Source organism: Aristolochia californica, unplaced genomic scaffold (assembly GCF_029961685.1).
Source record: "Aristolochia californica isolate CCGP_79_NKW_82.1479 unplaced genomic scaffold, dmAriCali1.0.hap1 SCAF_11, whole genome shotgun sequence".
Taxonomy (NCBI): Eukaryota; Viridiplantae; Streptophyta; class Magnoliopsida; order Piperales; family Aristolochiaceae; genus Aristolochia; species Aristolochia californica.
The window spans coordinates 21,111,011-21,255,189 of record NW_027181782.1 but is presented as its reverse complement, the minus strand read 5'-3'; positions in this window follow the sequence as shown (position 1 = coordinate 21,255,189).

The window sequence follows — 144,179 nt, the reverse complement described above, 5'->3', positions numbered from 1 at the left end:
AATTTTTTTATTACCACACCACAAACGAACACAAAATTTTTGTTGTCTATGATTGGGAAACTCCACTAGTTCAACCCTAATGGCTTTGAATTTGATAAGAAAAAGATTTCTAACTGATCCTAACAAGTTTTAAATATGGATATGCAGGGATGAAACATGTTCAAGATGCAAATGCCATATGGATGCAAACCTTTTAAAGTGGACAACAAATGCTCCTTAAATTCTAAAGTGAACGTGCGGTGGGATATTTACCTGAGTCAAACAAGCCATTATTTTGCCCATTTACAAAAAGTTGACCAAACAATCAGATATTATTTGTGAAGTGATTTATCGGTCAATCATGCGTAAAGGTCTATGTTTTTGTAACAAAAGACTTATGGATGGGAGTTTGGAATTAAAACCTAATATATAAAAACTTAAAGAGTTTGGAATCCCTAAAAGTTGTAGAGACTTTTTGGAATTATATCTCTCTACATTTGTTCATTTCCATTCAATTTTTCAAGTACAATTTTTCATTAAATCAAAACTTTGAGTTTTCAATTTCCGATTCTCTCGTAAAGAAGAAGATAAATGCAAAATAGATCACAACAAAATAAAAAAATTAGAGTTTACGTAGGGAAAAAATTAAAAACAATGACAAATATAAGTAAGGAAAATTTATTCACACACCATAAACGAACACAATAGTTTTGTTGTCCAAGTTTGGAAAATTCCACTAGTTCAACCCTAATGGCGTGGAATTGATAAGAAAGATATTTCTAACAGATCCTAACATGTTTTAAATATGGATATGAATGCTTGAAACATGTTAAAGATGCAAATGCTCTATGGATCCAAGCCTTTTAAAGCAAACTACAAATGCTCATTAAATTCTCAAGTTAACGTGCAGTGGGGTATTTACCCGAGTCACACATGCCATTAGTTTGCCTACGTACAAAAACTTGACCCTACAATCACATATGATTTTTAAAGTGATTTATCGGTCAATCATGCGTAACGAGCTGTGTTTTTGTAAGAAAGGACTTGTGGTTTGGGAGCAACACTTAGTTAAAAATCCCCCGCCTCTCCCTTTTCCCGATCATTGCAAAACCTAATATATAAAAACTAAAACATTTTGCAGTCCATAAAAGTTACAGAGACTTTTTGGAATTATCACTATCTACATTTGTGCGTTTCCTTTCCATTTAGATGTGCACTTTTTTCTTAAATCAAACCTTTGAGTTTTCACTTTCCAATTCTCCCGTAAACAAGAAGATAAAGGCAAAATGGATCTCAAAAAAATGAAAATTTTAGAGTTTATGTATGGAAAAATTTAAAACAAATAACAAATGTAAGTAAAAAAAATTTATTCAGACACCACAAACGAACACCAAAGTTTTGTTTTCCGAGTTTTGTAAATTCCACAAGTTCAACCCTAATGACTTTGAATTTGATAAGAAAGAGATATCGAACTGATCCTAGCATGTTTTAAATATGGATACACATGCTTGAAACATGTTAAAGATGCAAATGCACTATGGATCCAATCCTTTTAAAACGAACAACAAAGGCTCATTAAATTCTGAAGTGAACGTGCGGTGGGATATTTACACAAATCAAACAAGCCATTATTTTGCCCATTTACAAATAGCTTTCCTAACAATCACAGATGATTTGTAAAGTGATTTATCGGTCAATCATGCATAACGGGCTATGTTTTTGTAAGAAATGACTTATGGATTGGGAGTCAGCACTAAGTTAAAAATCCCCCGCCGCCCCCTTTTTCCGACCATTGCAAAATCTAAAATATAAAAACTAAAAGAGTTTGCAGTCCCTAAAATTTACAAAGACTTTTTAGAATTTTCTATCTTTACATTTGCGCATCTCCATTCCATTTTAGATGTAAGTTTTTTTCTTAATTCAAAACTTTAAGTTTTCAATTTTCAATTCTCTCGTAAACAAGAAGATAAAAGCAAAATAGATCACAAAAAATTTTATTACCACACCACAAACGAACACAAAAGTTTTGTTGTCCATGTTTGGGAAACTCCACTAGTTCAACCCTAATGGCTTTGAATTTGATAAGGAAGAGATTTCTAACTGATCGTAACAAGTTTTAAATATGGATATGAAGGCTTGAAACATGTTAAAGATGCAAATACCATATGGATCCAAACCTTTTAAAGTGGACAACAAATGCTCCATAAATTCTAACGTGAATGTGCGGTGGGATATTTACCTGAGTCAAACAAGCCATTATTTTGCCCATTTACAAAAAGTTGATGAAACAATCAGAGATTATTTGTGAAGTGATTTATCGGTCAATCATACGTAAAGGTCTATGTATTTGTAACAAATGACATATGGATGGGAGTTTAGAACTAAAACCTATTATAAAATCTTAAAGAGTTTGGAATCCCTAAAAGTTATACAAACTTTTTTGAATTATATCTCTCTACATTTGTTCATTTCCATTCAATTTTTCATGTACACTTTTTCATTAAATCAAAACTTTGAGTTTTCAATTTCCGATTCTCTCATAAAGAAGAAGATAAATGCAAAATAGATCACAACAAAATAAAATAATTAGAGTTTATGTTAGGAAAAAATTAAAAACAATAACAAATATAAGTAAAGAAAATTTATTCACACACCACAAACGGACACAATAGTTTTGTTGTCCAAGTTTGGGAAATTTCACTAGTTCAACCCTAATGGCATGGAATTGATAAGAAAGTGATTTCTAACTGATCCTAACATGTTTTAAATATGGAGATGAATGCTTGAAACATGTTAAAGATGCAAATGCCCTATGGAGTCAAGCCTTTTAAAGCAAACTACAAATGCTCATTAAATTCTCAAGTGAACGTGCAGTGGGATATTTACCCGAGTCACACATGCCATTATTTTGCCTACTTACAAAAACCTGACCCTACAATCACATACGATTTTTAAAGTGATTTATCGGTCAATCATGCGTAACGAGGTGTGTTTTTGTAAGAAATGACTTATGGATTGGAATCAACACTTAGTTAAAAATCCCTCGCCTCTCCCTTTTCCCGATCATTGCAAAACCTAATATATAAAAATTAAAACAGTTTGCAGTCCATAAAAGTTACAAAGACTTTTCTGAATTATCTCTCTTGACATTTGTTAATTTCCATTCCATTTTAGATGTACACTTTTTTTTTATATCAAACTTTGAGATTTTACATTTCGATTCACTCGTAAACAAGAAGATAAAGGCAAAATAGATAACAACAAAAAGAAAATTTTTGAGTTTATGTATGGAAAAATAAAAAAATAAAAAATATAAATAAAAAAATTTATTCACACACCACAAACGAACAAAAAAGTTTTGTTGTCCACGTTTGGGAAATTTCACTAGTTCAACCCTTATGGCTTGGAATTTGATAAGAAAGAGATTTCTAACTGATCCTAACATGTATTAAATATGGATATGCATGCTTGAAACATGTTAAAGATGCAAATGCCCTATGGATCCAAAACTTTTAAAGCGAACAACAAATTCTCAATAAATTCTCAAGTGAACATGCGGTGGGATATTTACCCGAGTCAAACCAGCCATTATTTTGCCCATTTACAAAAAACTGACCTAACAATCACAGATGATTTGTAAAGTTAGTTATCGATCAATCATCTGTAACGGGCTATGTTTTTGTAAGAAATGACTGATGGATTGGGAGTTAACACTCAGTTAAAAATCCCCCGCCTCCACCTTTTCCCTGTCTCTGCAAAACCTAATATATAAAAACTAAAAGAGTTTGCAGTCCCTAAAAGGTACAAAGACTTTTTAGAATTATCTCTCTTGACATTTGTGCATATCCATTCCATTTTAGATGTACACTTTTTTCTGAAATCAAAACTTTGAGTTGTCACATTTCGATTCTCTCGTAAACAAGAAGATAAAGGCAAAATAGATCACAGCAAAATGAAAATTTTTTAGTTTATGAATGGAAAGATTAAAAACATTAAAAAATGTAGGTAAAGAAAATTTATTCACACACCACAAATGAACACAAAAGTTTTGTTGTCCAAGTTTTGGAAATTCCACTAGTTCAACCCTAAAGGCTTGGAATATTATAAGAAATAGATTTCTAACTGATCATAACATGTTTTAAATATGGATATGCATGTTTCAAACATGTTAAATAAGCAAATGCCTTTTGGATCCAAACCTTTTAAAGGGAACAATAAATGCTCATTAAATTCTCAAGTGAACGTGTAGTGGGATATTTACCCGAGTCAAACAAGCCATTATTTTGCCAATTTACAAAAAGCTGACCTAACAATCGCAGATGATTTTTAAAGTGATTAATTGGTCAATCATGCATAATGGTCTGTGTTTTTTTAAGAAATGACTTATGTATTGGGAGTCAACACTCAGTTAAAAATCCTCTGCCTCCCCCTTTTCCTGATCATTGCAAAACCTTTTATATAAAAACTAAAAGAGTTTGCACTCCTTAAAAGTTATAGATACTTTTTGGAATTATCTCTCTTGACATTTGTGCATTTCCATTCCATTTTAGATGTACACTTTTTTCTTAAATCAAAACTTTGAGTTATCACTTTTCGATTCTCTCGTAAACAAGAAGATAATGGTAAAATAGATCACAACAAAATAAAAAATTTAGAGTTTATGTATGGAAAAAATTAAAAACAATAAAGAATTTAAGTAAAGAAAATTTATTCACACACCACAAATGAACACAAAAGTTTTGTTGTCCAAGTTATGGAAATTCCCCTAGTTCAACCCTAATGACTTGGAATTTAATAAGAAAGAGATTTCTAACTGATCCTTACATGTTTTAAATATGGATATGCATGATTGAAACATGTTAAAGATGCAAATGCCCTAAGGATCCAAACCTGTTAAAGCGAACAACAAATGCTTATTGAATTCTCAAATGACTGTGTTGTGGGATATTTACCCGAGTCAAACAAACAATTATTTTCTCCATTTACAAAAAGTTGAGCTAACAATCACAGATGATTTGTAAAGTGATTTATCGGTCAATCATGCATAATGAGTTGTGTTTTTGTAAGAAATGACTAGCGGATTGGGACTCAAGACTCAGTTAAAGATCCCCCGACTCCACCTTTTCCTGATCATTCCAAAGCCAAATATATAAAAACATAAAGAGTTTGCAGTCTCAAAAAGTTACAATGAATTTTTGGAATTATCTCTCTCTATATTTGTGCATTTCCATTACATTTTAGATGTACACTTTTTTCTTAAATCAAAACTTTGAGCTTTCACTTTCCAATTTTCTCGTAAACAAGAACATAAAGGCAAAATAGATCACAACAAAATGAAATTTTTTTAGTTTATGTATGGAAAAAATTGAAAACATTAACAAATTTAAGTAAAGAAAATTTATTCACACACCACAAACGAACACAAAAGTTTAGTTGTCAAAGTTTCAAAAATTCCACTAGTTCAACCGTAATGGCTTTGAATTTGATAAGAAAGAGATTTCTAATTGATCCTAACATGTTTTAAATATGGATATGCATGCTTGAAACATCTTAAAGATGCAAATGCTCTATGGATCCAAACCTATTAAAACGAACCACAAATGCTCATTAAATTCTCTAGTGAATATGTTGTGGGATATTTACCCGAGTCAGACAAGCCATTATTTTGTCCATTTACAAAAAGCTGACTTAACAATCACAAAAGATTTGTAAAGTGATTTATCGGTCAATCATGCGTAACGGGCTTTTTTTTGTAGGAAATGACTAACGGATTGGGAGTAAAGACTCAATTAAAGATCCCCCGCCTCCCCCTTTTCCCGATCAATGAAAAACCTAATATTTAAAAACATAAAGTGTTTGCAGTTCCTAAAAGTTACAGAGACTTTTTGGAATTATCTCTCTCTATATTTGTATATTTCCATTCCATTTTAGATGTACACTTTTTTCTTAAATAAAAACTTTGAGTTTTCACTTTCTGATTTTCTCGTAAACAAGAAGATAAAACTAAAAACAATAACAAATGTCTGTAAAGAAAATTTATTCACACACCACAAACGAACACAACAGTTTTGTTGTCCAAGTTATGGAAATTCCCCTTGTTCAACCATAATGGCATGGAATTTGATAAGAAAGAGATTTCTAACTGATCCTTACATGTTTTAAATATGGATATGGATGCGTAAAACATGTTAAAGATGCAAATACCCTATGGATCCAAACCTATTAAAGCGAACAACAAATGCACATTGAATTCTCAAGTGACTGTGTTGTGGGATATTTACCTGAGTCAAACAAGCAATTATTTTCCCCATTTACAAAAAGCTGACCTAACAATCACAGATGATTTGCAAAGTGATTTATCGGGTAATCATGCGTAACGAGATGTGTTTTTGTAAGAAATGACTAACGGATTGGGAGTTAAGAGTTAGTTAAAGATCCCCCGACTTCCCCTTTTCCTGATCATTGCAAAACCAAATATATAAAAACATAAAGAGTTTACATTCCCTAAAAGGTACTGAGACTTTTTGGAATTATCTCTCTCTATATTTGTGCATTTCCATTCCATTTTAGATGTACACTTTTTTCTTAAATCAAAAATTTGAGTTTTCACTTTCCAATTTTCTTGTAAACAAGAAGATAAAGGAAAAATAGATCATAAAAAAACGAAAATTTTTGAGTTAATGTATGGAAAAAATAAAAATTAAAAACGATAACAAATTTAAGTAAAGAAAATTTATTCACACAAACACAAAAATATTGTTGTCAAATTTGGGAAATTCCAGTAGTTCAAACCTAATGGCTTTGAATTTGATAAGAAAGAGATTTCAAACTGATCCTAACATGTTTTAAATATGGATATGCATGCTTGAAACATGCTAAAGATGCAAATGCCCTATGGATCCAAACCTGTTAAAGCAAACAACAAATGCTCATTAAATTCTCAAGTGAATGTGTTGTAAGGTATTTATCCGAGTCCAACAAGACATTATTTTGCCCATTTACAAAAAGCTGACCTAACAATAAGAGATGATTTGTAAAGTGATTTATAGGTCAATCATGCATAATGGGCTTTTTTTTTGAATGTTACTAACGGATTGGGAGTCAAGACTCAGTTAAAGATCCCCCGCCTCTCCCTTTTCCCATTCATTGTAAAACCTAATATATAAAAACATAAAGTGTTTGCAGTCCCTAAAAGGTACAAAGACTTTTTGGAATTATCTCTCTCTATATTTGTAAATTTCCATTCCATTTTAGATGTACACTTTTTTCTTAAATCAAAACTTTGAGTTTTCAATTTCCAATTTTCTCGTAAACAAGAAGATAATGGCAAAATACATCTAAAAAAATTGAAAATTTTAGAGTTTATGTATAGAAAAAATTTAAAACAATAACAAATTTAAGTAAAGAAAATTTATTCAAACACCACAAAGGAACACAAAAGTTTTGTTGTCCAAGTTTGGGAAGTTCCACTTGTTCAACCCTAATGACTTTGAATTTGATAAGAAAGAGATTTCTAACTGATCCTAACATGTTTTAAATATGGATACACATGCTTGAAACATGTTAAAGATGCAAATGCACTATGGATCCAATCCTTTTAAAATGAACAACAAATGCTCATTAAATTTTGAAGTGAACATGCTGTGGGATATTTACTCGAGTCAAACAAGCCAATATTTTGCCCATTTACAAAAAGTTGATATAACAATCACAGATGATTTCTAAAGTGATTTACCGGTCAATCATACGTAACGGGCAATATTTTTGTAAGAAATGACTTATGGATCGGGAGTCAACACTCAGTTAAAAATCCCCCGCCTCCCCCTTTTCCTGATTATTGCAAGAACTAATATATAAAAACTAAAAGAGTTTGAAGTCCCTAAAAGTTACAGAGACTTTTTGGAATTATCTCTCTCCACATTTGTGCATTTCCATTCCATTTTAAATGTACATTTTTTTCTTAAATCAAAACTTTCAGTTTTCACTTTCCGATTCTCTCGTAAAAAGGAGGATAAAGGAAAAATAGATCACAAAAAAATGAAAATTTTTTAGTTGATGTATGGAAAAAATTAAAAACAATAAAAAATTTAAGTAAATAAATTTATTCACACAACACGAACAAACACTAAAAGTTTTGTTGTCCAAGTTTGGGAAATTCCCCTAGTTCAACCCTAATGGCTAGGAATTTGATAAGTAATAGATTTCTAACTGATCCTAACATGTTTTAAATATGGGTATGCATGCTTGAAACATGTTAAAGATACAAATGCCCTAGGGATCCAAACCTTTTAAAGCGAACAAAAAATGCTCATTAAAATCTCAAGTGAACGTGCGGTGGGATATTTATCCGAGTCAAACCAGCCTTTATTTTTTCCATTTACAAAAAGCTGACGTCTTAATCACAGGTGATTTGTAAAGTGATTTATCTGTCAATCATGCATAACAGGCTATTTTTTGTTAATAAATGACTTATGGATTGGGAGTCAACACTGAGTTAAAAATCCCCCTCCACCCCCTTTTCCCGACTATTGTAAAACCTAAAATATAAAAATTAAAAGAGTTTGCAGTCCCTAAGTTACAAAGCCTTTTTGGAATTTTCTCTCTCGACATTTGTGCATTTCTATTCCATTTTAGATGTACACTTTTTTCTTTGAGTTTTCACATTTCGATTCTCTCGTAAAAAGAAGATAAAGGCAAAGCAGATCTAACACAAGGAAAAATTTTTAGTTTATGTATGGAAAATGTAAGTAAGGAAAATTTATTCACACACCACAAATGAACACAAAAGGTTTGTTGTACAAGTTTTGGAAATTCCACTAGTTCATCCCTAATGGCTTGGAATTTGATAAGAAAGAGATTTCTAACTGATCATAACATGTTTTAAATATGGATATGCATGCTTGAAAAATGTTAAAGATGCAAATGCCCTATGGATCCAAACCTTTTAAATGGAACAAAAAATGCTCATTAAATTCTCAAGTGAACGTGTGCAGTAGGATATTTAACCGAGTCAAACAAGCCATTATTTTGCCCATTTACAAAAAGCTTACCTAACAATCACAAATGATTTGGTAAGTGATTAATCGATCAATCATGCATAACAGGCTGTGTTTTTGTATGAAATGACTTATGGATTGGGAGTCAACACTCAGTTAAAAGTCCTCCGCATCCCCCTTTTCCTAATCATTGCAAAACCTAATATATAAAAAGTAAAAGAGTTTGCTGTCCCTAAAAGCTACAAAGACATTTTGGAATTATCTCTCTCTATATTTGTGCATTTCCAATCCATTTTAGATGTACACTTTTTTTTAAAATTAAAACTTTGTGTTTTTACTTTCCGATGTTCACGTAAACAAGATGATAAAGGCAAAATAGATCACAAATAAATAAAAATTTTAGAGTTTATGTATGGAAAAAATTTTAAAAAATATCAAATTTAAGTAAAGAAAATTTATTCACACAGCACAAACAAACACAAAAGATTTGTTGTCCAAGTTATGGAAAATTCCATTAGTTCAACCCTAATGGTTTGTAATTAGATAAGAAAGAGATTTCTAACTGATCCTAACACGTTTTAAATAAGGATATGCATACTTGAAATATGTTCAAGATGCAAATGCCCTATGGATCCAAACCTTTAAAACGAACAACAAATGCTCATTAAATTCTCAAGTGACTGTGTTGTGGGATATTTACCCAAGTCAAACAAGCCATTATTTTTCCCATTTACAAAAAGCTGACCTAACAATCACGGATGATTTGTAAAGTGATTTATCGGTCAATCATGCCTAGTTGGCTATGTTTTTGTAAGAAATGAGTAACGGATTGGGAGTCAAGACTCAGTTAAAGATCCCCCGCCTCCCCCTTTTTCGATCATTGCGAAACCTATTATATAAAAACATAAAGAGTTTGCAGTCCCTAAAAGTTACAGAGACTTTTTGGAATCATACCTCTCTATAGTTGTGCATTTCCATTCTATTTTTGATGTACACTTTTTTCTTAAATCAAAACTTTGAGTTTTCACTTTCCGATTTTCTCAAAAACAAGAAGTTAATGGCAAAATAGATTACAACAAAATCAAAATTTTAGAGTTTATGTATTGAAAAAATTTAAGTATAGAAAATTTATTCACACACCACAAACGAACACGAAATTTTGTTGTCCAGGTTTGGGAAGTTCCACTAGTTCAACCCTAATGGCTTTAAATTTGATAAGAAAGATATTTCCAACTGATCCTAACATGTTTTAAATATGGATATGCATGTTTGAAACATGTTAAATATGAAAATGCCCTATGGATCCAAACCTATTAAAGTGAACAACAAATGCTCATTAAATTCTCAAGTGAATGTGCTATGCGATATTTACTCGAGTCAAACAAGCCATTATTTTGCCTAATGACAAAAAGCTGACCTAACAATCACTGATGATTTGTAAAGTGATTTATCGGTAAATCATGCGTAACATACTGTGCTTTTTTAAGAAATGACTAACGGATTGGGAGTCAATACTCAGTTAAAGATCCGCCGCCTCCCCCTTTTCCCGATCATTGCAAAACCTAATATATAAAAACAAAAAGAGTTTGATGTCCCTAAAAGTTATAGAGATTTTTTGGAATTATCTATCTCTTTATTTGTGCATTTCCATTCTATTTTAGATGTACACTTTTTTCTTAAATCAAAACTTTGACTTTTTACTTTCCGATTCTCTCATAAACAAGAAGATAAAGGCAAAATATATCACAACAAAATGAAAATTTTTGATTTTATGTATGGAAAAATTAAAAACAATAAAAAATGTTACTAAAGAAAATTTATTCACACACCACAAATGAACACAAAAAGTTTTGTTGTCCAAGTTTGAGAATTTCCAGTAGTTCAGCCAGAATGGCTTGGTATTTGATAAGAAAGAGATTTCTTACTGACAATCACATGTTTAAAATACGGATATGCATGCTTGAAACATGTTAAAGATGTAAATGCCCTATGGATCCAAACCTTTTAAAGGGAACAACAAATGCTCATTAAATTCTCAGTGAACGTGCAATGGGATATTTACTCGAGTCAAACAATCCATTATTTTGCCATTTACAAAAAGCTGACCAAACAATCACAGATAATTTGTAAAGTGATTAATCGGTCAATCATGCATAACGGGCTGTGTTTTTGTAAGAAATTAGTTATGGATTAGGAGTCAACACTCAGTTAAAAATCCTCTGCCTCTCCCTTTTCCTGATCATTGCAAAACCTAATAGATAAAAATTAAAAGAGTTTGCAGTCCCAAAAATTTACAGAGACTTTTTGGAATTATCTCTCTCTATATTTGTGCATTTCCAATACATTTTAGAAGTATGTTTTTTTCTTAAATCAAAACTTTGAGTTTTTACTTTCTGATTCTCTCGTCAACAAGAAGATAAAGGCAAAATTAATCACAACAAAATAAAAATTTTAGAGTTTATGTATGGAAAAAATTAAAAACAATAAAAAATATAAGTAAATAAAATTTATTCACACACCACAAACGAACACAAAATTTTTGTTGTCCAAGTTATGGAAATTCCATTAGTTCATCCCTATTGGCTCGGAATTTGATAAGAAAGAGATTTCTAACTGATCCTAACATGTTTTAAATGTGGATATGCATGCTTGAAACATGATAAAGATGCAAATGCCTAATGGAACCAAACATGTTAATGTGAACAACAAATGCTCATTAAATTCTCAAGTGAACGTGCTGTGGGATATTTACCCGAGTCAAACTATCCATTATTTTGCCCATTTTAAAAAAGCTGACCTAACAATCACATATGAATTGTAAAGTGATTTATCAGTCAATCATACGTAACGGGCTATGTTTTTGTAAGAAATGACCAACGGATTGGGAGTCAAGACTCAGTTAAAGATCCCCCGCCTCCCCCTTTTCCCGATCATTGCAAAACCTAATATATAAAAACATAAAGAGTTTGCAGTCCCTCAAAGTTACAGAGACTTTTTGGAATTATCTCTCTCTATATTTGTGAATTTCCATTCCATTTTAGATGTACATTTTTTTCTTAAATAAAAACTTTGAGTTCTCACTTTTCGATTTTCTCGTAAACAAGAAGATAAAGGCAAAATAGATAAAAAAAATGAAAATTTTAGTGTTTATGTATTCAAAAAAATTAAAAACAATAACAAATGTCAGTAAAGAAAATTTATTCACACACCACAAACGAACACAACAGTTTTGTTGTCCAAGTTATGGAAATTTCCCTTGTTCAACCATAATGGCATGGAATTTGAAAAGAAAGAGATTTCTAACTGATCCTTACATGTTTTAAATATGGATATGCATGCCTGAAACATGTTAAAGATGCAAATACCCTATGGATCCAAACCTGTTAAAGTGAACAACAAATGCTCATTGAATTGTCAAGTGACTGTGTTGTGGGATATTTACCCGAGTCAAACAAGCAATTTTTTTACCCATTTACAAAAAGCTTACCTAACAATCACAGATGATTTCTAAAGTGATTTATCGGTCAATAATGCATACCGGGCTTTGTTTTTGTAAGAAATGACTTATAGATTGGGAGTCAAAATTCAGTTAAAAATCCCCCGCCTCCCCCTTTTCTAGATCATTGCAAAACCTAATATATAAAAACTAAAAGAGTTGCATTCCCTAAAAGTTACAGAGACTTTTTGGAATTATCTCTCTGTATATTTGTTCATTTCCATTCCATTTTAGATGTACACTTTTTTCTTAAATCAAAACTTTTAGTTTTCACTTTTCGATTATCTTGTAAAGTAGAAGATCAAGGCTAAATAGATCTCAACAAAATCAAAATTTTAAAGTTTATGTATTGGAAAAAATTAAAAAAATTAAAAATGTAAGGAAACAAAATTTATTCACACACCACAAACGAAGACAATAGTTTTGTTATCCAACTTTGGGAATTTCCAATAGTTCAACCCTAATGGCTTTGAATTTGATAAGAAAGAGATTTCTAATTGATCCTAACATGTTTTAAAAATGGATATGTATGATTGAAAGATGTTAAAGATGCAACTACCCTATGGATCCAAACCTTTTAAAGCAAACAACAAATGCTCATTAAATTCTCAAGTGAACGTGCAGTGGAGTATTTACCCGAGTCAAACAAGCCAATATTTTGCCCATTTACTAAAAGCTGACCTAACAATCACATATGATTTTTAAAGTGTTTTATCAGTCTATCATGTGTAATGGGTATGTTTTTTTTAGAAATCACTTATGGATTGGGAGTCAACACCCAGTGAAAAATCCCATGCCTCCCCCTTTTCCCGATCATTGCAAAACCTAATATATAAAAACAAAAAGAGTTTGCCGTCCCTAAAAGTTACAGAAACTTTTTGGAATTATCTCTCTCTCAATTCATGCTTTTCCATTCCACTTTAGATGTACACTTTTTTATTCAATGCAAACTTTGAGTTTTCACTTTTTGATTTTCTTGTAAACAAGAAGATAAAGCCAAAATAGATCACAACAAAATGAAAATTTTAGTGTTTATGTATGGAAAAAATTATAAACAATAACAAATGTAATTAAAGAAAATTTGTTCACACACCACAAACGAACACAAAAGTTTTGTTCTCCAAGTTTGGAAAATTCCACTAGTTCAACCCTAATGGCTTTGAATTGTATAAGAAAGAGATTTCTAACTGATCCTAACATTTTTAAAATATGGATATGCATGATTGAAACATGTTAAAAATGCAAATGCCCTATGGATCCAAACCTTTTAAAACGAACAACAAATGCTCATCAAATTCTCAAGTGAACATGTAGAGGGATATTTACCCGAGTCAAACAAACCAATATTTTGCCCATTTACAAAAAGTTGACCTAACAATCACAGATGATTTGTAAAGTGATTTATTGGTCAATCATGCCTAATGGGCTATGTTTTCGTAAGAAATGATTTATGGATTGGGAGTCAACACTCAGTTAAAAATCCCCCGCCTCCCCCTTTTCCCGATCATTGCAAAACCTAATATATGAAAACTAAAAGTGTTTGCAGTCCCTAAAAGTTACAGAGACTTTTTGGAATTATCTCTCTCTACATTTGTACTTTTCCATTCCATTTTAGATGTTCACTTTTTTCTTAAATCAAAACTTTGAGTTTCACTTTCCAATTTTCTCGTAAACAAGGAGATAAAGGCAAAATAGATCACAACAAAATGAAAATTTTAGAGTTTGTGTATGGAAAAAATTAAAAATAATAACAAATGTATGTAAAGAAAAGTTATTCACACACCACAAATGAACACAAAAGTTTTGTTGTCCAAGTTTGATAAATTCTACTAGTTCAACACTAATGGCTTTGAATTTGATAAGAAAGATATTTCTTACTAATCCTAACATGTTTTAAATATGGATATGCATGCTAGAATTATTTTGAAGAAGAAAATGCCCAATGGATCCAAACCTTTTAAAGCAAAAAACAAATGCTCATTAAATTCTCAAGTGAACGTGCGGTGGGATATTTATCCCAGTCAAACAAGCCATTATTTTGCTTATTTATCGGTCAATCTTGCATAACAGGTTACGTTTTGTAAGAAATAACTGATGGATTGGGAGTCAACATTCAGCTAAAAATCCCCCCCTCACATTTTCCCAATCATTGCAAAACTTAATATATAAAAAATAAAAGAGTTTGTAGTCCCTAAAAGTTACAGAGACTTTTTGGAATTATGTCTCTCAACATTTGTGCATTTCCATTCCATTTTAGATGTGTACTTTTTTCTTAAATCAAAACTTTGAGTTTTCACTTTTCGATTCTCTAGTAAACAAGAAGATAAAGGAAAAATATATTACAACAAAATAAAATTTTTAGAGTTTATGTTTGGAAAAAATTAAACACAATAACAAATGTAAGTAAAGAATATTTATTCACACACCACAAATGAACACAAAAGTTTTGTTGTCCAAGTTTGTGAAATTCTACTAGTTCAACACTAACCATTTGGAATTTGATATGAAAGAGATTTCTAACTGATCCTAACTGGTTTTAAATATGGATATGCATGCTTGAAACATGTTAAAGATGCAAATGCCCTATGGATCTAAAATTTTTAATGCAAATAACAAATGCTCATTAAATACTCAAGTGAACGTGCGGTGGGATATTTACCCCAGTCAAACAAGCGATTATTTTGGCCATTAAAAAAAGCTAACCTAACAATCACAGAGGATTTGTAAAGTGATTTATCGCTCAATCATGCGTAATGGGCTATTTTTTTGTAAGAAATGAAAGATGGATTGGGAGTCAACACTCAGTTAAAAAATCCCCCGCTTCCCCCTTTTCCTGATCATAGCAAAATTTAAAATAAAAAAACTAAAAGAGTTTGCAGTCCCTAAAAGTTATAGAAACTTTTTGGAATTATCTCTCTCCACATTTATGGTTTTCCATTCCATTTTATATGTATACTTTTTTCCTAAATCAAAACTTTGAGTTTTCACTTTTCGATTCTCTCGTAAACAAGAAGATAAAGGGAAAATAGATCACCACAAAATGAAAATTTTAGAGTATGTGCATGGAAAAAATTAAAAAATAATAAAAAATTTATGTAAAGAAAATTTATTCACACACCACAAATGAACACAAAATTTTTGTTGTCCAAGTTTGATAAATTCCACTAGTTCAACTCGAATGGCTATGAATTTGGCAAGAAAGATATTTTTTACTGATCCAAACCTTTTAAAGCGAACAATAAATGCTCATTAAATTCTCAAGTGCACGTGCGGTGGGATATTTACCCAAGTCAAACCAGCCATTATTTTGCTCATTTACAAAAACCTGACTTAACAATCACAGATGATTTGAAAAGTGATTTATCGGTCAATCATGCATAACGAGCTATGTTTTTGTAAGAAATGACTTATGGATTGGGAGTCGACCCTCAGTTAAAAATCCCCCCCCCCCTTTCCCGACTATTACAAAACCTAATATATAAAAACTTAAAGAGTTTGCAATCCCTAAAAGTTACAGAGACTTTTTGGAATCATCTCTCTCTACATTTGTACGTTTCCATTCCATTTTATACATACACGTTTTCCTTAAATCAAAACTTTGAGTTTTCACTTTTCGATTCTCTTGTAAATACGAAGATAAAGACAAAATAGATCACAACAAAATGAAAATTTTAGAGTTTATGTATGGAAAAAGTTAAAAAAAATAACAAATGTATGGAAATAAAATTTATTCACAAACCACAAACGAACACAAAATTTTTGTTGTCCAAGTTTGGGAAATTCCACTAGTTGTACGCTAATGGGTTGGAATTTGGTAAGAAAGAGATTTCTAACTGATCCTAACATGTTTTAAATATGGATATGCATGCTAGAAACATGTTAACGATACAAATGCCCTATGGATCCAAACCGTTTAATGCGAACAACAAATGCTCTTTAAATTCTCAAGTGAACGTGCGGTGGGATATTTCACTGAGCCAAACAAGCCATTATTTTTCCCATTAAAAAAAGATGACCAAGCAATCACAGATGATTTGTGAAGTGATTTATTGATAAATCATGCATAACGGGCTATGTTTTTCTAAGAAATGACTTATGGATTGGGAGTCAACACTCAGTTAAAACTCCCCCGCCTCCTCTTTTTTCTGATCATTACATAACCCAATATATAAAAACTAAAAGAGTTTGCCGTCCCTAAAATTTACAGAGTGCTTTTGGAATTATCTCTCTCTACATTTGTGCATTTCCATTCCATTTTAGATGCACACGTTTTTCATAAATAAAAACTTTGAGTTTTCACTTTCCGATTCTCTCCTAAACTAGAAGATAAAGGCAAATAGATCACAAAAAAATGAAAATTTAAAAGTTTAGGTAAGGAAAAAATTAAAAAAAAAAATTTGAGTAAAGAAATTTTTTTCACACACCACAAACAAACACAAAAGTTTTGTTGTCCAAGTTATGAAAATTCCACTAGTTCAACCTTAACGGCTTGGAATTTGATAACAAAGAGATTTCTAACTGATCCTAACATGTTTTAAATATGGATATGCATGATTGAAACATGTTAAAGATGCAAATGCCTTGTGGATCCAAAACTATTAAAGTGAACAACAAATGCTCATTAAATTCTCAAGTGAACGTGCGGTGGGATATTTACCCGAGCCAAGCTAGCCATTATTTTGCCCATTTATAAAAGGCTGACCTAACAATAATATATGATTTGTAAAGTGATTAATCGGTCAATCATGCGTAAAGGACTATGTTTTGGTAAGAAATAACTTATGGATTGGGAGTCACCACTCAGTTAAAAATCCCCCGCCTCCCCCTTTTCCTGATCATTGCAAAACCAAATATATATAAACTAAAAGAGTTTGCAGTCCCTAAAAGTTACAGAGACTTTTTGAAATTATCTCACACTACATTTGTGCATTTCCATTCCATTTTATATGTACTCTTTTTTCTTAAATCAAAACTTTGAGTTTTCACTTTCTGATTCTCTCGTAAACAAGAAGAAAAAGGCAAAATAGATCACAACAAAATGAAAATTTTGGAGTTTATGTATGGAAAAAATTAAACACAATAATAAATGTAAGTAAAGAAAATTTATTCACACACCATAAACGAACACAAAAGTTTTGTTGTCCAGTTTCGGAACTTCGTATTGTTCATCCCTAATGGCTTGGAATTTGATAAGAAAGAGATTTCTAACTGATCCTAACTTGTTTTAAATATGGATATGCATGGTTGAAACATGTTAAAGATGCAAATGACCGATGGATCCAAATCTTTTAAAGTGAACAACGAAAGCTCATTAAATTCTCAAGTGAACGTGCGGTGGGATATTTGCCCGAGTCAAATAAGCCATTATTTTGCCCATTGATAAAAAGCTGACCTAACAATCACAAATGATTTGTAAAGTGATTAATTTGTCAATCATACGTAATGGGCTATGTTTTTGTAAGAAATGACTTATGGATTGGGAGTCAACACTTAGTTAAAAATCCCCCGCCTCCCCCTTTTCCCGATCCTTGCCAAACCTATTATATAAAAACTAAAAGAATTTATAGTCCCTAAAAGTTACAGAGACTTTTTGGAGTTATGTCTCTCTAAATTTTTGCATTTCCAATCCATTTTAGATATACACTTTTTTCTTAAATCAAAAGTTTGAGTTTTCACTTTCAGATTCTCTTGTAAACAAGAAGATAAAGGCAAAATAGATCACAACAAAATGAAAATTTTAAAGTTCATGTATGGAAAAAATTAAACACAAAAACAAATGTAAGTGAAGAAAATTTATTCACACACCACAAACGAACACAAAAGTTTTGTTGTCGAAGTTATGGAAATTCCACTAGTTCAACCCTAATGGCTTGGAATTTGATAAGAAAGAGATTTCTAATTGATCCTAACATTTTTTAAATATGGTTATGCATGCTTGAAACATGTTAAAGATGCAAATGCCCTAGGTATCCAAACCTATTAAATCGAACAGCAAATGCTCATTAAATTCTCAAGTGAACGTGCTCTGGGATAATTACCCGAGTCAAACAAGGCAATATTTTTCCCATTTCAAAAAGCTGACCTAACAATCACAGATGATTTGTAAATTTATTTATCAGTTTATCATGCGTAACGGGCTATGTTTTTGTAACCAATGACTTTTGGATTGGGAATCAACACTCAGTTAAAAATCCCCCACCTCCCCCCTTTCCCTATCTTTGCAAAACCTAATATATACAAATTAAAAGAGTTTGCTGTCCCTAAAAGTTACAGTGACTTTTTTGAATTATCTCTCTCTACATTTGTGAATTTCCACTCCATTTTAGATGTACACTTTTTTCTTAAATCATAACTTTGAGTTTTCACTTTGCTATTCTCTCGTAAAAAAGAAGAGAAAGGCTTAAAAGATCATAAAAAAATTAAAATTTTAGAGTTGATGTATGGAAAAAAATTTTAAAATAACAAATGTAAGTATAGAAAATTTATTCACACGCCATTAACGAACACAAAAGTTTTGTTGTCCAAGTTTTGGAAATTCCACTAGTTCAACCCTAATGGCTTTAAATTTAATTAGAAAGAGATTTCTAACTGATCCTAACATGTTTTAAATATGGATATATATGCTTGAAACATGTTAAAGATGCAAATGCCCTATGGTTCCAAACCTTTTAAAGCGAACAACAAATTGTCATTACATTCTCAAATGAACTTGCGGTGGGATATTTACCCTAGTCAAACCAGCCATTTTTTCCATTTACAAAAAACAGACCAAATAATCACAGATGATTTGTAAAGTGATTTATCTGTCAATCATGCGTAATGGGCTATGTTTTTGTAAGAAATGACTTATGGATTGGGAGTCAATAGTTAGTTAAAAATCCCCCTCCTCCCCCTTTTCTCAATCATTACAAAACCTAATATATAACAACTTTTTGGAATTATCTGCCTCTACATTTGTGCATTTCCATTCAATTTTAGATGTACACTTTTTTTTAAATCAAAACTTTGAGTTTTCACTTTCCTATTCCTCCGTAAAAAAAGAAGCCAAAATAGATCACAAAAAAAAAGAAAATTTTAGAGTTTATGTACGAAAAAAATTAAAAACAATAAGAAATCTTAGTAAATAAAATTTATTCACATAGCACAAATGAACACAAAACTTTTGTTGTCCAAGTTTTGGAAATTCCACTAGTTCAACCCTAATGGATTGGAATTTGATAAGAAAGAGATTTCTAACTGTTCCTAACATGTTTTAAATATGGATATGCATGATTGAAACATGTTAAAGATTTCAAATGCCCTATGGATCCAAACCTTTTAAAGCTGAAAAAAAATGCTCATTAAATTTTCAAGTGAATGTGGCGTGGGATATTTACTAGAGTCAAACAAGCTATTCTTTTGCCCATTTACAAAAAGCTCACCTAACATTCACATATGATTTGTAATGTGATTTATCGATCAATCATGTGTAATGGGCTATGTTTTTTTAAGAAATGACTTATGGACTGGGAGTCAACACTAGCTTAAAAATCCCCCCGCCTCCCCCTTTTCCCGATCATTGCTAAACCTAATATATAAAAACTAAAAGAGTTTTCAGTCCCTAAAATTTACAGAGTGTTTTTGGAATTATCTCTCTCAGAATTTGTGGATTTCCATTCCATTTTATACGTATACTTTTTTCTTAAATAAAAAAATTTGAGTTTTCACATTTCGATTTAGTCGTAAACAAGAAGATAAAAGTAAACTAGAAGACAACAAAATGAAAATTTTAGAATTTATGTATGGAAAAAATTAAAAACAATAACAAATATAAGTAAAGATAATTTATTCACACACCACGAACGAACACAAAAGTTTTGTTGTCCAAGTTTGGGAAATTCCACTATTTTAAACCTAATGGCTTGGCATTTGATAAGAAAGAGATTTCTAACTGATCCTAACATGTTTTAAATATGGATATGCATGCTTGAAAAATGTTAAGGATGAAAATACCCTATGGATTCAAACCTTTTAAAGCGAACAAAAAATGCTCATTACATTCTCAAGTGAACTTTCGGTGGGATATTTATCCAAGTCTTACAAGCCATTATTTTGACCATTTATAAAACACTGACCTAACAATCACATATGATTTATTAAGTGATTTATCGTTCAATCATGTGTAACGGGCTATGTTTTTTTAAAAATTGACTTATGGATTAGGAGTCAACCCTCAGTTAAAAATTCCTCTCCTCCCCCTTTTCCCGATCATTGCAAAACATAATATATAAAAACTAAAAGACTTTGAAGTCCCTAAAAGTTACATAGACTTTTTGGAATTATCTCTCTCTACATTTGTGAATTTCGACTCCATTTTAGATGTACACATTTTTCTTAAATCAAAACTTTGAGTTTTCACTTTCCGATTCTTTCGTAAACAAGAAGATAAAGGCAAAATAGATCACAACAAAAAAGAAATTCTAGAGCTTATGTATGAAAAAATTAAAAACAATAACAAATGTAAGTAAAGAAAATTTATTCACACACCATTAACGAACACAAAATTTTTTTTATCCAAGTTTGGGAAATTCACTAGTTCAACCCAAATGGCTTGGAATTATATAGGAAAGAGATTTCTAACTGATCCTGACATGTTTTAAATATGGATATGCATGCTTCAAACATGTTAAAGATGCAAATGCCCTATGGATCCAAACTTTTTAATGCAAAAAACAAAAGCTCATTATATTCTCAAGTGAACGTGCGGTGGGATATTTACCCGAGTCAAACAAGCCATTCTTTTGGCCATTAAAAAACGTTGACCTAACAATCACAAATGATTTGTGAAGTGATTTATCGGTCAATCATGCATAACGGGCTATGTTTTTTTGGTAAGAAATGACAGATGGATTGGGAGTCAACACTCAGTTAAAAATCCCCTGCTTCCCCATTTTCCCTATCATTGCAAAATTTAAAATATAAAGACTAAAAGTGTTTGAAATCCCTAAAAGTTACAAAGACTTTTTGGAATTATCACTCTCCACATTTATGGTTTTCAATTCATTTTTAGATGTATACTTTTTTCTTAAATCAAAACTTTGAGTTTTCACTTTTCGATTCTCTTGTAAACAAGAAGATAAAGACAAAAACGATCACAACAAAATGAAAATTTTAGAGTATGTGTATGGAAAAATTTAAAAAATAAAAAATTTAAGTAAAGAAAATTTATTCACAAACCACAAACGAACAAAAAATTTTTGTTGTCCAAGTTTGGGAAATTCCACTAGTTGAACGCTAATTGGTTGGAATTTGATAAGAAAGAGATTTCTAACTGATCCTAACATGTTTTAAATATGGATATGCATGCTATAAACATGTTAAAGATAGAAATGCCTTATGGATCCAAACCTTTTAATGCAAACAACAAATGCTCATTAAATTCTCAAGTGAATGTGCGGTGGGATATTTAACCGAGTCAAACAAACCATTATTTTGCCCATTAAAAAAAGTTGACCAAGCAATCACAAATGATTTGTGAAGTGATTTATTGGTAAATCATGGTTAACGGGCTTTTTTTTTGTAAGAAATGACTTATGGATTGGGAGTCAACACTCAGTTCAAAATCCCCCACCTCCCTTGTTTCCCGATCATTGCATAACCTAATATATAAAAACTACAAGAGTTTGCTATCCCTAAAAGTTACTGAGAGTTTTTGGAATTATCTCTCTACATTTGGGCATTTCCATTCCATTTTAGATGCACGCTTTTTTCTTAAATCAAAACTTTGAGTTTTCACTTTCCAATTCTCTCCTAAACAAGAAGACAAAGGAAAAATTGATCACAAAAAAATGAAAATTTTAGAGTTTATGTATGGAAAAAATTAAAGACAATAAAAAATTTAAGTAAAGAAAATTTATTCACACACCACAAATGAACACTAAAGTTTTATTGTCCAAGTTATGAAAATTCCACTAGTTGAACCTTAACGGCTTGGAATTTGATAAGAAAGAGATTTCTAACTTATCCTAACATATTTTAAATATGGATATGCATGCTTGAAACATGTTAAAGATGCAAATGCGTCGTGGATCCAAACCTATTAAAGCAAACAACAAATGCTCATTAAATTCTCAAGTGAATGTGCGGTGGGATATTTAGCAGAGTCAAACAAGTCATTATTTTGCCCATTTACAAAAGGCTAATCTAACAATCATAGATGATTTGTAAAGTGATTAATCGGTCAATCATGTGTAATGGGCAATGTTTTTGTAAGAAATAACTTATGGATTGGGAGTCAACACTCAATTAAAAATCACCCGCCTCCCCCTTTTCCCAATCATTGCAAAACCTAATATATATAAACTAAAAGAGTTTGCTGTCCCTAAAAGTTTCAGAGAATTTTTGCAATTATCGCTCTCTACATTTGCGCATTTCCATTCCATTTTATATTTACTCTTTTTTCTTAAATCAAAACTTTGAGTTTTCACTTTTTGATTCTTTCGTAAACAAGAAGAAAAAGGAAAAATAGATCACATCAAAATGAAAATTTTAGAGTTTATGTATGGAAAAATTAAACACAATAATAAATGTAAGTAAATAAAATTTATTCCTACACCATAAACGAACACAAAAGTTTTGTTGTCCAAGTTTGGGAACTTCCTTTTGTTCAACCCTAATGGCTTGGAATTTGATAAGAAAGAGATTTCTAACTGATCCTAACATGTTTTAAATATGGATATGCATGTTTGAAACATGTTAAAGATGAAAATTCCCTTTTTATTCAAACCTTTTAAAGTGAACAACAAATTCTCATTAAATTCTAGTGTGAACGTTTGGTGGGATATTTACCCGAATCGAATAAGTCATTATTTTGCCCATTAACGAAAAGCTGACCTAAAAATAAAAAATGATTTTTGAAATGAATAACAGGTCAATCATGCGTAATGGGCTATAGATTTGGAGTCAACACTCAGTTAAAAATCCCCCGCCTACCCCTTTTCCCGATCATTGCAAAACCTAATATATAAAAATTAAAAGATTTTGCCGTCCCTAAAAGTTATAGAGAGTTTATGGAATTATCTCTCTCCACATTTGTGCATTTCCATTCCATTTTAGATGCATAATTTTTTCGTAAATCAAAACTTTGGGTTTTCAATTTCTGATTTTCACGTTAACAAGAAGATAATTGCAAAAAAATAAAAATTTCAGTGTTTATGTATGGACAACATTCAACAAAATAAAAAATGTAAGTAAAGAAAATTTATTCACACACCACAAATGAACACAAAATTTTTGTTGTCCAAGTTTGGAAAATTCCACTAGTTCAGCTCTAATGGCTAGGAATAATATAACAAAGAGATTTCTAACTGATCCTAACATGTTTTAAATATGGATATGCATGGTTGAAACATGTTAAAGATGCAAATGCCCTATTGATCCAAACCTTTTGAAGTGAACAACAAAAACTCATTAAATTCTCAAATGAACGTGCGGTGGGATATTTACCCGAGTCAAACAGGTCATTATTTTGCCCATTTACAAAAAGCTGACCTAACAATATCACATGATTTGTTAAGTGATTAATTGGTCAATCATGCGTAACGGGCTATGTTTTTGTAAGAAATGACTTATGGATTGGGAGTCAACACTCAGTTAAAAATCCCCCGCCTCCCCCTTTTCCCGATCCTTGCAAAACCTAATATATAAAAACTAAAAGAGTTTACAGCCCCTAAAAGTTACTGAGACTTTTTTGAATATGTCTCTCTACATTTGTGCATTTCCATTCCATTTTAGATGTACACTTTTTTCTTAAATCAAAACTTTGAGTTTTTATTTTCCGATTCTCTCGTAAACAAGAAGATAAAGGCAAAATAGATCACAAAAAAACAATATTTTTAGAGTTTATGTGTGGAAAAAATTAAACACAATAACAAATTTAAGTAAAGAAAATTTATTCACACACCACAAACGAACACAAAATTTTTGTTGTCCATGTTTGGGAAATTCCACTAGTTCAACCTAATGGCTTTGAATTTAATAAGAAAGAGATTTCTAACTGATCCTAACATGTTTTAAATATGGATATGCATACTTGAAACATGTTAAATATTCCAATGCCCTATGGATCCAAACCTTTTAAAGCGAACAATAAATGCTCATTATATTCTCAAGCGAACATGCGGTGAGATATTTACCCGAGTCAAACTAACCATTATTTTGCCCATTTAAAAAAAGCTGACCTAACAATCACAGATGATTTGTATAGTGATTTATCGGTCAATCATCCGTAACAGGCTATGTTTTTGTAAGAAATAACTTATGGATTGGGTATCAACACTTAGTTAAAAATCCCCCGTCTCCCCCTTTTCCCGATCATTGTAAAACCTAATATATAAAAACTAAAAGAGTTTGCAATCCCTAAAAGTTAAAGAGACTTTTTGGAATTTTGCCTCTCTAAATTTGTCCATTTCCAATCCATTTTAGATGTACACTTTTTTCTGAAATCAAAACATAGAGTTTTCACTCTCCGATTCTCTCATCAACAATAAGACAAAGCCAAATAGATCACAACAAAATCAAAATTTTAGAGTTTATGTGTGGAAAAAATTAAACACAAAAACAAATGTAAGTAAAGAAAATTTATTCACACACCACAAACGAACACAAATGTTTTGTTGTCCAAGTTATCGAAATTCCACTAGTTCAACCCTAAAGGCTTGGAATTTGATAAGAAAGAGATTTCTTACTGATCCTAACATGTTTTAAATATGGTTATGCATGATTGAAACATGTTAAAGATGCAAATTCCCTATGGATACAAAACTATTAAAGCGAACAACAAATGCTCATTAAATTCTCAAGTGAACGTGCTATGGAATATTTACCCGAGTCAAACAAGCCAATATTTTACCCATTTACAAAAAGCTGACGTAACAATCACAGATGATTTGCAAATTTATTTATCGGTTTATCATGTGTAACGGGCTATGTTTTTGTAACAAATGACTTTTGGATTCGGAGTCAACACTCAGTTAAAAATCCCCCGCCTCCCCCTTTTCCTGATCTTTGCAAAACCTAATCTATAAAAACTAAAAGAGTTTATAGTCCCTAAAAGTTACAGAGACTTTTTGGAATTATCTCTCTCTTCATTTGTGAATTTCCACTCCTTTTTAGATGTAAACTTTTTTCTTAAATCAAAATTTTGAGTTTTCACTTTGCTTTGCTCTCGTAAAAAAGAAGAGAAAGGCATAAAAGATTCAACAAAATTAAAATTTTAGAGTTGATATATGGAAAACATTAAAAACAATAACAAATGTAAGTGAAGAAAATTTATTCACACGCCATAAACGAACACAAAAGTTTTGTTGTCCAAGTTTGGGAAATTCCACTAGTTCAACACTAGTGGCTTTAAATTTGATAAGAAAGAGATTTCTAACTGATCCTAACATGTTTTAAATATGCATATGTATGCTTGAAACATGTTAAAGATGCAAATGCCCTATGGTTCCAAACCTTTTAAAGCGAACAACAAATGCTCAATACATTCTCAAGTGAACTTGCGGTGGGATATTTACCCTAGTCAAACAAACCATTATTTTCCCATTTAAAAAAAGCTGACCAAACAATCACAGATGATTTGCAAAGTGATTTATCGGTCAATCATGCATAACGGGCTATGTTTTTGTAAGAAATGACTTATGGATTGGGAGGCAACAATCAGTTAAAAATCCCCCTCCTCCCCCTTTTCTCGATCATTGAAAAACCAAATATATAAAACAAAAAAAAGTTTACAGTCCCTAAAAGTTGCAGAGACTATTCTGAATTATCTCTCTCTACATTTGTGCATTTCCATTCAATTTTAGATGTAAACTTTTTTTTAAATCAAAACTTTGAATTTTCACTTTCCTATTCTTTCGTAAACAAGAAGATAAAGGCAAAATAGATCACAACAAAAAGAATATTTTAGAGTTTATGTATGAAAAAAAATAAAAACTAAAATAAATGCTAGTAAATAAAATTTATTAATACAGCACAAACGAACACAAAAGTTTTGTTGTCCAAGTTTGGGAAATCCCACTAGTTCAACCCTAATGGCTTGGAATTTGATAAGAAAGTGATTTCTAACTGATCCTAACATGTTTAAATATGGATATGCATGATTGAAACATGTTAAAGATTGCAAGTGCCCTATGGATCCAAACCTTTTAAAGCTAAAAACAAATGCTCATTAAATTCTCAAGTGAATGTGCCGTAGGATATTTATCTGAGTCAAACAAGCTATTATTTTTCCCATTTACAAAAAGCAGACCTAACAATCACATATGATTTGTAATGTGATTTATCGATCAATCATGTGTAACGGGCTATGTTTTTGTAAGAAATGACTTATGGATTGGGAGTCAATAGTAGGTTAAAAATCCACCGCCTCCCCATTTTCCCGATCATTGCCAAACCTAATATATAAAAACTAAAAGAGTTTATTGTCCCTAAAAGTTACAGTGAGTTTTTGGAATTATCTCTCTCGACATTTGTGCAGTTTCATTCCTTTTTAGATGTACACTTTTTTCTTAAATCAAAACTTTGAGGTTTCACTTTCCGATTCTCTTGTAAACAAGAAGAAACAGGCAAAATAGATCACAACAAAATGAAAATTTTAGTATTTATGTATGGAAATAATTAACCACAATAAAAAAATAAGTAAATAAAATTTATTCACTCACCACAAACGAAGCCAAAACTTTTGTTATCCAAGTTTGGGAAATTCCACTAGTTGAACCCTAATGGCTTGGAATTTGTCTAGAAAGAGATTTCTAACTAATCCTAACATGTTTTAAATATGGATATGCAAGATTGAAACATGTTAAAGATGCAAATGCCTTAGCGGGCAGACAAGTTGGTGCGAATGCACCTGTCAAAGTTCTCAGTCTCGAGGTTAGTTCGGGTGGCAAAGCGCCAGGATTACCAGTTGAAGAACATTACGTCTGTGGATTGGGAGTCAACACTCAGTTAAAAATCTTCCACCACCCCTATTCTCGATCATTGCAAAACCTAATATATTAAAACTAAAAGAGTTTGCAGTCCCTAAAAGTTATAGAGACTTTTTGAAATTATCTCTCTCTACATTTGTGCATTTTGATTCCATTTTTGACATACATTCTTTTCTTAAATCAAAAATTTGAGTTTTCACTTTTCGATTCTCTCGTAAACAAGAAGATAAAGGCAAAATAGATCATAAAAAAATAAAAAATTTAGAGTTTAAGAGGGGAAAAAATAAAAAACAATAAAAAAAGTAAGTAAAAAATATTTATTCACACACCATAAACGAACACAAAACTTTTGTTGTTCTAGTTTGCGAAATTCCTAATGTTCAACCCTTATTGCTTGGAATTTGATAAGGAAGAGATTTCTAATTGATCCTAACATGTTTTAAATACAGATATGCATGCGTGAAACAGGTTAAAGATGCAATTTCCCTATGGATCAAAACATTTTAAAGTGAAACAATATGCTCACTAAATTCTCAAGTGAACGTGTAGTGGGGTATTTACCCGAGTCAAACAAGCATATATTTTTCCCATTTACAAAAAGTTGACCTAACAATCACAGATGATTTGTAAAGTGATTTATCGGTCAATCATACGTAACGGGCTATATTTTATTAAGAAATGACTTATTGATTGGGAGTCAACACTCAGTAAAAAATCCACCGCCACCCTCTTTTCCCGATCATTGAAAAACCTAATATATAAAAACTAAAAGAGTTTGCAGTCCCAATAATTTACAGAGACTTTTTGGAATTATCTATCACTACATTTGTGCATTACCATTCTATTATAGATGTACATTTTTTTCTTAAATCAAAACTTTGAGTTCTCACTTTCTGATTCTCTCGTAAACAAGAAGATAAAGGCAAAATTGATCACCACAAAATGAAAATTTTAGAGTTTAAGTATGGGAAAAATTAAAAACAACAATAAATGTAAGTAAAAAAAAATTATTCACACACCACAAACGAACACAAGTTTTGTTGTCTAAGTTTGTGAAATTCCACTAGTTCAACCCTAATGGATAGCAATTTGATAAGAAAGAGATTTTTAACTGATCCTAACATGTTTTAAATATGGATATGCATGCTGGAAATATGTTAAAGATGGAAATGCCCTATGGATCCAAACCTTTTGAAGCGAACAACAAATGCTCAATAAATTCTCAAGTGAATGTGCGGTGGGATATTTACCTGAGTAAAACAAGCCATTATTTTGCCCATTTACATAAAGTTGACCTAACAATCACATATGATTTGTAAAGTGATTTATCGGTCAATCATGCGTAACGGGCTATGTTTTTATAAGAAATGACTTATGGATTGGGAGTCAACAGTCAGTTAAAAATCCTCCGCCACCCCTTTTCCCGATCTTTCCAAAACCTAATATATAAAAACTAAAAGAGTTTGTAGTCCCTAAAATTTATAGAGACTTTTTGGAATTATCTCTCTCTACATTTGCACATTTCCATTCCATTTTAGATGTAAACATTTTTCTTAAATCAAAACTTTGAGTTTTCACTTTCCAATTCTCTCATAAACAAGAAGATAAAGGCAAAATAGATCACAACAAAATCAAAATTTTAGAGTTTATGTATGCAAAAAATTAAAAAAATTTACAAATGCAAGTAAAGAAAATTTACGCACACAACACAAATGAACACAAAAGTTTTGTTGTCCAAGTTTGGGAACTCCCACTAGTTCAACCCTAATGGTTTGGAATTTGATAAGAAAAAGATTTATAACTGATCCTAACATGTTTTAAATATAGATATGCATGCTTGAAACAAGTTAAAGATGCAAATGCCTTATGGGTCCAAAACTTTTAAACTGAACAACAAATGCTCATTAAATTCTCAAGTGAACATGTGGTGAGATATTAACCCGAGTCAAACAAGCAATTATTTTGCCATTTACAAAAGTAGACCTAACAATCACAGATGATTTGTGAAGTGATTTGCCTGTCAATCATACGTAACGTGTTTTTGTAAGAAATGACTTTTGGATTGGGAGTCAACACTCAATTAAAAATCCTTTGCCACTCCCTTTTCCTGATCATTGCAAAAATTTATATTTGAAAACTAAAAGACTTTGCAGTCCCTAAAAGTTACAGAGACTTTTTGAAATTTTCTCTCTCTACATTTGTGCATTTCCATTCCAATTGAGATGTACACTTTTCTCTTAAATCAAAAGTTTGAGTTGTCACTTTTCGATTCTCTCATAAACAAGAAGATAAAGGCAAAATAGATCACAACAAAATGAAAAATTTAGAGTGTATGTATAGAAAAAATTAAACACAATAATAAATGTAAGTAAAGAAAATTTATTCACACATCATGAACGAACACAAAAGTTTTGTTGTTCAAGTTTGGGAAGTTCCTACTGTTCAACCCTAATGGCTTGGAATTTGATAAGAAAGAGATTTCTATATGATCCTAACATGTTTTAAATATGGATTTGCATGTTTGTAACATGTTAAAGATACAAATGCCTTATGGATCCAAACCTTTTAAAGCGAACAATAAATGTTCATTAAATTCTCAAGTGAACTTGATATTTACCCGAGTCAAACAAGCCATTATTTTGCCCATTTACAAGAAGCTGACCTAACAATCACATATGATTTGTAAAGTGATTTATCAGTCAATCATGTGTAACATGCTATATTTTTGTAACAAATGACTTATAGATTGGGAGTCAAAACTCGATTGAAAATCCCCCACCTCCCCCTTTTCTCGATCATTGCAAAACCTAATATATAAAAACTAAAAGAGTTTATAGTCCCTAAAAGTTACAGAGACTTTTTGGAATTATCTCTGTCTACATTTTTGCATTTCCATTCCTTTTTAGATGTTCAATTTTTTTCTTAAATCAAAACTTTGAGTTTTCATTTTCTGATTCTTTCGTAAACAAGAAGATAAAGGCTAAATAGATCACAACAAAATGAAAATTTTAGAGTTTATGTTTGCAAAAAATTAAACACAAATATAAATATAAGTAAAGAAAATTTATCCACACACCATAAACGAACACAAAAGTTTTGTTGTCCAAGTTTGGGAAATTCCTATAGTTCAACATTAATGGCTTGAAATTTGATAAGAAAGAGATTTCTAACTGATCCTAACAAGTTTTAAATATGGATATGCATGCTTGAAACATGTTAAAGGTGAAAATACCCTATGGATCCAAACCTTTTAAAGCGAGCAACAAATGCTCATTAAATTTTCAAGTGCGTGTGGTGGGATCTTTACCCGAGTCAAACAAGCCATTATTTTGCCCATTTATAAAAAGCTGACCTAACTATCGCATATGATGTGTAAACTGATTTATCTGTCAATCATGCGTAACGGGCTTGTTTATTTTTTAAATGACTTATGGATTTGGAGTAACCACTCAGTTAAAAATCCCTTGTCTCCCCCTTTTCACGATCATTGCAAAACCCAATATAAAAAAACTAAAAGAGTTTGTTGTCCCTAAAAGTTACAGAGACTATTTGAAATTATCTCTCTCAACATTTGTGCATTTCCATTCCATTTTATATGTACACTTTTTTCTTAAATCAAAACTTGTAGTTTTCAATTTCTGATTCTCTTATAAACAAGAAGATAACAGCAAAATAGATTACAACAAAATGAAAATTATAGAGTATATGTAGGGAAGAAAATTAAAAAAAATAAAAAAAGTAAGTAAAGAAAATTTATTCACACACGACAAATGAACACAAAAGTTTTGATGTGCAAGTTAAGAAAATTCTACAAGTTCAAGCGTAATGGCTCGGAGTTTGGTAAGAAAAAGATTTCTAACTGATCCTAACATGATTTAAATGTAGATATGCATGCTTGAAACATGTTAAAGATGCAAATGCCCTTCTGATCCAAACCTTTAAAAGTGAACAATAAATGCCCGCTAAATTCTCAAGTGAACGTGGAGTGGGATATTTAACCGAGTCAACCAATCCGTTATTTTGCCCTTTTACAAAAAGCTGACCTAACAATCCCAAATGATTTGTAAAGTGATTTATTGGTCAATCATGCATAACGGGCTGTCTTTTTGTAAGAAATGACTTACGGATTTGGAGTCAGTACTCAGTTAAAGATCCCCCGACTCCCCTTTTTCCACATCATTGCAAAGCCTAATGTATAAAAACTTAAAGAGTTTGCAGTCCCTCAGAGTTTCAAAGACTTTTTAGAATTATCTCTCTCTATATTTCTGCATTCCCATTTAATTTTTGATGTACTCTTTTTCTTAAATCAAAACATTGAGTTTTCACTTTCCGATTTTCTCGTAAATAAAAAGATAAAGGCAAAATAAAAAACAAAAAAATTGAAAAATTTAGAGTTAATGTATGGAAAAAATTAAAAACACAAGCAAATGTAAATAAAGAAAATTATTGACACACCACAAATGAACACAAAAGTTTTGTAGTCCAAGTTTGGGAAATTCCACTATTTCAACCCTAATGGATTCGAATTTGATAAGAAAGAGATTTCTAACTGATCCTAACATGTTTTAAATATGGATATACATGCTTGAAACATGTTAATGACGTAAATGCCCTATGGATCGAAACCTTTTAAAGCAAACAACAAATGCTCAATAAATTCTCAAGTGATCGTGCGGTGGGATATTTACTCGAGTCAAACAAGCCAATATTTTGCCCATTTGCAAAAAGTTGACCTTACAATCACAAATGATTTGTAAAGTGATTTATCGATCAATCATGCGTAACACGTAACATTTTTGTAAGAAATGATTACTGGATTGGGAGTCAACACTCAGTTAAAACTCTCCCGCCTCCCCCAATCGTTGGAAAACATAATATGTAAAAAGTTAAAGAGTTTGCAGTCTCTAAAAGTTACAAAGACTTTTTGGAATTATCTCTCCACAATTCTGCATTTCCATTGCCTTTTAGTCGTACACATTTTTCTTAAATCAAAACTTTGAGTTTTCACTTTCCGATTCTCTCGTAAACTAGAAATAAAAGGCAAAATAGATCATAAAAAATGAAAATTTTAGAGTTTATGTATGGAAAAATTTGAAGACAATAATAAATGTAAATAAATAAAATTTATTCACACACCACAAATGTTCACAAATGTTTTGTTGTCCAAGTTTGGGTAATTTCCCTAGTTCAACCCTAATAGCTTGAAATTTGATAAGAAAGAGATTTCTAACTGATCCTAACATGTTTTAAATATAGATATGCATGCTTGAAACATGTTAAAGATGAAAATGCACTTTGGCTTCAAACCTTTTAAAGCAAACAACAAATGCCCATTAAATTCTCAAGAGAACGTGCGGTGGGATATTTTCCCAAGTCAAACAAGCCATTATTTTGCCCATATACAAAAAACTGACCTAACAATCACAGATGATTTCTAAAGTGATTTATCGGTCAATCTTGTGTATTGGGCTGTGTTTTTGAAAGTAATGACATATGGATTGGAAGTCAACACTCAGTTAAAAATCCCCCGCCTCCCGTTTTTCCCGATCATTGCAAAACCTAATATATAAAAACTAAAAGAGTTTGCAGTCCCTTAAAGTTAGAGAGACTTTTCATAATTATCTCTCTCTACATTTGTGCATTTCTATTCCATTTTAGATTTACACCATTTTTTTAAATCCAAACTTTGAGTTTTCACTTTCTAATTCTCTCGTAAACAAGAAGATATAAGCAAATTAGATCACAACAAAATGAAAATTTTAGAGTTTATGTATGGAAAAAAATTTAAAAAAAATAAATGTAAGTAAAGAAAAATTTTCACACACCACAAACGAACACACAAGTTTTGTTGTCCTAGTTTGGGAAATTCAAATAGTTCAACCTTAATGGATTGGAATTTAATAAGAAAGAGATTTCAAACTGATCCTAACATGTTTTAAATATGGATATGTATTCTTGGAAAAAGTTTAAGATGCAAATGCCCTATGGATCAAAACCTTTTAAAGCAAACAACATATGCTCATTATATTCTCAAGTGAATGTGAGCTGGTATATCTACCCCGAATCAAACAAGCCATTATTTTGCCCATTTAGAAAAAGCTGACTTAACAAGCACAAATGATTTGAAAAGTGATTTATCGGTCAATCATGAGTAACGGGCTATGTGTTTATAAGAAATACCTTATGGATAAGGAGTACACTCTCAGTTAAAAATCCCCCGCCTCCCCTTTTTCCCGATCATTGCAAAACCTAATATATAAAAACTAAAAGAGTTTGCAGTCCCTAAAAGTTACAAAAACTTTTTGGAATTATCTCTCTTTTCATTTGTGCATTTCCATTCCATTTTTTATGTAAATTTTTTTCTTAAAACAAAACTTTGAGTTTTCACTTTCCGATTCTCTTGTAAACAAGAAGATAAAGGGAAAATAGATCACAACAAAATGAAAATTTTAGAGTTTATGTATGGAAAGAATTAAAAACAATAATGAATGTAAGTAAAGAATTTTTATTTACGCACCACAAACAAACACTAAAGTTTTGTTGTCCAAGTTTGGGAAATTCCACTAGTTCAACCCTTATGACTTGGAATTTGATAAGAAAGAGATTTCTAGCTGATCCTAACATGTTTTAAATATGGATATGCATCCTTGAAACATGTTAAAGATGCAAATGAGCTATGGATCCAAAAATTTTAAAGTGAACAACAAATGCTCATTATATTCTCAAGTGAACGTGCGGTAGGATATTTACCCGAGTCAAACAAGCCATTATTTTGCCCATTTAAAAAAAGTTGACCTAATAATCACAGATGATTTGTAAAGTGATTTATCGGTCAATCATGCGTAACGGGCTATGTTTTTTTAAGAAATGACTTATTGATAGGGAGTCAACAATCAGTTAAACATCCATTGCAACCCCCTTTTCCCAATCATTGTAAAACCTAATATATAAAAACTAAAAGAGTTTGCAGTCTCTAAAATTTATAGAGACTTTTTGGAATTATCTCTCTCTACATTTGTACATTTCCATTCCATTTTAGATGTACACTTTTTTCTTAAATCAAAATTTGTGTTTTCACTTTCTGATTCACTCGTAAAAAAGAAGATAAAGGCAAAAGAGATCACAACAAAATTAAAATTTAAGAGTTTAAGAATGGAAAAAATTAAAAACAATAACAAATGTAAGAAAAGAAATTTTTTTCACACACCAAAAACGAATACAAAAGTTTTGTTGTCCAAGTTTGTGAAATTCCACTAGTTCAACCCTAATGGATTGGAATTTGAAAATAAAGAGAGTTTAAACTGATCCTAATATGTTTTAAATATGGATTTGCATGCTTGAAACATGTTAAAGATGCAAATGCCCTATGGATCCAAACATTTTAAAGTGAACAACAAATGCTGATTAAATCCTCAAGTGAACTTGCGGTGGGATATTTACCCGAGTCAAATTTGCCATTATTTTGCCCATTTAAAAAAAGCTGACCTAACAATAACAAATGAATTGTAAAGTGATTTATTGGTCAATCATGCATAACGGGCTATGTTTTTGTAAAAAAGGAATTATTGATAGGGAGTCAACACTCAGTTAAACATCCACTGCCACCCCCTTTTCCCGATCATTGCAAAACTTAATATATAAAAACTAAAAGAGTTTGGAGTCCATAAAATTTACAAAGACTTTTTGAAATTCTCTCTCTCTATATTTGTGCATTTCCATTCCCTTTTAGATTTACACATTTTTCTTAAATTAAAGTTTGAGTTTTCACTTTCCGATTCTCTCGTAAACAAGAATATAAGGGCATAAAAGATCACAACAAAATGGAATTTTTTGAGTAACTATGGGAAAAATTAAAAAAAATAACAAATATAAATAAAGAATTTTTTTTCACTCACCACAAACGTACACAAAATTTTTGTTGTCCAAGTTTGTGAAATTCCACTAGTTCAACCCTATTGGATTGGAATATGATAAGAAAGAGATTTTTAACTGATCCAAACATGTTTTAAATATGGATATGCATGCTTCAAACATGTTAAAGATGAAAATGCGCTATGGATCCAATCCTTTTAAAGTGAAAAAAAAATGCTCATAAAATTCTCAAGTGAACATGCGGTGCGATATTTACTCGAGTAAAACAAGCCATTATTTTGCCCGTTAACAAAAAGTTGACCTAACAATCACAGATGATTTGTCAAGTGATTTACTGGTCAATCATACCTAACGGGCTATGTTTTGTAAGAAATAACTTATGGATTGGGAGTCAACACTCAGTTAAAAATCCTCTGCCACCCCATTTTCCCGATCATAGCAAAACCTAATATATAAAAACTAAAAGAGTTTGTAGTCCCTAAAATTTATAGAGAGTTTTTGGAATGATCTCTCTCTACATTTGCGCATTTCCATTGAAATTTAGATGTACACATTTTTATTAAATCAAAACTTTGAGTTTTCAATTTTCGATTCTCTCGTAAACAAGAAGATAAAGGGAAAAAACATCATAACAAAATGCAAATTTTAGAGTTTATGTATGGAAATAATTAACCACAATAAAAAATGTAAGTAAATAAAATTTATTCACACACAACAAATGAACCTAAAACTTTGTTGTCCAAGTTTGGGAAATTCCTCTAGTTCAACCCTAATGGCTTGGAATTTGATAAGAAAGAGATTTTAAATATGGGTATGCATGCTTGAAACATGTTAAAGATGCAAATGCCCTATGGATCCAAACCTTTTAAGTTAACAACAAATGCTCATTAAATTCTCAAGTGAACGTGGGGTGAGATATTTACCCAAGTCAAACAAGCAATTATTTTGCCCATTTACAAAAAGCTGACCTAATAATCACATTTGATTTGTAAAGTGATTTACCGGTCAATCATGCGTAACGGGCTATGTTTTTGTAAGAAATGACTTATGGATTGGGAGTCAACACTCAGTTAAAAATCCTCTGCCACACCCTTTGTTCGATCATTGCAAAACCTAATATATAAAAACTAAAAGATTTTGCAGTCCCTAAAAGTTACAGAGACTTTTTGGAATTATGTCTCTCTAAATTTGTGCATTTCCATTCCGTTTTAGATGTGGACTTTTTTCTTAAATTAAAACTTTGAGATTTCACTTTCCAATTCTCTCGTAAACAAGAACATAAAGGCAAAATAGATCAGAACAAGATGAAAATTTTAGAGTTTAAGTATGGGAAAAATTAAAAACAATAAAAAATGTAATTAAAGAAAATTTATTCACTCACCACAAACGAACACGAAAGTTTTGTTGTCCAAGTTTGTGAAATTCCACTAGTTCAACCCAAATGGATTGGATTTTGATAAGAAAGTGTTTTCTTAGTGATCCTAACATGTTTTAAATATGGATATTAATGCTTGGAACATGTTAAAGATGCAAATGCCCTATGGCTCCAAACCTTTTAACGCGAACAACAAATTCTCATTAAATTCTCAAGTAAAAGTGCAGTGGGATATTTACACGAGTAAAACAAGTCATTATTTTACGCATTAACAAAAAACTGACCTAACAATCACAGATGATTTCTAAAGTGCTTTATCGGTCAATCATGCATAACGGGCTATGTTTTTGTAGAAATGACTTATGGATTGGGAGTCAACACTCAGTTAAAAATAGTCCACCACCCCTTTTCCCGATCAATGCAAAACCTAATATATAAAAACTAAAAGAGTTTGCAGTCCCTAAAAGTTATAGAGACTTTTTAGAATTATATCTCTCTACATTTGTTCATTTTATTCCACTTTCGATGTACACTTTTTTATTAAATCAAAACTTTGAGTTTTCACTTTCCGATTCTCTCGTACACAAGAAGATAAAGGCAAAAAAGATCACAACAAAATAAAAAATTTAGAGTTTATGTACGGAAAAAATAAAAAACAATAAAAAAAGTAACTAAAATAAATTTATTCACACACCATAAACGAACACAAAACTTTTGTTGTCCTAGTTTGGGAAATTCCTATAGTTCAACCCTTATTGCTTAGAATTTGATAAGGAAGAGATTTCTAACTGATCCTAACATGTTTTAAATGCAGATATGCATGCTTGAAGCGGGTTAAAGATGCAAATTCCCTATGGATCCAAACATTTTAAAGTGAAAAAAATCCTCACTAAATTCTCAAGTGAACGTGTAGTGGGGTATTTACCCGAGTCAAACAAGCATATATTTTGTCCATTTACAAAAAGATAACCTAACAATCACAGATGATTTTTAAAGTGATTTATCGGTCAATCATGCGTAACGGGCTATGTTTTATTAAGAAATGACTTATTGATTGGGAGTCAACACTCAGTAATAAATCCACCTCCCACCCCTTTTCCCGATCATTGTAAAACGTAAAATATAAAAACTAAAAGAGTTTGCAGTCCTTATAATTGCAGAGACTTTTAGAAATTATCTATCTCTTCATTTGTGCAGTTCTGTTCTATTTTAGATGTACATTTTTTTCTTAAATCAAAACTTTGAGTTCTCACTTTACGATTCTCTTGTAAACAAGAAGATAAAGGTAAAATTGGTCACCAAAAAATTAAAATTTTAGAGTTTAAGTATGGGAAAAATTAAAAACGATAACAAATGTAAGTAAAAAAAATTTATTCACACACCACAAACGAACACAAGTTTTGCTGTCCAAATTTGTGAAATTCCTCTAGTTCAACCCTAATGGATTGCAATTTGATAAGAAAGATATTTTTAACTGATCCTAACATGTTTTAAATATGGATATGGATGTTGGAAACATGTTAAAGATGAAAATGCCCAATGGATCCAAACCTTTTAAAGAGAACAACAAATGTTCATTAAATTCTCTAGTGAACGTGTAGTGGGATATTTACCTGAGTAAAATAAACCATTATTTTGCCCATTTACATAAAGTTGACCTAACAATCACATATGATTTTTAAAGTGATTTATCGGTCAATCATGCGTAACATTTGTTTTTGTAAGAAATTACTTATGGATTGGGAGTCAACACTCACTTAAAAAGCCTCCGCCACCCCCTTTTCCCGATCTTTGCAAAACCTAATATATAAAAACTAAAAGAGTTTGTAGTCCCTAAAAGTTATAGAGACTTTTTGGAATTATCTCTCTCTACATTTGCATTATTCCATTCCATTTTAGATGTACACATTTTTCTTAAATCAAAACTTTGAGTTTTCACTTTCCGATTCTCTCGTAAACAAGAAGATAAAATAGATCACAACAAAATGAAAATTTTAGAGTATATGTATTGAAATAATTAAACACAATAATAAATGTAAGTGAATAAAATTTATTCACAAATCATAAACGAACACAAAAGTTTTGTTGTTCAAGTTTGAGAAATTCCTATTGTTCAACCCTAATGGCTTGGAATTTGATAAGAAAGAGATTTCTATATGATCCTAACATGTTTTAAATATGGATATGCCTATTTTTAACATGTTAACGATGCAAATGCCCTATGGATCCAAACCTTTTAAAGCGAATAATAAATGCTCATTAAATTCTCAAGTGAACGTGTTGTGGGATATTTACTCGAGTCAAACAAGTCATTATTTTGCCCATTTACAAAAACCTAACCTAACAATCACATATGATTTGTAAAGTGATTTATCATTCAATCATGTGTAACGGGCTATGTTTTTGTAAGAAATGACTTATGGATTGGGAGTCAACACTCGGTTAAAAATCCCTCGCCTCCCCTTTTTCTTGATCATTGCAAAACCTATTATATAAAAACTAAAAGAGTTTACAGTTCCTAAAAGTTACAGAGACTTTTTGAAATTATCTCTCTCTACATTTGGGCATTTCCATTCCTTTTTAGTTGTTCACTTTTTTCTTAAATCAAAACTTTGAGTTTTCATTTTCTGATTCTTTCGTAAACAAGAAGATAAAGGCTAAATAGATCACAACAAAATGAAAATTTTAGAGTTTACGTCTGCAAAAAATTAAACACAAACATAAATGTAAGTAAAGAAAATTTATTCACACACCATAAACGAACACAAAAGTTTTGTTGTCCAAGTTTAGGAAATTCCTATAGTTCAACAGTAATGGCTTGGAATTTGATTTCTAAGTGATCCTAACATGTTTTAAATATGGATATGCATTCTTGAAACATGTTAAAGGTGAAAATACTCTTTGTATCCAAACCTTTTAAAGCGAACAAAAAATTCTCATTAAATTCTCAAGTGAACGTGCGGTGGGATATTTACCTGAGTTAAACAAGCCATTATTTTGCCCATTTACAGAAAGCTGACCTAACAATCGCATATGATGTGTAAAGTGATTTATCGGTCAATCATGCATAATGGGCTTTGTTTATTTTGGAAATGACTTATGGATTGGGAGTAACCACTCAGTTAAAAATCCCTCGTCTCCCCCTTTTCACGATCATTGCAAAATCTAATCTAAAAAAACTAAAAGAGTTTGCTGTCCCTAAAAGTTACAGAGACAATTTGGAATTATCTCTCTCAACATTTGTAGATTTCCATTCCATTTTAGATGTACACTTTTTTCTTAAATCAAAACTTGTAGTTTTCACTTTCCGATTCTCTCATAAACAAGAAGATAACAGCAAAATAGATTACAACAAAATGAAAATAATAGAGTTTATGTAGGGAAGAAAAGTAAAAAAAATAAAAAATGTAAATAAAGAAAATTTATTCACATACCACAAACGAACACAAAAGTTTTGTTTTCCAAGTTAGGGAAATTCCACAAGTTCAACCGTAATGGCTCGGAGTTTCATAAGAAAAAGATTTCTAACTGATCCTAACATGATTTAAATATAGATATGCATGCTTGAAACATGTTAAAGAAGCAAATGCCCTTTGGATCCAAACCTTTTGAAGTGAACAACAAATGCCCGTTAAATTCTCAAGTGAACGTGTAGTGGGATATTTAACCGAGACAAACAATCCATTATTTTGCCCATTTACAAAAAGCTGACCAAACAATCCCAAATGATTTGTAAAGTGATATATCTGTCAATCATGAGTAACGGGCTGTGTTTTTGTATGAAATGACTTACGGATTGGGAGTCAAGACTCTGTTAAAGAGACTTTTTGGAATTATCTCTCTATATTTGTGCATTCCCATTCAATTTTAGATGTACTCTTTTTTCTTAAATCAAAACATTGAGTTTTCACTATCCGATTTTCTCGTAAACAAGAAGATAAAGGCAAAATAGACAAAAACAAAATGAAAATTTTAGAGTTTATGTATATAAAAAATTAAAAACACTAGCAAATGTAAGTAAAAAATTTTTATTCACACACCACAAACGAACACAAAACTTTTGTTGTCCAAGTTTGGGAAATTCCACTATTTCAACCCTAATGGCTTCGAATTTGATAAGAAAGAGATTTCTAACTGATCCTAACATGTTTTAAATATGGATATGCATGCTTGAAACATGTTAAAGACGTAAATGCCCTATGGATCGAAACCTTTTAAAGCGAACAACAAATGCTCAATAAATTCTTAAGTGAACGTGCGATAGGATATTTACCCGAGTGAAACAAGCCAATATTTTGCCCATTTGCAAAATGCTGACCTTACAATCACAGATGATTTTCAAAGTGATTTATCGATCAATCATCCGTAACAGGCAACATTTTTGTAAGAAATGATTACTGTATTGGGAGTGAACATTGAAGTAAAAATCCCCCGCCTCCCCCTTTTCCCGATCGTTGGAAAACCTAATATATAAAAACTTAAAGAGTTTGCAGTCCCTAAAAGTTTCAAAGACTTTTGGAATTATCTCTCTACATTTCTTCATTTCCATTGCATTTTTGTCGTTCACATTTTTTCGTAAATCAAAACTTTGAGTTTTCACTTTCCGATTCTCTCATAAACTGGAAGAAAAAGGCCAAATAGATCACAAAAAATGAAAATTTAAGAGTTTATGTTTGGAAAAAATTAAAGACAATAATAAATTTAAGTAAAGAAAATTTATTCACACACCACAAACGAACACAAATGTTTTGATGTCCAAGTTGGTGTAATTTCCCTAGTTCAACCCTGATAGGTTGAAATTTGATAAGAAAGAGATTTCTAACTAATCCTAACATGTTTTAAATATAGATATGCGTGCTTGAAACATGTTAAAGATGCAAATTTTCTTTGGATTCAAACCTTTTAAAGAAAACAACAAATGCCCATTAAATTCTCATGAGAACATGCGGTGGGATATTTACACGAGTCAAACAAGCCATTATTTTGCCCATTTACAAAAAGCCGACCTAACAATCACAGATGATTTTTAAAGTGATTTATAGGTCAATCTTGTGTATCGGGCTGTGTTTTTGAAAGTAATGACATATGGGTTGGGAGTCAACACTCAGTTAAAAATCCCCCGCCTCCCGTTTTTCCCGATGATTGCAAAACCTAATATATAAAAACTAAAAGAGTTTGTAGTACCTTAAAGTTACTGAGACTTTTCGGAATTATCTCTCTCTACATTTGTGCATTTCTATTCCATTTTAGATTTACACTATTTTCTTAAATCAAAACTTTGAGCTTTCACTTTCTGATTCTCTTGTAAACAAGAAGATAAAGGCAAAATAGATCACAACAAAATGAAAATTTTAGAGTTTTGTATGGAAAAAATTAAAAATAATAATAAATGTAAATAAAGAAAAATTATGCACACTCCACAAATGAACACAATAGTTTTGTTGTCCTAGTTTGGGAAATTGAAATAGCTCAACCCTAATGGATTCGAATTTAATAAGAAAGAGATTTCTAATTGATCCTAATATTTTTTAAATATGGATATGCATGCTTGGAACAAGTTGAAGATGCAAATGCCCCATGGATCAAAACCTTTTAAAGCAAGCAACATATGCTCATTACATTCCCAAGTGAACGTGTGGTGGTATATTTACCCCGAATCAAACTAGCCATTATTTTGCCCATTTACAAAAAGCTGACTTAACAAGCACCAATGATTTGTAAAGTGATTTATCGGTCAATCATGAGTAACGGGCTATGTTTTTATAAGAAATAACTTATGGATAAGGAGAAAACTCTCAGTTAAAAATCCCCCTCCTCCCCCTTTCCCTGATCATTGCAAAACCTAATATATAAAATCTAAAAGAGTTTGCAGTCCCTAAAAGTTACAGAAACTTTTTGGAATTATCTCTCTTTTCTTTCATGGATTTCCTTTCCATTTTTTATGTACGTTTTTTTCTTCAAACAAAACTTTGAGTTTTCACTTTCTGATTCTCTTGTAAACAAAATGAAAATTTTAGAGTTTATGTATGCAACAAATTAAAAACAACAACGAATGTAAGTAAAGAAAATTTATTTACACACCACAAACGAACACTAAAGTTTTGTTGTCCAAGTTTGGGAAATTCCACTAGTTCCACCCTTATGACTTGGAATTTGATAAGAAAGAGATTTCTAGCTGATCCTAACATGTTTTAAATATGGATATGCAAGCTTGAAACATGTTAAAGATGCAAATGAGCTATGGATCCAAACGTTTTAAAGTGAACAACAAATGTTCATTAAATTCTCAAGTGAACGTGGGGTGGGATATTTACTCGAGTCAAAGAAGCCATTATTTTGCCCATTTAAAAAATACTGACCTAATAATCACAGATGATTTGTAAAGTGATTTATCGGTCAATCATGCGTAACGGGCTATGTTTTTGTAAGAGATGACATATTGATTGGGAGTCAACACTCAGTTAAACATCCACCGCCACCCCCTTTTCCCGATCATTGTAAAACCTAATATATAAAAACTAAAAGAGTTTGCAGTCCCTAAAATTTATAGAGACTTTTTGGAATTATCTCGCTCTACATTTGTGCATTTCCATTCCATTTTAGATGTACACTTTTTTCTTAAATCAAAATTTGTGTTTTCACTTTGCAATTCACTTGTAAACAAGAAGATAAAGGCAAAAGAGATCACAACAAAAATGAAAATTTAAGAGTTTAAGAATGGAAAAAATTAAAAATAATAAAAAATGTAAGTAAAGAAAAAACTTTCACACACCAGAAACGAACACAAAAGTTTTGTTGTCCAAGTTTGTGAAATTCCACTAGTTGAACCCTAATGGATTGGAATTTGAAAAGAAAGAGATTTTAAACTGATCCTAACATGTTTTAAATATGGATATGCATGCTTGAAACAAGTTAAAGATTCAAATGACCTATGGATCCATACATTTTAAAGTGATCAACAAATGCTCATTAAATTCTCAAGTGAACTTGCATATTTACCCGAGTCAAATAAGCCATTATTTTGCCCATTTAAAAAAAGCTGACCAAACAACCACAATGATATTTAAAGTGATTTATCAGTCAATTATGCATAATGGACTATGTTTTTTTAAGAAAATACTTATTGATTGGGAGTCAATACTCAGTAAAAAATCCACCGCCACCCTTTTTCCCGATCATTGCAAAACCTAATATATAAAAACTAAAAGAGTTTGCAGTACCTATATTTTTGGAATTATCTCTCTCTAAATTTGTGCCTTTCCATTCTATTTTAGATGTACATTTTTTCTTAAATCAAAACTTTGAGTTGTCACTTTCCGATTCTCTCGTAAAACAGAAGATAAAGGCAAAATTGATCACCACAAAAATGAAAATTTTAGAGTTTAAGTATGGGAAAAATTAAAAACAATAAAAAATGTAAGTGAAAACGTTTTATTCACACACCACAAATGAACACGAGTTTTCTTTTCCAGGTTTGTGAAATTCCACTAGTTCAACCCTAATGGATTGCAATTTGATAAGAAATAGATTTTTAACGGATCCTAACATGTTTTAAATATGGATATACATGCTGGAAACATGTTAAAGATGAAAATTCCCTATGGATCCAGACCTTTTAAAGCGAACCACAAATGCTCATCAAATTCTCAAGTGAACGTGCGATGGGATATTTACTTGAGCAAAACAAGCCATTATTTTGCCCATTTACATAAAGTTGACCTAACAATCACATATGATTTGTGAAATGATTTATCGGTCAATCATGCATAACGGCTTTGTTTTTGTAAGAAATGACTTATAGATTGGGAGTCAATAGTCAGTTAAAAATCCTCCACCACCCCCTTTTCCCGATCTTTGCAAAACCTAATATATAAAAACTAAAAGAGTTTGTAGTCCCTAAAAGTTATAAAGACTTTTTGGAATTATCTTCTCTACATTTTCACATTTCTATTCCATTTTAGATGTACATATTTTTCTTAAAACAAAACTTTGAGTTTTCACTTTCCCTTTCTCTCGTAAACCAGAAGATAAAGACAAAATGGATCAGAACAAAATGAAAATTTTAGAGTTTCTGTATGGAAAAAATTAAAACCATAAAAAAATGCAAGTAAAGAAAATTTATGAACACACCACAAAACGAACACAAAAGTTTTATTGTCCAAGTTTGGGAACTCCCACTAGTTCAACCCTAATGGCTTGAAATTTGATAAGAAAAAGATTTCTAACTGATCCTAACATGTTTTAAATATGGATATGCATGTTTGAAACAAGTTAAAGATGCAAATGCCTTATGGATCCAAACCTTTTAAAGTGAACAACAAATGCTCATTAAATTCTCAAAACGTGCTGTGAGATATTAACCAGAGTCAAACAAGAAATTATTTTGCCCATTTACACAAAGCAAACCTAATAATCACAGATGATTTGTAAAGTGATTTACCGGTCAATCACATGTAATGGTCTATGTTTTTGTAAGAAATGACTTTTGGATTCGGAGTCAACACTCGGTTAAAAATCCTTCGCCACTCCCTTTTCCCGATCATTGCAAAAAATAATATATGAAAACAAAAAAAGTTTGCAATCCCTAAAATTTACAGAGACTTTTTGGAATTATCTCTCTCTTCATTTATGCATTTTCATTACATTTTAGATGTACATTTTTTTCTTAAATCAAAACTTTGAGTTGTCACTTTTCTATTCCCTCATAAACAAGAAGATAAAGGCAAAATAGATCACAAAAAATTGAAAATTTTAGAGTATATGTATTGAAAAAATTAAACACAATAACAAATGTAAGTAAAGAAAATTTATTCACACACCATAAACGAACACTAAAGTTTTGTTGTTCAAGTTTGGGAAATTCCTATTGTTCAACCCTAATGGCTTGGAATTTGATAAGAAATAGATTTCTATATGAACCTAACATGTTTTAAATATGGATATGCATGTTTGTAACATGTTAAAGATGCAAATGCCCTATGGATCCAAACCTTTTAAAGCGAATAATAAATGCTCTTTAAATTCTCAAGTGAACATGCTGTGGGATATTTACCCGAGTCAAACAAGCCATTATTTTGCCCATTTACAAAAAGCTGACCTAACAATCTCATATGATTTGTAAAGTGATTTATCAGTCAATCATGTGTAACGGGCTATGTTTTTGTAAGAAATGACTTATAGATTGGGAGTCAACACTCGGTTAAAAATTCCCCGCCTTCCCCTTTTCCCAATCATTGCAAAACCTAATATATAAAAACTAAAAGAGTTTACAGTCCCTAAAAGTTACAAAGACTTTTTCGAATTATCTCTCTCTACATTTGTGCATTTCCATTCCTTTTTAGATGTTCACTTTTTTCTTAAATCAAAACTTTGAGTTTTCATTTTCTGATTCTTTCGTAAACAAGAAGATAAAGGCTAAATAGATCACAACAAAATGAAAATTTTAGAGTTTAAGTCTGAAAAAAATTAAACACAAATGTAAATGTAAGTAAAGAAAATTTATTCACACACCATAAATGAACACAAAAGTTTTGTTGTCCTAGTTTGGGAAATTCCTATAGTTCAACCGTCATGGCTGGGAATTTGATAAGAAAGAGATTTCTAACTGATCCTAACATGTTTTAAATATGGATATGCTTGCTTGAAACATGTTAAAGGTGAAAATGCCCTATGGATCCACACCTTTTAAAGCAAACAACGAAAGTTCATTAAATTCTCAAGTGAACGAGCGGTGGGATATTTAAAAACTAAAAGAGTTTGCAGTCCCTTAAAGTTACAGAGAATTTTCTATTCCATTTTAGATTTACTCTATTTTCTTAAATCAAAACTTTGTGTTTTCACTTTCTGATTCTCTCGTAAACAAGAAGATAAAGGCAAAATAGATCACAACAAAAAGAAAATTTTAGAGTTTGTGTATGGAAAAAAATTTATTCACACACCACAAACGTACACAAAAGTTTTGTTGTCCAAGTTTGGGAAATTCAAATAGTTCAACCCTAATGAATTGGAATTTAATAAGAAAGAGATTTCTAACTGATCCTAACATGTTTTAAATATGGATATGCATACGTGGAAGGAGTTAAAGATGCAAATGCCCTATGGATCCAAACCTTTTAAAGCAAATAGCATGTGCTCATTACATTCACAAGTGAACATGTGGTGGTATATTTACCCCGAGTCAAACAAGCCATTATTTTGCCCATTTACAAAAAGTTGACTTAAAAAGCACAAATGATTTGTAAAGTGATTTATCGGTCAATCATGTGTAACGGGCTATGTTTTTATAAGAAATAACTTATGGATTAGGAGTAAACACTCAGTAAAAAATCCCACACCTCCCCCTTTTCCTAATCATTGCAAAACCTAATATATAAAAACTAAAAGAGTTTGCAGTCCCTAAAAGTTACAGAAAATTTTTGGAATTATCTCACTTTTCAATTGTGGATTTCCTTTCCATTTTTTATGTACATTTTTTTCTTAAAACAAAACTTTGAGTTTTCACTTTCCGATTCTCTTGTAAACAGAATATAAAGGCAAAATAGATCACAACAAAATAAAAATTTTAGAGTTTATGTATGGAACAAATTAAAAAAAATAACGAATGTAAGTAAACAAAATTTATTTACACACCACAAACAAACACTAAAGTTTTGTTGTCCAAGTTTTGGAAATTCCACTAGTTCAACCCATATGGCTTGGAATTTGATAAGAAAGAGATTTCTAGCCGATCCTAACATGTTTTAAATATTGATATGCAAGCATGAAGCATGTTAAAGATGCAAATGAGCTATGGATCCAAATATTTTAAAGTGAACAATAAATGCTCATTAAATTCTCAACTGAACGTGCGGTGGGTTATTTACCCGAGTTAAACAAGCCATTATTTTGCCCATTTAAAAAAAGCTGACCTAACAATCATAGATGATTTTTAAAGTGATTTATTGGTCAATCATGCATACCGGGCTATATTTTTGTAAGAGATGACTTATTGATTGGGAGTCAACACTAAGTTAAACATCTACCGCCACCCCCTTTTTCCGGATCATTGTAAAACCTAATATATAAAAACTAAAAGAGTTTGCAGTCTCTAAAATTTATAGGGACATTTCGGAATTATCTCTCTCTACATTTGTGCATTTCCATTGAATTTTAGATGTACACTTTTTTTTAAATCAAAATTTATGTTTTCACTTTCCGATTCACTTGTAAACAAGAAGATAAAGGCAAAAGCGATCACAACAAAATGAAAATTTAAGAGTTTAAGAATGGAAAAAATTAAAAACAATAACAATTGTAAGTGAAGAAAAATTTTCACACAACACAAATGAACACAAAAGTTTTTTTGTCCAACTTTGTGAAATTCCACTAGTTCAACCCTAATGGATTGGAATTTGAAAAGAAAGAGATTTTAAACTGATCCTAACATGTTTTAAATATGGATATGCTTGCTTGAAAAATGTTCAAGATGCCAATGCCCTAAGGATCCAAACCTTTTAAAGCGCAAAACAAATGCTCAATAAATTTTGAAGTGAACGTGTGGTGGGAAATATACCCTAGTAAAACAAGCCATTATTTTGCACATTTACAAAACGTTGACCTTACAATCACAAATGATTTTTAAAGTGATTTATTGGTCAATCATGCATAATAGGCTATGTTTTCTTAAGAAATAACTTATGGATTGGGAGTCAACACTCAGTTAAAAGTCTTCCGCTACCCCATTTTCCCGATCATTGTAAAACCTAAAATATAAAAACAAAAAAATTTTGCAGTCTCCCTAAAAGTGATAGAGAGTTTTTGGAATTATCTCTCTCTACATTTACGCATTTCTATTCCATTTTAGATGTACACATTTTTCTTAAACCAAAACTTTGAGTTTTCAATTTCCGATTCTCTCGTAAAAAATAAGATAAAGGCAAAATAGATCACAACAAAATGAAAAATTTAGGGTTTAAGTATAGGAAAAATTAAAAACAAAAAAAATGTAAGTAAAAAAATTTATTCACACACCACAAACGAACACAAAAGTTTTGTTGTCCAAGTTTGGGAAATTCCACTAGTTCAACCCTAATGGCTTTGAATTTGAAAAGAAAAAGATTTCTAACTGATCCTAACACGTTGTAAATATGGATATGCATGCTTGAAACATCTTAAAGATACAAATTCCCTATGGATCAATACCTTTTAAAGCAAAGCAAATGCTCATTAAATTCCCAAGTGAACGTGGAGTGGGATATTTACCTGAGTGAAACATACCATTATTTTGCCCATTTACAAAAAAGCTGACCTAACAATCACAGATGATTTGTAAAGTGATTTATCGGTCAATCATGCGTAACGGGCTATGTTTTTGTAAGAAATGACTTATGGATTCGGAGTCAACACTCAGTTAAAAATCCCCTGCCTCCCCCTCTTCCCAATCACTGCATTACCTAATATATAAAAACTAAAAGAGTTTCCGGTCCCTCAAAGTTTCAGAGACTTTTTGGAATTATCTCTCTCTAATTTTGTGCATTTGCATTCCATTTTAGATGTACACTTTTTTCTGAAATCAAAACTTTGATTTTTCACTTTCCGATTCTCTTGTAAACAAGAAGAAAAAGGGAAAAGAGATCACAACAAAATGAAAATTTTAGAGTTTAAGTATGTGAAAAATAAAAAACAATAACAAATTTAAGTAAATAAAATTTATTCACACACCACAAACGAACACGAAAGTTTTGTTGTCCAAGTTTGTGAAATTCCCCAAGTTCAATCCAAATGGATTGGAATTTGATATGTAAGAGATTTCTTACTAATCCTAACATGTTTTAAATATGGATATTCAAGCTTGGAACGTGTTAAAGATGCATATGGCCTGTGGATCCAAACCTTTTAACACGAACAACAAATGGTCATTAAATTCTCAAGTAAAAGTGCAGTAGGATATCTACCCGAGTAAAAAAAGTCATTATTTTACCCATTTACAAAAAGCTGACCTAACAATCACAGATTAAATTTAAAGTGATTTATCAGCCAATCATGCATTACGGGCAATGTTTAGTAAGAAATGACTTATGGATTGGGAGTCAACACTCAGTTAAAAATCCCCCACTACCCCCTTTTATTGATCATTGCAAAACCTAATATATAAAAACTAAAAGATGTTGTAGTCCCTAAAAGTTACAGAGATTTTTTGGAATTATCTCTCTCTACTTTTGTGCATTTCATTCCATTTTAGATGTACACTTTTTTCTTAAATAAAAAATTTGAGTTTTCACTTTCCGATTCTCTCGTTAACAAGAAGATAAAGGCAAAATAGATCACAACAAAATGAAAATTTCAAAGTTTTTGTATGGAAAAAATAAAAAATAAAAAAAAACAAAGTAAGTTAAGAAAATTTATTCTTACCCCAGAAACGAACACAAAATTTTTGTTCTCCAAGTTTTGGAAATTCCATTAGTTCAACCCTAATGGCTTTGAATTGCATAAGAAAAAGATTTATAACTGATCCTAACATGTTTTAAATATGGATATGCATACTTGAAACATTTTGAATATGTAAATGCCCTATGGATCAATACCTTTTAAAGCGAAAACAAATGCTCATTAAATTCTCAAGTGAACGTGCAGTGGGATATTTCGAGTCAAGCAAGCCATTATTTTGCCCATTTACAAAAAGCTGACATAACAATCACAGATGATTTGTAAAGTGATTTATCAGTCAATCATGTGTAATGGGCTAAGTTTTGGTAAGAAATGACTAATGGATTGGGAGTCAAGACTAAGTAAAAAATCCACCGCCTCCCCCTTTTCCCGATCATTGCAAAAACTAATATATAAAAACTAAAAGAGTTTACAGTCCTTAAAAGTTTCAGAGACCTTTTATAATTATATCTCTCAAAATTTTTGCATTTATATTTCATTTTAGATGTACACTTTTTTCTTAATCAAAGCTTTGAGTTTTCACCTTCCGATTCGCTCGTAAACATGAAGATAAAGGCAAAATAGATCACAATAAAAGGAAAATTTTAGAGTTTATGTATGGAAATAATTAACCAAAATAACAAATATAAGTAAATAAAATTTATTCACACACCACAAACGACCTCAAAAATTTTGTTGTCCAAGTTTGGGACATTCCACTAGTTCAACCCTAATGGCTTGGAATTTGATAAGAAAGAGATTTCTAATTGGTCCTAACATGTTTTAAATTGGGATATGCATGCTTGAAACATGTTAAGGATGCAAATGCCCAATGGATCCAAACCATTTAAAGCAAGCAACAAATGCTCATTAAATTATCAAACGTACATGCAGTGGGATATTTACATGAGTCAAAAAAACCATTATCATACCCATTTACAAAAAGTTGAACTAACAATCACATATGATTTTTAAATAGGGACATGCATGCTTGAAACTTGTTCAAGATGCAAATTCCCTGTGGAACCAAACCATTTAAAGTGAAACACAAATGCTCATTAAATTCTCATGTGAATGTGCGGTGGGGTATTTACCCGAGTCAAACATGCCATTAGTTTGCCCATTTACAAAAAGCTGACCTAACCATCACAGAAGATTTGTAAAGTGATTTATCGGTCAATCATGCGTGATGGGCTTTGTTTTTTTAAGAAATGACTTATGGATTGGGAGTCAACACTCAGTTAAAAATCCCCCACCTCCCCGTTTTCCTGATCATTGTAGAACCTAATATATAAAAATTAAAAGAGTTTGTAGTCCCTAAATGTTACAGAGACATTTTGGAATTATCTTTCTCAACATTTTTGCTTTTTAATGAACATTTTAGAGTTTCTGAATGGAAAAAATAAAAAACAATAACAAATGTAAGTAAAGAAAATTTATTCACACACCACAAATGAACAGAAAAGTTTTGTTGTCCAATTTTTGGAAATTCCATTTGTTCAACTCTAATGGCTTTGAATTTGATAAGAAAGAGATTTTGAACTGGTCCTATCATGTTTTAAATATGGATATGCATGCTTGAAACATCTTAAAGATACAAATGCCCTATGGATCCAAACTTTTTAAAGTGAGCAACAAATTTTCATTAAATTCTCAGGTGAACGTGCGGTGGGATATTTACTCGAGTCAAACCCGCCATTATTTTGCCCATTTACAAAAAAGCTGACCTAACAATCACAAGTGCTTTGTAAAGTGATTTATTGGTCAATCATGCGTAATGGGCTATGTTTTGGTAAGAAACGACTTATGTATTTGGAGTCAACATATAGTTAAAAATCCACCACCCCCCCCCCCCCCCCCCCCCCCCCCCCCCTCCCCCTTTTTCCTGATCATTGCAAAACCTAATATATAAAAACTAAAAGAGTTTGATGTCCCTAAAAATTAAAGAAATTTTTTGGAATTATCTCTCTTTACATTTTTGCATTTCCATTCCATTTTAGATGTACATTTTTTTCTTAAATCAAAACTTTGTGATTTTACTTTCTGATTCTCTCGTAACAAAGAAGATTAAGGCAAAATAGATCACAACAAAATGAATATTTTAGAGTTTATGTATGGAAAAATGAAAAACAATAACCACTGTAAGTAAAGAAAATTATTCACACACCACAAACGAACACAAAAGTTTTGTTGTCCAAGTTTGGGAAATTCCACTAGTTCAACCCTAATGGCTTGGAATTGATGAGAAAGAGATTTCTAACTGATCCTAACATGTTTTAAATATGGATATGCATACTTGAAACATTTTAAAGAGGCAAATGCCCTATGGATCCAAAAATTTTAAAGCGAACAACAAATGCTCATTAAATTCTCAAGTGAACGTGCGGTGGGATATTTACCCAAGTCAAACAAGCCTTTATTTTGCCCATTCACATAAAGCTGACCTAAAAATCACAGATGATTTGTAAAGGGATTTATCTTTCAATCATGTGTAATGGGCTATATTTTGGTAAGACATGACTTATGGATTGGAAGTCAATACTCTATTCAAAATCTCCTGCCTCCCCGTTTTCCCGATCATTGCAAAACCTAATACATAAAAACTAAAAGAGTTTGAAGTGCCTAAAAATTACAGAGAGTATTTTGGAATTATCTCTCTCTATATTTGTGCATTTCCATTCCATTTTAGATGTCCACTTTTTTCTTAAATCAAAACTTTGAGTTTTCATTATCCGATTCTCTCATAAACAAGAAGATAAAGGCAAAAAAGATCACAACAAAATGAAAATTTTAGTGTTTATGCATGGCAAAATTTAAACACATTAACAAATGTAAGTAAAGAAAATTTATTAATACACCACAAATGAAGCAAAAGTTTTGTTGTCCAAGTTTGGGAAATTCCACTAGTTCAACCCTAATGGTTTGGAATTTGATAAGAAATAGATTTCTAACTGATCCTAACATGTTTTAAATATGGATATGCATGCTTGAAACATGTTAAATATGCAAATGACCTATGGATCCAAACCTTTTAAAGCGAATAAAAAATGCTCATTAAATTCTTAAGTGAACGTGCAATGGGATATTTACCCGAGTCAAACAAGCCTTTATTTTGCCCAAGTACAAAAAGTTGACCTAAAATTCACAGATGATATGTAAAGTGATTTATTGGTCAATCATGGGTAATGGGCTATGCGTTTTTAGGAAATGACTTATGGATTGGGAGCCAACACTTTGTTAAAAATTGCCCGCCTCCCCCTTTTCCCGATCATTGCAAAACCTAATATATGAAAACTAAAGGAGTTTGCAGTCCCTAATAGTTACACGGACTTTTTGGAATTATCGCCCTCTAAATTTGTGTATTTGTTAAATCAAAACTTTGAGTTTTCACTTTCCGGTTCTCTCATAAACAATAAGATAAAGGCAAAATAGATTAAAAAATGAATATTTTAGAGTTATTTATGGAAAAAATTAAAAACAATAACAAATGTAAGTAAAGAAAATTTATTCACACACCACAAACGAACACAAAATTTTTGTTGTCCAAGTTTGGGAAATTCCTCTAGTTGAACCCTAATGGCTTTGAATTTGATAAGAAAGAGATTTCTAACTGATCCTAACATATTTTAAATATAGATATGCATGCTTGAAACATGTTAAAGATGCAAATAACCAATGGATCCAAACCTTTTAATGCGAACAACAAATGCTCATTAAATTTTCAAGTGAATGTGCGGTGGGATATTTACCTGAGTCAAACAAGCCATTATTTTGCCCATTTACAAAAAGCTGACCAAAAAATCATAGATGATTTGTAAAAAGATTTATCGGTCAATCATGTGTAACGGGCTATGTTTTTGTAAGAAATGACTTATGGATTGGGAGTCAACACTCAGTTAAAAATCCCCACGTTCCCATTTTTCCGATCAATGCAAAACCCAATGTATAAAAACTAAAAGAGTTGCAGTCCCTAAAAGTTATTGAGACTTTTTGGAATTATCTCTCTCTACTTTTGTGCATTTCCATTTCATTTTAGATGTACACTTCTTTCTTAAATCAAAACTTTGAGTTTTTACTTTTCAATACTCTCCGAAACAAAAAGATAAAGGCAAAATAGATCATAACAAAATGAAAATTTTAGAGTTCATGAATGGAAAAAATTAAACACAATAATAAATGTAATTAACAAAAAATTATTCACACACCTCACACGAACACAAAAGTTTTGTTGTCCTAGTTTGGGAAATTCTACTAGTTCAACCCAAATGGATTGGAATATGATAAGAAACAGATTTCTAACTAATCCTAACATGTTTTAAATATAGATATGCATGCTTGAAACATGTTATAGATGAAATGCCCTATGGACCCAAACCTTTTAAAGTTAACCACAAAAGCTCATTAAATTCTCAAGTGAACGTGCGGAGGGATATTTACCTGAGTCAAACAAGCCATTATTTTGCCTATTTACAAAAAGTTGACCTAACAATCACTGATGATTTGTAAAGTTATTTATCAATCAATCATGTGTAATGGGCTATGTCTTTGTAAGAAATAACTTATGGATTGGGAGTTAGCACTCAGTTAAAAATCCCTCGCCAGCCCCTTTGCCTGAGCATTGCAAAACCTAATATACAAAAACTAAAAGATTTTTCAGTCCCTAAAAGTTACAGAGAATCTTTCAAATTATCTCTCTCCAAATTTGTGCATTTCCATTCCATTTTAGATGTACACTTTTTTCTTAAATCAAAACTTTTAGTTTTCACTTTCCTTTTTTCTCGTAAACAAGACCATAAAGGCAAAATGGATCACAACAAAATGAAAATTTAGAGTTTATGTACGGAAAAAATTTAAAATAAAATAAATTGTAAGTAAATAAAATTTATACACACACCACAAACGAACCCAAAAGTTTTGTTGTCCAAGTGTGCAAAATTCCACTAGTTCAACCGTAATGGCTTGAAATTTGATAAGAAAGAAATTACTAACTGATCCTAACATGTTTTATATGTGGATATGCATGCTTGAAACATGTTAAAGATGCCAATGCCCTTTGGATCCAGACCTTTTAAAGCGAACAACAAATTCTCATTAAATTCTAGTATGAACGTTCGGTGGGATATTTACCCGACTCGAACAAGTCATTGTTTTGCCCATTTACGAAAAGCTGACCTAACAATCACAAATGATTTGTGAAATGAATAACAGGTCAATCATGCATAACGGGCTATGTTTTTGTAAGAAATGACTTTTGGATTGGGAGTCAACACTCAGTTAAAAATCCCCCGCCTACACCTTTTCCCGATCCTTGCAAAACCTAATATATAAAAACTAATAGAGTTTACAGAGTTTATGGAATTATCTCTCTCCACATTTGTGCATTTCCATTCCATTTTAGATGTCCACTTTTTTCTTAAATCAAAACTTTGAGTTTTAAATTTCTAATTCTCTCGTAAACAAGAAGATAAAGGCAAAATAGATCACAAAAAAATGAAAATTTTAGAGTTTATGTATGGAAAAAATTAAACACAATAACAAATGTAAGTAAAAAAATTTATTCACACACCACAAATGAACACAAAAGTTTTGTTGTCCAAGTTTGGGAAATTCCACTAGTTCAACCCTAATGGCTTTTAATTTGATAAGAATGAGATTTCTAACTGATCCTAACATGTTTTAAATATGGATATGCATGCTTGAAACATGTTAAAGATGCCAATGCCCTATGGATCCAAACCTTTTTAAAGCGAACAATAAATGCTCATTATATTCTCAAGCGAACTTGCGGTGGGATATTTACCCGAGTCAAACAAGCCATTATTTAGCCCATTTACAAAAAGCTAACCATCACAGAAGATTTGTAAAATGATTTATTGGTCAATCATGCGTGACGGGCTATGTTTTTATAAGAAATAACTTATGGATTGGGTGTCAACACTCAGTTAAAAATCCCCTGCCTCCTCCTTTTCCCGATCAGTGTAAAACCTGATATATAAAAACTAAAAGAGTTTGTAATTCCTAAAAGTTAAAGAGACTTTTTGGAATTATGTCTCTCTAAATTTGTCCATTTCCAATCCATTTTAGATCTACACTTTTTTCTGAAATCAAAACTTAGAGTTTTCACTTTCTGATTCTCTAGTAAACAAGAAGACAAAGCCAAATAGATCACAACAAAAGGAAAATTTTAGAGTTTAGGTATGGAAAAAATTTAACACGAAAACAAATGTAAGTAAATAAAATTTATTCACACACCACAAATGAACACAAATGTTTTGTTGTCCAAGTTATCGAAATTCCCGTAGTTCAACCCTAAAGGCTTGGAATTACATAAGAAAGAGATTTCTTACTGATCCTAACATGTTTTAAATATGGTTATGCATGATTGAAACATGTTAAAGATGCAAATTCCCTACGGATAAAAACCTATTAAAGCGAACAAAAAATGCTCATTAAATTCTCAAGTGAACATGTTGTGGAATATTTACCCTAGTCAAACAAGCCAATATTTTGCCCATTTACAAAAAGCTGACCTAACAATCACAGATGATTTATAAATTTATTTATCGGTTTATCATGCGTAACGGGCTATGTTTTTTTAACAAATGACCTTTGGATTCGGAGTCAACACTCAGTTAAAAATCCCCCACCTCCCCCTTTTCCTGATCTTTGCAAAACCTAATCTATAAAAACTAAAAGAGTTTGCAGTCCCTAAAAGTTACAGAGACTTTTTGGAATTATCTCTCTCTTCATTTGTGAATTTCCACTCCTTTTTAGATGTACACGTTTTTCTTAAATCAAAATTTTGAGCTTTCACTTTGCTATTCTCTCGTAAAAAAGAAGAGAAAGGCATAAAAGATAACAACAAAATTAAAATTTTAGAGTTGATATATGGAAAACATTAAAAACAATAACAAATGTAAGTAAAGAAAATTTATTCACACACCATAAACAAACACAAAAGTTTTGTTGTCCAAGTTTGGGAAATTCTACTAGTTCAAGCCTAATGGCTTTAAATTTGATAAGAAAAAGATTTATAACTGATCCTAACATGTTTTAAATATGCATGTGTATGCTTGAAACATGTTAAAGATGCAAATGCCCTATGGTTCCAAACCTTTTAAAGTGAACAACAAATGCTCACTACATTCTCAAGTGAACTTGCGGTGGGATATTTACCCCAATCAAACAAGCCATTATTTTCCCATTTAAAAAAAGCTGACCAAACAATCACAGATGATTTGTAAAGTGATTTATCCGTCAATCATGCATAACGGGCTATGTTTTTTTAAGAAATGACTTATGGATTGGGAGGCAACAATCAGTTAAAACCCCCGTCCTCTCCTTTTCTCGATCATTGAAAAACCTAATATATAATAACTAAAAGAGTTTACAGTCCCTAAAAGTTACAGAGACTTTTCTGAATTATCTATCTCTACATTTGTACATTTCCATTCAATTTTAGATCTAAACTTTTTGTTAAATCAAAACTTTGAGTTTTCACTTTCCTATTCTTTTGTAAATAAAAAGATAAAGGCAAAATAGATCACAACAAAAAGAAAATTTTAGAGTTTATGTAAGAAAAAAATTAAAAAACAAAAATAAATGTTAGTAAATAAAATTTATTCACACAGCACAAACGAACACAAAAGTTTTGTTGTCAAAGTTTGGGAAATTCCAGTAGTTCAACCCTAATGGCTTGGAATTTGATAAGAAAGTGATTTCTAACTGATCCTAACATGTTAAAGATTGCAAATGCCCTATGGATCCAAACTTTTTAAAGCTAAAAACAAATGCTCTTTAAATTCTCAAGTGAATGTGCCGTAGAATATTTACCAGAGTCAAACAAGCTATTATTTTGCCCATTTACAAAAAGCTGACCTAACAATCACATATGATTTGTAAAGTGATTTATCGATCAATCATGTGTAACGGGCTATGTTTTTGTAAGAATGACATATGGATTGGGAGTGAACACTAGGTTAAAAATCCCCCGCCTCCCCATTTTCCTGATCATTGCCAAACCTAATATATAAAAACAAAAAGAGTTTACAATCCCTAAAACTTACAGTGAGTTTTTGAAATTATCTCTCTCGACATTTGTGCATTTCCATTCCATTTTAGATGTATACATTTTTCTTAAATCAAAACTTTATGTTTTCACTTTTCGATTCTCTCGTAAAGAAGAAGATAAAAGAAAAATAGAAGACAACAAAATGAAAATTTTAGAATCTATGTATGGAAAAAATTAAAAACAATAAAAAACGTAAATAAAGAAAATATATTCACACACCACAAACGAACACAAAAGTTTTTTTGTCCAAGTTTGGGAAATTCCACTATTTCAAACCTAATGGCTTGGAATTTGATAAGAAAGAGATTTCTTACTGATCCTAACATGTTTTAAATATGTATATGCATGCTTGAAAAGTGTTAAGGATGAAAATCCCCTATGGATCCAAACCTTTTAAAGCGAATAACAAATGCTCATTACATTCTCAAGTGTACTTGTGGTGGGATATTTACCCAAGTCAAACAAACCATTATTTTGCCCATTTACAAAAAATAGACCTAACAATCACATATGGTTTGTAATGTGATTTATCGTTCAATCATGTGTAACGGGCTATGTTTTTTTTAAAATTGACTTATGGATTAGGAGTCAACACTCAGTTAAAAATTCCCCTCCTCCCCTTTTCTCGATCATTGCAAGACCTAATATATAAAAAAAAATAGTTTGCAGTCCCTAAAAGTTATAGAGACTTTTTGGAATTATCACTCTGTTCATTTGTGCATTTCCATTCCATTTTAGATGTTCACTTTTTGCTTAAATAAAAATTTTGAGTTTTCACTTTTCGATTCTTTCATTAACAAGAAGATAAAGGCAAAATAGATCACAACAAAATGAAAATTTTAGAGTTTATGAACGGAAAAAATAAACACAATAATAAAAGTAAGTAAAGAAAATTTATTCACACACCTTAAATGAACACAAAAATTTTGTTGTCCAAGTTTGGGAAATTCATATAGGCATGGAATTTGATAAGAAAGAGATTTCTAACAGATCCTAACATGTTTTAAATATGGATATGCATGCTTGAAACATGTTAAAGGTGCAAATTGCCTATGGATCCAAACCTTTTAAAGAGAACAACAAATGCCCGTTAAATTCTCAAGTGAATGTGCGGTGGGATATTTACCCGAGTCAAACAAGCCATTAGTTTACCCATTTACATAAAGCTGACCTAAAAATCACAGATGATTTCTAAAGTGATTTATCATTAAATCAAGCATAACGGGCTGTGTTTTTGTTAGAAATGACTTACGGATTGGGAGTCAAGACTCTGTTAAAGATCCCCCGCCTCCCTCTTTTCCACATCATTGCAAAACCTAATATATAAAAACTTAAAGAGTTTGTAGTCCCTAAAAGTTATAGAGAATTTTTGGAATTATCTCTCTCTATATTTGTGCATTCCCATTTCATTTTAGATGAACATTTTTTTCTTAAACCAAAACTTTGAGTTTTCACTTCCCTATTCTCTTGTAAAAAAAAAAAAAGATAAATGCAAAATAGATCACAACAAAATGAAAATTTTAGACTTTATGTATGGAAAAAATTAAAACTATAAAAAATGTAAGTAAAGAAAATTTCTTCACACACCACAAACGAACAAAAAAGTTTTGTTGTCCAAGTTTGGGAAATTCCATTAGTTCAACCCTTATGCCTTGAAATTTTATAAGAAAGAGATTTCTAACTGATCCTAACATGTTTTAAATATGGATATGCATGCTTGAAACATGTTAAAGATGCAAAAGCCCTATGGATCGAAACCTTTTAAAGCGAACAACAAATGATAATTAAATTCTCAAGTGAACGTGCGGTGGGATATTTACCCGAGTCAAACAAGGCATTATTTTGCCCATTTACAAAAAGCTGACCTAACAATCGCAGATGATTTGTAAAGTGATTTATCGATCAATCATGCGTAATTGACTACGTTTTTGTAATAAATGACTTATGGATTGGGAGTCAACACTCTGTTATAAATCACCCGCCTCCCTCTTTTCCCAATCATTGCAAAACCTAATATATAAAAACAAAAAGAGTTTGCAGTCTCTAAAATTACATAGAGTTTTTGGAATTATCTCTCTCTACATTTGTGCATTTCCATTCCATTTGTTTTTACATTTTTTTCTTAAATAAAAACTTTGAGCTTTCATTTTCCGATTCTCTCATAAACAAGAAAATAAAGGCAAAATAGATCTGAACAAAATGAAAATTTTTGAGTTTATGTATGGAAATGTTTTTAAAAAAAAAGGAAGTAATGAAAATTTAGTCACACTCCAAAAATGAACACAAAAGTTTGGTTGTCCCTAAAAGTTACAGAGACCTTTCGGAATTATCTCTCTCTACATTTGTGCATTTCCATTCCATTTTAGATGTTCACTTTTTTCTTAAATCAAAACATTGAGTTTTCATTTTCTATTCTTTCGTAAACAAGAAAATAAAGGCAAAATAATCACAACAAAATGAAACTTTTAGAGTTTATATTTGGAAAAAATTAAAAACAAAAACAAATGTGAGAAAAGAAAATTTATTCACAACCTCAAACAAACACAAAATTTTTATTGTCCACGTTTGGGAAATTCCACTAGCTCAACCCTAATGGCTTGGATTTTGATAAGAAAAAGATTTCTAACTGATCTTAACATATTTTAAATATGGATATGCATGTTTGAAACATGTTAAAGATGAAAATGCCCTATGGATCAATACCTTTTAAAGCGTACAACAAATGCTCTTTAAATTATCAAGTGAACGTGCGGTGGGATATTTACCCGAGTAAAACAAGCCATTATTTTGCCCATTTACAAAAGCTGACCTAACAATCGCAGATGATTTGTAAAGTGATTTATCAGTCAATCATGCATAACAGGCTATATTTTTCTAAGAAATGACTTATGGATTAGGAGTCAATACTCAGTTAAAAATGCCCTACTTCCCCCTTTTCTCAATCATTGCAAAACCTAATATATAAAAACTAAAAGAGTTTGCAGTCCCTAAAAGTTTCAGACACTATTTGCAATTATCTCTCTCTAAATTGTGCATTTCCATTCCATTTTAGATGTGCACTTTTTCTTAAATCAAAACTTTAAGGTTTCACTTTCCGATTCTCTCGTAAACAAGAAGATAAAGGCAAAATAGATCACAACAAAATGAAAATTTTAGAGTTGATGTATGGAAATAATTAACCACAATAAAAAATATAAGTAAATAAAATATATTCAAACACCACAAACGAACCCAAAACTTTTGTTGTCCAAGTTTGGGAAATTCCACAAGTTCAACCCTAATGGCTTGGAATTTGTCTAGAAAGAGATTTCTAACTGATCCTAACATGTTTTAAATATGGATATGGATGATTGAAACAGGTTAAAGATAAAAATGCCTTATGCATCCAAACCTTTTAATGTGAACAAAAAAAGCTCATTAAATTCTCAAGTGAAGGTGCGGTGAGATATTTACCTGAGTCAAACAAGCAATTATTTTGCCCATTTACAAAAAAGTAGACCTAATAATCACAGATGATTTGTAAAGTGATTTATCGGTCAATCATACGTAACGTGCAATATTTTTGTAAGAAATGACTTTTGGATTGGGAGTCAACACTTAGTTAAAAATCCTCCGCCACCCCCTTTTCCCGATCATTGCAAAACTTAATATATGAAAACTAAAAAAGTTTGCAGTCCCTAAAAGTTACAGAGACTTTTTGGAATTACCTCTCTCTACATTTGTGCATCTCGATTCCAATTTAGATGTAAAATTTTTTTCTTATATCAAAACTTTGAGTTTTCGCTTTCCGATTCTCTCGTAAACAAGTAGATAAAGGCAAAACATATCACAAAAAATGAAAATTTTAGAGTTTATGTATGGAAAAAATTTAAAACAATAACAAATGTAAGTAAAGAAAATTTATTTATACACCACAAACGAACACAAAAGTTTAGTTGTCCAAGTTTGGGAAATTCCACTAGTTCAACCCTTATGGCTTGGAATTTGATAAAGAAGAGATTTCTAACTGATCCAAACATGTTTTAAATATAGATATGCATGGTTGAAACATGTTAAAGATGCAAATGGACAATGGATCCAAACCTTTTAAAGGGAACAACAAATGTCACTAAATTCTCAAGTTAACGTGCATTAAGATATTTAACCAAGTCATACAAGCATATATTTTGCCCATTTACAAAACGCTGACCTAACAATCATAGATGATTTGTCAAGTGATTTATCAGTCAATCATACATAATGGGTTATGTTTTATTTAGAAATGGCTTATTTATTGGGAGTCAACACTCAGTAAAAAATCCACTGCCACCCCCTTTTCCCGATCATTGCAAAACCTAATATATAAAAACTAATAGAGTATGCAGTCCCTAAAATTTACAGAGACTTTTTGGAATTATCTCTATCAACATTTGTGTATTTCCATTCTATTTTAGATGTACACGTTTTTCATAAATAAAAAATTTGAGTTCTCACTTTCCAATTCTCTTGTAAACAAGAAGATAAAGGCAAAATTGATCACCACAAAATGAAAATTTTAGGATTTAAGTATGGGAAAATTAAAAAAAATAACAAATTTAAGTAAATAAAATTTATTCACACACCAAAACTAACAAAAGTTTTGTTGTCCAAGTTTGGGAAATTTCACTAGTTGAACCCTAATGGCTTGGAATTTGATAAGAAAAAGATTTCTAACTGATCCTAACATGTTTTAAACATGGATATGCATGCTTGAGACATGTTAAAGACGCAAATGCCCTATGGATCAATACCTTTTAAAGCGAACAACAAATGTCCATTAAATTCTCAAGTGAACGTGTGGTGGGATATTTATCCAAGTAAAACAAGCCATTATTTTGCCCTTTACAAAAAGTTGACCTAACAATCACGGATGATTTGTAAAGTGATTTATCGGTCAATCATGCATACCGGGCTATATTTTTGTAAGAAATGACTTATGGATTGGGAGTCAAAACTCGGTTAAAAATCCCCTGTCTCCCCCTTTTCTCGATCATTGCAAAACCAAATATATAAAAACTAAAAGATTTTACAGTCCCTAAAAGTTATAGAGACTTTTTGGAATTATCTCTCTCTGCATTGTGCATTTCATTCCATTTTAGTTGTTCACCTTTTTCTTAAAACTTTGAGTATCACTATCCGATTCTTTCATAAACAAGAAGATAAAGGCAAAATAGATAAGAACAAAATAAAAATTTTAGAGTTTATGTATGGAAAAAATTTAACACAAATATAAATTTATGTAAATAAATTTTATTCACACTCCATAAATGAACACAAAAGTTTTTTTTGTCTATGTTTGAAAAATTCCTATAGATCAACCCTAATGGCTTGGAATTTCATAAGAAAGGGATTTCTAACTGATCCTAACATGTTTTAAATATAGATATGCATGCTTGAAACATGTGAAAGATGCAAATGACCTATGGATCCGAACCTTTTAAAGAGAATAACAAATGCTCATTAAATTCTCAAGTGAACGTGCGATGGGATATTTACCCGAGTCAAACAAACTATTATTTTGCCCATTTACAAGAAGCTAACCTAACAATCACATATGATTTTTAAAGTGATTTATCGGTCAATCATGCATAACGGGATATGTTTTAGTTATAAATGACATTTGGATAGGGAGTCAATGCTCGGTTAAAAATCCCTCGCCTCCCCCTTTTCCAGATCATTGCAAAACCTAATATACAAAAACTAAAAGACTTTGCAGTCCCTAAAAGTTACAGAGACTATTTGGAATTATCTCTCCCAACATTTGTGGTTTCCATTCCATTTTAGATGTACACTTTTTTCTTAAATAAAAACTTTGAGTTTTCACTTTCCGATTCTATCACAAACAAGAAGATAAACGCAAAATAGATCACAACAAAATGAAACTTTTTGACTTTAAGTAGGGAAGAAAATAAAAAAATAAAAAAATATATGTAAAGAAACTTTATTCACACACCACAAACAAACACAAAATTTTAATTGTCCATGTTACAAGTTCAACCGTAATGGCGTGGAGTTTGATAGGAAAGAGATTTCTAACTGATCCTAACATGTTTTAAATATGGATATGTATGCTTGAAACATGTTAAAGGTTCAAATGCCCTATGTATCCAAACCTTTTAAGGCGAACAACAAATGCTCATTAAATTCTCAAGTGAACGTGCGGTGGGATATTTACCCGAGTCAAACAAGCCATTATTTTGCGCATTTACAAGAAGCTAACCTAACAATAACATATGATTTGTAAAGTGATTTATCGGTCAATCATGCATAACGGGCTATGTTTTAGTTATAAATGACATTTGGATAGGGAGTCAACACTCGGTTAAAAATCCCTCGCCTTCCCCTTTTCCCGATCATTGCAAAACCTAATATACAAAAACTAAAAGACTTTGCAGTCCCTAAAAGTTATAGAGACTATTTGGAATTATCTCTCAACATTTGTGGTTTCCATTCCATTTTAGATGTACACTTTTTTCTTAAATAAAAACTTTGAGTTTTCACTTTCCGATTCTCTCACAAACAAGAAGATAAAGGCAAAATAGATCACAACAAAATGAAAATTTTTGAGGTTAAGTAAGGAAGAAAATAAAAAAAAAATGTATGTAAAGAAACTTTATTCACACACCACAAATGAACACAAAAGTTTAATTGACCATGTTACAAGTTCAACCGTAATGTCTTGGAGTTTGATAGGAAAGAGATTTCTAACTGATCCTAACATGTTTTAAATATAGATATGCATGTTTGAAACATGTTAAAGATGAAAATGCCCTTTGGATCTAAACCTTTTAAAGGGAACAACAAATGCCCGTTAAATTCGCAAGTGAACTTGCGGTGGGATATTTACCTGTGTGAAACAAGCCATTATTTTTCCCATTTACAAAAAGTTGACCTAACAATCATAGATGATTTGTATAGTGATTGATCGGTCAATCATGTGTTACGGGCTGTGTTTTTGTTAGAAATGACTTATGGTTTTGGAGTCAAGACTCAGTTAAAGATCCCCCGCCTCGCCCTTTCGAGATCATTGCAAAACCTAATATATAAAAACTTAAAGAGTTTGTAGTCCTTCAGAGTTACAAAGACTTTTTGGAATTATCTTACTCTATATTTGTGCATTCCCATTCCGTTTTAGATTTACACTTTTTTCTTAAATCAAAACATTGAGTTTTTACTTCCGATTTTCTCGTAAACAAGAAGATAAAGGCAATGTAGACAACAACAAAATAAAAATTTTAGAGTTTATGTATGGAAAAAATTTAAAACACTAACAAATGTAAGTAAAGAAAATTTATTCACACACCACAAATGAATAAAAAAGTTTTGTTGTCCAAGTTTGCTTTGAATTTGATATGAAAGAGATTTCTCATTGATCCTAAGATGTTTTAAATATGGATATGCATGATTGAATCAAGTTAAAGATGCAAATGCCCTATGGATCGTAACCTTTAAAAGCGAACAACAAATGCTCAATAAATTTTAAAGTGAACGTGCGGTGGGGTATTTACCTGAGTCCAACAAACCAATATTTTGCCCATTTACAAAAAGTTGACCTTACAATCACAGATGATTTGTAAAGTGATTTATTGGTCAATCATGTGTAACAGACTACATTTTGTAAGAAATGATTACTGGATTGGAAGTCAACACTCAGTTAAAAATCCCCCGCCTCTCCATTTTCCCGATCATTGCAAAACCTAATATATAAAAACTAAAAGAGTTTGCAGTCCCTAAAAGTTACAGAGACTTTTTGGAATTATCTCTCTCTACATTTGTGTTTTTCCATTCCATTTTAGATGTACACTTTTTTCTTAAATCAAAACTTTGAGTTTTCTCTTTCCGATTCTTTCGTAAACAAGAAGATCAAGGTAAAATATATAACAACAAAATAAAAAATTTAGAGTGAATGTATGGAAAAAATTAGACACAAAAACAAATGTAAGTAAAGAAAATTTATGCAAACACCACAAATGAACACAAATGTTTTGTTGTCCAAGTTTTTGAAATTTCAATAGTTCAACCCTAATAGCTTGAAATTTGATAAGAAACAGATTTCTATCTGATCCTAACATGTATTAAATTTAGATATGCATGCTTGGAAAAAGTTCAAGATGAAAATGCCCTATGGATTTTGAAAGCAAACAACAAATACTCATTAAATTCTCAAGTGAACGTGTGGTAGTATATTTACCCCAGTCAAACAAGCCATTATTTTACCCATGTACAAAAAGCTGACTTAACAATCACAAATGATTTTTAATGTGATTTATCGGTCAATCATACGTAACAGGCTATGTTTTTGTAAGAAATACCTTATGGATTAGGAGTCAACACTCAATTAAAAATCCCCCACAACCCCTTTTCCCGATCATTGCAAAACCTAATATATAAAAACTAAAAAAGTTTGCAGTCCCTAAAAGTTACAGAAACTTTTTGGAATTATCTCTCTTTTCATTTGTGCATTTCCATTCCATTTTTTATGTTCATGTTTTTCTTAAATCAAAACTTTGAGTTTTCACTTTCCGATTCTCTTGTAAACAAGAAGATAAAGGCAAAATACATCACAACAATATGAAAATTTTAGAGTTTATGTATGGAACAAATTAAAAAAAATAACAAATGTAAGTAAAGAAAATTTATTTACACACCACAAACAAACAAAAAAAATTTGTTGTCCAAGTTTGGGAAATTCCACTAGTTCAACCCTATTGGCTTGGAATTTGATAAGAAAGAGATTTCTAGCTGATCCTAACATGTTTTAAATATGGATATGCATGCTTGAAACATGTTAAAGATGCAAATGCCCTATGGATCCAAACATTTTAAAGTGAACAATCAATGCTCAGTAAATTCTCAAGTGAACTTGTGGTGGGATATTTACCCGAGTCAATCAAGCCATTATTTTGCCCAGTTAAAAAAAGCTGACCTAACAATCACAAATGATTTGTAAAGTGATTTATCGGTCAATCATGCGTAATGGGCTATATTTTTGTAAGAAAAGACTTATTGATTAGGAGTCAACACTCAGTTAAACATCCACCGCCACCCCCTTTTCCTGATCATTGCAAAACTTAATATATAAAAACTAAAAGAGTTTTCAGTCCCTAAAATTTACAGAGACTTTTTGCAATTATATCTCTCTACATTTGTGCATTTTCATTCAATTTTAGATGTACACATTTTTCTTAAATTAAACTTTGAGTTTATACTTTCCGATTCTCTCATAAACAAGAAGATAAGGGCAAAATAGATCACAACAAAATAAAAATTTTAGAGTAATTATGGGAAAAATTAAAAACAATAAAAAATGTAAGTAAATAAATTTTTGCACTCACCACAAACGAGAACAAAATTTTTGTTCACCAAGTTTGTGAAATTCCACTAGTTCATCCTTAATGGATTGGAATATGACTTAGAGATTTTTAACTGATCCTAACATGTTTTAAATATGGATATGCATGCTTGAAACATGTTAAAGATGCAAATGCTCCATGGATCCAATCCTTTTAAAGAGGACAAAAAGTGCTCATTAAATTCTCAAGTGACCATGCGGTGGGATATTTACCTGGGTAAAACAAGCCATTATTTTGTCCATTAACAAAAAGTTGACCTAACAATCTCAGATGATTTGTAAAGTGATTTACCGGTCAATCATGCATAACGGGCTATGTTTTTTTAAGAAATAACTTATGGATTGGGATTCAACACTCAGTTAAAAATCCTCTGCCACCCCATTTTCTCGATCATTACAAAACCTAATATATAAAAACTAAAAGAGTTTGTAGTCCCTAAATGTTATAGGGACTTTTTGGAATGATCTCTCTCTACATTTGCGCATGTCCATTCCAATTTAGATGTAGACATTTTTCTTAAATCTAAACATTGAGTTTTCAAAATCTGATTCTCTCGTAAACAAGAAGGTAAAGGACAAAGAGATCACAACAAAATGAAAATTTTAGAGTTTATGTATGGAAATAATTAACCACAATAAAAAATGTAAGTAAATAAAATTTATTCACACACGACAAATGAACCCAAAACTTTTGTTGTCCAAGTTTGGGAAATTCCACTAGTTCAACCCTAATAGCTGGGAATTTGATAAGAAAGAGATTTCTAACTGATCCTAACATGTTTTAAATATGGGTATGCATGTTTGAAACATGTTAAAGATGCAAATGCCCTATGGATCCAACCTTTTAAGTGAACAAAAATTTCTTATTAAATTCTCAAGTGAACGTGGCGTGAGATATTTACCTGAGACAAGCCATTATTTTGGCCATTTACAAAAAGCTGACCTAATAATCACAGTTGATTTGTAAAGTGATTTACCGGTCAATCATACGTAACGGGCTATGTTTTTGTAAGAAATGACTTTTGGATTGGGAGTCAACACTCAGTTAAAAATCCTCCGCCATGCCTTTTTTCTCTATCATTGCAAAACCTAATATATAAAAACTAAAAGAGTTTACAGTCCCTAAAAGTTACAGAGACTTTTTGAATTATCTCTCTCTACATTTGTGCATTTCCATTCCGTTTTAGATATACACTTTTTTCTTAAATTAAAACTTTGAGTTTTTTCTTTCCAATTCTCTCGAAAAAAAGAAGATAAAGGCAAAATAGATCACAGCAAAATGAAAATTTTAGAGTTTAAGTATGGGAAAAATTAAAAAAATAACAAATGTAAGTAAAGAAAATTTATTCACTCACCACAAACGAACATGAAAGTTTTGTTGTCCAAGTGTTTGAAATTCCAGTAGAACATCCCAAATGGATTGGAATTTGATAAGAAAGAGTTTTCTTAGTGATCCTAACATGTTTTAAAATTGGATATTCATGCTTGGAACATGTTAAAGATGCAAATGCCCTATGGTTCCAAACCTTTTAACACGAACAACAAATACTCATTAAATTCTCAAGTAAAAGTGTAGTGGGATATTTACACGAGTAAAACAAGTCATTATTTTAACCATTAACAAAAAGCTGACCTAACAATCACAGATGATTTCTAAAGTGATTTATCGGTCAATCATGCATAACGGGCTATGTTTTTGTAAGAAATGACTTATGGATTGGGAGTCAACACTCAGTTAAAAATCCTCTACCACCCCTTTTCCCGATCATTGCAAAACCTAATATATAAAAACTAAAAGAGTTTGCAGTCCCTAAAAGTTATGGAGACTTTTTGGAATTATCTCTCTCCACATTTGTGCATTTTTATTCCATTTTTGACGTACAATTTTTTCTTAAATCAAAACTTTGAGTTTTCACTTTCCAATTCTCTCGTAAACAAGAGAATAAAGGCGAAATAGATCACAACAAAATAAAAAATTTAGAGTTTATGTACGGAAAAAATAAAATAAAATAAAAAAAGTAACTAAAAAAAATTTATTCACACACCATAAACGAACACAAAAGTTTTGTTGTCCTAGTTTTCAAAATTCCTATAGTTCAACCCTTATTGCTTGGAAGATATTTCTAACTGATCCTAACATATGGATCCAAACAGTTTAAAGTGAAAACATATGCTCACTAAATTCTCAAGTGAACGTGTAGTGGGGTATTTACCCGAGTCAAACAAGCATTTATTTTGCCCATTTACAAAAAGTTGACCTAACAATCACATATGTTTTGTAAAGTGATTTATCGGTCAATCATGCGTAATAGGCTATGTTTTATTAAGAAATGACTTATTGATTGGGAATCAACACTCAGTTAAAAATCCCCGCCTCCCCCTTTCCCGGTCATTGAAAAACCTAATATGTAAAAACTAAAAGAGTTTACGGTCCCTATCATTTACAGAGACTTTTTGGAATTATCTATATCTACATTTGTGCATTTCCAATCTATTTAAATGTACATTTTTTTCTTAAATCAAAACTTTTAGTTCTCACTTTCTGATTCTCTCGTAAACAAGAAGATAAAGGCAAAATTGATCACCCCAAAATGAAAATTTTAGAGTTTAAGTATGGGAAAAATTAAAAAGGATAACAAATGTAAGTAAAAAAAAATTATCCACACCACAAACGAACACAAATTTTGTTGTCCAAGTTTGTGAAATTCCACTAGTTCAACCCTAATGGAATGGAATTTGATAAGAAAGAGATTTTTAACTGATGCTAACATGTTTTAAATATGGATATGCATGCTGGAAACATGTTAAAGATGAAAATGCCCTATGGATCCAAATCTTTTAAAGCGAACAACAAATGCTCATTAAATTCTCAAGTGAACGTGCGGTGGGATATTTACCTGAGTAAAACAAGCCATTATTTTGCCCATTTACATAAAGTTGACCTAACAATCACATATCATTTGTAAAGTGATTTATCAGTCAATCATGCGTAACGGGCTATGTTTTTGTAAGAAATGACTTATGGATTGGGAGTCAACAATTAGTTAAAAATCCATCGCCACCCCCTTTTCCCGATCTTTGCAAAACTAAATAAATAAAAACTAAAAGAGTTTGTAGTCCCTAAATTTTGTACAGATTTTTGGAATTATCTCTCTCTATATTTGTACATTTCCATTCTATTTTAGATGTACACATTTTTCTTAAATCAAAACTTTGAGTTTTCACTTTTCGATTCTCTCGTAAACAAGAAGATAAAGGCAAAACAGATCATAACAAAATGAAAATTTTAGAATTTATGTATGGAAAAAATTAAAAACATTAACAAATGCAAGTAAATAAAATTTACGCACACACTACAAACGAACACAAAATTTTTGTTGGCCAAGTATGGGAACTCCCACTAGTTCAACCATAATGGCTTGGAATTTGATAAGAAAAAGATTTCTAACTGATCCTAACATGTTTTAAATATGGATATGCATGCTTGAAACAAGTTAAAGAGAGATAATGGCCAAGATGCACAAATGTAGAGAGAGATAATTCCAAAAAGTGTCTGTAACTTTTAGGGATTGTATACTCGTTTTAGTTTTAATATATTAGGTTTTGCAATTTTCGAGGAAAAGGAGGAGGCTGGGGATTTTTAACCGAGTGTTGCCTCCCAATCCAAAAGTCATTTCTTACAAAAATATGGCCCGTTACGCATGATAAATCACTTTAAAATATATATACTATTGTTAGGTCAGCTTTTTGTAAATGTGCAAAATATTGGCTTGTTAGACTCGAGTAGAAATCCCACAGCACGTTCACTTGAGAATTTAATGAGCATTTGTTATTCTCTTTAAAATATTTGGATCCATAGGTCATTTGCATCTTTAACATGTTTCAAGCTTGCTTATCCATTTTTAAGACATTTGTAGAAGAATCTCTTTCTTTTAAAATTCCAAGCAATTAGGGTTAAACTAGTGGAATTTCACAAACAGAGATAACAAAACTTTTGTGTTCATTTGTGGTGTTTGAATAAATTTCTTGACATACATTTGTTATTATTTCAAATTTTTTCATACATAAATTCAAAAATTTTCCTTTTGTTGTGATTTTTTTTACCTTTTAAGTTTACAGGATGAAGGGAGAGCGAAAACTCAATGTTTTGATTTCTGAAAAAAGTATACATATAAAATGGAAATGAACAATTCACAAATGTAGAGAGAGACAATTCCAAAGTGTGACTACAACTTTTTGGGATTTTAAACTCTTTTTAGTTTTTATATATTCGGTTTTGCAATCGTCGGGGAAAAGGGGGAGGCGGGGGAGTTTTATCTGAGCGTTGACTCCCAATCCATAAGTCATTTCTTTCAAAAATATAGCCAGTTACGCATGATAAATCACTTTAATCTCACCTATGATAGTTAGGTCAGCTTTTTGTAAATGAGAAAAATAATTGCTTGTTTGACTCGGTTTAATATCCCACCCCACGTTCACTTGAGAATTTAATGAGCGTTTGTTATTCTCTTTAAAAGGTTTAGATCCATAAGTCATTTGCATCTTTTACAGGTTTCAAGCATGCATATCCATTTTTAAAATTTTTGTAGAAGAAATCTCTATCTTATAAAAGTCCTAGCCATTAGGGGTGAACTAGTGGAATTTCTCTAATTTTAAGGGATTGTAAACTCTTTTTAGTTTTTACATATTCGGTTTTGCAATTGTCGGGAAAATGGGGGAGGCGGGGGATTTTTTAACTTAGTGTTGACTCCCAATCCATAAGTCATTTCTTAATAAAATACAGCCGGTTATGCGTGATAAATCACTTTATAATCATCTATGATTGTTAGGTCAGTTTTTTGTAAATGGGCAAATAATGGCTTGTTTGACTTGGTTAAATATCCCACTGCACGTTCACTTGAAAATTTAATGAATGTTTGTTTTTCTCTTTAAAAGGTTTGGATCCATAGGTCATTTGCATCTTTAAGGTGTTTCAAGCATGTATATCCATTTTTAAAACACATGTAGTAGAAATTTCTTTCTTATAAAATTCCAAGCTACTAGGGTTGAACTAGTGGAATTTCCCAAACTTGGATAACAAAAATTTTGTGTTCATTTTTGGTGTGTGAATAAATTTACTTTACATACATTTGATATTTTTTTAAATTTAGGCCATACATAAACTCTAAAATTTTCATTTTCTTGTGATCTGTTTGCCTTTTTTTTTTTACTGGATGAAGGGAGAGCAAAAACTCAAAGTTTTGATTTAAGAAAAATGTATACATCTAAAATGGAAATACACAATGCACAAATGTAGAGGGAGATAATTCAAAAGAGTGTCTGTAAGTTTAAGGGATTTTAAAATTGTTTTAGTTTTTATATATTAGTTTTTGCAATCGTTGGGGAACAGGGTGAGGCTGGGGAGTTTTAACTGAGTGTTGAGTCCCAGTCCATAAGTCATTTCCTTAAAAAATATAGCCCGTTAGGCATGATAAATCTCTTTACAATCATCTATGATTGTTAGGTCAGCTTTTTGTAAATGGGCAAAATAATTGCTTGTTTGACTTGGGTAATATCCCACTGGACGTTCACTTGAGAATTTATTTAGCGTTAGTTATTCTCTTAAAAAGGTTTGGATCCATAGGTCGTTTGTTTCTTTAACATGTTTCAAGCATTCATATCCATTTTTAAACATGTTTGTTATTCTCTTAAAAAGGTTTGGATCCATAGGTCATTTGTTTCTTTATCATGTTTCAAGCATGCATATCCATTTTTAAACATATGTAGTAGAAATCTCTTTCTTATAAAATTCCAAGCTATTAGGGTTGAACTAGTGGTATTTCCAAAACTTGGAAAACAAAACTTTTTTTTTTCATTTGTGGGGTCTGAGTAAATTTTCTTAAACTCTAAAATTTTTATTTTTTTGTGATCTGTTTGCATTTTTTTTACGGGATGAAGAGAAAGCGAAAACTCAAAGTTTTGATTTAAGAAAAAAGTATACATCTAAAATGGAAATGCACAATGCACAAATGTAGAGAGAGATAATTCCAAAGAGTGTTTATAGTTTTTAGGGATTGTAAACTCTTTTTATCTTTTATATCTTAGGTTTTACTGTCGTCGGGGAAAACGGGGAGGCGAGGGATTTTTAACAGAGAGTTGACTCCCAATACATATGACATTTCTTAAAAAAATATAGCTCGTTACACATGATAAATCACTTTCCAATCATCCATGATTGTTAGGTCAGCTTTTTGTAAATGGGCAAAATAATGGCTTGATTGACTCAGGTAAATATCCCATCGCACATTCAATTCTGAATGTAAAGAATAAATGTTATTCACTTTAAAAGTTTTGGATCCATCGGTCATTTACATCTTTAACATGTTTCAAACATGCATATCCATTTTAAAAACATGTGTAGAAGAAATCTCTTTCTTATAAAATTCCAAGCTATTAGGGTTGAACTAGTGAATTTCCTGAACTTGGATAAAATACTTTTTTGTTCATTTGTGGTGTGTGAATAAATTTTCTTTCATACATTTGTTATTGTTTTAAAAAAAAATTCTTACATAAACTCTAAAAATTTCATTTTTTTGTGATCTATTTGCCTTTTTTTTTACGGCATGACGGGAGAGAGAAAACTACAAGTTTTGATTTAAGAAAAAGTATACATATAAAATGGAAATGCACAATAGAAAAATGTAGAGAGAGATAATTCCAAAGAGTGCCTGTAATTTTTTTGGATTGTAAACTCATTTTAGTTTTTATATATTAGGTTTTGCAATCGTCAGGGAAAAGGGGGAAGCGAATGAGTTTTAACTGAGTGTTGGCTCCCCATCCATAAGTCATTTCTGAGAAAAATATAGCCTGTTACATGTGATAAATCACTTTACAGTCAACTATGATTGTTAGATCAGCTTTTTGTAAACTGGCAAAATAATGGCATGTTTGACTCGGGTAAATATCCCAACACACGTTCACTTGAGAATTTAATGAGCATTTGTTGTTCTCTTTAAATGATTTGGATCCATAGGTCATTTGCATCTTTAACATGTTCCAATCATGCGTATCCATTTTTAAAACATGTGTAGAAGAAATCTCTTCCTTATAAAATTCCAAGCTATTAGGTTGAACTAGTGGAATTTCCCAAACTTTGATAACAAAACTTTTGTGTTCATTTCTGGTGTGTGATTAAATTTTCTTTACATACATTTTTTACTGTCTTAAATTTTTTTATTTACATAAACTGTCAAATTTTCATTTTGTTGTGATCCTTTTACCTTTTTTGTTTACGGGATGAAGGGACAACGAAAACTCAAAGTTTTAATTTTAAAAAAAAGTATACATCTAAAATGGAAATGCACATTGCACAAATGTAGAGAGAGATAATTCCAAAGTGTGTCTGTAATTTTTAGGGATTGTAAACTCTTTTTAGTTTTTATATATTATATTTTGCAATTGTCGAGGAAAAGGGGGAGGAGGGAATTTTTAACTGAGTGTTGACTCCCAAACCATAAGTCATTTCTTACAAAAATATAGCCCGTTACGAATGATAAATCACTTTAAAATCATCTACATTGTTAGGTCGGCTTTTTGTAAATGGGAAAAATTGGGGCTTGTTTGACTCGGGTAAATATCCCACCACACGTTCACTTGAGAATTTAATGAGCATTTGTTATTCTCTTTAAAAAGTTTGGATCCATAGGTCATTTGCATCTTGAACATGTTTCAAGCATGCATATCCATTTTTAAAACACGTGTAGAGGAAATCTCTTTCTTATAAAATTCCAAGCTATTAGGGTTGAACTAGTGGAATTTCCCAAACTTGGATAACAATACTTTTGTGTTCATTTTTGGTGTGTGAATAAATTTTTTTCCTTACATAAACTCCAAAAATTTCATTTTGTTCTGATCTATTTGCCTTTATTGTTTACGAGATCATGGTAGAGCGAAAATTCAAAGTTTTGTTTTAAGAAAAAAGTATACATCTAAAATGGAATTGCACAATGCACAAATGTAGAAGGAGATAATTCAGAAGTGTGCCTGTAATTTTTAGGGATTGCAAACTCTTTTTAGCTTTTATATATTAGGTTTTGCAATCGTCAAGGAAAAGGAGGAGGCTGGGACTTTGAACTTAGTTTTGACTCCCAATCCATGAGTCATTTCTCACAAAAATATAGCCCGTTATGCGTGCTAAATCCCTCTACAATCATCTAGGATTGTTAGGTCAAATTTTTGTACATGGGTAAAATAATGGCTTGTTTGACTCAAGTAAATATCCCACCGCACATTCACTTGAGAATATAATGAACGTTTGTTATTCTCTTTAAAAGGTTTGGATCCATTGGTCAGTTGCATCTTTAACATGTTTCAAGCATGCAAATCTATTTTTAAAACATGTGTAGAAGAAATCTCTTCTTATTAAATTCCAAGCTATTAGGTTTGAACTAGTGGAATTTCTCAAACTTGGATAACAAAACTTTTGTGTTCATTTGTGGTGTGTAAATAAATTTTCTTTGCTTACATTTTTTATTTCTGAAAATGTTTTCCATACATGAACTCTAAAATTTTCATTGTGTTGTGATCTGTTTGCCTTTTTTGTTTACGGGATGAAGAGAGGGAGAAAATTCACAGTTTTGATTTAAGAAAAAATTATACATCAAAAATGGAAATGCTCAATGCACAAATGTAGAGAGAGATAATTCCAAAGAGTGTCTATATTTTTTAGGGATTGTATACTCTTTTTAGCTTTTATATCATATGTTTTACAATCATCGGGGAGAACGAGGAGGCAGGGGATTTGTAACTGAGTGTTGACTCCCAATCCATAAGTTATTTCTTACAAAAATATAGCCTGTTATGCATGATAAATCACTTTATAAACATCTATGATTTTTAGGTCAGTTTTTTGTTAATGGGCAAAATAATGGCTTGTTTGTCTCAGGTAAGTATCCCACTGCATGTTCACTTCAGAATGTAATGAAAGTTTGTTATTTTTTTTAAAAGGTTTGGATCCATCGGTCATTTGCATCTTTAACATGTTTCAAGCATGCATATCCATTTTTAAAACAACCGTAGAAGAAATCACTTTCTTTTCAAATTCCAAGCTATTAGGGTTGCACTAGTGGAATTTCCCAAACTTGGATAATAAATTTTTTTTGTTCATTTGTGGTGTGTGAATAAATTTTATTTACATACATTTGTTATTGTTTTCAATTTTTTTCCGTACATAAACACTAAAAATTTCATTTTGTTGTGATCTATTTGCCTTTTTTGTTTACGGGATGAAGGTAGAGAGAAAATCCAAGTTTTTATTTAATAAAAAAGTATACATCTAAAATGGAAATGCACAATGCACAAATGTAGAGAGAGATAATTTCAAAGAGTGGCTGTAATTTTTAGGGATCGTAAACTCTTTTTAGTTTTTATATATAAGGTTTTGCAATCGTCGGGGAAAAGGGGGAGGCGGGTGAGTTTTAATTGAGTGTTGACTCCCAATCCATAAGTCATTTTTTACAAAAATATAGCCCATTACGTGTGATAAATAACTTTACAATCAACTATGATTGTTAGGTCAGCTAATAGTAAATGGGCAAAATAATGGCTTGTTTGACTCGAGTAAATATCCCAACGCACGTTCACTTGAGAATTTAATGAGCGTTTGTTATTCTATTCAAAGGTTTGGATCCATAGGTCATTTGCATCTTGAACATGTTTCAAGCATGCATAACTTTTTTTAAAACGTGTTTAGAAGAAATCTCTTTCTCATAAAATTCCAAGCTATTAGGGTTGAACTAGTGGAATTTCCCAAACTTGGATAACAAAACTTTTGAGTTCATTTGTGATGTGTGAATAAATTTTCTTTACTTACATTTGTTATTGTTTTAAATTTTTTTCCTTACATAAACTGTGAAAGTTTCATTTTGTTGTGATCTATTTGCATTTTTTGTTTACAAGATCAAGGAAGAGAGAAAACTCGAAGTTTTTATTTAAGAAAAAACTATACATCGAAAATTGAAATGCACAATGCACAAATGTAGAGAGATAATTCCAAAGAGTGCCTGTAATTTTTAGGGATTTTAAATTCTTTTTAGTTTTTATATATTAGCTTTTGCAATCATTGGGGAAAAGGAGGAGCCGGGTGAATTTTAACTGAGTGTTGACTCCCAATCCATAAGTCATTTCTTACAAAAAAAATAGCCCGTTATGCTTGATACATCACTTTAAAATCATCTATGATTGTTAGTTCAACTTTTTGTAAATGGGAAAATAATGGCTTGTTTGACTCGGGAAAATATCCCAATGCACGTTCACTCGAGAATTTAATGAGCGTTTGTTATTCTCTTTAAAAGGTTTGGATCCATAGGTCATTTGCATCTTTAACTTGTTTCAAGCATGCATGTCCATTTTTAAAACATGTGTAGAAGAAATCTCTTACTTATAAAATTACAAGTTAATAGGGTTAAACTAGTGGAATTTCCCAAACTTGGATAACAAAACCTTTTGTGTTCATTTGAAGGAGTGAATACATTTTCTTTACTTACATTTTTTATTTTTTTAAATTTTTTCCGTACATGAACTCTAAAATTTTCAATTTTTTTTATCTGTTTGCCTTTTTTGTTTACTGGATGAAGGGAGAGCGAAAACTCAAAGTATTGATTTAAGAAAAAAGTATACATCTAAAATGGAAATGCACAATGCAGAAATGTAGAAAGAGATAATTCCAAAGAGTGTTTATAATTTTTAGGGATTGTAAACTTTTTTTAGTTTTATTATATTAGGTTTTGCAATCGTCGGGGAAAGGGGTTGGCAGGGATTTTTAATTGAGTGTTGACTCCCAATTCATAAGTCATTTCTTACAAAAATATAGCCCATTATGCGATATAAATCATGTATGATTGTTAGGTCAGCCTTTTGTAAATGGGCAAAATAATGGCTTGTTTGACTCGGGTAAATATCCCACCGCACGTTCACGTGAGAATTTAATGAGCGTTTTTTATTCTCTTTAAATTTTTTGCATTCATAGGTCATTTGCATCTTTAACATGTTTCAAGCATGCATATCCATTTTTAAAACATATGTAGAAGAAATCTCTTCTTATAAAATTCCAATCTATTAGGGTTGAACTAGTGGAATTTCCCAAACATGGATAACAAAATTTTTGTGTTCACTTGTGGTGTGTTAATAAATTTTCTTTACTTACGTTTTTTATTGTTTTAAATATTTTTCCTTACATAAATTCTAAAATTTTCATTTTCTTGTGATCTATTTGCCTTTTTTTTACAGGATGAACGGAGAGCGAAAACTCAAAGCTTTGATTTAAGAAAAAAGTATACGTCTAAAATGGAAATGCACAATGCAGAAATTTAGAGAAAGATAATTGCAAAGAGAGTCTGTATTCTTAGGGATTGTAAACTATTTTTAGTTTTTATATATTAGGTTTTGAAATCGTCGGGGAAAAGGGGGAGATGGGGATTTTTAACAGAGTGTTGACACCCAATCCATAAGTCATTTCTTTCCAAAATTTAGCCCGTTATGAGTGATAAATCATTTTACAATCATATATGATTGTTAGGTCAGCTTTTTGTAAATGGGAAAAATAATGACTTGTTGGACTCGGGTAAATATCCCACCGCACGTTCACTTGAGAATTTAATGAGCGTTTTTTATTCTCTTTAAAAGTTTTGGATCAATAGGTCATTTGCATCTTTAACATGTTTCAAGAAAGAATATCCATTTTTAAAACATGTGTAGAAGAAATCTCTTTCTTATAAAATTCCAGGCTAGTAGGGTTGAACTAGTGGAATTTCCCAAACTTGGATAACAAAACTTTTGTGTTCATTTGTGGTGTGTGAATAAATATTCTTTACTTACATTTGTTAATGTCTTAAATTTTTTCCATACATAAACTCTAAAATTTTCTTTTTGTTGTGATCTATGAACCTTTTTTTTTACTGGATGAAGGGAGAGCGAAAACTCAATGTTTTGATTTAAGAAAAAAGTATACATCTAAAATGAAAAGGTAGAATGCACAAATGTAAAGATAGATAATTCCAAAGACTGTCTGTAATTTTTAGGGATTGTAAACTCTTTTTAGTTTTTATATCTTACGTTTTGCAATCATCGGGGAAAACGTGGAGGCATGGGATATTTAACAGAGTGTTGACGCTCAATCCATCAGCCATTTCTTACAAAAATATAGCCCGTTACAGGTGATAAATTACTTTACAATCGTCTATGATTGTTAGGTCAGCTTTTTGAAAATGGGCAAAATAATGGCATGTTTGACTCAAGTAAATATCCCACCGCAAGTGCACTTGAGAATTTAATGAGCATTTGTTATTCTCTTTAAAACGTTTGGATCCATAGGTCATTTGCATCTTTAACATGTTTCAAGCACGCATATCCATTTCTAAAACACGTGTAGAAGAAATCTCTTCTTATAAAATTCTAGAAATTAGGGTTGAACTAGTGGAATTTCCCAAAATGGATAACAAAAATTTTGTGTTCATTTGTGGTGTGTGAATAAATTTTCTTTATTTACATTTGTTATTGTTTTATATTTTTTCCATACATAAGCTCTAAATTTTTTATTTTGTTGTGGTTTATTTGCCTTTTTTGTTTACGGGATGAAGGGAGAGCGAAAACTCAAATTTTTGTTTTAAGAAAAAAGTATTCTTCTAAAATGGAAATGAACAATGCAAAAATATAGAGAGAGATAATTCAAAAGAGTGTCTGTAATTTTTAGGGATTGTAAACTCTATTTAGTTTTTATATATTAGGTTTTACAATCGTCAGGGACAAGGGGGAGGTGGGATTTTTAACTGAGTGTTTACTCCCAATCCATAAGTAATTTCTTTCAAAAATATAGCCCATTACACGTGATAAATCACTTTTCAATCATATATGATTGTTAGGTCAGCTTTTTGTAAATGGACAAAATAATAGATCTTTTGACTCGGGTAAATATCCCACAGCACGTTCACTTGAGAATTTAATGAGCGTTGGTTATTCTCTTCAAAAGGTTTGTATCCATAGGTCATTTGAATCTTTAACATGTTTCAATTTGATATATCCATTTTTAAAACATGTGTAGAAGAAATCTCTTTCTTATAAAATTCCAATCTATTAGAGTTGAACTAGTGGAATTTCCCAAACTTGGATAACTAAACTTTTGTGTTCATTTTTGGTGTGTGAATAAATTTTCTTCACTTACATTTGGTATTTTTTTAAATTTTTTCCCATATTTAAACTCTGAAATTTTCATTTTGTTGCGATTTATTTGCCTTATTTGTTTACGGGATGAAGGGAGAGCGAAAACTCAAAGTTTTGATTTAAGAAAAAAGTATTAATCTAAAATAGAAATACACTATGCACAAATGTAGAGAGTGAAAATTCCAAAGAGCGTCTGTAATTTTTATGGATTGTAAACTCTTTTTAGTTTTTATATATTAGGTTTTGCAATAGTCGGGGAAAAGGGGGATGTGGGGATTTTTAACTGAGTGTTGACTCCCAATCCATAAGTAACTTCTTTCAAAAACATAGCCCGTTACAATTCATAAATCACTTTAGAATCATCTATGATTGTAAGGTTAGCTTTTTGTAAATGGGCAAAATAATGGCTGTTTTGACTCCAATAAATATCTCATCGCACGTTCACTTGAGAATTTAATGAGCGTTTGTTATTTTCTTCAAAAGGTTTGGATCGATAGGTCATTTTCATCTTTAACATGTTTCAAACAAGCATATCCATTTTTAAAACATGTGTAGAAGAAATCTCTTTCTTATAAAATTCCAAGCAATTAGAGTTGAACTAGTGGAATTTCCCAAACTTGGATAACGAAACTTTTGTGTTCATTTGTGGTGTGTGAATAAATTTTCTTCACTTACATTTGGTATTGTTTTTTTTTCCTTTCTTAAAGTCTAAAATTTTCATTTTGTTGTGATTTATTTGCCTTTTTTGTTTACAGGATGAAGGGAGAGCGTGAACTTAAAGTTTTGATTTAAGAAAAAAGTATTCATCTAAAATGGAAATGTACAATGCACAAATTCAGAGAGAGATAATTCCAAAGAGTGTCTATAATTTTTAGGGATTGTAAACTCTTTTTAGTTTTTATATATTAGGTTTTGCAATCGTCGGGGAAAAGGGGGAGGTGGGGATTTTTAACTGAGTGTTGACTCCCAATTAATAAGTCATTTCTTACTAAAATAAAGCCCGTTACGCATCATAAATCACTTTACAAACATTTATGATTGTAAGGTCAACTTTTTGTAAATGGGCAAAATAATGGCTTGTTTGACTCGGGTAAATATCCCACCGCACGTTCACTTGAGATTTTAATGAGCATTTTTTATTCTCTTTAAAAGGATTGGATCAATAGGTTATTTCCAGCTTTACCATGTTTCGAGCATGCATATCAATTTTTAAAACATTTGTAGAAGAAATCTCTTTCCTATAAAATTCCAAGGTATTAGGGTTGAACTAGTGGAATTTCCAAAAATTGGATCACAAAACTTTTGTGTTCATTTGTGGTGTGTGAATAAATTTTTTTTACTTACATTTGTTATTGTCTTAAATTTTTTCCTTGCATAAAGTCTAAAATTTTCATTTTGTTGTGATCTATTTGCCTTTTTTGTTTACCGTATGAAGGGAGAGCAAAAACTCAAAGTTTTGACTTTCAAAAAAGTGTATATCTAAAATGGAAATGTACAATGCACCAATGAAGAGAGAGATAATTCCTAAGAGTGTCTGTAACTTTTAGGGATTGTAAACTCCTTTTAATTTTTAAATTTTATGTTTTGTAATCGTCGTGGAAAAGTGGGTGGCTAGTGATTTTTAATTGTGTGTTGACTCCCAGTCCATAAGTCATTTCTTAAAAAAATATAGCCCATTGTACGTGATAAATAACTTTACAATCATCAATGATTGTTAGGTCATCTTTTTGTAAATGGGCAAAATAATGGTTTGTTTGACTCGGGTAAATATCCCACCGCACGTTCACTTGAAAATTTAATGAGCATTAGTTATTCTCTTTAAAAGGTTTGGATCCATAGGTGATTTGCATCTATAACAAGTTTAGGGCATGCATATCCATTTTTAAAACATGTGTAGAAGAAATCTCTTTCTTATAAAATTCCAAGCTATTAATGTTGAACAAGTGGAATTTCCCAAACTTGGATAATAAAACTTTTGTGTTCATTTGTGATGTGTGAATAAATTTTCTTTACTTACAATTGTTATTGTTTTTTAAATTTTTCCATAAATAATCTCTAAAATTTTTATTTTGTTGTGATCTATTTGCCTTTTTTGTTTACGGAATGAAGGGAGAGCAAAAACGCAAAGTTTTAATTTTAGAAAAAAGAATACATCTAAAATGGAAATGCACAATACACAAATGAAGAGAGACATAATTCCAAAGAGTGCCTGTAACTTTTAGGGATCATAAACTCCTTTTAGTTTTTATATATTAGGTTTTGCAATCGTCGAGGAAAAGGGGAAGGCGGGGGATTTTTAACTGAATGTTGACTCCCAATCCATAAGTCATTTCTTAAAAAAATAAAGCCCGTTTCGCATGATAAATCAGTTTACAATCATCTATGAGTGTAAGGTCAGCTTTTTGTAAATGGGCAAAATAATGGCTTGTTTGACTTGAGTCAATATCTTACCGCACGTCCACTTGAGAATTTATTGAGCGATTGTTATTCTCTTTAAAAGGTTTGGACCCATAGGTCATTTACATCTTTAACATGTTTAGAGCATGCTTATCCATTTTAAAACATGTGTAGAAACAATCTCTTTCTAATAAAATTCCAAGCTATTAGTGTTGAACTAGTGGAATTTCCCAAAATTGGATAACAAAACTTTTGTGTTCATTTGTGGTGTGTGAATTAATTTTCTTTTTATACATTTGATATAGTTTAAAAATTTTTCCATACATAAACTCTAAAATTCTCATTTTTTTGTGATATATTTTTCTTTTTTGTTTATGTGAAGAAGGGAGAGCGAAAACTCAATGTTTTGATTTAACAAAAAAGTATACATCGAAAATGGAAATTTACAATGCACAAAAGTAGAGAGAGATAATTCCAAAGAGTGTCTTTAATTTTTAGGGATTGTAAACTCATTTTAAATGTTATATCTAAGGTTTTGCTATCGTGGGGGAAAAGGGGGAGGTGGTGGATTTTTAACTGAGTGTTGACTCCCAATCAATAAGTCATTTCTTAGAAAAATATAGCCCGTTTCATGTGATAAATCACTTTACAATCATCTATGATTGCATGGTCATCTTTTTGTAAATGGGCAAAATAATGGCTTGTTTGACTCGGGTAGTTATCTCACCGCACGTTCACTTGAGAATTTAATGGGTGTTTGTTATTCTCTTTTAAAGGTTTGGACCCATATGTCATTTGCATCTTTAACATGTTTCAAGTATGCATAACCATTTTTAAAAAATTTTTAGAAGAAATCTCTTTCTTATAAAATTACACGCTATTAATGTTGAACTAGTGGAATTTCCAAACTTGGATAAAAAAACTTTTGTGTTCATTTCTGGTGTGTGAATAAATTTTCTTTACTTACATATGTTATTGTTTTAAGAATTTTCCATACAAAAACTCTAAAATTTTCATTTTTTAGTGATCTATTTGCCTTTTTTGTTTACGGCTTGAAGGTAGAACGAAAACTCAAAATTTTGATTTTCGAAAAAAATGTACATCTGAAATGGAAATGCACAATGCACAAATGAAGATAGAGATAATTCCAAAGAGTATCTATAACTTTTATGGATTTTAAACTCCTTTTACCATAAATATATTAGGTTTTACAATCGTCAGGGAAATGGCGGAGGCGGGGGATTTTTAACTGAGTGTTGACTCCAAATCCATAAGTCATTTCTTAAAAAAAAAATATAGCCCGTTGTACATGATAAATCACTTTACAATCATCTAGGATTATTAGGTAAGCTTTTTGTAAATGGGCAAAATAATGGCTTGTGTTGACTCGGGTAAATATCCCACCGCACGTTCACTTGAAATTTAATGAGTGTTAGTTATTCTCTTTAAAAGGTTTGGATCATAGGTGATTTGCATCTTTAACAAGTTTAGGGGATGCATATCCAATTTTAAAACATGTGTAGAAGAAATCTCTTTCTTATAAAATTCCAAGCTATTAATGTTGAACTAGTGGAATTTCCCAAACTTGGATAACAAAAGTTTTGTGTTCATTTGTGATGTGTGAATAATTTTTCTTTACTTACTTTTGTTATTTTTTTTTATTTTTTCCATACATAATCTCTAAAATTTTCATTTTATTGTGATCTATTTGCCTTTTTTGTTTACGGGATGAAGGGAGAGCGAAAATGCAAAGTTTTGATTTTAAAAAAAAACGTACATCTAAAATGGAAATGCACAATGCACAAATGAGGAGAGATAAATCCAAAGAGTGCCTATAACTTTTAGGGATTGTAAATTCCTTGTAGATTTTATATATTAGGTTTTACAATCGTTGAGGAAAAGGGGGAGGTAGGGGATTTTTAACTGAATGTTGACTCCCAATCCATAAGTCTTTTCTTAAAAAAATAAAGCCCATTACGCATAATAAATCACTTTACAATCATCTATGATAGTAAGGTCAGCTTTTTGTAAATGCGCAAAATAATGGCCTGTTTGACTTGGGTAAATATCCTACCGCACGGTCACTTGAGAAATTAATGAGCGTTTGATATTCTCTTTAAAAGGTTTGGACCCATAGGTCATTTGCATCTTTAACATGTTTAGAGCATGCTTATCCGTTTTAAACTCATGTGTAGAAAAAATATCTTTCTAATAAAATTCCAAGCTATTAGTGTTGAACTAGTGGAATTTCCCAAACTTGGATAACAAAATTTTTGTGTTCATTTGTGGTGTGTGAATAAATTTTCTTTTTATACATTTGATATAGTTTAAAATTTTTTCCATACATAAACTCTAAAATTTTCATTTTTTTGTGATATATTTTCCTTTTTTGTTTACGAGAAGAAGGGAGATCGAAAACTCAGAGTTTTGATTTAAAAAAAGTATACATCGAAAATGGAAATGCAAAGTACACAAATGTGGAGAGAGATAGTTCCTAAGAGTGTCTATAATTTTTAGGGATTCTAAAGTCCTTTTAAATGTTATATCTAAGGTTTTTCTATCGTGGGGGAAAAAGGGGAGGTGGTGGATTTTTAACAGAGCGTTGACTCCCAATCAATAAGTCGTTTCTTAGAAAAATATAGCCGTTGCACGAGTTAAATCACTTTACAATCATCTATGACTGTTAGGTCAACCTTTTGTAAATGGGCAAAATAATGGCTTGTTTGACTCGGGTAAATATCTCACCGCACGTTCACTTGAGAATTTAATGAGCGTTTGTTGTTCTCTTTAAAAAGTTTGGACCCATAGATCAGTTGCATCTTTAACATGTTTCAAGCATTCATAACCATTTTCAAAACATGTGTAGAAGAAATCTCTTTCATATAAAATTCCACACTATTAATGTTGAGCTAGTGAAATTTCCAAAATTGGATAACAAAACTTTGTGTGCATTTGTGGTGGGTGAATAAATTTTCTTTACTTACATTTGTTATTGTTTTAAATTTTTTCCATACATAAACTCTAAAATTTTCATTTTGTAGTGATCTATTTGCCATTTTTGTTTACAGCTTGAAGGGAGAGCGAAAACTCGAAATATTGATTTTCGAAAAAAGTGTACATCGAAAATGGAAAGGCACAATGCACAAATGAAGAGAGGAAATTCCAAAGAGTGTCAGTAACTCTTTGGGATTGTAAACTCCTTTTAATTTTAATATATTAGGTTTTGCAATCCTCGGGGATAAGGGGGAGGTGAGGAATTTTTAATTGAGTGTTGACTCCCAATCCATAAGTCATTTATTAAAAAAATATAGCCCGTTGCACCTAATAAATCACTTTAAAATCATCTATGATTGTTAGGTCAGATTTTTGTAAATGGGCAAAATAATGGCTTGTTTGACTCGGGTAAATTTCCTACCGCACGTTCACTTGAGAATTTAATGAGTGTTTATTATTCTCTTTAAACGGTTTGGATTCATAGGTCATTTGTACCTTTAACAAGTTTAACGCATACATATCCATTTTTAAAACATGTGTAGAAGAAATCTCTTTCTTATAAAATTCCAAGCTATTAATGTTGAACTAATGCAATTTCCCAAACTTGGATAACAAAACTTTTGTGTTCATTTGTGGTGTGCGAATAAAATTTATTTACTTACATTTGTTTTTGTTTTAAATTTTTTCCATACATAACCTCTAAAATTTTCATTTTGTAGTGATCAATTTGCCTTTTTTGTTTACGGATTGAAGGAAGAGCGAAAACTCAAAATTTTGATTTTCGAAAAAAGTGTCCATCTAAAATGGAAATGGAAAATGAACAAAGATGAGAGAGATAATTCCAAAGATTGTCTGTAACTTTTAGGGATTGTAAACTCCTTTAAGTTTTATTATATTAGGTTTTGCAATCGTCGGGGAGGCGGGAGATTTTTAGCAAAGTGTTGACTCCCAATCCATATGTCATTTCTTACAAAAATATAGCCCGTTGCACGTGATAAATCACTTTACAATCATCTATAATTGTTAAGTTAGTTTTTTTTAAATGGGAAAATAATGGCTTGTTTGAGTCGGGTAAATATCCCACCACACGTTCACTTGAGAATTTAATGAGCGTTTGTTATTCTCTTTAAAAGGTTTGGATCCATAGGTCATTTGCATCTTTTAAAAGTTTAGCGCAAGCATATCCATTTTTAAAACAAGTGTAGAAGAAATCTCTTTCTTATAAAATTCCAAGCTATTAATGTTGAACTAGTGGAATTTCCAAACTTGGATAACAAAAATTTTATATTCATTCCTAGTGTGTGGATAAATTTTTTTTACTTACATTTGTTATTGTTTTAAATTTTTTCCATACATAAACTCTAAAAATTTCATTTTGTTGTGATCTATTTACCTTTTTGGTTTACGGGATGAAGGGAGAACGAAAACATAAAGTTTTGATTTTCGAAAAAAGTGTACATCTAAAATGGAAATGCACAATGAACAAGTGAAGAGAGAGATAATTCAAAAGTGTGTCTATAACTTTAAGTTATTGTCAACTCCTTTTAATTTTATATATTAGGTTTTGCAATCGTCGGGGAAAAGGGGGTTGCATGGGATTTTTAACTGAGTGGTGACTCCCAGTCCATAAGTCATTTCTTAAAAAAATATAGCCCGTTACGCTTGATAAATCACTTTACAATCGTCTATGATTGTTAGGTCAGCTTTTTGTAAATGGGCATAATAATGGCTTGTTTGGCTCCGGTAAATTTCCCACCGCACTCACTTGAGAACTTAATGAGCTTAATTTATTCTCTTTAAAAGGTTTGGATCTATAGGTCATTTGCATGTTTAACATGTTTCAAGCATGCATATCAATTTCTAAAACATGTGAAGAAGAAATCTCTTTCTTATAAAATTCCAAGCTACTAATGTTGAACTAGTGGAATTTCACAAACTTGGATAAAAAAACATTTGTATTCATTTGTGGTGTGTGAATGAATTTTCTTTACTTAAATTTTTTATTGTTTTAAATTTTTTCCATACATAAACTCAAAAATTTTCATTTTGTTCTGATCTATTTGCCTTTTTTGTTTACGGGATTAAGGGAGAGCGAAAACACAAAGTTTTGATTTTCGAAAAAAGTGTACATCTAAAATGGAAATGCACAATGCATAAATTAAGAGAGATAATTCCAAAGTGTGTCTGTAACTTTTAGGGATTGTAAACTCCTTTTAGTTTTTATATATTAGGTTTTGCATTCGTCGAGGAAAAGGAGTGGCCGGGGATTTTTAACAGAGTGTTGAGTCCGAATCCATGAGTCATTTCTTAGAAAAATATAACCCGTTATGCGTGAAAAATCACTTTACAATCATTTATGATTGTTAGGTAAGCTTTTTTTAAATAGGCAAAATAATGGCTTGTTTGATTTGGGTAAATATCCCACCGCACGTTCACTTGAGAATTTAATGAGCATTTGTTATTCTCTTTAAAATGTTTGGATCCATCGGTCATTTGCATCTTTAACATTTTTCAAGCATGCATATCCATTTTTAAAACATGTTTAGAAGAAATCTCTTTCTTATAAAATTCCAAAAAATTAATGTTGAACTAGTGGAATTTCCCAAATTTGGATAACAAAACTTTTGTGTTCATTTGTGGTGTGTGAATAAATTTTCTTTACTTGCACTTGTTATTGTTTTAAATTTTTTTCATAAATAAAATCTAAAATTTTCATATAGTTGTGGTCTATTTGCCTTTTTTGTTTAGGCTATGAAGAGAGAACGAAAACTCAAAGTTTTGAATTAAGAAAAAAGTATACATCTAAAATGGAAATGCACAATGCACAAATTTTGAGAGAGATAATTCCAAAGAGTGTCTATAATTTTTAGGGATTGTAAACTCTTTTTAGTTTTTATATATTAGGTTTTGCAATCATCGCAGAAAAGGGGGAGGTGGGGGATTTTTTACTGAGTGTTGACTCACAATCCATATGTCATTTCTTACAAAAATATAGCCCGTTATGCGTGATAAATCACTTTACAACCATCTATGATTGTTAGGTCCGCTTTTTGTAAATGGGCAAAATAATGGCTTGTTTGACTCGTGTAAATGACCCACCGCACGTGCACTTGAGAATTTATTGATCGTTTGTAATTCTTTTTAAAAGGTTTGGATCCATAGCTCATTTGCATCTTTAACATGTTTCTAGCATTCATATCCATTTTTAACACATGTGCAGAAGAAATCTCTTTCTTATAAAGCTCAAAGCTATTAGGGTTGAACTAGTGCAATTTCCCAAACCTAGATAGTAAAACATTTGTGTTCATTTGTGATGTGTGAATAAATTTTCTTTACTTACATTTGTTATTGTTTTAAATTTTTTCTATACATAAACTCTAAAATTTTTATTTTGTTGTGATCTATTTACCTGTTTTGGTAACAGGATAAATGGAGTTCGAAAACTCAAAGTTTTGATTTAAGAAGAAAGTATAAATTTAAAATTGAAATGCACAATGCACAAATATAGAGGGAGATAATTCCAAAGAGTGTCCGTAATTTTTATGGATTATAAACTCTTTTTAATTTTTATATATTAGGTTTTGCAATCGTCGGGGAAAAGGGGGAGGCAGGGGATTTTTGACTGTGTGTTGACTCCCAATCCATAAGTCATTTCTTAAAAAAATATAACCCGTTACACGTGATAACTCAATTTACAATCATCTACGATTTTTAGGTCTACTTTTTGTAAATGGGTAAAACAATGGCTAGTTTGACACATGTAAATATCCCACCGCACGTTCACTTGAGAATTTAACGAGTGTTTATTATTCTCTTAAAAAGGTTTGGATCCATAGGTCATTTGCATGTTTAACATGTGTCCAACATGGATATCCATTTTTAAAACAGGTGTAGAAGAAATCTCTTTCTTATAAAATTCCAAGCTATTAGGGTTGAAAAGTGGAATTGGCCAAACTTGGATAAAAAAACTTTTGTCTTCATATTTAGTGTGTGAATAAATTTTCTTTACTTACATTTGTTATTTTTTAAAATTTTTTCCATGCATAAACTCTAAAATTTTCATTTTGTTGTGATCTATTCGCCTTTTTGTTTTACGGGATGAAAGGAGAGCAAAAACTAAAAGTTTTGATTTAAGAAAAAAATATACATCTAAAATGGAAATACACGATGTACAAATGGAGAGAGTGATAATTCCAAACAGTTTTGGTAATTTTTAGGGATTTTAAACTATTTTTAGTTTTTATATATTAGGTTTTGCAATCGTTGCGAAATAGGGGAAGGCAGGGGATTTTTGACTGAGTGTTGACTCCCCATCCATATGTCATTTCTTAAAAAAATATAGCTCGTTACACGTGATAAATCACTTTACAATCATCTGTGATTGTTAGCTCAAGTTTTTGTAAACGGGCAAAATAATTGCTTGTTTGACTTGGGTTAATATCGAACCGCACGTTCACATAAGCATTTAATTAGCATTTGTTATTCTCTTTAAATGGTTTTGATCCATAGGTCATTTGAATCTTTAACATGTTTCAAGCATGCATATCCATTCTTAAAACATGTGTAGAAGAAATTTCTTTCTTATAAAATACAATTCTATTAGGGTTGATCGAGTGGAATTACCCAAACTTGGATAACAAAACTTTTGTGTTCGTTTGTGGTGTGTGAATAAATTTTCTATACTTACATTTGTTATTGTTTAAAATTTTTTCCGTACCTAAACTTTAAAATTTTAATTTTGTTCTGATCTATTTGCCTTTTTTCTTTACGGGATGAAGGGAGAGCGAAAACACAAAGTTTTGATTTAAGAAAAAAGTATAGATCTAAAATGAAAAAGCACAATGCACAAATGTTGAGAGAAATAATTCAAATGAGTGTCTGTAATTTTTAGGGCAGGTAAACTCTTTCTAGTTTTTATATATTAGGTTTTGGAATCATCGGGGAAAAGGGGGACGCGGCGGATTTTTAACTGAGTGTTGACTCCCAATCCATAAGTCATTTCTTACAAAAATATAGCTCGTTACATGTGATAACTCTATTTCAAATCATCTATGATTGTTAGGTCTGCTTTTTATAAATGGGAAAAATAATAGCTTGTTTGACTCAGGTAAATGTCCCACCGTATGTTTACTTGGGAATTTAATGAGTGTTTGTTATTTTCTTTAAAAGTTTTGGATGTATAGGTCATTTGCATCTTGAACATGTTTTAAGCAAGCATATCCGTTTTTAAAACCTGTGAAGAAGAAATCACTATCTTATAAAATTCCAAGCTATTAAGGTTGAACTTGTGGATTTTCACAAACTTGGATAACAAAAATTTTGTGTTCATTTCTAGTGTGTGAATAAATTTTATTTACTTACAATTGTTATTGTTTTAAATGTTTTCCATACATAAACTCTAAAATTTCATTTTTTTGTGATCTATTTTCTTTTTTTGTTGATAAGATGAAGGGAGAGCGAAAACTCAAAGTTTATATTTAAGAAAAAAGTATACATCTAAAATGGAAATGCTCAATGCACAAATATAGAGAGAGATAATTCCACAATGTGTCTATAATTTTTAGGGATTGTAAACTTTTTTTATTTTTTATATATTAGGTTTTACAATCGTCGTGGAAAAGGGGGAGGCGGTTGATTTTAAACTGAGTGTTGACTCCTAAGTCATTTCTCACAAAAATATAGTCCATTACGCGTGATTAATCACTTTACAATCATCTATGATTGTTGGGTCAACTTTTTAAAAATGGGCAAAATAATGGCTTGTTTGACTCAGGTAAATATCCCACCGAACGTTCACTTGAGAATTTAATGAGCGTTTGTTATTCTCTTTAAAAAGTTTGGATCCATAGGTCATTAGCATCTTTAACATGTTTCAAGCATGCATATCCATTTTTAAAACAAGTGTAGAAGAAGTCTCTTTCTTATAAAATTCAAAGCTATTAGGGTTGAATTAGTGGAGTTTCCCAAACTAGGATAAATAAACATTTGTGTTCACTTGTGGTGTGTGAATAAATTTTATTTATGTATATTTATTATTTTTTAAAATTTTTTCCATACATAAACTCTAAAATTTTCATTTTGTTGTGATCTATTTGCCTTTTTTGTTGATGGGATTTAGGGAGAGCAAAAATTCAATTTTAATTTAAGAAAAAAGTATATATCTAAAATGGAAATGCACAATGCACAAATGCTGAGAGTGATACTTGCAAAGAGTGTCTGTATTTTTTTTGGATTGTACACTCTTTTTAGTTTTTATGTATTAGGTTTTGCAATCTCGGGGAAAAGGGGGAGGCGGGGTATTTTGAACTGAGTGTTGACTCCCAATGCAAAAGTAATTTCATACAAAATTATAGCCCGTTGCACGTCATAAATCACTTTAAAATCATCTACGATTGTTAGGTCAGCTGTTTGTAAATGGGTAAAATAATGGCTTGTTTGAATCGGGTAAATATCCAACTGCACGTTCACTTGAGAATTTAATGAGCGTTTGTTATTCTCTTTAAAAGGATTGGATCCATAGGTCATTTGCATCATTAAAATGTTTCAAGCATGCATATCCATTTTGAAAACATTTGTAGAAGAAATCTCTTTCTTATAAAATTCCAAGCAATTATGGTTGAATTAGTGGAATTTCCCAAACATGGATAATAAATTTTTGTGTTCATTTGTGGTGTGTGAATAAATTTTCATTACTTAAAGAAACTCTAAAATTTTCATTTTTTTGTGATCTATTTGGCTTTTCTCTTTACGGGATAAAGGGAGAGCGAAAACTCAAAGTTTTGATTTAAGAAAAAAGTATACATCTAAATTGGAAATGCCCAATGTACAAATGTTGAGAGAGATAATTCCAAAGAGTGTCTGTAATATTTAGGGTTTATAAACTCCCTTTAGTTTTTTATATATTACGTTTTGCAATCGTCGCGGAAAAGGGGGAGGTGGGGGATTTTTGACTAAGTGTTGACTCCCCATCCATAAGTAATTTCTTAAAAAAATATAGCCCTTTACACATGATAAATCACTTTACAATCATCAGTGATTGTTAGGTCAGCTTATTGCAAACGGGAAAAATAATGGTTTGTTTGACTCTGGTTAATATCCCTCCGCATGTTCACCTAAGAATTTAATGAGCGTTTGTTTATACTTTAACTGGTTTGGATCCGTAGGTCAATTGAATATTTAAAATGTTTCAAGCATGCATATGCATTCTTAAAACATGTGTACAAGAAATCTCTTTCTTACAAAATTCAAAGCTATTAGGGTTGTTCAAGTTGAATTTCCCAAACTTGGATAACAAAACTTCTATGTTCGTTTGTGGTGTGTGAATAGATTTTCTATACTTACATTTGTTGTTGTTTTAAATTTTTTCCATAAATAAACTCTTAAATTTTCATTTTTTTGTGATCTATTTGCCTTTATTGTTTACGGGATGAAGGGAGAGCGAAAACTCAAAGTTTTGATTTAAGAAAAAAGTATACATCTAAAATGAAAATGCACAATGCACAAATGTTGAGAGAGATAATTCAAAAGAGTGTCTGTAATTTTTAGGGATTGTAAACTTTTTTTCGTTTTTATATATTTTGTTTTGCAATCATCTGGGAAAAGGGCGAGGTGGGGGATTTTTTACAAAGTGTTGACTCCCAATCCATAAGTCATTTTTTTGTGATCTATTTGCCTTTTTTTTTCTTGATTAAGGGAGAGTGAAAACTCAAAGTTATGATTTAAAAAAAAAAGTATACATCTAAAATGAAAATGCTCAATGCACAAAGTTTGAGAGCGATAATTCAAAAGAGTGTCAGTAATTTTTAGTGGTTTTAAACTATTTTTAGTATATATATATATATATATATATATTAGGTTTTGCAATCATCGGGGAAAAGGGGGAGGCGGGGGATTTTTAACTGAGTGTCGACTTCCAATCCATAAGTCATTTCTTACAAAATTATAGCCCGTTAAGCTTGATAAATCTATATAAAATCATGTACGATTGTTAGGTCTGCTTTTTATAATTGGGCAAAATAATGACTTGTCTGACTCAGGTAAATGTCCCACCACACGTTCACTTGAGAATATATTGAGCGTTTGTTATTCTCTTTAAAAGGTTTGGATCTATAGGTCATTTGCATCTTTAGCATGTTTCAAGCAAGCATATCCATTTTTAAAACCTTTGAAGAAGAAATCTCTTTCTTATAAAATTCCAAGCTATTAGGGTTGAACTTGTGGAATTTCACAAACTTGGATAACAAAACTTTTGTGTTCATTTCTGGTGTGTAAATAAGCTTTCTTTACTTACATTTGTTATTGTCTTAAATTTTTTCCATACATAAACTCTAAAATTTTCCTTTTGTTCTGATCTATTTGCCTTTTTTGTTTCTGGGATGTAGGGAGAGCGAAAACTCAAAGTTTTGATTTAAGAAAAAAGCATAAATCTAAAATGTTAATGCACGATGCACAAATGTATAGAGAGGTAATTCCAAAGAGTGTCTGTATTTTTACGGATTGTAAACTCTTTTTAGTTTTTATATATTAGGTTTTGCAATCATTGGGGAAAAGGGGGAGGTGGGGGATTTTTAACTTAGTGTTGATTCCCTATCCATAAGTCAATTTTAAAAAAATATAGCCTGTTACTCATGATAAATCACTTTACAATAATATATGATTGTTAGGTCAACTTTTCGTAAATGGGCAAAATAATGGCTTGTTTGACTCGGGTAAATTTCGCACCGCATGTTCACTTGAGAATTTAATGAGCGTTTGTTATTCTCTTAAAAATGTGTGGATCCATAGATCATTTGCATCTTTAACATGTGTCAAGCATGGATATCCATTTTTAAAACATGTGTAGAAGAAATATCTTTGTTATAAAATTCCTAGGTATTAGGGTTGAACAAGTGAAATTTCCCAAAATTGGATAACAAACCTTTTGTCTTCATATGTAGTGAGTGAATAAATTTTATTTACGTATATTTGTTATTGTTTTAAATTTTTTCCATACATAAACTCTAAAATTTTCATTTTGTTCTTATCTATTTGCCTTTTTTGTTTACGGGTTGTAGGGACAGAGAAAACTCATAGTTTTAATTTAAGAAAAAAATATACATCTAAAAGGGAAATGCACAATGCACAAATGCAGAGAGGGAGATAATTCCAAAGAGTGTCTGTAATTTTTTGGGATTGTAAAATATTTTTAGTTTTTAACGATTAGGTTTTGCAATCTCGAGGAAATGGGGGAGGCGGGGGATTTAGAACTGAGTTTTGACTCCCAATCCATACGTCATTTCTTAAAAAAATATAGCCCGTTACTTGTGATAAATCACTTTAAAATCATCTATGATTGTTAGGTCAGTTTTTTGTTAATGGCAAAATATTGGCTTCTTTAAATCGGGTAAATATCCAACCGCACGTTCATTTGAGAATTTAATGATCGTTTGTTATTCTCTTTAAAAGGATTGGATCCATAGGTCATTTGCATATTTAACATGTTTCAAGAATGCATATCCATTTTTAAAACATGTGTAGAAGAAATCTCTTTGTTAGAAAATTCCAAGCTATTAGGGTTGAACTAGTAGAATTTCCCAAACTTGGATAACAAAACTTTTGTGTTCATTTGTGGTGTGTGAATAAATTTTATTTCCTTAAATTTGTTATTGTTTTAAATTTTTTCCCTACATAAACTTGAAAATTTTCCTTTTGTTCTGATCTATTTGCCTTTTTTGTTTTCGGGATGAAGGGGGAGCGAAAACTCAAAGTTTTGATTTAAGAAAAAAGTATACATCTAAAATGGAAATGCGCAATGCACAAATGTAGAGAGATAATTCCTAAAAGTGTCTGTAACTTTTAGTTATTGGAAACTCCTTCTAGTTTTTATATAGTAGGTTTTGCAATTGTCGGGGAAAAGGGGGATGCGGGAGATTTTTAACTGAGTGTTGACTCCCCATCCATAAGTCCTTTCTTATAAAAATATAGCCCATTACACATGATAAATCACTTTACATGCATCTGTGATTGTTAGGTCAGCGTATTGTAAATGGGCAAAATAATGGCTTGACTCGGGTAAATATCCCACCGCATGTTCCCTTGAGAATTTAATGAGCGTTCGTTATTCTCTTTAAAAGGTTTGGATCCATAGGTCATTTGAATCTTTAACATGTTTCAAAAAGGCATATCCATTTTTAAAATATGTGTAGAAGAAATCTCTTTCTTATAAAATTCCAAGCTATTAGGGTTGAACAAGTGGAATTTGCCAAACTTGGATAAAAAAACTTTTGTCTTCATATGTAGTGTGTGAATAAATTTTCTTTACTTATGTTTGTTATTGTTTTAAATTTTTTCCATACATAAACTCTAAAATTTTCATTTTTTTGTGATCTATTTGTCTTTTTTGTTTATAGGATGAAGGGAGAGCGAAAACTCAAATTTTGATTTAAGAAAAAAGTATACATCTAAAATGGAAATGTACAATGCCCAAATGTAGAGAAAGATAATTCAAAAGAGTGTCTGTAATTTTTAGGGATTGCAAACTCTTTTTCATTTTTTATATTAGGTTTTCCAATCATCGAGGAAAAGGAGGAGGCGGGGGATTTTTAACTGAGTGTTGATTCCCAATCCATAAGTCATTTCTTACAAAAATATAGCCAGTTATGCGTGATAAATCTCTTTAAAATCATCTATGATTGTTAGGTCAACTTTTTATAAATGGGCAAAATAATGGCTTGTTTGACTAGGGTAAATGTCCAACTGCACGTTCATTTGAGAATGTAATGAGCGTTTTTTATTCTCTTTAAAAGGTTTGGATCTATAGGTCATTTGCATATTTAACATATTTCAAGCTTGCATATCCATTTTTAAAACCTGTGAAGAAGAAATCTCTTTCTTATAAAATTCCAAGCTATTGGGGTTGAACTTGTGGAATTTCACAAACTTGGATAACAAAACTTTTGTGTTCATTTGTGGTGTGTGAATAAATTTTCTTTACATATTTTTTATTGTTTTAAATTTTTTCCATACATAAACTCTAAAATTTTATTTTGTTGTGATCTATTTGCTGTTTTTGTTTACAGAATGAAAGGAGAACGAATACTCAAAGTTTTCCTTAAAGAAAAAAGTATACATCTAAAATTGAAATGCACAATGCACAAATATAAAATGAGATAATTCCAAAGAGTGTTTGTAATTTTTAGGGATTGTAAACTCTTTTTAGTTTTTGTATATTAGGTTTTGTAAACGTCCTAGAAAAGTTGGAGGCAGAGGATTTTGAACTGAGTGTTGACTCCTAATCCATAAGTCATTTCTCACAAAAATAAAGTCTGTTACGCGCGATTAAATACTTTAGAATCATCTATGATTGTTAGGTCAGTTTTTTATAAATGGGCAAAATAATGGTTTGTTTGACTCGGGTAAATATCCCACCGCACGTTCACTTGAGAATTTAATGAGCGTTTGTTGTTCTCTTTAAAAGGTTTTGATTCATAAGTAATTTGCATCTTTAACATGTTTCAAACATGCATATCCATTTTTAAAACATGAGTTGAAGAAATCTCTTTCTTATAAAATTCCAAGCTATTCGGGTTCAACTTGTGAAATTTCCCAAACTTGGATAAAAAAAGTTTTGTGTTCATTTGTGGTGTGTGAATAAATTTTCTTTACTTAAATTTGTTATTCTTTTAAATTTTTTCCCTTCATAAACTCTAAAATTTTCATTTTGTTTTGATCTATTTGCCTTTTTTGTTTTCGAGATAAAGGGAGAGTGAAAACTCAAAGTTTTGATTTAAGAAAAAAGTATATACATCTAAAATGGAAATGCGCAATGCACAAATGTAGAGAGAGATAATTCCTAAGAGTGTCTGTAATTTTTAGTGATTGTAAACTCCTTCTAGTTTTTATATATAAGGTTTTGCAATCGTCGGGGAAAAGGGGGATGCGGGGGTTTTTTAACTGAGTGTTTATACCCCATCCATAAGTCATTTCTTATAAAAATATAGCCCTTTACACGTGATAATTCACTTAACAAGCATCTGTGATTGTTAGGTCAGTGTTTTGTAAATGGGCAAAATAATGGCAAGTTTGACTCGGGTAAATATCCCACCGCATGTGCACTTGAGAATTTAATGAGCGTTCATTATTCTCTTTAAAAGGTTTGCATCCATAGGTTATTTGAATCATTAACGTGTTTCAAAAAGGCATATCCATTTTTAAAACATGTGTAGAAGAAATCTCTTTCTTATAAAATTCCAAGCTATTAGGGTTGAACAAGTGGAATTTGCCAAACTTGGATAAAAAAACTTTTGTCTTCATATGTAGTGTGTGAATAAATTTTCTTTACTTACATTTGTTATTGTTTTAAATTTTTTCCATACATAAACTCTAAAACTTTTATTTTTTTGTGATCTATTTGCCTTTTTTGTTTATAGGATGAAAGGAGAGCAAAAACTCAAAGTTTTGATTTAAGAAAAAAGTATACATCTAAAATGGAAAGGTATAATGCCCAAATGTAGAGAAAGATAATTCAAAAGAGTGTCTGTAATTTTTAGGGATTGTAAACTCTTTTTTATTTTTTATATTAGGCTTTCCAATCATCGCGAAAAAGGGGGAGGCGAGGGATTTTGAACTGAGTGTTGACTCCTAATCAATAAGTCATTTCTCACCAAGATATAGCCCGTTACACGTGATAAATCACTTTACAATCATCTATGATTGATAGGTCTGCTTTTTCTAAATGGGCAAAATAATGGCTTGTTTGACTCGGGTAAATATCGCACCGCATGTTCACTTGAGAATTTATTGATCATTTGTTAGTCTCTTTAAAAGGTTTGGATCCATAGGTCATTTGCATCTTTAACATGTTTCAAGCATGCATATCCATTTTTAAAACATGTGCAGAAGAAATATCTTTCTTATAAAATTCCAAGCTATTAGGGTTGAACTTTTGGAATTTCCTAATCTAGGATAAATAAACTTTTGCGTTCATTTGTGGTGTGTGAATAAATTTTCTTTACTTACATTTTTTATTTTTTTAAATTTTTTCCATACATAAACTCTAAAATTTTCATTTTGTTGTGATCTATTTGCCTTTTTTTTACAAGATGAAAGGAGTTCTAAAACTCAAAGTTTTTATTTAAGAAGAAAGTATACTTCTAAAATTGAAATGCACAATGAACAAATATAGAGGGAGATAATTCCAAAGAGTATCCATAATTTTTAGGGATTATAAACTCTTTTTAGTTTTTATATATTAGGTTTTGCAATGGTCAGGTTTTTAACTGAGTGTTGACTCCCAATCCATAAGTCATTTCTTAAAAAAATATAGCCCATTACGCGTGAGAAATCACTTTAACATTATCTATGATTTTTAGGTTAGGTTTTTGTAAATGGGCAAAATAATGGCATGTTTGACTCGGGTAAATATCCCACCGAACGTTCACTTGAGAATTTAATGAGTGTTTGTTATTCTCTTTAAAAGGTTTGGATCCAAAGGTCAATTGTATCTTTAACATGTTTCAAGCATGCATATCCATTTTTAAAACATGTGTAGAAGAAATCTCCTTCTTATAAAATTTAAAGCTATTAGGGTTGAACAAGTGGAATTTCCCAAACTTGGATAATAAAACTTTTGTGTTCATTTGTGATGTGTGAATAAATTTTCTTTACTTACATTTGTTTTGTTTAAAATTTTTTCCATACATAAACTTTAAAATTTTCATTTTGTTGTGATCTATTTGCCTTTTTTGTTTACGGGATGAAGGGAGATGGAAAACTCAAAGTTTTGATTTAAGAAAAAAGTATACATGCAAATTGGAAATACACAATGCACAAATATTGAGAGAGATAATTCCAAAGAGTGTCTGTAATTTTCATGGATTGTAAACTATTTTTTAGTTTTTATATCTTACGTTTTGCAATCATCGGGGAAAAGGCAGAGGCGTGGGATTTTTAACCTGCGTTGATTCCCAATCCATAAGTAATTTTTTTAAAAAAATTAGCCCGTTACGAGTAATAAATCACTTTACAATCATCTATGATTGTTAGGTCAACTTTTTGTAAATGGGTCAAATATGGGCTTGTTTGACTCAGGTAAATATCCCACCGCACGTTCACTTGAGAATTTAATGAGCATTTGTTATTCTCTTAAAAAGGTTTGGATCCATAGGTCATTTGAATATGTAACATGTGTCCAGCAAGGATATCCATTTTTCAAACATGTGTAGAAGAAATCTCTTTCTTATAAAATTCCAAGCTATTAGGGTTGAACTAGTGGAATTTCCCAAACTTGGATAACAAATTTTTGTGTTCATTTGTGGTGTGTGAATAAATTTTCACTACTTAAATTTGTTATGGTTTTAAATTTTTTCCATACAGAAACTCTAAAATTTTCATTTTGTTGTGATCTGTTTGCGTTTTTTGTTGACGGGATGAAGGGAGAGCAAAAACTAAAAGTTTTGATTTAAGAAAAAAGTACACATCTAAAATATAAATGCACAATGCACAAATGTAGAGAGAGATGATTCCAAAGAGTTTCTATAATTTTTAGGTTTTGTAAGCTGTTTTTAGTTTTTATATATTTGGTTTTGCAATCGTCGCGAAAAAGGGGGAGGCAGGGGATTTTTGATTGATTGTTGACTCCCCATCCATAAGTCATTTCTTAAAAAAATATAGCCCATTACACGTGATAAATCACTTTACAATCATCTGTGATTGTTAGCTCAACTTTTTGTAAATGGGCAAAATAATGGCTTGTTTGACTCGGGTAAATATAGAACTGCACGTTCAGTTGAGAATTTAATTAGCGTTTGTTATTCTCTTTAAATGGTTTGGATCCATTGGTCATTTGAATCTTTAACATGTTTCAAGGATGCATATCCATTCTTAAAACATGTGTAGAAGAAACTTGGATAAAATAACTTTTGTGTTCAGTTGTGGTGTGTGAATAAATTTTCTTTACTTATATTTGTTTTGTTTAAAATTTTTTCCATACATAAACTCTTTAATTTTCATTTTGTTGTGATCTATTTGCCTTTTTTGTTTACAAGATCAAGGGAGATCGAAAATGTAAAGTTTTCATTTAAGAAAAAAGTATACATGCAAAATGGAAATGCACAATGCACAAATATAGAGAGTGATAATTCCAAATAGTGTCTGTAATTTTTAGGGATTGAAAACTTTTTTTAGTTGTTATATATTAGGTTTTGCAATCATTGGGGAAAAGGGGGAGGCGAGGGATTTTTAATTTAGTGTTGATTCCCTATTCATTAGTCATTTTTAAAAAAAAATATAGCCCGTTACGCGTGATAAATCATTTTACAATCATCTATGATTGTTAGGTCAACTTTTTGTAAATGGGTAAAATAATGGCTTGTTTGACTCATGTAAATATCCCACCGCACGTTCACTTGAGAATTTAATGAGCGTTTGTTATTCTCTTAAAAAGGTTTGGATCCATAGGTCATTTGCATCTTTAACATGTGTCCAGCATGCATATCCATTTTTAAAACATGTGTAGAAGAAATCTCTTTCTTATAAAATTCCAAGCTATAAGGGTTGAACAAGTGGAATTTGCCAAACTTGGATAACAAAACTTTTGTCTTCATATGTAGTGTGTGAATAAATTTTTTTTACTTACATTTGTTATGGTTTGAAATTTTTTCCATACAAAAACTCTAAAATTTTCATTTTGTTGAGATCTATTAAACTTTTTGGTTTACGTGATGAAGGGAGAGTAAAAACTACAAGTTTTGATTTAAGAAAAAATTATACATCTAAAATGGGAATGCACAATGCACAAATGTAGAGAGAGATAATTCCAAAGAGTTTTTGTAATTTTTTGGGATGGTAAACTGTTTGTAGTTTTTATATATTTGGTTTTGCAATCGTCGCAGAAAAGGGGGAGGCGGGGGATTTTTGACTGAGTGTTAACTCCCCATCGATAAGTCATTTAAAAAAAATATAGCCCATTACACATGATAAATCACTTTACAATCATCTGTGATTGTTAGGTCAGCTTTTTGTAAATGGGCAAAATAATGGCTTGTTTGACTCGGGTAAATATAAAACCGCACGTTCACTTGAGAATTTAGTTAGCGTTTGTTATTCTCTTTAAATGGTTTGGATCCATAGGTTATTTGAATCTTTAACATGTTTCAAGCATGCATATCCATTCTTAAAACATGTGTAGAAGAAATTTCTTTCTTATAAAATACAAAGCTATTAGGGTTGATCAAGTGGAATTTCCCAAACTTGGATAAAAAACCTTTTGTGTTCGTTTGTGGTGTGTGAATAAATTCTCTATACTCACATTTGTTATTGATATAAATTTTTTCCATACATAAACTCTAAAATTTCATTTTGTTGTGATCTATTTGCCTTTTTTTTTACGGGATGAAGGGAGAGCTAAAACTCAAAGTTTTGATTTAAGAAAAAAGTATACATTTAAAATGAAAATGCACAATGCAAAAATGTTGAGAGAGATAATTCAAAAGAGTGTCTGTAATTTTTAGGGATTGTAAACTCTTTATAGTTTTTATATATTAGGTTTTGCAATCATCGGGGAAAAGGGGGAGGTGGGGAATTTTTAACAGAGTGTTCACTCCCAATCCATAAGACATTTCTTAAAAAAAATAGCCCGTTATGTGTGATAAATCTATTTAAAATCATCTATTATTGTTAGGTCAACTTTTTATAAATAGGCAAAATAATGGATTGTTTGACTCAGGTAAATGTCCCACTACACGTTCACTTGAGAATTTAATGAGCGTTAGTTATTCTCTTTAAAAGGTTTGGATCTACAGGTCATTTGCATCTTTAACATGTTTTATGCAAGCATATCCTTTTTTAAAACCTGTGAAGAAGAAATCACTTTCTTATTAAATTCCAAGCTATTAGGGTTGAACTTGTGGAATTTCTTAAACTTGGATAACAGAACTTTTGGGTTCATTTGTGGTGTGTGAATAAATTTTCTTTACTTACATTTGTTATTGGTTTAAATTTTTTCCATACATAAACTCTAAAATTTCATTTTGTTGTGATCTACTTGTCTTTTTTTTTACAGGATGAAGGGAGAGCGAAAACTCAAAGTTTTGATTTAAGAAAAAAGTATACAACTAAAATGGAAATGCTCAATGCAAAAATATAGAGAGATAATTCCAAAGTGTGTCTGTAATTTTTAGGGATTGTAAACTTTTTTTAGTTTTTATATATTAATTTTTGCAATCGTTGTGGAAAAGGGGGAGGCGGGGGATTTTAAACTGAGTGTTGACTCCTAATCCATAAGTCATTTCTCACGAAACTATAGTCCATTACGTGTGATTAATCACTTTATAATCATCTATGATTGTTAGGTCAACTTTTTAAAAATGGGCAAAATAATGGCTTGTTTGACTCGGGTAAATATCCCACCGCACGTTCACTTGAGAATTTAATGAGCATTTGTTATTCTCTTTAAATAGTTTGGATCCAAAGGTCATTAGCATTTTTAACATGTTTCAAGCATGCATATCGATTTTTAAAACAAGTGTAGAAGAAGTCTCTTTCTTATAATATTCCAAGCAATTAGGGTTGAACTAGTGGAATTTCCCAAACTAGGATAAATAAACTTTTGTGTTCACTTGTGGTGTGTGAATAAATTTTATTTACATATATTTGTTACTGTTTTAAAATTTTCCATACATAAACTCTAAAATTTTCATTTCGTTGTGATCAATTTGGCTTTTTTGTTGATGGGGTGTAAGGAGAGCGAAAACTCAAAGTTTTGATTACAGAAAAAGTATACATCTAAAATGAAAATGCATAATGCATAAATGCAGAGATTGATAATTGTAAAGAGCGTCTGTATTTTTTTGATATTGTAAACTCTTTTTAGTTTTTATATATTAGGTTATGCAATCTCGGGGAAAAGGGGAGGGAGTGGATTTTGAACTGAGTCTTGACTCCCATTCCATATGTCATTTCTGACAAAATTATAGCCGGTTACGCGTGATAAATCACTTTAAAATCATCTATGATTGTTAGGTCAGGTTTTTATAAATTGGTAAAATAATGGCTTGTTTGAATCGGGTAAATATCCAACTGCACGTTCACTTGAGAATTTAAAGAGCGTTTGTTATTCTCTTTAAAAAGGTTGGATATATAGGTCATTTGCATCTTTAAAATGTTTCAAGCATGCATATCCATTTTTAAAACAAGTGTAGAAGAAATATCTTTCTTATAAAATTCCAAGAAATTAGGGTTGAACTAGTGGAATTTCCCAAACTTGGATAAAAAAATTTTGTGTTCATTTGTTGTGTGTGAATAAATTTTCATTACTTAAATTTGTTATGGTTTTAAATTTTTTCTATACATAAACTCTAAAATTTTCATTTTGTTGTGATCTATTTGCCTTTCTTGTTTACAGGATGAAGGGAGAGCGGAAACTCAAAGTTTTGGTTTAAGAAAAAAGGATATATCTAAATTGGAAATGCACAATGCACAAAATTTAGAGAGAGATAATTCCAAAGAGTTTCTGTAATTTTCAGGGATTGTAAACTGTTTTTAGTTTTTATATATTAGGTTTTGCAATCGTCGTGGAAAAGTGGGAGGCGGGGGCTTTTTGACTGAGTGTTGACTCCCCATCCATAAGTCATTTCTTAAAAAAATATTTCCCGTTACACGTGATAAATCACTTTACAATCATCTGTGATTGTTAGGTCTTCTTTTTGTAAACGGGCAAAATAATGGCTTGTTTGACTTAGGTAAATCTAAAACCACTCATTCACTTGAGAATTTAATTATCATTTGTTATTGTCTTTAAATGGTTTGGATCCATAGGTCATTTGAATCTTTAACATGTTTCAAGCATGCATATCCATTCTTAAAACATGCGTAGAAGAAATTTCTTTCTTATAAAATACAAAGCTATTAGGGTTGATCAAGTGGAATTTCCCAAACTTGGATAACAAAACTTTTGTGTTCATTTGTGGTGTATGAATAATTTTCTATACTTACATTTGTTATTGTTTTAAATTTTTTCCATATATAAACTCTAAAATTTTTATTTTGTTGTGATCTATTTGCCTTTTTCGTTTATGGGATGAAGGTAGAGGAAAACTCAAAGTTTTAATTTAAGAAAAAAGTATATATCTAAAATGAAAATGCACAATGCACAAATGTTGAGAGAGATAATTCAAAAGAGTGTCTATAATTTTTAGGGATTGTAAACTCTTTTTAGTTTTTATATATTAGGTTTTGCAATCATCGGGGAAAAGGGGGAGGCGAGGGATTTTTAACTGAGTGTTGATTCCCAATCCATAAGTCATTTCTTAAAAAAATATAGCCTATTACGTGTGATAAATCTATTTAAAATCATCTATGATTGTTACGTCAACTTTTTATAAATGGGCAACATAATGGCTTCTTTCACTCAGGTAAATATCCCACTGCACGTTCACTTGAGAATCTAATGAGCGTTTGTTATTCTCTTTAAAAGGTTTCAATCTATAGATCATTTGCATCTTTAACATGTTTCAAGCAAGCCTATCCATTTTTAAAACCTGTGAAGAAGATATCTCTTTCTTATAAAATTCCAAGCTATTAGGGTTGAACTTGTGGAATTTCACAAACTTGGATAACAAAACTTGTGTGTTCATTTCTGGTGTGTGAATAATTTTCTTTACCTACATTTGATATTGTTTTAAATTTTTTCCATACCTAAACTCTAAAATTTCATTTTTTTGTGATCTATTTGCCTTTTTTGTTTACAGGATGAAGGGAGAGTGAAAACTCAAAATTTTTTATTTAAGAAAAAAGTATACATCTAAAATGAAAATGCTCAATGCACAAATGTTAAGAGAGGATTAATTCAAAAGAGTGTCTATAAATTTTAGGGATTTTAAAATCTTTTTAGTTTTTAAATATTAGGTTTTGCAATCATCGGGGAAATGGGGGAGGCAGAGGATTTTTAACTGAGTGTTGATTCCCAATTCATAAGTCATTTCTTGCAAAAATATCCCGTTACGCGTGATAAATCTATTTAAAATCATCTATGATTGTTAGGTCAAATTTTTATAAATGGGCAAAATAATGGCTTGTTTGACTCTAGTAAATGCCCCACCGCATGTTCACTTGAGAATTTAATAAGCATTTGTTATTCTCTTTAAAAGGTTTGGATCTATAGGTCATTTTCATCTTTAACATTTTTTAAGCAAGCATATCCATTTTTAAAACCTGTGAAGAAGAAATCACTTTCTTATAAAATTCCAAGCTATTTGGGCTGAACTTGTGGAATTTCACAAACTTGGATAACAAAATTTTTGTGTTCATTTGTGGTGTGTGAATAAATTTTCTTTATTTACATTTTTTATTGTTTTAAATTTTTTCCATACATAAACTCTAAAATTTTATTTTGTTGTGATCTATTTGCCTTTTTTGTTTACTGGATGAAGGGAGAGCGAAAACTCAAAGATTTGATTTAAAATGGAAATGGAAATGTACTTCTAAAATGGAAATGTTCAATGCACAAATATAGAGGGAGATAATTCCAAAGTGTGTCTGTAATTTTTAGGGATTGTGAACTATTTTTAGTTTTTATATATAAGGTTTTGCAATCGTCGCGGAAAAGGGGAACGCGGGGTATTTTTAACTGAGTGTTGACTACTAATCCATAAGTCATTTTTCACAAAAATATAGTCCATTACACGTGATTTATCACTTTACAATCATCTATGATTGTTACGTCAGCTTTTTAAAAATGGGCAAAATAGTGGCTTTTTTGACTCGGGTAAATATCCCACCGCACGTTCACTTGGGAATTTAATGAGCGTTTGTTATTCTCTTTAAATAGTTTAGATCCATAGGTCATTAGCATCTTTAACATGTTTCAAGCATGCATTTTAAAACATGTGTAGAAGAAATCTCTTTCTTATAAAATTCCAAGCTATTAGGGTTGAACTAGTGGAATTTCCCAAACTAGGATAAATAAACTTTTGTGTTCACTTGTGGTGTGTGAATAAATTTTATTTACATATATTTGTTACTGTTTTAAAATTTTCCATACATAAACTCTAAAATTTTCATTTCGTTGTGATCTATTTGTCTTTTTTGTTGACGGGATGTAGGGAGAGCGAAAAACTCAAAGTTTTCATTTGAGAAAAAAGTATACATCTAAAATGGAAATGCACATTTCACAAATACAGAGAGTGATAATTGCAAAGTGTGTTTGTAGTTTTTTGGGATTGTAAAGTATTTTTAGTTTTTACATATTAGGTTTTGCAATCTCGGGGAAAAGGGGGAAGTGGGGGATTTTAAACTAAGTGTTCACTCCCAATCCATATGTCATTACTAACAAAATTATAGCCCATTACGCGTGATATATCACTTTAAATTCATCTATGATTGTTAGGTCAGCGTTTTGTAAATGGGTAAAATATTGGCTTGTTTGTATCGGGTAAATATCCCACCGCACATTCACTCGAGAATTTAATGAGCGTTATTTTTTCTGTTTAAAATGATTGGATCCATAGGTCATTTGCATCTTTAAACTATTTCAAGCATGCATAACCATTTTTAAAACATGTGTAGAAAAAATCTCTTTCTTATAAAATTCCAAGCAATTAGGGTTGAACTAGTGGAATTTCCCAAACTTCGATACCAAATTTTTGTGTTCATTTGTGGTGTGTGAATAAATTTTCTTTACTTAATTTTTTTATAGTTTTAAATTTTTTCCGTAAATAAACTCTAAAATTTTCATTTTGTTGTGATCTATTTGCCTTTTTTGTTTACGGGATGAAGGGAGAGCGAAAACTCAAAGTTTTGATTTAAGAAAAAATTATACATCTAAATTGGAAATGCACAATGCACAAATGTGGAGAGAGAGAATTCCAAAGAGTGTTTGTGATATTTAGGGATTGTAAACTGCCTTTAGTTTTTTATCTATTAAGTTTTGCAATCGTCGCAGAAAAGGGGGGGGGGGCAGGGGATTTTTGACTGAGTGTTGACTCCCCATCCATAATTCATTTGTGATTGTTAGGTCAGCTTATTGTAAACGGGCAAAATAATGGCTTGTTTGACTTGGGTAAATATCCCACCTCACGTTCACATGAGAATTTATTGAGCCTTTGTTATTGTCTTTAAATGGTTTGGATCCATAGGTCATTTGAATCTTCAACATGTTTCAAGCATGCATATCCATTCATAAAACATGTGTACAAGAAATCTCTTTCTTATAAAATTCAAAGCTATTAGGGTTGATCAAGTGGAATTTTCCAAACTTGGATAACAAAACTTTTGTGTTCGTTTGTGGTGTGTTAATAGATTTTCTATACTTACATTTGTTGTTGTTTTATATTTTCCATACATAAACTCTTAAATTTTCTTTTTGTTGTCATCTATTTGCCTTTTTTGTTTACAGTTGAAGGGAGAGCGAAAACTCATAGTTTTGATTTAAGAAAAAAGTATACACCTAAAACGAAAATGCACAATGCACAAATGTTGAGAGAGATACTTCAAAAGAGTGTTTGTAATTTTTCGGAATTGTGAACTATTTTTAGTTTTTATATATTTTGTTTTGCATTCATCGGGGAAAAGGGGGAGGCGGGGGATTATTTACTAAGTGTTGACTCCCAATCCATAAGTCATTTCTTACAAAAATATAGCCCGTTACGTGTGATAAATCTATTTTTCATCTATGATTGTTAGGTCAGCTTTTTATAAATGGCCAAAATAATGGCTTGTTTTACTCAGGTAAATGTCCAATCGCACATTCACTTGAGAATTCAATGAGCGTTTGTTATTCTCTATAAAAGGTTTGGATCTATAGGTCATTTGCATCTTTAATATGTTTCAAGCAAGCATATCCATTTATAAAACCTGTGAATAAGAAATCTCTTTCTTATAAAATTCCAACCTATTAGGGTTGAACTTGTGGAATTTCACAAAATTGGATAACAAAACTTTTGTGTTCATTTCTGGTGTGTGAATAAATTTTCTTTACTTACATTTGTTATTGTTTAAAATTTTTTCCATACATAAACTCTTTAATCTTCATTTTTTTGTGATCTATTTTCCTTTTATTTTTACAGGATGAAGGGAAAATGAAAACTCAAATTTTTGATTTAGGAAAAAGTATACATCTACAATGAAAATGCTCAATGCACAAATGTTGAGAGAGATAATTCAAAAGAGTGTATGTAATTTTTAGCGATTGTAAACTCTTTTTAGTTTTTATATATTAGGTTTTACAATCATCGGGGAAAAGGGGGAGTTGGGGGATTTGAACTGAGTGTTGTCTCCCAATCCATAAGTCCTTTCTTGCAAAATATAGCCCCCTACGCGTGATAAATCTTTTTAAAATCATTTATGATTGTTAGGTCTGCTTTTTATAAAAGGCCAAAATAATGGCTTGTCTAACTCAGGTAAATGTCCCATTGCACGTTCACTTGAGAATTTAATGAGCGTTTATTATTCTCTTTAAAAGGTTTGGATCTATAGGTCATTTGCATCTTTAAGATGTTTCAAGCAAGCATATCCATTTTTAAAACCTGTGAAGAAGAAATCTCTTTCTTATAAAATTCCAAGCTATTGGGGTTGAACTTGTGGAATTTCACAAACTTGGATAACAAAACTTTTGTGTTCATTTCTGGTGTGTGAATAAATTTTCTTTACTTACATTTGTTATTGTTTTAAATTTTTTCCATACATAAACTCTAAAGTTTTATTTTTTTGTGATCTATTTGGCTTTTTTGTTTACAAGATGATTGGATAGCGAAAACTCATAGTTTTGATTTAAGAAAAAAGTATAGATCTAAAAAGGAAATGCATAATGTAAAAATATAGAGAGAGATAATTCCAAAGAGTGTCTGTAATTTTTAGGGATTGTAAACTCTTTTTTGTTTTCATATATTAGGTTTTGCAATCATTACGAAAAAGGAGGAGGCGGAGGGTTTTTAACTGAGTGTTGACTACTAATCCATAAGTCATTTCTCACAAAACTATAGTCCATTACGTGTGCTTAATCACTTTACAATGATCTAAGATTGTCTGGTCAGCTTATAAAAATGGGAAAAATAATGGCTTGTTGGACTCGGGTAAATATTCCACCGCACGTTCACTTGAGAATTTAATGAGCGTTTGTTATTCTCTTTAAAAGATTTGGATCCATAGGTCATTTTCATATTTAACATGTTTCAAGCATGCATATCCATTTTTAAAACATGTGTAGAAGAAATCTCTTTCTTATAAAATTCCAAGCTATTAGGGTTGAACTTGTGGAATTTCCCAAACTTGGATAACAAAACTTTTGTGTTCATTTGTGGTATGTGAATAAATTTTCTTTACTTAAATTTGTTATTGTTTTAAATTTTTTCCATACATAAAATCTAAAATTTCATTTTGTTGTGATCGATTTGCCTTTTTCTGTTTATGGGATGAAGGGAGAGCAAAAACTCAAAGTTTTGATTTAAGAAAAAAGTATACATCTAAAATGGAAATGCTCAATGTACAAATATAGAGAGATATAATTCCATAGTGTGACTGTATTTTTTATGGATTTTAAACTCTTTTTATATTTAATATATTAGGTTTTCCAATCGTCAGGGACAAAGAGGAGGCAAGGATTTTTAACTTAGTGTTGATTCCCAATCTATAAGTCATTTTTTAAAAAAATAGAGCTCGTTACACGTGATAAATATCTTTACAGTCTACTATGATTGTTAGGTAAGCTTTTTGTAAATATGCAAAATAACGGCTTGTTTGACGGGTAATTATGCCACCGCATGTTCACTAGAGACTTTAATGAGCATTTGTTATTCTCTATAAAAGGTTTGGACTCATAGGTCATTTCCATCTTTAACCTGTTTCAAGCATGCATATCCATTTTTAAAACATGTGTAGAAGAAATCTCTTTCTTATAAAATTCCAAGCTATTAGGTTTGAACTAGTGGAATTTCCCAAACTTAGATAGCTAAACTTTTGTGTTCATTTGTGGTGTCTGAATAAATTTTCTTTACTTAGATTTGTTATTGTTTTAAATTTATTCCATACATAAACTCTAAAATTTTCATTTTGTTGTGACCTATTTGCCTTTTTTGTTTCCGGTATGAAGGGAGGGGGAAAAGTCAAAGTTTTGATTAAAGAAAAAAGTATAAATCTACAATGGAAATGCACAATGCACAAATGTAGAGAGAAATAATTCCAAAGAGGGTCTGTAATTTTTAAGGATTGTAAACTCTTTTTAGTTTTTATATATTAGGTTTTGCAATCATCGAGGAAAAGGGGGAGGCTGGGGATTTTTTGCAATCCATAAGTCATTTTTTAAAAAATATAGCCCGTTAGGTGTGATAAATCACTTTACAATCTGCTATGATTGTTAGGTCAACTTTTCAAAAATGGGCAAAATAATGGCTTGTTTGACTCGGGTAAATATCCCACCGCATGTTCACTTGAGAATTTAATGAGCGTTTGTTATTCTCTTAAAAAGTTGTGGATCCATAGGTCATTTGCATCTTTAACATGTGTCAAGCATGGATATCCATTTTTAAAACATGTGTAGAAGAAATCTCTTTCTTATAAAATTCCAAGCAATTAGGGTTAAACAAGTGGAATTTCCAAAAATTGGATAACAAATCTTTTGTCTTCATATGTAGTGTTGAATAAATTTTATTTACATAAATTTGTTATTTATTAAATTTTTTCCTTCCATAAACTCTAAAATTTTCATTTTGTTCTGATCTTTTTGCCTTTTTTGTTTATAGGATGTAGGGAGAAAGAAAACTCATAGTTTTGATTTAATAAAAACGGGAAATGCACAAATGCAGAGAGAGATAATTTCAAAAAGTGTATGTAATATTTTGTGATTGTAAAATCTTTTTAGTTTTTATATATTATGTTTTGCAATCTCGGGGAAAAGGGGGAGGCGGGGGATTTAGAACTGAGTCTTGACTCCCAATTCATAAGTAATTTCTTACAAAAATATAGTCCATTACGTGTCAGAAATCACTTCAAAATCATCTATGATTGTTAGGTCAGCTTTTTGTAAATGGCAAAATAATGGCTGGTTTAAATCAGGTAAATATCCAACCGCACGTTCATTTGCGAATTTAATGATCGTTTGTTATTCTCTTTAAAAGGATTGGATCCATAGGTCATTTGCATGTTTAACATGTTTCAAGAATGCATAACCATTTTTAAAACATGTGTAGAAGAAATCTCTTTCTTATATGATTCCAAGCTATTAGGGTAGAACTAGTGGAATTTCCCAAACTTGGATAACTAAATGTTTTTGTCCATTTGTGGTGTGTGAATAAATTTTCTTTACTTAAATTTTTTATTGTTTTAAATTTTTTCCATACATAAACTCTAAAATTTTCATTTTGTTCTGATCTTTTTGCCTTTTTGGTTTACGGGATGAAGGGAGAGCTAAAACTCAAAGTTTTAACTTAAGAAAAAAGTATACATCTAAAATTGAAATGTACAATGCACAAATGTAGAGAGAGATAATTCCTAAGAGTGTTGGTAATTTTTAGGGATTGTAAACTCCTTCTAGTTTTTATATACTAGGTTTTACTATCGTCGGGGTAAAGGGGGATGCGCGGGATTTTTAACTGAGTGTTGACTCTCAATCCATAAGTCATTTCTTTCAAAAATATAACCCGTTACGTGTGATAAATCACTTTAAAATCATCTATGATTGTTAGGTCAACTTTTTGTAAATGGCAAAATAATGGCTTCTTTAAATCGGGTAAATATCTAACCACACGTTCATTTGAGAATTTAATGATCATTTTTTATTCTCTTTAAAAGGATTGGATCCATAGGTCATTTTCATTTTTAACATGTTTCAAGAATGTATATCCTTTTTTAAAACATGTGTAGAAGAAATCTCTTTCTTAAAAGATTCCAAGCTATTGGGATTGAACTAGTCAAATTTCACAAACTTGGATAACTAAACTTTTGTGTTCAATTGTAGTGTGTGAATAAATTTTCTTTACTTAAATTTTTTATTGTTTTAAATTTTTTCCGTACATAAACTTTAAAATTTTCATTTTGTTTTGATCTATTTGCCTTTTTTGTTTACGGGATGAAGGGAGAGTGAAAACTCAAAGTTTTGATTTAAGAAAACAATATACATCTAAAATGGAAATGCGCAATGCACAAATGTAGAGAGAGATAATTCCTAAGAGTGTCTGTAAATTTTAGGGATTGTAAACTCCTTTTAGTCTTTATATATTAGGTTTTGCAATCGTCGAGGAAAAGGGGGATGCGCGGGATTTTTAACTGAGTGTTAACTCCGCATCCATAAGTCATTTCTTATAAAAATATAGCCCGTTACACATGATAAATCACTTTAGTAGCATTTGTGATTGTTAGGTCAGTGTTTTGTAAACGGGCAAAATAATGGCTTGTTTGACTCGGGTACATATCCAACTACACGTTCGCTAGAGAATTTAATGAGTGTTTGTTATTCTCTTTAAAAGGTTTGGATCCATAGGTCATTTGAATCTTTAACATGTTTCAAGCAGGCGTATCCATTTTTAAAACATGTGTAGAAGAAATCTTTTTCTTATAAAATTCCAAGCTAATAAGGTTAAACTCTTGGAATTTCCCAAACTTGGATAACAAAACTTTTGTGTTCATTTGTGGTGTGCGAATAAATTTTCTATACTTACATTTGTTATTGTTTTAAATTTTTTCCATACATAAACTCTAAATTTTTCATTTTGTTGTGATCTATTTGATTTTTTTGTTTATAGGATGAAGGGAGAGCGAAAACTCAAAGTTTTTATTAAATAAAAAAGTATACATCTAAAATGGAAATGCACAATGCACAAATGTAGAGAGAGATAATTCAAAAGAGTGTCTGTAATTTTTAGGGATTGTAAACTCTTTTTCGTTTTTTATATTAGGTTTTGCAATCATTGGGAAAAAGGGGTAGGCGGGGGATTTTTAACTGAGTGTTGACTCCCAATCCAAAGTCATTTCTTACAAAAATATAGCCGGTAACACGTGATAAATCTCTTTAAAATCATCTATGAGTGTTAGGTCAACTTTTTATAAATGGGAAAAATAATAGCTTGTTTGACTAGGGTAAATGTCCCACTACACGTTCACTTGAGAATTTAATGAGCATTTGTTATTCTCTTAAAAATGTTTGGATCTACAGGTCATTTGCATATTTAACATGTTTCAAGCATGCACATCCATTTTTAAAACCTGAGAAGAAGAAATCTCTTTCTTATAAAATTCCAAGCTATTGGGGTTGAACTTGTGGAATTTCCCTAACTAGGATAAATAAACTTTTGTGTTCATTTGTGGAGTGTGAATAAATTTAATTTACGTATATTTTTTATTGTTTTAAATTTTTTCCACACATAAACTCTAAAATTTTCATTTTGTTGTGATCTATTTTCCTTTTTTGTTTCTGAGATGTTGGGACAAAGAAAACTGATAGTTTGTATTTAAGAAAAAGGTATACAACTAATATGGAAATGCACAATGCACAAATGCAGAGAGATATAATTCCAAAGAGTGTCTGTATTTTTTTGGGATTGTAAACTCTTTGTAGTTTTTATATATTTGGTTTTACAATCTCGGGGAAAAGGGGGAGGCGGGGGATTTTGAACTGAGTGTTGACTCCCAATCCATAAGCCATTTCCTACAAAAATATAGCCCATTACGCGTGATAAATCACTTTAAAATCATCTATGATTGTTAGGTCAGCTTTTTGTAAAAGGGCAAAATAATGGCTTGTTTAAATCGGGTAAATATCCAACCGCATGTTCACTTGAGAATTTAATGAGCGTTTGTTATTATCTTTAAAAGGATTGGATCCATGGGTCATTTGCCTCTTTAACATGTTTCAAGTATGCATATCCATTTTTAAAACATGTGTGGAAGAAATCTCTTTCTTATAAAATTCCAAGCCATTAGGGTTGAACTAGTGGAATTTCCCAAACTTGGATAACAAAACTTTTGTATTCTTTAGTGGCGTGTGAATAAATTTTCTTTTCTTAGATTTTTTATTGTTTTAAATTTTTTCCATACATAAACTCTAAAATTTTCCTTTTGTTGTGATCTATTTGCCTTTTTTGTTTACGGGATGAAGGGAGACCGAAAACTCAAAGTTTTGATTTAAGAAAAAAGTATACATCTAAAATTGAAATACGCAATGCAAAAATATAAAGAGATATAATTTCAAAGAGTGTCTATCATTTTTAGGGATTGAAAAGTCTTTTTAGTTTTTATATATTAGGTTTCGCAATCATCGGGAAAAGGGGGAGGCGGGGGATTTTTAACTGAGTGTTGACTCCCAATCCATAAGTCATTTCTTTCAAAAATATAGCCCGTTAAGCATTATGAATCATTTTACAATCATCTATGTTTGTTAGGTCAGCTTTTTGTAAATGGGCAAAATAATGGCTTGTTTGCCTTGGGTAAATATCTCATTGCACGTTCACTTGAGAATTTAATAAGCGTTTCTTATTCTCTTTAAAAGGTTTGGATCCTTAGGTCATTACCATTTTTAACATGTTTCAAGCATGCATATCCATTTTTAAAACATGTGAAGAAGAAATTTCTTTCTTATAAAATTCTAAGCTATTAGAGTTGAACTAGTGGTGTTTCCCAAACTTGGATAAATAAACTTTTGTGTTCATTTGTGGTGTGTGAATAAATGTTTTTGCGCATATTTGTTATTGTTTTATATTTTTTCCGTAGATTAACTAAAAAAATTTCATTTTGTTGTGATCTATATGACTTTTTGTTTATTGGATGTAGAGAGAGCAAATACTCAAAGTTTTTATTTAAGAAAAAAGTATACATCTAAAATTGAAATGCACAATGCACAAATGTAGAGAGAGATAATTTCGAAGAGTGTCTTTAATTTTTAGGGATTGTAATCTCTTTTTAGTTTTTAAATACAAGGTTTCTCAATCTCGACGAAAAGGGTTAGGCGGGGAGTTTTGAACTGAGTGTTGACACCCAAACCATAAGTCATTTCTTACAAAAAATTTGCCCGTTACGTGTGATAAATCACTTTACAATCATCTATGATTATTAGGTCAGCTTTTTGGAAATGGGCAAAATAATGACTTGTTTGACTCAGGTACATATCCAACCGCACGTTCATTTGAGAATTTTATGAGCGCTTGTTATTCTTTTTAAAAGGTGTGAATCACTCGGTCATTTGCATTTTAAACATGTTTCAAGCATGCATATCAATTTTTAAAACATGTGTAGAACAAATCTCTTTCTTATAAAATTCCAAGCTATTATGGTTGAACTTGTGGAATTTCCCAAACTTGGATAACAAAACTTTTCTGTTCATTTGTGTGTATGAATAAATTTTCTTTTGTTACATTTGTTATTGATTTAAATTTTTTCCATTCATAAACTCTAATATTTACATTTTGTTGTGATCTATTTGCCTTTTTTGTTTACGAGGTGAAGGGAGAGCGAAAACTCAGAGTGGAAATTTAATAAAAATGTATACATCTAAAATGGAAATAAAAAATGCCCAAATTTAGATAGAGATAATTCCATAGAGTGTCTCTAATTTTTAGGGATTGTAAACTCTTTTTAATTTTTATATATTAGGTTTTGCAATCGTCAGGGCAATGGGAGAGGCGGGGATTTTCAACTGAGTGTTGACTCCCAATCCATAAGTCATTTCTTAAATAAATATAGCCCGTTCCCCATGATAAATCACTTTAAATTCATCTATGATTGTTAGGTGAGCTTTATTTAAATGGGAAAAATAATGGCTTGTTTAACTCGGGTAAATATCCAACCGCCCAGTCACTTCAGAATTTAATGAGCGTTTATTATTCTCTTTAAATGGTTTGGATCCATAGGTCATTTGCATCTTTAACATGTTTCAAACATGCATATCCATTTTTAAAACATGTGTAGAAGAAATGACTTTCTTATAAAATTCCAAGCTTTTAGGGTTGACCAAGTGGAATTTCACAAATTAGAATAAATAAACTTTTGTGTTCATTTGTGGTGTGTGAACAAATTTTATTTACGTATATTTGTTATTGTTTTAAATTTTTTCCATACATAAACTCTAAAATTTTCATTTTGTTTTGATCTATTTGCCTTTTTTGTTTACATGATATAGGGAGACCGAAAACTCAAAGTTTTGATTTAGAAAAAAGTATGCATCTAAAATGGAAGTGCACAATGTAAAAATATAGAGAGAGATAATTCCAAAGTGTTTCGGTAATTTTTAGGGATTGTAAACTCTTTTTAAATTTAATATATTAGGTTTTATAATCATCAAGGAAAAGGGGGAGGCGGGGGATTTTTAACTGAGTGTTGACTCCCAATCCATAAGTCATTTCTCAATAAAATATAGCCCATTACGCGTCATAAATCACTTTACAATCATCTGTTATTATTAGGTCTGGTGTTTGTAAATGAGGAAAATAATGGCTTGTTTGACTCGGGTAAATATCCCACCGCACTTTCACTTGTGAATTTAATGATTGTTTGTTTTTCTCTTTAAAAGGTTTGGATCCATCGGTCATTTGCATCTTTAACAAGTTTCAAGCATGCATATCCATTTTTACAACATGTGTAGAAGAAATCTCTTTCTTATAAAATTCCAAGCTATTAGGGTTGAACTAGTGGAGTTTCCCAAACTTGGATAACAAAACTTTTGTGTTCATTTGTGGTGTGTGAATAAATTTTCTTTACTTAAATTTGTTATTTATTTGAATTTTTTCCATACATAAACTCTAAAATTTTCATTTTGTTGTGATCTTTTTGCCATTTTTTTTTCCGGGATGAAAGGAGGGCGAAAACTCAAATTTTTTTTAAGAAAAAAAGTATACATCTAAAATGGAAAAGCACAATGCACAAATGTGGAGAGAGATAATTCCAAAGAGTGTCTGTAATTTTTAGGGATTGTAAACTCCTTTAATTTTTAAATATTAGGTTTTGCAATCGTTGCGGAAAAGGGGGTGGTGGGCAATTTTTAACTGAGTGTTGACTCCCCATCCATAAGTCATTTCTTATAAAAACTAAAGCCTGTTACATGTGATAAATCACTTTAAAATCATCTGTGATTGTTAGGTCAGCTTTTTGTAAATGTGTAAATATCCCTCCTCACGTTCACTTGAGAATTTAATGAGCGTTTGTTATTCTCTTTAAAAGGTTTGGATCCATAGGTCATTTCAATCTTTAACATGTTTCAAGCATGCATATCCATTTTAAAAAATGTGGAGAAGAAATCTCTTTCTAATAAAATTCAAAGCTTTTAGGGTTGATCAAGTGGAATTTCCCAAACTTGCATAACAAAACATTTGTGTTCATTTGTGGTGTGCGAATAAATTTTCTTTACTTACATTTGTTATTGTTTTAAATTTTTTCCATACATAAACTCTAAAAATTTTATATTGTTGTGATATCTTTGCCTTTTTTTGTTTCTCAAAGTTTTGATTTAAGAAAAAATTATACATTTGAAATGGAAATACACTATGCACAAATGTAGAGAGAGATAATTTCAAAGAGTGTCAATAATTTTTAGGGATAAAAAACTCTTTTTATTTTTTATATATTAGGTTTTGCAATCATCGGGGAAAAGGAGTATGCAGGGGATTTTCAACTGAGTGTTGACTCCCAATCCATAAGACATTTCTCAAAAAAATATAGCACGTTACGTATGATGAATCACTTTACAATCATCTGTGATTCTTCGGTCAACTTTTTGTAAACGGGCAAAATAATGGCTTGTATGACTTGGGTAAATATCCCACCGCACGTTCACTTGAGAATTTAATGAGTGTTTGTTATTTTCATTAAAAGGTTTGGATCCATAGGTCATTTGCATCTTTAACAAGTTTCAATCATGCATATCCTTTTTTAAAACATGTGTAGAAAAATCTGTTTCTTATAAAATTCAAAGCTCTTAGGGTTGAACTAATGGAACTTCCCAAACTAGGATTACAAAACTTTTGTGTTCATTTATGGTGTGTGAATAAATTTTCTTTACTTAAATTTGTTATTGTTTTAAATTTTTTCCACACATAAACTATAAAATTTTCATTTTGTTGAGATCTATTTGCCTTTTTTTGTTTACGAGATGAAGGGAGAGTGAAAACTCTAAATTTTGATTTAAGAAAAAGAATACATCTAAAATGGAAATGCACAATGCTCAAATGTAGAGAGAGATAATTCCAAAGAGTGTCTGTAATTTTTAGGGATTGTCAACTCCTTTTAGTTTTAATATATTAGGTTTTGCAATCGTCTCGGCAAAGGGGGAGACCTAGTTTTTTAACTGAGTGTTTACTCCCTCTCCATAAGTCATTTCTTATAAAAATATTGCCCATTACATGTGATAAATCACTTTACAATCATTTGTGATTGTTAAGTCAGCTTTTTGTAAACAAGCAAAATAATCGCTTGTTTGACTCGAGTAAATATCCCACCGCACATTCACTTCAAAATTTAATGAGCGTTTGTTATTCTCTTTAAAAGGTTTGGATCCATAGGTCATTTTAATCTTTAACATGTTTCAAGAATGCATATCAGTTTTTAAAATATGTGTAGAAAAAATCTCTTTCTCATAAAATTCAAAGTTATTAGGGTTGAACTAGTGGAATTTACCAAACTTGGATAACAATTTTTTTGTGGTGTGTGAAAAAAATTTCTTTACTTACATTTGTTATTGTTTTAAATTTTTTCCATACATAAACTTTAAAATTTTGATTTAGTTGTGATATATTTGCCTTTTTTGTTTACGGGATGAAGAGAAATAAAAAACTCAAAGTTTTTATTTAAGAAAAAAGTAGACATCTAAAATGGAAATACACAATGCACAAATGTGGAGAGAGATAATTCCAAAGAGTGTCTAAAATTTTTAACGATTGTAAACTCTTTTTACTTTTTATATTTTAGGTTTTGTAATCGTCGGGGAAAAGATGAAGGCATGGGATTTTTAACAGTGTTGACTCCCAATCCATAAGTCATTTCTTACAAAAATGTTGCCCGTTACGCGTGATAAATCACTTTACAATCATCTATGATTGTTAAGGGCTTGTTTGACTCGGGTCAATATCCCACTGCTCGTTTACTTGACAATTTAATGAGCGTTTATTATTCTCTTTAAAAGGTTTGGATCCATAGGTCATTTGCATCTTGAACATGTTTCAAGCATGCATATCCATTTTTAAAACATGTGTAGAAGAAATATCTTTCTTATAAAATTCATAGCTATTAGGGTCGAACTAGTCGAATTTTAAAAACTTGGATAACAAAACTTTTTGTGTTCATTTGTGGTGTGTGAATAAATTTTATTTACTTACATTTTTTTATTGTTTTAATTTGTTTCCTTACTTAAAATTTAAAATTTTCATTTTGTTATGATCTATTTGCCTTTTTAGTTTACAGTATGAAGGGAGAGCGAAAACTCAAAGTTTTGAATTAAGAAAAAAGTATACATCTAAAATAGAAATGCACAATGCACAAATGTAGAAATAGATAATTCCAAAGAGTGTCTGTAATTTTTAGGGATTGTAAACTCCTTTTAGTTTTTATATATTAGGTTTTACAATCGTCAGGGAAAAGGGGGAGGCGGGGGATTTTTAACTGAGTGTTGAATCCCAATCCTTAAGTCTTTTCTAAAAAAAATATAGCTCGTTATGCATAATAAATCACTTTACAACCATCTATGATTGTTAGGTCAGCTTTTTGTAAATGGCCAAAATAATGGCTTGTTTGACTCGGGTAAATATCCCACTGCACGTTCACTTGATAATTTAACTAGCGTTTGTTCTTCTCTTTAAAAAGTTTGGATCCATAGGTCGTTTGCATCTTTAACAAGCTTTAAGCATGCATATCCTTTTTAAAAACATGTGTAGAAGAAATCTCTTTCTTTTAAAATTCCAAGCTATTAGGGTTTAACTAGTAGAATTTCCCAAACATGGATAACAAAACTTTTTGTGTTCTTTTTTTGTGTGTGAATAAATTTTATTTACTTACATTTGTTATTGTTTTAAATTTTTTCTATACATAAACTCTAAATTTTCATTTTGTTGTGATCTATTTGCCTTTCTTGTTTACGGAATGAAGGGAGAGCGAAAAATCAAAGTTTTGATTTAAGTAAAAAGTGTACATCTAAAATGGAAAAAAATAATGCTTAAATTTAGAGAGAGATAATTCCGAAGAGTGTTTGTAATTTTTAGGGATTGTAAACTCTTTTTAGTTTTTATATATTAGGTTTTGCAATTGTCGAGGAAAAGGAACAAGCGGGGGATTTTTATCTGAGTGTTAACTCCCAATCCATAAGTCATTTCTTACAAAAATATAGCCCGTTACGCGTGTAAATCACTTTACAATCATCTATGATTGTTAGGTCAGCTTTTGTAAATGTGCAAAATAATGGCTTGTTTGACTCGGGTAAATATCCCACTGCACGTTCACATAAAAATTTAGTGAGTGTTTGTTATTTTCTTTAAAAATTTTGGATCCACAGGTCATTTGCATCTTTAACATGTTTCAAGCATACCTATCCATTTTTAAAACATGAGTAGAAGAAATGTCTTTCTTATAAAATTCCAAGCAATTAGGGTTCAACAAGTGGAATTTCCCAAAATTGGACAACAAAACTTTTTTGTTCATTAGTGGTGTGTGAATAAATTTTATTACTTACATTTGTTATTTTTTAAAATGTTTTCTATACATCAACTCTAAAATTTTCATTTTGTTGTGATCTATTTGTCTTTTTTGTTTACACGATGTAAGGAGAGTGACAACTTAAGGTTTTTATTTATGAAAAAAAGGATACATCTAAAATGGAAATGCACAATGCACAAATGTAGAGAGATATAATTCCGAAGAGTGTCCTCAATTTTTAAGGATTGTAAACTCTTTTTAATTTTTATATATTAGCTTTAGCAAGCTCGACGAAAAGGGGGAGGCGGGGGATTTTTAACTGAGTGTTGACTCCCAATCCATAAGTAATTTCTTAAAAAAATATAGCCCGTTACGCGTCATAAATCACTTTCTAATCATCTATGATTGTTAGGTCAGCTTTTTGTAAATTGGTAAAATAATGGCTTGTTTGACTCGGGAAAATATCCCACCACACGTTCATTTGAGAAATTAATGAGCGTTGTTATTCTTTTTAAATGGTTTGGATCCATAGGTCATTTGCGTCTTTAACATGTTTCAAACATGTATATCCATTTTTAAAAAATGAGTAGAAGAAGTCTCTTTCTTATAAAATTCTTAGCTATTAGGGTTGAACTAGTGGAATTTCCCAAACTTGGATAACAAAACTTTTTTGTTCATTTGTGGTGTGTGAATAAATTTTCTTCACATACATTTGTTTTTGTTTTAAATTTTTTCCATACATAAACTCTAAATTTTGAATTTTGTTGTGATCTATTTGCGTTTTTGGTTTATGAGATGAAGGGAGAGTGAAAACTCAAAGTTTTGAATTAAGAAAAAAGTATACATCTAAAATTGAAATGGACAATGCAAAAATGTGGAGAGATATAATTCCAAAGAATGTCAACAATTTTTAGCGATTGTAAACTCCTTTTAGTTTTTATATATTAGATTTTGCAATCGACGAGGAAAAAGGGGAGGCAGGGTATTTTGAACTGAGTGTTGACTCCATATCCATAAGTCATTTCTTACAAAAATATAGCCCGTTACGCGTGATAAATCACTTTACAATCATCTACGATTGTTAGGTTACCTTTTTGTAATTGGCAAAATAATGGCTTGTTTGACATGGGTAAATATCCCACTGCACGTTCAATTGAGAATTTAAAGTGTTTTTTATTCTCTTTAAATGGTTTTGATCCATAGGTCATTTGCATCTTTAACATGTTTCGAACATGCATATCCATTTTTAAAGCACTTGTAGAAGAAATCACTTTCCTATAAAATTCCAAGCTATTAGGGTTGAACTAGTGGAATTTCCCAAACTTGGATAACAAAAGTTTTTGTGTTCATTTTTGGTGTGTGGATAACTTTTCTTTACTTATATTTGTTATTGTTTTAAATTTTTTCCATACATATACTTAAAAATTTTCATTTTGTTATGATCTATTTGCCTTTTTAGTTGTTGGGATGAAGGGAGAGCGAAAGCTCAAAGTTGTGATTTAAAAAAAAAAGTACACATCTAAAATGGAAAATGCACCACGTACAAATGTAGAGAGAGATAATTCCGAAGAGTATCTGTAATTTTTAGGGATTGTAAACTCTTTTTAGTTTTAATATATTGGGTTTAGCAATCGTTGGGGATAAGGGAGAGGCGGGGGATTTTTAACTGAGTGTTGACTCCCAATCCATAAGTCATTTCTTACAAAAATATAGCCTGTTACGCAAGAGAAATTACTTTATAATCATCTATGATTGATAGGTCAGCCTTTTGTAAATGGGTAAAATAATGGCTTGTTTGACACAGGTAAATGTCCCACCGCACATTCACTTGAGAATTTAATGAGCGTTTTTTATTCTCTTTAAAAGGTTTCGATCCATAGGTAATTTGCTTGTTTAACATGTTTCAAACATGCATATCCATTTTTAAAACATGTGTAGAAGAAATCTCTTTCTTATAAAATTCCAAGCTATTAGGGTTGAACTAGTGGAATTTCCCAAACCTGGATAACAAAACTTTTGTGTTCATTTGTATTTTTTTTACTTATATTTGTTATTGTTTTAAATTTTTTTAATACATAAACTCTTAAATTTTCCAATTGTTTTTATTTATTTGCCCTTTTTTGTTTTGGGAAGAAGGGAGAGTGAATTTAATAAAAAAGTATACATCTAAAATGGAAATGCACAATGCCCAAATGTAGATAGAGATAATTCCAAAGAGTGACAGTAATTTTTATAAATTTTAAACTCTTTTTAGTTTTTATATACTAGGTTTTGCAATCGTCGAGGAAAAGGGGGAGGCAGGGTGTTTTTAGTTGAGTGTTGTCTCCCAATCCATAAGTCATTTCTTACAAAAATATAGCCCGTTACATGTGATAAATCACTTTACAATCATCTATGATTGTTATGTCTGCTTTTTGTAAATGGGCAAAATAATGGCTTGTTTGACACGGGTAAATGTCCTACCGCACATTCACTTGAGAATTTAATGAGCATTTGTTATTCTCTTTAAAAGGTTTTGATCCATAGGTCATTTGCATCTTTAACATGTTTCAAACATGCATATCCATTTTAAAGCATGTGTAGAAGAAATCTCTTTCTTATAAAATTCCAAGCTATTGGAGTTGAAGTAGTGGAATTTCCCAAACTTGGATAACAAAACTTTTTGTGTTCATTTTTGGTGTGTGAATAAATTTTCTTTACTTACATTGGTTATTGTTTTAAATTTTTTTAATACTTAAACTCTAAAAATTTCATTTTGTTCTGATTTATTTGCCTTTTTGATTTATGGGATGAAGGGCGAGCGAAAACTCAAAGTTTTGATGTAAAAAATAAGTACACATCTAAAATGGAAATGCACAATGGACAAATGTAGAGAGAGATAATTCCAAAGGTTGTCTGTAATTTTTAGGGATTGTAAACTCTTTTTATTTTTAATATATTGATTTTTGAAATCGTTTGGGAAAATGGGGAGGCGGGGGATTTTTAACTGAGTTTTGACTTCCAATCCATAAGTCATTTCTTACAAAAATATAGCCCGTTATGCATGATAAATCACTTTATAATCAATCATCTATGATTGATAGGTCAGCTTTTGTAAATGCTCAAAAGAATGGCTTGTTTGAAAAGTTCAATGAAAAAATGTAGAGAGAGATAATTCCAAAGAGTGCGTGTAATTTTGAGGGATTGTAAACTTGTTTTAGTTTTTATATATTAGGTTTTGAAATCGTCGGGGAAAAGGGGGAGGCAGGGATTTTTCACTGAGTGTTGACTTCCAATCCATAAGTGATTTCTTACTAAAATATAGCTTGGTACGCGTGATAAATCACTTTACAATCATCTATGATTGTTAGGTCAACGTTTTGTAAATTGGTAAAATAATGGCTTGTTTGACTCGGGAAAATATCCCACCACACGTTCATTTGAGAAATTAATGAGCGTTGTTATTCTTTTTAAATGGTTTGGATCCATAGGTCATTTGCGTCTTTAACATGTTTCAAACATGTATATCCATTTTTAAAAAATGAGTAGAAGAAGTCTCTTTCTTATAAAATTCTTAGCTATTAGGGTTGAACTAGTGGAATTTCCCAAACTTGGATAACAAAACTTTTTGTGTTCATTTGTGGTGTGTGAATAAATTTTCTTCACATACATTTGTTTTTGTTTTAAATTTTTTCCATACATAAACTCTAAATTTTGAATTTTGTTGTGATCTATTTGCCTTTTTGGTTTATGAGATGAAGGGAGAGTGAAAACTCAATGTTTTGAATTAAGAAAAAAGTATACATCTAAAATTGAAATGGACAATGCAAAAATGTGGAGAGATATAATTCCAAAGAATGTCAACAATTTTTAGCGATTGTAAACTCCTTTTAGTTTTTATATATTAGATTTTGCAATCGTCGAGGAAAAAGGGGAGGCAGGGTATGTTGACCTGAGTGTTGACTCCAAATCCATAAGTCATTTCTTACAAAAATATATCCCGTTACGCGTGATAAATCACTTTACAATCATCTACGATTGTTAGGTGACCTTTTTGTAATTGGCAAAATAATGGCTTGTTTGACATGGGTAAATATCCCACTGCACGTTCAATTGAGAATTTAAAGTGTTTTTTATTCTCTTTAAATGGTTTTGATCCATAGGTCATTTGCATCTTTAACATGTTTCGAACATGCATATCCATTTTTAAAGCACTTGTAGAAGAAATCACTTTCCTATAAAATTCCAAGCTATTAGGGTTGAACTAGTGGAATTTCCCAAACTTGGATAACAAAAGTTTTTGTGTTCATTTTTGGTGTGTGGATAACTTTTCTTTACTTATATTTGTTATTGTTTTAAATTTTTTCCATACATATACTTAAAAATTTTCATTTTGTTATGATCTATTTGCCTTTTTAGTTGTTGGGATGAAGGGAGAGCGAAAGCTCAAAGTTGTGATTTAAAAAAAAAAGTACACATCTAAAATGGAAAATGCACCACGTACAAATGTAGAGAGAGATAATTCCGAAGAGTATCTGTAATTTTTAGGGATTGTAAACTCTTTTTAGTTTTAATATATTGGGTTTAGCAATCGTTGGGGATAAGGGAGAGGCGGGGGATTTTTAACTGAGTGTTGACTCCCAATCCATAAGTCATTTCTTACAAAAATATAGCCTGTTACGCAAGATAAATTACTTTATAATCATCTATGATTGATAGGTCAGCCTTTTGTAAATGGGTAAAATAATGGCTTGTTTGACACAGGTAAATGTCCCACCGCACATTCACTTGAGAATTTAATGAGCGTTTTTTATTCTCTTTAAAAGGTTTCGATCCATAGGTAATTTGCTTGTTTAACATGTTTCAAACATGCATATCCATTTTTAAAACATGTGTAGAAGAAATCTCTTGCTTATAAAATTCCAAGCTATTAGGGTTGAACTAGTGGAATTTCCCAAACCTGGATAACAAAACTTTTGTGTTCATTTGTATTTTTTTTACTTACATTTGTTATTGTTTTAAATTTTTTTAATACATAAACTCTTAAATTTTCCAATTGTTTTTATTTATTTGCCCTTTTTTGTTTTGGGAAGAAGGGAGAGTGAATTTAATAAAAAAGTATACATCTAAAATGGAAATGCACAATGCCCAAATGTAGATAGAGATAATTCCAAAGAGTGACAGTAATTTTTATAAATTTTAAACTCTTTTTAGTTTTTATATACTAGGTTTTGCAATCGTCGAGGAAAAGGGGGAGGCAGGGTGTTTTTAGTTGAGTGTTGTCTCCCAATCCATAAGTCATTTCTTACAAAAATATAGCCCGTTACATGTGATAAATCACTTTACAATCATCTATGATTGTTATGTCTGCTTTTTGTAAATGGGCAAAATAATGGCTTGTTTGACACGGGTAAATGTCCTACCGCACATTCACTTGAGAATTTAATGAGCATTTGTTATTCTCTTTAAAAGGTTTTGATCCATAGGTCATTTGCATCTTTAACATCTTTCAAACATGCATATCCATTTTAAAGCATGTGTAGAAGAAATCTCTTTCTTATAAAATTCCAAGCTATTGGAGTTGAAGTAGTGGAATTTCCCAAACTTGGATAACAAAACTTTTTGTGTTCATTTTTGGTGTGTGAATAAATTTTCATTACTTACATTGGTTATTGTTTTAAATTTTTTTAATACTTAAACTCTAAAAATTTCATTTTGTTCTGATTTATTTGCCTTTTTGATTTATGGGATGAAGGGCGAGCGAAAACTCAAAGTTTTGATGTAAAAAATAAGTACACATCTAAAATGGAAATGCACAATGGACAAATGTAGAGAGAGATAATTCCAAAGATTGTCTGTAATTTTTAGGTATTGTAAACTCTTTTTATTTTTAATATATTGATTTTTGAAATCGTTTGGGAAAATGGGGAGGCGGGGGATTTTTAACTGAGTTTTGACTTCCAATCCATAAGTCATTTCTTACAAAAATATAGCCCGTTATGCATGATAAATCACTTTATAATCAATCATCTATGATTGATAGGTCAGATTTTGTAAATGCTCAAAAGAATGGCTTGTTTGAAAAGTTCAATGAAAAAATGTAGAGAGAGATAATTCCAAAGAGTGTGTGTAATTTTGAGGGATTGTAAACTTGTTTTAGTTTTTATATATTAGGTTTTGAAATCGTCGGGGAAAAGGGGGAGGCAGGGATTTTTCACTGAGTGTTGACTCCCAATCCATAAGTGATTTCTTACTAAAATATAGCTTGGTACGCGTGATAAATCACTTTACAATCATCTATGCTTGTTAGGTCAACTTTTTGTAAATTGGTAAAATAATGGCTTGTTTGACTCGGGAAAATATCCCACCACACGTTCAGTTGAGAAATTAATGAGCATTGTTATTCTTTTTAAATGGTTTGGATCCATAGGTCATTTGCGTCTTTAACATGTTTCAAACATGTATATCCATTTTTAAAAAATGAGTAGAAGAAGTCTCTTTCTTATAAAATTCTTAGCTATTAGGGTTGAACTAGTGGAATTTCCCAAACTTGGATAACAAAACTTTTTGTGTTCATTTGTGGTGTGTGAATAAATTTTCTTCACATACATTTGTTTTTGTTTTAAATTTTTTCCATACATAAACTCTAAATTTTGAATTTTGTTGTAATCTATTTGCCTTTTTGGTTTATGAGATGAAGGGAGAGTGAAAACTCAAAGTTTTGAATTAAGAAAAAAGTATACATCTAAAATTGAAATGGACAATGCAAAAATGTGGAGAGATATAATTCCAAAGAATGTCAACAATTTTTAGCGATTGTAAACTCCTTTTAGTTTTTATATATTAGATTTTGCAATCGTCGAGGAAAAAGGGGAGGCAGGGTATTTTGAACTGAGTGTTGACTCCATATCCATAAGTCATTTCTTACAAAAATATAGCCCGTTACGCGTGATAAATCACTTTACAATCATCTACGATTGTTAGGTAACCTTTTTGTAATTGGCAAAATAATGGCTTGTTTGACATGGGTAAATATCCCACTGCACGTTCACTTGAGAATTTAAAGTGTTTTTTATTCTCTTTAAATGGTTTTGATCCATAGGTCATTTGCATCTTTAACATGTTTCGAACATGCATATCCATTTTTAAAGCACTTGTAGAAGAAATTACTTTCCTATAAAATTCCAAGCTATTAGGGTTGAACTAGTGGAATTTCCCAAACTTGGATAACAAAAGTTTTTGTGTTCATTTTTGGTGTGTGGATAACTTTTCTTTACTTATATTTGTTATTGTTTTAAATTTTTTCCATACATATACTTAAAAATTTTCATTTTGTTATGATCTATTTGCCTTTTTAGTTGTTGGGATGAAGGGAGAGCGAAAGCTCAAAGTTGTGATTTAAAAAAAAAAGTACACATCTAAAATGGAAAATGCACCACGTACAAATGTAGAGAGAGATAATTCCGAAGAGTATCTGTAATTTTTAGGGATTGTAAACTCTTTTTAGTTTTAATATATTGGGTTTAGCAATCGTTGGGGATAAGGGAGAGGCGGGGGATTTTTAACTGAGTGTTGACTCCCAATCCATAAGTCATTTCTTACAAAAATATAGCCTGTTACGCAAGATAAATTACTTTATAATCATCTATGATTGATAGGTCAGCCTTTTGTAAATGGGTAAAATAATGGCTTGTTTGACACAGGTAAATGTCCCACCGCACATTCACTTGAGAATTTAATGAGCGTTTTTTATTCTCTTTAAAAGGTTTCGATCCATAGGTAATTTGCTTGTTTAACATGTTTCAAACATGCATATCCATTTTTAAAACATGTGTAGAAGAAATCTCTTTCTTATAAAATTCCAAGCTATTAGGGTTGAACTAGTGGAATTTCCCAAACCTGGATAACAAAACTTTTGTGTTCATTTGTATTTTTTTTACTTACATTTGTTATTGTTTTAAATTTTTTTAATACATAAACTCTTAAATTTTCCAATTGTTTTTATTTATTTGCCCTTTTTTGTTTTGGGAAGAAGGGAGAGTGAATTTAATAAAAAAGTATACATCTAAAATGGAAATGCACAATGCCCAAATGTAGATGGAGATAATTCCAAAGAGTGACAGTAATTTTTATAAATTTTAAACTCTTTTTAGTTTTTATATACTAGGTTTTGCAATCGTCGAGGAAAAGGGGGAGGCAGGGTGTTTTAAGTTGAGTGTTGCCTCCCAATCCATAAGTCATTTCTTATAAAAATATAGCCCGTTACATGTGATAAATCACTTTACAATCATCTATGATTGTTATGTTTGCTTTTTGTAAATGGGCAAAATAATGGCTTGTTTGACACGGGTAAATGTCCTACCGCACATTCACTTGAGAATTTAATGAGCATTTGTTATTCTCTTTAAAAGGTTTTGATCCATAGGTCATTTGCATCTTTAACATGTTTCAAACATGCATATCCATTTTAAAGCATGTGTAGAAGAAATCTCTTTCTTATAAAATTCCAAGCTATTGGAGTTGAAGTAGTGGAATTTCCCAAACTTGGATAACAAAACTTTTTATGTTCATTTTTGGTGTGTGAATAAATTTTCTTTACTTACATTGGTTATTGTTTTAAATTTTTTTAATACTTAAACTCTAAAAATTTCATTTTGTTCTGATTTATTTGCCTTTTTTATTTATGGGATGAAGGGCAAGCGAAAACTCAAAGTTTTGATGTAAAAAATAAGTACACATCTAAAATGGAAATGCACAATGGACAAATGTAGAGAGAGATAATTCCAAAGATTGTCTGTAATTTTTAGGGATTGTAAACTCTTTTTATTTTTAATATATTGATTTTTGAAATCGTTTGGGAAAATGGGGAGGCGGGGGATTTTTAACTGAGTTTTGACTTCCAATCCATAAGTCATGTCTTACCAAAATATAGCCCGTTATGCATGATAAATCACTTTATAATCAATCATCTATGATTGATAGGTCAGCTTTTGTAAATGCTCAAAAGAATGGCTTGTTTGAAAAGTTCAATGAAAAAATGTAGAGAGAGATAATTCCAAAGAGTGTGTGTAATTTTGAGGGATTGTAAACTTGTTTTAGTTTTTATATATTAGGTTTTGAAATCGTCGGGGAAAAGGGGGAGGCAGGGATTTTTCACTGAGTGTTGACTCCCAATCCATAAGTGATTTCTTACTAAAATATAGCTTGGTACGCGTGATAAATCACTTTACAATCATCTATGATTGTTAGGTCAACTTTTTGTAAATTGGTAAAATAATGGCTTGTTTGACTCGGGAAAATATCACATAGCAAGTTCACTTGAGAGTTTAAAGAGTGTTTCTTATTCTTTTTAAAAGTTTTGGATCCATAGGTCATTTGCAACTTTAACAAGTTTCAAGCATGCATATTCATTTTTAAAACATGTATAGAATAAATCTCTTCCTTATTAAATTCCAAGTTATTAAGGTTGAACTAGTGGAATTTCCAAAACTTGGATAACAAAAACTTTTTGTGTTCTTTCGTGGTGTGTGAATAAAATTTTTTACTTACATTTGTTATTGTTTTAAATTGTTTTAATACATACTCTCTTAAATTTTCATTTTGTTGTGATCTATTTGCCTTTTTTGTTGACAAGAAGTAGGGAGAGTGAAAACTTAAAGTTTTTATTTATGGAAAAGTATACATCTAAAATGTAAATGCTTAATGCACAAATGTAGAGAGAGATAATTCCAAAGAGTATCTTTAATTTTTAGGGATTGTAAACTCTTTTTCGTGTTTATATATTAGCTTTAGCTAGCTCGACGAAAAGGGGGAGGTGGGGGATTTTGAACTGAGTGTTGATTGCCAATCCAGAAATCATTTCTTACAAAAATATTGCCCGTTACGCGTGATAAATCACTTTAAAATCATATGTGATTGTTAGGTAAGCTTTTTGTAAGTGGGCAAAATAATGGCTTATTTGACTCACGTAAATATCCAACCGCCCGTTCACGTGAGAATTTAATGAGCGTTTGTTATTCTCTTTAAAAGGATTGGTTCTATAGGTCATTTCCATCTTTAACATGTTTCTAGCATGCATATCCATTTTAAAAAAATGTGTAGAAGAAATCACTTTCTTACAAAATTCCAAGCTATTAGGGTTGAACAAGTGGAATATCCCAAACTTGGATAACAAAACTTTTGATTTGTGGGGTGTGAATACATTTTCATTACTTAAATTTGTTATTGTTTTAATTTTTTTCTATACATAAACTCTAAAATTTTCATTTTGTAGTGACCTAATATTCTTTTTTATTTACAGGAAGAAGGGAGAGCAAAAACTCAAAGTTTTGATTTAAGAAAAATGTGTACATCTAAAATGGAAATGGTCAATGCCAAAATGTAGAGAGATAATTCCAAAGAGTGTCAATAATTTTTCGGGATTGTAAACTCTTTTTAGTTTTTACATAGTAGGTTTTGCAATCGTCGAAGAAAGGGGGACGCGGCGGATTTTTAACTGAGTGTTGACTCCCAATCCATAAGTCAATTCTTAAAAAAAATATAGCCCGTTAGGCGTGATAAATCACTATACAATCATCTATGATTGTTAGGTCAGCTTTTGTAAATGGGCAACATAATCGCTTGTTTGACTCTGGTAAATCTCCCACCGCACGTTTACTTGGGAATTTAATGAGCGTTTGTTATTCCCTTTAAAAGTTTTGGATACATAGGTCTTTTGAATCTTTTACATGTTTAAAGCATGCATATCCATTTTTAAAACATGTGTAGAAGAAATCACTTTCTAAGAAAATTCCAAGCTAGTAGGGTTGAACTAGAGGAATTTCCAAAACTTTGATGACAAAAACTTAGTGTTCATTTGTGGTGTGTGAATAAATTTTCTTTACTTACATTTTTTATTGTTTTAAATTTTTTTAATACATAAACTCTTAAATTTTAATTTTGTTTTGATTTATTTACCTTGTTTGTTTACAGGATGAAGGGGGAGCGAAAACTCTAAGTTTTGATTTAAAAAAAAATTATACATCTAAAATGGAAATGCACAATTCAGAAATGTAGAGAGAGATAATTCCAAACAGTGCCTGTAATTTTTAGGGATTGTAAACTTTTTTAGTTTTTATATTTTAGGTTTTCCAATCTTTGGAGAAAAATGGGAGGCGACGGGATTTTTAAATGAGTGTTGACTCCCAATCCATAAGTCATTTCTTACCATAATATAGCCCATTAGGCGTGATAAATCACTATACAATCATTTATGATTGTAAGGCCCAATTTTTTAAATGGGCAAAATAATGGCTTGTTTGACTCAGGTAAATATCACACGGCACGTTCAATTGAGAATTTAATGTGCACTTGTTATTCTCTTTAAAAGATTTGGATCCATAGGTCATTTGCATCTTTAACATGTTTCAAGCATGCATATCCATTTTTAAAACATGTGTAGAAGAAATATCTTTCTTATAAAATTCCAAGCTATTATGGTTGAACTAGTGGAATTTCCCAAACTTGGATAACAAAACATTTGTGTTCATTTGTGGTGTGGGAAAAAAATTTCTTCACTTAAATTTGTTATTGTTTTAATTTTTTTCCATAAATTAACTCTAAAATTTTAATTTTATTGTGATCAATTTGCCTTTTTTGTTGATAAGATGAAGGCAGAGAGAAAACTCAAAGTTTTGATTTAAGAAAAAAGAATCCATCTAAAATGTAAATCCACAATGCACAATTGTAGAGATAGATAATTCCAAAGATTGTCTGTATTTTTTAGGGATTGTAAACTTTTTTTAGTTTTTATATATTAGTTTTTGCGATCGTCGGTGAAAAGGGGGAGGTGGAAGATTTTTAAATGAGTGTTGAATCCCAATCCATAAGTCATTTCTCAAAAAAAAAAACCCGTGAGGCATGATAAATCACTTTACAATCATCTATGATTGTTAGTTTAGCTTTTTGTACATCGGCAAAATAATGGCTTCTTTGACTTGGGTATATATCCCACCGCACGTTCACTTGAGAATTTAATGAGCGTTTGTTGTTCTCTTTAAAAGGTTTGGATCCATAGGTCATTTGCATCTTTAACATGTTTCAAGCATGCATATCCATTTTTAAAACTTATGTAGAAGAAATCTCTTTCTTATAAAATTCCAATCTATTAGGGTTAAGCCAGTGGAAATTCCCAAACTTGGATAACAAAACTTTAGTTTCAATTGTGAAGTGTGAATAAATTTTCTTTACTTACATTTTTTATTGTTTTAAATTTTTTACATACATAAACTCTAAACTTTTCATTTTGTTGTGATCTCTTTGCCTTTTTTTTTTACGGGATGAAGGGAGAATGAAAATTAAGTGTTTTGATTTAAGAAAGAAGTATACATCTAAAATTGAACAGCTCAATGCACAAATGTAGAGAGAGATAATTCCAATGAGTGTCTGTAATTTTTAAGGATTGTAAAATCCTTTTTTTTTATATATATTAGGTTTTGCAATCGTAGGAGAAAAGGGAGAGGCGGGGATTTTTAACTGAGTGTTGACTCCCAATCCATAAGTCATTTTTACAAAAATATAGCCCGTTATGGGTGATAAATCACTTTACAATCATCTATGATTGTTAGGTAAGCTTTTTGTAAATGGGCAAAAGAATGGGTAGTTTGACTCAAGTAAATATCCCACTGCACATTCACTTGAGATATTAATGAGTGTTTTTTGTTCTCTTTAAAAGGTTTGGATCTATAGGTCATTTGAATCTTTAATATGTTTCAAGCATGCATATCCAGTTTTAAAACATGTGTAGAAGAAATCTCTTTCTTATAAAATTCCATGCTAATAGGGTTGAACTAGTGGAATTTCCCAAACTTGGATAACAAAACTTTTTGTGTTCAATTGTGGTGTGTGAATAAATTTTCTTTACTTACATTTGTTATTATTTTAAATTTTTTTTATACATAAACTCTAAAATTTTCATTTTCATGGGATCTATTTGCCTTTTTTGTTTACGGGATGAAGGGAGAGCGAAAATTCAAAGTTTTGATTTAAGAAAAAAGTATAGATCTAAAATGGAAAAGCTCAATGCACGAATGTAGAGAGAGATAATTCAGAAGAGTGTCTGTAATATATAGGGATTGTAAACTCTTTTTAGTTTTTATATATTTGGTTTTACAATCGTCTGGGAAAAGGGGGAGACGGAGGATTTTTAACAGAGTGTTGACTCTCAATCCATAAGTCCATTCTTACAAAAAATATAGCCAATTACGCGTGATCAATCACTTTACAATCATCTATGACTGTTAGGTAAGCTTTTAGTAAATGTGCTAAAGATTGGCTTGTTTGACTCGGGTAAATCTCCCACCGCACGTTCACTTGAGAATTTAATGAGCATTTGTTGTTCATTTTAAAAGGTTTGGATCCATAGGTTATTTTCATCTTTAACATGTTTCAAGCATGCATATCCATTTTTAAAACAAGAGTAGAAGAAATCTAGTTCTTATAAAATTCCAAGCTATTAGGGTTGAACTAGTGGAATTTCCCAAACTTGGATAACAAAACTTTTCGTTCAATTGTAGTGTCTGAATAAATTTTCTTTACTTACATTTGTTATTGTTTTAAATTTTTTTAGTACATAAACTCTAAAATTTTCATTTTGTTGTGATCTATCTGCCTGTTTTGTTTACGGGATGAAGGGAGAGTGAAAACTCAAAGTTTTGATTTATGAAAAAAGTATACATCTAAAATGGAAATGCATAAAGCATAAATGTAGAGAGAGATAATTCCAAAGAGTGTCTGTAATTTTTAAGGATTGTAAACTCTTTTTAGTTTATACATATTAGGTTTTAAAATTGTCGGTGAAAAGGGGGAGGCGGGGGATTTTTAAGTGAGTGATGACTCCCAATCTATAAGTTATTTCTTAAAAAAATATAGCCCTTTAGGTGTGATATATCACTTTACAATCATCTATGATAGTTATGTCAGCTTTTTGTTAATGGGGAAAATAATGGATATTTTAAATCGAGTTAATATACCACCGCACGTTCACTTGAGAATTTAATGAGCTTTTTTTATTCTCTTTAAAAGGTTTGGTTCCATAGGTCATTTGCCTCTTTAACATGTTTCAAGCATGCATATCTATTTTTAAAACATGTGGAGAAGAAATCTCTTTCTTATAAAATTCCAAGCTATTAGGGTTGAACTAGTGGAATTTTCCAAACTTGGATAACAAAACTTTTGTGTTTGTTTGTGGTGTGTGAATAAATTTATTTTACTTACATTTTTTATTGTTTTAATTTTTTTTCATAGATAAACTCTATAATTTTCATTTTGTTGTGATCTATTTCCCTTTTTTGTTTACAAGATGAAGGGAGAGCGAAAACTCAAAGTTTTGATTTAAGAAAAAAATATACATCTAAAATGGAAATGCACAATGCAAAAATTTAGAGACAGATAATTCCAAAGGGTTTCAGTAATTTTTAGGGATCTTAACTCTTTTTAGTTTTTATATTTTAGGTTTTGCAATCGTCGGGGAAAAGGGGGAGGCGGGGGATTTTCAACGGAGTGTTGACTCCCAATCCAAAAGTGTTTTCTTACAAAAATATAGCCTCTTACATGTGATAAATCACTTTACATTTATCTATGATTTTTAGGTCAACTTTTTGTAAATGGGCAAAATAACGGCTTGTTTGACTCGGTAAATATCGCACCGCACGTTCACTTGAGAATTTAATGAGCGTTTGTTGTTCTCTTTAAAAGTTTTGGATCCTTAGGTCATTTTCACCTTTAACAAGTTTCAAGCATGCAAATCCATTTTTATAACATGAGTAGAAGAAATCTCTTTCTTATAAAATGCCAAGCTATTAGGGTTGAACTAATGGAATTTTCCAAACATGGATAACAAAACATTTTTGTTCAATTGTGGTGAGTGAATAAATTTTCTTTACTTATGTTTGTTATTGTTTTAAATTTTTTCCATACTTAAACTGTAAAATTTTCATTTTGTTAAGATCTATTTACCTTTTTTTTTTACGAGATGAAGGGAGGGCAAAAACTCAAATTATACATCTAAAATGGAAATACACTATGCACAAATGTAGAGAGAGATAATTCCAAAGTGTGTCAGTAATTTTTAGGGATTGTAAACTATTTTTTAGTTTTTATTTATTATGTTTTAAAATCGTCGAGGAAAAGGGGGAGGCGGGGGATTTTTAACTGAGTGTTGACTCCAAATCCATAAGTCACACTTTACAATCATCTACAATTGTCAGGTTAGCTTTCTGTAAATGGGCAAAAAAATGGCGTGTTTGACTCAGGTAAATATCCCACTGCACATTCACTTTAGAATTCAATGAGCATTTGTTATTCTATTTAAAAGGTTTGGATCCATAGGTCATTTGCATCTTTAACATATTTCAAGCATGCATATCCATATTTAAAACATGTGTAGAAGAAATCTCTTTCTTATAAAATTCCATGCTATTAGGGTTGAACTAGTGAAATTTCCCAAACTTGGATAACAAAACTTTTGTGTTCAATTGTGGCGAGTGAATAAATTTTCTTTACTTACATTTGTTATTGTTTTAAATTTTTTTCATACATAAACTCTAAAAATTCATTTCATTGTGATCTGTTTGCCTTTTTTGTTTACGGGATGAAGGTAGATCGAAAACTCAAAGTTTTGCTTTAAGAAAAAAGTATACATCTAAAATGGAAATGTACAATGCACAAATTTAAAGAGAGATAATTCCAAAGAGTGTCTATAATTTTTAGGGATTGTAAATTCTTTTTATTTTTTATATATTAGGTTTTGAAATCGTCGAACAAAAGGGGGAGGGACGAGATTTTTAACTAAGTGTTGACTCCCAATCCATAAGTCAGTTCTTAAAAAAATACATACCATTATGCGAGATAAATCACATTACAATCATCTATGATTGTTTGGTTAGCTTTTTGTAAATGAGCAAAATAATGGCTTGTTTGACTCGGGTAAATATCCCACGGCTCGTTCACATTAGAATTTAATGAGCGTTTGTTATTCTCTTTAAAAGGTTTGGATCCATAGGTCATTTGCATCTTTAATATGTTTCAAGCATGCATATCCATATTTAATACATGTGTAGAAGAAATCTCTTTCTTATAAAATTCCAAGCTATTAGGGTTGAACTAGTGGAATTTCCCAAACATGGATAACAAAACTTTTGTGTTCATTTGTGGTTTGTGTATCAATTTTCTTTACTTACATTTGTTATTGTTTTAAATTTATTCCATACATAAACTCTATAATTTTCATTTTGTTGTGATCTATTTGCCTTTCTTGTTTACAGGATGAAAGGAGAGCGAAACTCAAAGTTTTGATTTAAGAAAAAAGTATAGATCTAAAATTGAAATGCTCAATGTACAAATGTAGAGAGAGATAACTCCAAAGGGTTTCAGTAATTTTTAGGGATTGTAAACTCATTTTAGTTTTTATATATTAGGTTTTGCAATCGTCGGGGAAAAGGGAGAGGCGGGGGATTTTTAACTGAGTGTTGACTTCCAATCCATAAGTCATTTATTACATAAATATTGCCCACTACACGTTATAAATTACTTTACAATCATCTATGAAATTTAGGTCAACTTTTTTAAATGGGCATAATAATGGCTTGTTTGACTTGGGTAAATATCCCACCGCACGTTCACTTGAGAATTTAATGAATGTTTTTTGTTCTCTTTAAAAGTTTTGGATCCATAGGTCATTTGCATCTTTCACATGTTTCAAGTATGCATATCCATTTTTAAAACATGTGTAGAAGAAATCTCTTTCTTATAAAATTCCAAGCTATTACGGTTGAACTAATGGAATTTCCCAAAGTTGGATAATAAAACATTTTTGTTCAATTGTGGTGAGTGAATAAATTTCTTACTTACATTTGTTATTGTTTTAAATTTTTTCCATACATAAACTCTAAATTTTTTGTTTTGTTGTGACTTATTTGCCTTTTATGTTTACGAGATGAAGGGAGAGCAAAAACTCAAAGTTATTATTTAAGAAAAAAAGTATACATCTAAAATGGAAATACACAATGCACAAATGTAGAGAGAGATAATTCCAAAGAGTGTCTCAAATTTGTGACTTATTTGCCTTTTTTGTTTACAGGATGAAGCGTGAGCGATAACTCAAAGTTTTTATTTAAGAAAAAAGTATACTTCTAAAATTGAAATGCAGTATGCACAAATGTAGAAAGAGATAATTCCAAAGTGTGTTAGTAATTTTTAGGGATAGTAAACTGTTTTTAGTTTTTTATATATTAGTTTTTGCAATCGTTGGGGAAAAGGGGGAGGCAGGGTAATTTTAATTGAGTGTTGACTCCCAATCCATCAGTCGTATCGTTTAAAAATATAGCCCGTTACGCATGGTAAATTCATTTACAATCATCTATGATTGTTTGGTCAACTTTTTGTAAATGGCCAAAATAATAGCTTGTTTGAGTCAGGTAAATATCCCAATGCACGTTCACTTGAGCATTTAAAGAGCGTTTGTTATTTTCTTTGAAAGGTGTGGATCCATAGGTCATTTACATATTTAACATGTTTCAAGCATGCATATCCACATTTAAAACATGTGAAGAAGAAATCTCTTTCTTATAAAATTCCAAGCTATTAGGGTTGAACTAATGGAATTTCCACAACTTGGATAACAAAACTTTTATGTTCAATTATGGTGTGTGAATAAATTTTATTTACTTATATTTGTTATTGTTTTAATTATTTTCCTTACATAAACTCTAAAATTTTCATATTCTTGTGATCTATTTGCCTTTTTTGTTTACAGGATGAAGGGAAAGCGAAAACTCATAGTTTTGATTTAAGAAAAAAGTATACACATAAAATGGAAATCCACACTGCACACAAATGTAGAGATAGCTAATTTTAAAAAGTGTCTATAATTTTAAGGGATTGCAAACTTTTTTAGTTTTTATATATTAGGTTTTGCAATCATCGGGGAAAAGGGGGAGGCGGGGGATTTTTTAACTGAGTGTTGACTCCCAATCTATAAGTCATTTCTTACCAACATATAGCACGTTACACATGATAAATCAATTTACAATCATCAATGATTGTTAGGTCAGCTTTTTGTAGATGGGCAAAATAATGGCTTGTTTGACAAAGGTAATTTTCTCACCGCATGTTCACATGAGAATTTAATGAGCGTTTGTTATTCTCTTTAAAAGGTTTGGATCCATAGGTTATTTGAATATTTAACATGTTTCAAGCATGCATATCGACATTTAAAACAACTGTAGAAGAAATCTCTTTCTTATAAAATTCTAAGCTATTAGGATTGAACTAGTGGAATTTCCGAAACTTGGATAACAAAACATTTGTGTTCATTTTTGGTGTGAGAATAAATTTTCTTTAATTACATTTGTTATTGTTTTAAATTTTTTCCATACATAAATTCTATAATTTTTATTCTTTTTATGTATTTGCCTTTTTTTTACAGGATGAAGGGAGAGTGAAAACTCAAACTTTTGATTTAATAAAAAAGTATATATCTAAAATTGAAATGCACAATGCACAAATGTAGAGAGAGATAATTCCAGAGATTTTCTGTAAATTTTAGGGATTGTAAACTCTTTTTAATTTTTGTATATTAGGTTTTGCAATCATCAGAGAAAAGGGGGGGGGGGGGGGGGGGGGCGTGGGATTTTTAACTGAATGTTGAATGCCAATCCTTATGTCATTTTTTACAAAAATATAGCCTGTTACACTTGATAAATCACTTTACAATCATCTATGATTGTTAGGACAACTTTTTGTAAATGGGCAAAATAATGCCTTGTTTGGCTTAGGTAAATATCCCACTGCACCTTCACTTGAGAATTTAACGAGCATTTGTTATTCTCTTTAAAAGGCTTGGATCCATTGGTCATTTGCATCTTTAACATCTTTCAAGCATGCATATCCATTTTTAAAACATGAGTAGAAGAAATCTCTTTCTTATAAAATTCTAAGCTATTAGGATTGAACTAGTGGAATTTTCGAAACTTGGATAACAAAACATTTGTGTTCATTTTTGGTGTGAGAATAAATTTTCTTTAATTACATTTGTTATTGTTTTAAATTTTTTCCATACATAAATTCTATAATTTTTATTCTTTTTATGTATTTGCCTTTTTTTTACAGGATGAAGGGAGAGTGAAAACTCAAACTTTTGATTTAATAAAAAAGTATATATCTAAAATTGAAATGTACAATGCACAAATGTAGAGAGAGATAATTCCAGAGATTTTCTGTAAATTTTAGGGATTGTAAACTCTTTTTAATTTTTGTATATTAGGTTTTGCAATCATCAGAGAAAAGGGGGGGGGGGGGGGGGGGGGGGGGGGGGGGGGGGCGGCGTGGGATTTTTAACTGAATGTTGAATGCCAATCCATATGTCATTTTTTACAAAAATATAGCCTGTTACACTTGATAAATCACTTTACAATCATCTATGATTGTTAGGACAACTTTTTGTAAATGGGCAAAATAATGCCTTGTTTGGCTTAGGTAAATATCCCACTGCACCTTCACTTGAGAATTTAACGAGCATTTGTTATTCTCTTTAAAAGGCTTGGATCCATTGGTCATTTGCATCTTTAACATATTTCAAGCATGCATATCCTTTTTTAAAACATGTGTAGAAGAAATCTTTTTCTTATAAAATTTCAAGCTAATAGGGTTGAACTAGTGGAATTTCCCAAACTTGGATAACAAAACGTTTGGTGTTCATTTGTGGTGTCAGAATCTATTTTCTTTACTTACATTTCTAATTGATTTAAATTTTTTCCATACATAAACTCTAAAATTTTCATTTTTTAGATCTATTTGCCTTTTTTTTGTTTACGGGCATGAAGGGAGAGCGCAAACTCAAAGTTTTGATTTAAGAAAAAAGTATACATCTACAATGGAAATGCACAATGCACAAATGTAGAGAGAGATAATTCCAAAGAGTGTCAGTAATTTTTAGGGATTGTAAACTCTTTTTATTTGTATATTTTAGGTTTTTCAAACGTCAGGGAAAAGGGGGAAGCGGGGGATTTTTAACTGAGTGTTGAATCCCAATCCAAAAGTTTTTTCTTACAAAAATATAGACCCTTACACGTGATAAATCACTTTACATTCATCTATGATTGTTAGGTCAGCTTTTTGTAAATGGGCAAAATAATGGCTAGTTTGACTCGGTAAATATCGCACCGCACGTTCAGTTGAGAATTTAATGAGTGTTTGTTGTTCTCTTTAAAAATTTTGAATCCATTGGTCATTTGCATCTTTAACATGTTCCAGGCATGCAAATGCATTTTTTAATCATGAGTAGAAGAAATCTCTTTCTTATAAAATTCCAAGCTATTACGGTTGAACAAGTGGAATTTCCCAAACTTGGATAACAAAACATTTTTGTTCAATTATGGTGAGTGAATAAATTTTATTTACTTACATTTTTTACTGTTTTAAAATTTTCCTATACATAAACTCTAAAATTTTCATTTTGTTGTGATCTATTTGCCTTTTTTGTTTTCGAGATGAAGGGAGGGGGAAAACTCAAAGTTGTTATTGAAAAAAAAAGTATACATCTAAAATGGAAATACACAATGCACAAATGTAGAGAGAGATAATTCCAAAGTATGTCAATAATTTTTAGGGAATGTAAGCCACTTTTAGTTTTTATATATTAGGTTTTGCAATCGTCGGGGAAAAGGGGGAGGCGGGAGATTTTTAACTGAGTGTTGACTCCCAATCCATAATTCATTTCTGAAAAAAAAAAAGTTCGTTACGCGTGATAAATGAATTTACAATCATCTATGATTGTTAGGTCAGCTCTTTTTAAATGGGAAAAATAATGGCTTGTTTGACTCGGGTAAATTTCCCCCCGCACATTCACTTTAGAATTTAATGAGTGTTTGTTATTCTATTTAAAAGGTTTGGATCCATGGGTCATTTACATCTTTAACATATTTCAAGCTTGCATATCCATATTTAAAACATGTGTAGAAGAAATCCCTTTCTTATAAAATTCCAAGCTTTAGGGTTTAACTAGTGGAATTTCCCAAACTTGGATAACAAAACTTTTGTGTTCAGTTGTGGTGTGTGAATAAATTTTCTTTACTTACATTTGTTATTGTTTAAAATTTTTTCCATACATAAACTCTTTAATTTTCATTTTGTTGTGATCTATTTGCCTTTTTTGCTCACAGGATGAAGGGTGAGCGCAAACTCAAAGTTTTGATTAAAGAAAAAAGTATACATCTAAAATTGAAATGCACTATGCACCAATGTAGAGAGAGATAATTCCAAAGAGTGTCTATAAATTTTAGGGATTGTAAACACTCTTTAGTTTTTATTTGTTAGGTGTTGCAATGGTCGGGGAAAAGGGGGAGGCGGGGGATTTTTAACATAGTGTTGACTCCCAATCCATAAGTCATTTCTTACAAAAATATAGCCCGTTACATGTGATAAATCACTTTAGAATCATCTATGATTGTTAGGTCAACTTTTGTATGTGGGCAAAATAATGGCTTGTTTGACTCTGGTAAATATCCCACCGCACGTTTACTTGAGAATTTAATGAGCATTTTTTATTCTCTTTAAAATTTTAGGATCCATAGGTCATTTGCGTGTTTAACGTGATTCAAGCATGCATATCCATTTTTAAAACATGTGAAGAAGGAATCTCTTTCTTAAAAAATTGCAAGCTATTAGGGTTGAACTAGTGGAATTTCCCAAACTTGTATAAGAAAACTTGTGTTCATTTGTGGTGTGTAAATAAAATTTTTTTACTTACATTTTTTAATGTTTTAAATTTTTTACATACATAAACTCTATAATTTTCATTTTGTTGTGATCTATTTGCCTTTTTTGTTTACAAGATGAAGGGTGAGCGATAACTATTAGTTTTGATTTAAGAAAAAAGTATACATCTAAAATGGAAATGAGGTATGCACAAATGAAGAAAGAGATAATTCCAAAGTGTGTTAATAATTTTTAGGGATAGTAAACTGTTTTTTGTTTTTCATATACTAGGTTTTGCAATCGTTGGGGAAAAGGGGGAGGCAGGGGAATTTTAAATGAGTGTTGACTCCCAATCCATCAGTCATATCTTTAAAAAATATTGCCCATTTAGCATGGTAAATTCATTTACTATCATCTATGATAGTTAGGTTAACTTTTTGTAAATGGCCAAAATAATGGCTTGTTTGAGTCAGGTAAATTTCCCACCGCACGTTCACTTGAGCATTTAAAGAGCGTTTGTTATTCTCTTTAAAAGGTGTTGATCCATAGGTCATTTGCATATTTAACATGTTTCAAGCATGCATATCCACATTTAAAACATGTGAAGAAGAAATCTCTTTCTTATAAAATTCCAAGCTATAAGGGTTGAACTAATGGAATTTTCCAAACTTAGATAACAAAACTTTTGTGTTCAATTATGGTGTGTGAATAAATTTTCTTTACTTATATTTGTTATTGTTTTAATTTTTTTCCTTACATCAACTCTAAAATTTTCATTTTCTT